Source organism: Prinia subflava, chromosome 2 (assembly GCF_021018805.1).
Source record: "Prinia subflava isolate CZ2003 ecotype Zambia chromosome 2, Cam_Psub_1.2, whole genome shotgun sequence".
Lineage (NCBI taxonomy): Eukaryota > Metazoa > Chordata > Aves > Passeriformes > Cisticolidae > Prinia > Prinia subflava.
Genome location: NC_086248.1, coordinates 94655354 through 94799532, shown reverse-complemented (window position 1 = coordinate 94799532; position 144179 = coordinate 94655354). Strand labels below are relative to the sequence as shown.

Sequence of the window (144179 nt, the reverse complement as noted above, 5' to 3'; positions counted from 1 at the left end):
CGAATGTCAGGACAAGAGCGGGAAAACGCAGTTTCTAAAGGGCTTTGGAGCAACTCCGAGGGCAGGAGCAGCATTCCTGCAGCCACTGCTTTCCCCGTGCCCGGTGTTGCCTCTGCACGGGCGGTCACTGTCACCGGGCGCTGCGCCGTCAGCGCGACCGCAGCGTTCCACCGCACCTAAAATAGAAATTAGCGGCCGTGGGTTCGTTCTTACAGCCCCAGGGTGGGCAACAACTGCAAGGCCAAGGTCGGGTGGGATGTGGCTCCTTTGCCCCGTGTCCGCTGGAGCGGGGAGGACCCGGCCACGCTTGGGCTCTCAGATTTGCACCCCTACTGCTCCTGTCCGGCTCTGAGTCCTGTCACACAGAAACTGCCCTGGCTGGCCACCAGTGTTTGTGAAATGCCTTCTCCTCGTGAGATGCAAGGATCTCCAGAAGTATACAGCATTAGTAATGCAAACTACTGCGTAGACGTGCTCAGTGTCCTCTTGTTTTCTGTGTTTAATTTCCAGCTGAATTCAGTGGGTTTTCAACATATGCTTAAGGTTAAACAGGCTTAAAGGCCGTTTCTGAATTGTGATGCTTTCTAAATTAGGAGCCCCATTAATTGCTCATCTTGCAGAATGGAATTTAATTTTTTTGGCATATTCTAAATCACTTTCCAGGAATAAGTTAAATTCTGATTACATGCATTCCCAACTTCTATAAAACTCCTTTAGCACAGATTGCTTTCTTCTTTGTAAATCCCTACTGGATTCATGAGCTCTTATTTCATTTAACTTCTCTTCATATATTTTTAAGCCTCTGAGGTCTAAGTTCACTTCTGAAGTCAGATGGGTGAAATGCTGTTGACTTTCTGGCAATTCTGAAAGTGACAATTTTCTCTATCACATAAATTACCATATTTCCTGTTATTTATTTTATGATACTGGTATTTCACTCACACAGTTTTTTTCTGTACCCATAAAATTTTCCAGCTGGGATATAATTTTCTAATCCTTCTGTAAGCCCATGTATTTTGTTTCACCTCTTAAAGAAATTTAATGTTGTCAATCTGCAGTATTCTCTCTTGGAGACAGATGATCTAAAGTTTTCTTCTTGGTAAAGAAATCATTGGCATGCAACCCATTTGCACACATAACACCTGAGAATGAGGAAGGTGCTATGGTTTAAGTTATTTTCATATGAAATCATCATGTGTGAACTTCTTGTGGTTGAAAATAGAGTCTTCCATGCAAGAAAGAAAGTGTGGATATCCCCAGAGTTCTTCTGCAGGGCTAGAAACAGAAGCCAGTCATGGTCTCACTGAGTGGGGAAAAAAAAAAACAACCCTCAAGAATTTTATTTTCTAATAGCTGAGAAAGTACAAAGAACGTTTTTCCCCATTTTTTCCCAGTGGAGCCGTGAAGTATATACAGTCAGAGGCCATGCAAGAACAAAAGCAGAGGCATCATGTGGATAAAGTTACATGCTGATAATAACTTATGTGATGCTATTTTACTATTGACAGATCAAAATGAGAATAATTTCTCTTTGCTAGGTCAGTATTTCTCATAGCCTTATGGTACAGGCCTTATTTGCCTGTGAAATGACTTTGAGTTTCAACTTGCTCTGCATGGGGTAGGAGTTTACCTGAAATCTTTTTTTTTTTTTTCCCTTAACAAGAAATTTGTCATTAGAAAATAAAACTATTTGTCGCTCATCCTCAAGACTTATGTATCACCCTGAGAAAAGGTGATTCAGAAAATCTCTTAAATTGGTGGTGGTAAATTTATTAGCCTGATACTACAAAACTATTCGAGAGCACTCAGCTAACAATGATCCAAATGTGTTCTTCGTCAAGGCTACAACTCACTCAAATAGCTGAGACAATGAAGAGGAAAGGCAGGGAGAGTCAGGATTAGGGATGAAATGTTTTCTTGAAAGGGATGCCTACCTCCACTGCCTCCTGGCACATTATAATAGGGAGCTGTGACCGAAGTGCTGAGTGCTGCAGCAGTGATATATTTACATTTCACCAAATAATATTAGATACATATGGTGCCCTTCACTTTGAGACTTTACCCAAATATTTCAGAAACCTTGGGCCAGGTTTTGTTTTCCTCAAAGAAGACACTTCACACTAGTTTTACTGTATTAATTCTGGGGAAGAATCTCCAATTTTTCCAGGAGTAAGAGAAGAGGATTAGGTCTCAGTCTGTTCCTCAAATAATTTTTCTTGATGGATTATGGAGATACTCAAGGCTGCTTTAAATGAATTATCTCAGGTACCAGAAGCAATCTAGCTAGAACAGCATGCAGTACAATACAGCCTAATGTTCTTTTGCAAGAAGCAAAATTCATTCACTTTTCTTTAGTCTTTTGTATCTAGCACTGTGGAACATTTTGGAATTCCAATGAAATGTAGCAGTTTAAGATTATAATAAACCTTTTACTCACTTAAAACCTTGAAAATGTGTTGTGGCTTTCAGCAGCTCATCTCAAGGCAGCAGTGTGCAAAACAGTGTGTACAACACATAAAGGTAATAAAACATTTGCTTTCAGGGGATTGAAAATTCCCTTTGAGTTCATGACCCTGTTGGTAAACAATTTTAACAAAATAACCCTTAGTGGAATTTTGAAGAACCAAAAAATATATAATTCTGGATTGGTTTCACTGAGGTTTTTTTATTACTTATTTATCTATTTAAAATTTATGTCTCTGATCGCTCACCAGAACACTGAATTTCAAGCTACATCAAGTGTTTCCAGTGGACTGAAAAGGGCACTTCTTTGTCTTATTTTCGTGTGTGATTCACACATCGTCAAAGTCCGCCGTCAGTAACACTGAGCTGCTACCGCGGAGCTGCCCAGCTCCATCCAAAGCCTCTCTCACCTCCAGCAGCTCCTTGAAGACAGAGAAGGATTCAGAGGGATTTTTCGGGAGCACGGGCAGCAAACGCGTGGGACAGCAGAGGGTAGAGGTTTTGGAAGAGGAAGGTGGGGACAAGCAGGACAGGGAGGGTGTTTCACCAGGTGGAAACGAGGAGCATCCTGCTGCTCTCACTAATTCCTTAAGGGAAGTGTTTCCTACCGAACACAACAAATAAATAACAACAGACACTGCTCTCTTCGAGGCCTCGGGAGAGTCTCTGGGTCAGTTCAGTTGAGAAATGAAAAAAGCTTTCTGAACCTGCAGCAAAGAAGCTAAACCTCAGGAGATCTTCCCAAAATCTGTCCTTTATGGCATGACTGTAGATATATTCTTTTTCTCCCTTCAGGCATTAAATTGTCCTCTGAAGAATATTGTTCACAGAAGGAAATCATCTGTAAAATGCCTTGTAACAAAGCAGTATTTGGCTTGTGCACTATTCTCAAAGACATGTAGACTTTTTATTGTAGTCAGAATATTAATATATGAAATTGTAATGATGATTTATTAATTAACTCAGACTGTCATCACAATTTTATATAGCTAATTTAAATGGCAACCACTCTGGAGTCTGTTTTGTCTCATGCTCTCCCTTTCAGTAAAATCGAGCAGAGACACTTTGTTGGCCATCTGAGATACTTTTATCTTTGCCTTCAAGGGCCCTGGGGGAATGGAGGCAGGGAAAGAATATGGAAAGAGGATTTGTACCTCATGACTTTGAGACTTTCCTTCAAGCCCTGCATTTTTTCCTGTTCCCTTTTCCTGTTCAATATGACATCAAGAGAGAAAGCATCTAAAAGGGGTGTAAGAGGAGACAGAGGAGGGAGCATTGGTTTAAACATTTTCTAGTACCTAAAGACACAAAACAAAATAACTATCTTTTAAGATTTTCTAAGCCAGGATTAGAGATGGACTTTTCAAACTATAAAGTGAAGAAAGTGACTCAGGTTTTCACGCATTTCATCTCCAATCAGTAATTAAAATAAAACCAGGTAAGAAAGACGTTTCAGTACACAGGGAAGCAGTGTCCCTAAAAACATCCAACTGTATGGCAAAAAATATTTACACAAACAGATGCCAAGTCAATTAATTCAATATCCTTCAAAATATTTATCATGCTTGCCAAGGCAGAAAACAAGGAGAAAGTTTATCATGTCTCAGTTCATACCTAAAATATATTTTTAAAATTTTCAAAGTGTTCCTTGGAGACCCAGTAGCGACTCTTGCTCTTTAAAAATTACTGAAGATATATAGTGGCAATGAATGCTAAATTATCAAATAGGACGTACTGGTCTATCGTGAAACAACTTTATAGTCTTCACTTAACTCCAAGTTCTCCTTTAATTTAACTTTGACAAGGTTTAGCAGAGAACTGAAGAATGAAGCAGGTAGGTGAGAGTAGACAAGTGGGATGAGCTGGGAAAACACACATACACTCATCACTTGCATCCGTAAGGTCCTGCCTGCAAAGAAAGCAATAGCTGGAGCTTGTTTTCAGTGCTTCATCTAACCAAGGAGCAGAAAAAGCAAATATTCACTTTGGAAGAAGGTACCCAGTGTATTTTTCCCCACAACATTTGAAACTATGCATACTTAGGATTAGAATGAGAAATGCCATGAAGCAAATGAGCTAACTGAAGACATTCTTAAATGCATGTATAGCTGCTTTGCATTAATGAAATATCCTGAAGTGTCAGGGACTGAATGGCACTGCACCATTCCATCTCTCCCCTTTAGGGGCTATGGTGCTCAAGATTGTCTCTTTTCTATTGCATGGTCTAACAAACAAAATCCTAGATGGTTAAAGCATCCCACAGATTTGTACTTTGTCCACAACCTTTTCCCACATTGTAACAATTTGTTGCTCAAGTGTAAATCTGATACTTTTGGCTTGAAAACAAAGTGTTAGGCAATCTGCAAACATGAGCTCATTATTTTGGGCAAGGTGAAAAGGTGAGGTGGTATGATCATTGTTGGCCCCCCGATATTAGTCAAAATTCTGAGAGGAAACCAGTGTTTAACATGGTTTCTATTTTCCTTTTTGTTAGCCTTTTCTATCTCTGACTCTTTCACACTTTGGCATGTGCCACTCTTTTTAGCTTTGGGGTTTTGTTTTTTGTTCTTTTTTGTTGAGTGTGTGTTACAATTCAGACATCTATCATGTAATATCAAGCAGCCGTGTCTTGTATGGGAGTCTGTGGCAAATTTCATGAGGAGGGGTTTTATTTCACCATATCCCATACTTTACTCATGCCTTCCCCTACTTGAGTAGTCTTCTCTAGGAACAAACAAGATACAATTTAAACACCCAAAAAGCAACAAGCAGGTAGAAGTAGGAAGAAGATGGGCAGCGCTGAACATTCTGTTTCTATGTGGAGGCAGGCTGAGTGTGCAGGGCACTCGGTCCTCGTGGCTGTCTCGTGCAGCCCTGGACGTGATGGGAAGACAACATACAGGCCTTTTGTTTTTCAGGCTTTCCCTTTGGCAGGCACAAAGTCTTAGCTCTTCATTATCCTCACAGTCTGTGCAGCTCCTGCTCTCTCTATGGCTCTGATCAGTTAGCACAGAGCTCGCTGCCCCGGCAGGAGAGAGGGAGCTGCTCATTCTTTGCTTTGCTTCTGCATTGCACCTTTTATCTTAGAAATTATGTTCCTCACCAAAAAGCTTTTTTCTTAAAAAAAGGATGAAAAGCACACAAAAGCTAAAATTCATACCAGCTGCAAGAAAAATAACATTTCCTGAAAACAAAAATATTGGTGAAACCTGTCCAAATTCTCCTCAGGTCATCTACAAGCACCCAAGGGGGTTTTTTGCACATCAGGCAATGCAAAGCACAACATATTTTGAGGCAGTGGAACAGGTTGCCCAGAGAAGTTTTGGATTCCCCACCCCTGGCAGTGTTCAAGGCCAGTCTGGATTGGGCATTGAGAAACCTGGTCTAGTGGAAGGTGTCCCTGCCCAGGGCAGGGGGTTGGAAATGGATGATCTTTAAGGTCTCTTTCAACCCAGAGCATTCTATGATTAATTTGTGAATGTGATTCTACACTCCACCTCCAACAGTGAACAGCATGAGCTTTCTTAAATCCTCTTAAAGATACACAAAGAGGTGCAAAATTCATGTATCTGGATAAAGCTGGTGGATTCTGATCAAAACCCTAGAGCAAAGAAGCCTTTATGCATGTTTTCTCTTGGCTCTCAGCTCTGGGTTTTGGTTGTTGTTATATTTTTATAAAAAAAAAAAAAAAAGCAAGCAAGCAAATAAATGAAACCTTGACATGAACTTTGAGTTGGAACTTCTTTCTTTCTTTCTTTCTTTTTTTAAATTTTAACTCATCTGTTTCTTTATTCCCCCTGTTTCACCTTATTGCAACCAGGTCTACAAACTAAGACGCCTGAGGATAGCTTTTTTTCCTCACACTATAACTGGGAGAGTAAAGTTTAAACTCATTATTGGAATCCTGTTAAACAGGACTACTGCCTCTGCAGACTTGTTACACACAGGTTCTTTCTCACTGGATCCCAGGCTTATCAAATATTGAGGACAGCTGCAGCTGGCCAGCCTCAGGTAAGCCAGTCAGCAAGACATCTTTTTGACTGACCTCCAAGTTCCCCAGGCCCAGAATGAAGTCATCATTCTGGCAGAGTGGGAGAGACAGGACCCCAGTGTCAAAATCACTCAACTCTTACTGTGATTGGAAAAGCCTGAGATGAACTGACAGTCAGCAAAGCCTCAGGTGTCCTCTGTGGAGACCTTTTGGCGAGGAGGATTGCTGAGACAGAACTACTGCACGAGACATGGCTTCTCCTGACCCGTTCACTGAGAGTCAGTGAGCTTGGATCAGGAGCTGGCAGCAGACACCTCACACATTAATCATTTTCCAGCACCATGAAGCACAAAAGCATGTCACTAATAGCACACATGCCCCATACTTAGGATATTAAAAATAGGAAACACCTGTGGTAACTCTGTGGGGCTTGGCTCCTGGATGTGGACTGCTGCAATAGAGAGCACTGCAAGAGGGTAGGGCTTCCCTTTAAAGCCTGTGGGTTCCAGAGGTCTGCCATCTCTCCTCTGACTATTTCCTGCTTAAAAGTGTAGAGTCCTGGGGAGGATGGAAGGGTAAGATAAAAGAGGTAGGAGGACAGGAGCTTGAACTGTACAGCTCCCTCTTTAAGCACTATTTTTAAAAATGCTCTTAGCTCTGGTAAATGAGTGTCTGAGATACAGTGCAGACTATGATGAACTGGAGTATTTCAAATCCAAGAAGAGTGTGGAGACTCTGTGGCTTTGCAAGTAGGAAATGGCCCAAGAGTTCAGGCTAGAAAGAGATCTGGAGAGGGATCATTTCTTTCAGTCTCAGGTTCCCGGCTGGGAATAATTTGGACCCCTTCTAAGAAAGTGAAAACAATGAGAGAAACAGAGTTTAAATGAAGACCTAGACAAAGGAAAAATACTGAAAATTAATTCATATATATCAAGGTATCATCAAAGAAAGGGTCTTTTTTTTCTTTTTTTGGTGAGACCTTTATGAAAGCACATTGTTTTTCAGCTGCTGTTTCTGCAGAGGAGCTGAGGGATGGTCGCAGTGCAGCACCACACCACAAGATGGCAAGAATCAGAAGCTGACCTCCAACCAGAATTTGGAGAGAACAATGCAATTACATCAAAACTTGGGAATCCAAACTACCAAAAATGTAATGTTAATGAAACCTGGGGTTGTTACAGAAGATGAGTGTTTCAGGTTTTTCTTTGCTCTTTGGGCTGTTGCTCTTCACACCAAATCTCACCCTTATGACACATTGTACACAGAACTGACAAATACCCTCTGCAGTACAATGGATCCTCCTAAGCATCTCTTTTTTGTTTGAAGAAAAGTGAGAAAAATTGGGGTTTTGCCATTACTTATAATCTTAGGGTTTTTTACCAACAATTTTACTCTTTGTTTTTCCTTTTTTTTCTTTCTTGTCATACTTTTTCTGGCACTGACCTGCACTATAAATTTAACAAATTCTCATATTTGTAGCAACCTCCTCAAGTCCCTGGGTTTATTTACTTGCTCTGTCCCAACACTTTCTTTTTTCTCTCCAACACCAGGTGAAAGACTGCTCCTTTGGTCTTTAGGGGGATGCTGAGTCCAAGCTAGGAGCGATCACTTGTCAGATTGACATCTGAGCTATGAAGGTTCCAGGGGACATTATAAACAGCCACAGCACCATCCATGGTTTCACATTAGGTCTTTGGGACAGAGGTGTCCACTGCAAACACTGCAAGCCCACACAGCTTTGAGATTCTTGGCCCTGCCTCAGTGGGACTGTTGCATTGGAGCATCTCTTGCACTCTTCTTCCAGGGGTGCAGTCGGTCCTCTGGTGTTTGCCAGCTGTGCTGGCAGAGTCCACACAGAGCCCAAACACCACAGGGGAGCTGCTCTCCTCCCCACGGGCTGGACTGGGGCTGAAGTGAATTGACAGCCTGGTGTTAGATGGTTTGCACGGGTTCATGAGTTATACAACAAAAACACAGACAGGAGATACTCTGCAGCCAGCAGGTTTTGCCAGCTCCTCAGTATTTTACATGCAAAATACTGCTCTGAAAGAGGTTGGACTATATGACCTCCCGAGGTGTTTTCCAGCCTCATTTACTCTGTAAGTCTATGAAAATTACATTAAAATTCCATTAATAAAGGCAAGGATTCCCTAGAAAGCTTTCGTTTCATTCAAACTACCTGATTTCTTCTTAATAACCTCACCGGGGAATTCCTGAAGACGCTGAGAGCTTTTCCCCACCTCTGCTCCCAACTCTGGCGAATCCAGCCCGGAGCAGGAGCAGTCTCCAGCCCTGCGTGAGCCCGGCTTTGCAGCCCTGAGCCCCGGCTGAGCGGCGCAGGGCTCCGGGAGGCGCCCCCGGGATGCAGCGGGTCCCCAGCCCAAAACAAATAACATCGCTGCACTTCAAACACCTCGCCCCCTTTGTCAGCACCGAGCCACTGCAGCCTTTATTGGTGTGCCAGCCTTTTCACATCGCCCGAAAGTTTCAAACAACTTCAGAGCCGTGGGAGTGCTAATTAAAACATTCAGCAGTTTTACTGTCTGAGTAGTGTAAATATGATGTAAAAAGAAAATTAAAGAGCATTTACACAGATGCATACTTGTTCATTGTAGCTATAAAATCTAGCTGCAGGGACCTGGCAAGAGCAGGAGTCACTTATTCTTCAAAACAAGTTATTCAGCAAAAAATTATACACCAGGCTTTAGCTGGGAAGAATTATTCTTTGTTAGATTCATATTTTATTCATTTCTCCAAAGCCACACTTCCTCACTTTTTTCTTGGTTTATACTACTGGTGACTCAATTTACTGCTGAAATGGGTTAAGGGATGATTTGAAACAAAATATTTGTTTCACACTCTTGAGGTCACAATCCACACACAAAACTTTTTTCCCTTCTACTCATGCAGCAGCCACTTTTAGACAGTGAATCCCAGTCACCGGGAATAAAATCCCCTGAAACATCAGCCACAGGGTATGCCTAGGATAGGGAAGGCATTCTGGGGAATCTTATTTTCCAGCGTTGGTTGATGTTTCAGTCTGGGATTTCAAGAACACTGACTGCAGTTGTTTACACTGCAAAGAAAGGAGCTTTTTGATCAGGGGAAGCTGAGTCACTACTCCCTGTTAGTTTTATCATTTTGCAGAGAGCGAGAGCTGATGCCTGATCTGTCTCTGACCTTACATTCAAACTTTCTTTTCTACATTCCCAGGCTGTTTTATTCTGTTTAATCATGTCTCTTTGATTTTCAGAAGAATCAGATACTTTTTTGTTTGGTGTTACATGATGTCATAGACAAAAGCAGCATTAATCCCATGAGGTTACCCTCCGGTCAGAACGGTTCACTGAGAGGATGAGACTCAGTCCTAGAGATTTTTTCTGGGTCCTGAGCTATTTTCAGGACTGGGGAGAGGGAAGGAGGGAGGGAATTGGTTTTTGTTTTGTTTTGTTTTGCTTTCCCACAGACATCATAAGACAAACAGACCATGGGTCAGGTAATGTAAGCAACAGACTGCAAAACCATTGCCAAAAATTATAACCACCCAATCATCTCTGAAGGAAAAAAATTCATTTAAGTGACACATGTTAATAGTATTGAATTCAAAACACTTGCTTTGACATCCAGATGTTGTAAAGTGCCATATCCTGATTAACAAAAATATTTTCTGGTCTTTCAGATCTTCCTTCCTTATTTTGATCACAAATCAAATTTTGGAGAAGATTTTTCCCACTACTGTCCACTGATCACATCACTGAAGTATTTCAAAATTTTAGCTTACTTCCTATAAGGAAAAAATGGGAAGCATAACCACAAATATTTATGTTAGTGTCAGTGCTTATTATTGGAAGCTTAGCCCAGTCTGCTGCAGTGCCAGTGCGAGAACATACCATCAGATATGGCAGCCAGCTCCGCCAGGCAGTTCAGAACAACATCAACACACACGATCTGTGTAACATGGAAAAGATAAGAGTATCCCAAACGGGAAGGTGTGGGCAACATGCAGAAATGCCCCCACTTGCAATTTCTTCTGGTGTGAAAGCTTTGAAAAGGCAGGGCAGTGTTAGCAGCAGGCATGAGCTGGCTTTGGAGCACCTTGCTCATCGAGAAAACAAGAGCCCCAGATTTCGGTGTTAATTCCTTTGGAGCAGGTACTGCCACTAGTGATGCTCTGTGGCATCCAGGTGTTTGCTTGACTGTCCGCTCTCTGATATTGTACCAGGACCCAGAAATTCCTGTAAGATGGTGGGGAGGGAGAGGGGAATTTCGGGGAGAATGGATTTAGGCCACCATACTGTCAAGCCTGTTTGGCTTCCTCTACTTTCTAGGGGTAGAAGGGGTAGGTGGTGAAATTGCACGGGTTATAAAATTTTATTAACTAATAAGATGGGGGTCCTCTTTTTGAGGTGAAAGCATCCACAGTGATCATGATGCCAGTGCAGAGTTCTATTTCCATAGCAGGCAACCTGTGTTTCCCTAGCTGAGTTCTGTGTGCTCTTCTTGTGTTTCTTCTTCCTTGCAGGGCTTGCATTACCCATAACAGCGATAAGAAATAAAAGGCTGTTATGTTACTAAGTTCTACTAATAGAGAATAATAATAATTAGTATTAATGGGGAATGTAGTTATCTAAGAGAACAGGTTAGGGATAGGTGGCTCAGTAGTGTTTCCACTAACCTGTCCATTTTTCTCTTTTCCTTTAGATATGTCAGCTGAGATCCCAATGTCATTTCTGTGACAAAAGAGCCTCATTATAGTTTTACTGCTGTTGTTGTAGTCCTACTGCCAATCATATTTAATAAATAAAGCCTTAAAACAATAATGAGAGTCTATTCACTGTCTCTGAATAGATCCTGGGCTGCTTTACGACAAGGGCACTCAGTACACAAGAAAGTCTCCCATTTCTTCTTCACAGGTGGATGATCTCTTTTATGCTGGAAAATCAAAGGTTCTTCTATCACCAAAAGTTTTTAAATCTAACAACAAAGGGAGCTAACTACCTCAAAATTATTGAAATATAAGGGCAATAACAACAGAGACAGAGAGGGTCTCAGTCTAATCAAAAACCCAATTAAGTCTGAGGTGTGGTCAAGAGGAGAATTCAAGTTCTCCCCATTCCCAGATGAGAGCCGTAACCACAACTATATTCAAATTCCTTATTTATTATATTTTGGTACATTTTCACCGATCAATGAAGCAGCTTCATTTTCTGAAATTTTAAGGTTTGTGATGCATTTCAGTTTCTTTCTTTATGAGAAAGACACATTGCAAATATTGGGCAACGTCTTGCAAAGTCTTGTCCTAACCTAACACGACTGAGCAGTGTGGGAGGAGGAAGTAATGACTTCCCCCTGACCTGAGTAGCTGACGTGAAGTCTGCCAAGAATCACAGCCTCTTTGCTCCAGGGAACACAGGAGCAACTCTTCAGAGAGGAGGCGGGGAAGGGGGGGACAAAGGGGGGGCTCAGAAGTATGCCTCTGCCCCCTCCTGTGCTCCGTGTGGCAGAAGAGAGTGGCTGCAACACTTAAAAGGAAGTAATAAATTCCTCCCCACCTTTTTCCCCTGCCGGCACTACGTTTGTGAAAGGTTGGGCAGTGCAGCCTTCTGGGGTGGGTACCATTTTGCAGTGCCCACAGTGTGGGGTAGTGTATAAAGTGCAGAGTCTATCCCAATTTGGAAAAGAAAATGGGTTTCCTGCGTGGACAGAAAGATAGAGCTGTAAGGATGGAATTTCACAACAGAACAAAAATAAAGCACAGCACTGTTTCAGAATTCTTATTCTAAACAGCAATAAACCCACCTCCCAAACCCCAGTCCGGACAAAATATTAGCATTTCCTCCACTCTGGTTACAGCTCACCTCCCTCTTAATACCTCTTGCTCTGCCATGAACTATTTGTGTAAGAAAGGCTTATGTTTGAACTGGAATTGGCACAAATAATTACCCATTGGATATTCCTTTTCTGCAGAAATCTGATCTCTTTCAGTGCTTCACAAATCACAGAATCCACTGAGGACAGAAGCCTGTGTTTTCTTCTTCTCCAAAGAGAATAAAAAATCGGCAGTAACCCTGACAGCTTCCTGTAGTGTGGCTCTCACAGCTTATTACAGATGAGTCAAACGTTAAACTTGCCATAAAAATGTTATGATGGGAGGATGTATCTCCCACAGTACTCAGAAATTATGTAGTGAGCTTTACCATCAACCCCAGGTTGTAACCATTTCCCAGCTCTTCTGAAAATGTGAAAACAGGGGGAACAAACTTTTAAAAAAACCCAGACCATGACAATGACGAATAATAGAAATAATTATCACAGGCAGCAGAAACGACCAGTGCTTGGTGAACGAGCTGAGCTCAGGCCCCGGGGCAGCGGCAGATGGTGGGGATTCACCCCGGGCTGCGTGCCCACCGGCAGGACAGGGCGGCGGCAGGGAGGAGGGTGTGCTGTGTGAGGGTGTGCAGTGTGAGGGTGTGCTGTGTCAGGGTGTGCTATGTGAGGGTGTGCTGTGTGAGGGTGTGCTGTGTCAGGGTGTGCTATGTGAGGGTGTGCTGTGTGAAGGTGTGCTGTAGGAGGGTGTGCTGTATGGGGGTGTGCTGTGTGAGGGTGTGCTGTGTGAGGGTGTGCAGTGTGAGGGTGTGCAGTGTGAGGGTGTGCTGTGTGAGGGTGTGCTATGTGAGGGTGTGCTGTGTGAGGGTGTGCAGTGTGAGGGTGTGTTGTCGGAGGGTGTGCTGTATCAGGGTGTGCTGTGTGAAGGTGTGCTGTAGGAGGGTGTGCTGTATGGGGGTGTGCTGTGTGAGGGTGTGCTGTGTGAGAGTGTGGTGTGTGAGGGTGTGCTATGTGAGGGTGTGCAGTGTGAGGGTGTGCTGTATCAGGATGTGCTGTGTGAGAGTGTGCTGTGTGAGGGTGTGCTGTATCAGGGTGTGCTGTGTGAGAGTGTGGTGTGTGAGGGTGTGCAGTGTGAGGGTGTGCTGTGTGAGGGTGTGCTGTGTGAGGGTGTGCAGTGTGAGGGTGTGCTGTGTCAGGGTGTGCTATGTGAGGGTGTGCTGTGTGAGGGTGTGCTGTGTCAGGGTGTGCTATGTGAGGGTGTGCTGTGTGAAGGTGTGCTGTAGGAGGGTGTGCTGTATGGGGGTGTGCTGTGTGAGGGTGTGCTGTGTGAGGGTGTGCAGTGTGAGGGTGTGCAGTGTGAGGGTGTGCTGTGTGAGGGTGTGCTATGTGAGGGTGTGCTGTGTGAGGGTGTGCTGTGTGAGGGTGTGCAGTGTGAGGGTGTGTTGTCGGAGGGTGTGCTGTATCAGGGTGTGCTGTGTGAAGGTGTGCTGTAGGAGGGTGTGCTGTATGGGGGTGTGCTGTGTGAGGGTGTGCTGTGTGAGAGTGTGGTGTGTGAGGGTGTGCTATGTGAGGGTGTGCAGTGTGAGGGTGTGCTGTATCAGGATGTGCTGTGTGAGAGTGTGCTGTGTGAGGGTGTGCTGTATCAGGGTGTGCTGTGTGAGAGTGTGGTGTGTGAGGGTGTGCAGTGTGAGGGTGTGCTGTGTGAGGGTGTGCTGTGTGAGGGTGTGCAGTGTGAGGGTGTGCTGTATCAGGGTGTGCTGTGTGAGAGTGTGCTGTGTGACGGTGTGCTGTGTGAGGGTGTGCAGTGTGACGGTGTGCAGTGTGAGGGTGTGCTGTATCAGGGTGTGCTGTGTGAGAGTGTGCAGTGTGAGGGTGTGCTGTGTGAGGGTGTGCTGTATCAGGGTGTGCTGTGTGAGGGTGTGCTGTGTGAGGGTGTGCTGTATGGGGGTGTGCTATATGAGGGTGTGCTGTGTGAGGGTGTGCTGTATCAGGGTGTGCTGTGTGAGGGTGTGCTGTGTGAGGGTGTGCTGTATGGGGGTGTGCTATATGAGGGTATGCTATGTGAGGGTGTGGTGTGTGAGGGTGTGCTGTGTGAGGGTGTGCTGCGTGAGGGTGTGCTATGTGAGGGTGTGCAGTGTGAGGGTGTGCTGTATCAGAGTGTGCTGTGTGAGAGTGTGCTGTGTGAGGGTGTGCTGTATCAGAGTGTGCTGTGTGAGGGTGTGCTGTGTGAGGGTGTGCTGTATCAGGGTGTGCTGGGTGTGCTGTGTGAGGATGTGCTGTGTGAGGGTGTGCTGTGTGAGGGTGTGCTATGTGAGGGTGTGCTGTATCAGGGTGTGCTGTGTGAGGGTGTGCTATGTGAGGGTGTGCTGTGTGAGGGTGTGCTGGGTGAGGGTGTGCTGTGTGAAGGTGTGCTGTGTGAGGGTGTGCTGTGTGAGAGTGTGGTGTGTGAGGGTGTGGTGTGTGAGGGTGTGCTGTGTGAGGGTGTGCTGTGTGAGGATGTGCTGTGTGAGGGTGTGCTGTGTGAGGATGTGCTGTATCAGGATGTGCTGTACAAGGATGTGCTATGTGAGGGTGTGCTGTGTGAGGATGTGCTGTGTGAGAGTGTGCTGTGTGACGGTGTGCTGTGTGAGGGTGTGCTGTGTGAGGGTGTGCTGTGTGAGGGTGTGCTGTGTGAGGGTGTGCTGTGTGAGAGTGTGGTGTGTGAGGGTGTACTGTGTGAGGGTGTGCTGTATCAGGGTGTGCTGTGTGAGGGTGTGCTGTGTGAGGATGTTCTGTATCAGGATGTGCTGTGTGAGGGTGTGCTGTATCATGGTGTGCTGTGTGAGGGTGTACTGTATGAGGGTGTGCAGTGTGAGGGTGTGCTGTACGAGGATGTGCTGTATGAGGATGTGCTGCATCCCTGCCAGCAGCCCTCGCCGGCTGTGAGACCCTCGTGAGCAGCCGGCCCCGCGTTCCTCCCGGATCAGGGGAGCTGCACTCCCTCCGCAGCTCCCGGCTCGGACAGGGTGCCCAGCAGCGAAAGCAGCTCCCAGAGCCCCAGCTGATGGCTGGGCAGGAACATCCAGCTGCTGACATCTTTCAGGCTGCCTCTGATTTCACCGGCGATTGCCAGCAGAGGATCTGCCCCCTACGGTTTTCTTCTCACCGAGCAGCTGCTGCTCCTTTATAGTCTGTTTGGTTATGTCATCATTATCTTTTCAAGTATGGGTAAGGAACCTTAAAAATGCTTTGTGCTCTCAATAGATCTGGAATTTCTCAAAAAAAAAGAAAAAAAAGTTCTGATGTTTCTCAAGCCTCCCTTCCTTTCCCCTTCTGAAAAGGCTTAAAAATGTGGAATGTTGTGGGAAATTACTCAGAATGTAATAAAAAATGTACATGTTAAAAAAAAAAAAATCTAACTCACAGCTTCCTTGGCTGGAGTGATGTCCCAGGGCTGGATCCAGCTCAGCAATGCTCTTTGGCCTTTCCCTAGTTTTCTCTTTCCAGGACCACATCCCTCATTTAGTTTCTGCTTCCAGGACCCTCTCTCTCACCCACACACACCACATAAATATACAGACACATACAGCTCTGACACACGTTTCTTTCTATGGCACAGGATACCCCCAAAGCTTCTTTTCCCTTTTACAAAGTTCAAGCAGTCCCAGTGCAGAGCACCTCCCTCCTCTGCTCTGTAGTTTCCAGCTAGATACAAACAGTCCAAAACAGGGTTTATTTACTGGGTCTGCTTTTTTAGCCATTTGGACATTGCAACACTCATTTTTCCTTTAAGCATATCTTACAAAAAAGTTACAAAAACACTTCTGGAAAGTACCTGCTGTTCAGGTTATTTTGCATTTTACAACATTATTTTATTACTGCTCATTTTACATACACATGCTTATAGCTCACCACAATATTTCTGACAAAAACACAATTGAAAGTAACTTTACAAAGGGTCTTGCTGAGGATTTTAAAACATTAAAATTTATAAAAGGGAGTTACTTCAAAGGTTCTCAAAATAAAACCAGCCCCCATTTTTATTGTTTTGGTAACAATTTTAACTTTCCTATCCAGAAGTCACTTCAAAAATTATGGTGTTCAGAGCTATACATACATGAGTCATTCCCTCCATCTCTTTTATATCCCAAAATATTTCTGGTGTTCACCAAACAGCATGCTGTTTACATCTCTCCATAAAAAAGCAGAATATTTGTGTAATTAAAAGATCTCTCAAAGATGATAATTACTATTCATATGAATGTTACAGTCTTAAGCTTGCTGACTTGGAGCTTGGGCTGCATCGAAAGGCTCACATGTGATTCAGTGCTATAGAGAAGGGCTTTTCAAAGCCAGTTAAAAGCATGAATTGAGGAAGGCATTTCATGGTGAGACTCAGTGCTGACCATGTAATAGGAAGTTGATTAGAGCTCTTGCGTGCTTAAATATAGGCTTTGGTACCTTGCTTGATCATGCCATAAATGAGTATAGCTTAGATACGTAAATAGTTTAGAAAACACTGTGTGCTTAAAATAACGTTTTACCCTTTAAATGTTCTTGTCCATTTTCAAATTTTCCATCTCAGATGATGGTGTTGCCATTGAAGGAGATGGAGTTGAGAACGTTCTGTCCCTGGGGCTGCCCAGCTGGGTCACTTCAGCTCCTGCAGTAACTCACCTCAAACCAGCCCATGTGCCCCTTCCCACCACGGCACACGGTCAGGGCTCGCTCCTGATGGGTGGGATTTTCACTCTGCTACATCCCCACTCATCTGTGCTCAGGGAGATTTCAGGGCTGGTAAGGAGGGGTCTCTGCAGAGATGGTTTGACCCACCAAATGCTTCTGTTTTGTCATAGCTGCTGCAAAGGCCATTTTGCCATCCCATGTAGCCCAAAGCTTGGGAAAGGGAGCTCCACAGCTGAACACAACAGGAAAGGCAGAAGGTCTCCCAGCCTTAAAAGTCTTATTTTTGCATCCTTTTTCCAAATTTTGAAGGCACTTCTTTAGGTAATGCACATTTTTGGATGCCCTCACAAGGCCTCACAATTCTTCCATGCTGACAGGAATCCTGAAAAAGGGTTGCAGTTTCTCTGTACTGAACTGTTTTCTCCAAGATGATATCCTGGCACTATCCTGTTTTTCAGGATAAACATCTCCCCAGTAATGTTACAGAAACAGCGGCAAAGAGAAAAAGCTGCAGTATGTCTCTGCTGCCCTATCTGGATTTGACATTGATATATTTGCAAAATATGGTGTTAGACCCAAGCCCAAAGTGCTGTAGGAGTGTTACTAGGCTGGAATGAATTATCTGCAGGCAAAAGGGAGCCAGCACCTGCATGGCATTGTTTTGGCAGAAGCCCTTTCCTTGGCACAAGAGACCTTCCTGTAGTCCAGAGCCAGGGAAGCTTGGGGATGAGGTGGTCCAAGGTATCACATCATCAGTTCTGACTGAAGAATTTGAAGGAGAGGGATGTAAATGGCTGTTTCCAGGTCTCAGTTTTCCAACTACTCCTCATAAAACTTAATCAGAGTAACTGCTGCAGCAGCGAGAGGTCATCAAGGTAGATGAAACCCTCTATTTTTGCATCTGCTGTCAAAAAATTCCTCCAGGACAGTGGATCTTCCCAGGACCAGAGCCATATAGATGGTAGTAGAGGTAGAAAAAGCAAGAGAAAAATACAAGGTCAGGTGTCCCAATATCAGAGGAATCATTTCAGATTTACCCATGTATCTGAGAACATTTAATCCACTGGCTTCCTGAATAAAAATACCTCCATCATTTCCTAGTAAGCTGCAGTTGCTTTACAAGTTCCAGCCACAAAAGTCCTTTGCTTATTCTTGCTTCCAGAGCATTTGTGAAGTGGGTTTTAGCCACCCAAGTCCTACTGGCCTCTAGGGACCCTTGGAAGCCAAACCCCTTTCTTCTCTAAGACACAGAAGAGTTTCTATATTGAGTAGGAGTGGGTCAAACTCTGACATCTCTGCTCCCTGTTGTTGTCCCTTCCCGAGTGCTGATGAGCACTGACATCTGGAGTACCAAACCACCAGTGCCATCTCTAGGAAGGTGTCTTTTCTGACAAATCTTTCTGAAGCTCCTTGCAGGCTGAGAATGTGTACTAGGGCCTCATCTGCACCAAAAGCAGCTGGCTGACTATGCATACTAAAAATATAGGCTATTTCTGCCCCAAAATGATTATGGTCTGAGTTGCTTACAAAACCTGTTTGTACTGATAAGCTTATGTGTTTGTGCAGCAAAATAACTCTCCAGGAAATTGTGTCAGGTTTGACTGCAGCTGACAATTTTAATTTTGTTTAAATAATTTTTGCAGATCAAAAAATGTGAAAGTATGCAAAGAGGTACCAACAGTCTGCTCCAGAGAGTTCACAGAGCAGTGGCCCAAAACTATCTTGGTTTGTTGGCAGCACCAAGCAGGGTTTGGTGGTGCAAGTCTAAATATGATATTGATGGGCATTATTCATCTGCCACAGCTTGTCACTACCATGATACACAGAAATCAAACCAAAAACTCTGTATTAACATCCAAAAAATTTAAGTGCTTTCTACAAATACCAGCTACATCTCAGCTGTATAAAATCCTCAAAGTCTCCCAGAGAAGAGCTAGGAATGGAGGACAGCTGTGCTTGCCTTTTTCAACATTCCAAGTTTGGGTTTTGGAGATCATCTGAAGGAATGACAGTAAGCAATCAAAGAAAAAGATAGGTAATTCTATAGCTGATTGTACTGGAATGTCTTGGAAAAAGAAACTCAAGGATTCGCTGAAATGTCGTTTCAGAGCCAGTGCGAAAATTACATCCAGATTACTTCGCTTCAGCATTAATGACACTGGAGAGACAGGCAATATTAATTGCAGTTTGTGCTGTAACCTAAGTAATTAGTGATTGCACCTGCCTTTCATAAATGGCAGCCACGAAATTGCCTCTAAAACAAACACAGACAAAATTTACCGAGGCTGCTTGCACGTCGGAGAGAGCTGTTGCACATGGAACAGGGAATTGAGCAGCACAGGGTGGCTAACACTGCAGCATTTGAACTTTATAGTGGATGGCAGACAATCTAATGGGTAATTAAGCAAAGGGCTGTTCTACTACTCAGCTTTAACGAGAACCGTATTTCCAACGTATGGAAAAGTGTTTAGATACGATTTGCTGAAAGAATTACAAGGAACCTCAGTGCACACTTAAGGACTATGCTGAGATGGAAGAATAGCTGACCACTCCGTCTGAGTAAACTATTACATAACAGCTAAGCTATAATAAAACCCCGATTCCAAATCAAATAAGTCTCCCAGACTGCTTAAAATGAGTCACCAACAGCTTTATAAACATACAAAATACTTGACAAGGAAGTCTCTGATAATTTTTTAGTAATTATGTCTGCGAATTGTTCTCTGTTGACATCACTATTAGAAATGGTTTCCCATAAGCTTGCATTGCCTGTTAACATCTGCTCATTAATCACTGAGGCTTTGAATATTTCTTTCATTACAGGTTTATTAGAGAGTTTACACCGTTTGTTCAAAGAGATGTTTAATTAGCACACAAACAATAGCTAAGGACAACACAGGTTTGTTTTGTACGGATTTTTGTGGCTTCAAAACACTCCGAACAAGACACGATTTCACAAAATGAAGAAATACCTGTGCATGTCAGAAATTTGCAAGGAACAGAAAATAATTTGTCAAGGGCCAAAAAGACACTTTCAAACCTTGTCTTTCATCTGAAGAAAACAGTGAAGTGTGATTTGGAAGCAAATGCAGAGCAAAACAATATTTCTTAAGACACTACTGCAGGACTGATATAGTGAACAGATAAAATTGGCCTAAAAATAACCTTGAAAAAGGAAGGATGTAATCAGGACCCGAGGAAAGAAGATCATCCTCAGGAATATGATTTTTGATGAGAGAGCCTGACAGTTACAACACAGTGTTTTGGAGGCAGGAAGGTCCTAAGTTCAATGGCAGCTAAAGTATCACCACAGGCAGTTCTCCTGACCTCTGTGGTACCTCAGTCAGCTAAGCTGTAAGACTGGCTTCCATGGAAATCCAGATGTTGCCTCTGAATTAAACTGTCCTGAGTAAATAAGTTAGCAGAAGAACTGCATATCTGAAAAATGCCTTAGCCAGAGGTTACTAAAGGATATTACTGGTGACAGACAAATGAGGAACATCAGAGAATGCCATATTTGTAGATACTGCAGCCATGGGTGTTTTTTATGTAACACTTTGAGGAAAACAAATAATGAGTCTTTTACAATTTTAAGAATAATAATTAAAAAAAGCTACAGTGAAAATAAAGATGCTACTGTTTAATGAAAGCTAAAATACTTTCATGAGGAGCAAACCTACAGTGGCACCTCTCAGTCATTTTAATAAGATATTAAAATACAAGTGAAATCCCATGCAGTCTATCCTGTAAAACACAAACCTAGGGGCACTGATGGGCAATGTCTATGGAAAAATAAATATTTCAGATGACCAGCAAGCTCTGCCCTAGGTAGAGTATGAATAGATAACGAGCTGAAAATAGATCCCTAAATAAATAAAAGAAATACAAGCTGCAGCACAAGCTTCCAGCAGGAAATGTTCCCAGTGGTAAGCTCTTTGTCCTGATGAGGACACACTGGTTGGTGGCTCTGGCAATGGAATGGGGACAGGGGCTGCCTGCTGGTTTGCTTCCTCTGAAGAACAGTTTTGGGGGAAAGAGTGGCAGTAGGGGGAAGAAGTGATGATGGCTGGATGCAAGGAATAATTGCTATGACAGTCACATTTATCCACAGATGAGCACTCTATGGTATGCCACAGCATGACCATACACAGGACCTGCGTCCTGGACCAAACCACAGAGGGAAGAAATGGAGTTGATGGTGATCATAAGACCAAAGATAATAGGCAGGTCACTGGGTCTTATGATTATGTTTTTCAAGTCCTCCTTCTTGCGCAATTTTTATTCCTCCTTTTCTTTTCTTTTTTTTTTTTTTTCTTTTTTTTTCTTTTTTTTTTTTTTTTTTTTTTTATCTCCTTCCTTCAAAAAGCAGAATAGCAAGAGCTTCACCTAGGATGGATTGCTATACTGGAATGGGATGGAGTTTGGTCTTTACACTTTTCTTTGACACAAGCAGCTTTGGTTTGAAAATAGTGTCTAGAAATGAACATGGATTTTGCCATTTTTTTATTATGTGCAAAATGCTAGGAATGTTTAAAAGTAACAGTAACCAAAGTAACAGGGAATAGGAAATAGGAGAGACATTTATCCCCTTAGAAACAGCTTTATTCCCCTTGCATTTCTACAGGAGCATAGACGTTTTCTGTCTGCTTTGGCACCAGGAGCAACTTTTTCAAACATCAGGAATTTTTCTGTCTTTTACAAGGGCTGCATATACTGGATGTGAGACCAAGAAAATGGACTTCAATTTTAAAACACTTTATCAATGCTACCAGCAGGACAGTGTAACAAATACGACATTCTCCTGAACAAGACAGATTGTAGAAGAAATATGTAATTTCACAGCACTCCAAAGTATTTTTCTTATTTTGTTTTGCAACTAATTCCTGCTTGGTCAATCCACTCATAAAAGCAGCTGAAAAATGTGGAGTAGGTTAAGATGAATGTATGTGTCATTTGTGCTCCCCTGGTTGGGAGATAAGTATAGTTCAGCATGAGAAAAGCGGTATTTTTATTGCAACAGTGATCCAGCAAAATCAGTCACAAAGGACCTGATCTCAAGTCCATTAACATCCAGGTTTTCCACTGATTTAATAGGCTTTTAGTCAGACCTACTGCCTCTTCTACAATATCCATCTCCTCTGATCTTGGAGAAGATTAGTACAAAGCAAAAGATATGCACGCTGCTGTGAAGGTCGTGTGCACTGATCAGCCATAGCATATGCCATAGGCAGGATTTCATGTACCTCGAGCTGACATCAGGAGCAATTTAGAGTTAGAGGAGAGTATTGAATAACAGCCTTTTAAATACAGTAATTATAAGGTCTTTGAAACAAATACTGGCGATGTGATTTGGGGAGCCTGAGGAATTTAATCAGCCATTCTTGATCTAATTGCCAGTGTGATTTTCACTCTATCAGATGTGAGTTGTAATTGGTTTTGAAAAGTTTGACATATGATAGGCTTCTGGGCTCTCCTTATTTAAATGCTTTATTTATTTTATCAAACAAGTTTCTAAGCAGAATATGTACCCTGCTCTGAAACTCTCACCCTCTTTCCTAGGACACAGTGAGGTAGATGCTGAAATGCCTGGAAGAATAGCTCTGGAAAGCTATCACAGCTAGTAAGGTCTGAGGTTTTGATATTTACAAAGAGCCAGAAACCGCTTTCTGCTAGCATCCAGTATTTTAATTTTAATGGAAAGAAAAACGAATCTTTGTCTTAAATCCCACAGTAGAAGGACAACTTCAGGAAAATGAAAGGAAATGCTTCTTCCCAGAGTGGAATTCATTGCTGCAGGAAACACTGGAGTCAAATACTATGTCTGGATTTCTACAGGACTGCAGCAGCACTACTAATAACAACTGTAATTTCCATTTATGAGCTCAATCCTGCACCAGTAGAGTCCTTGCAGGATCTGGGCTTAGATCTGCAGATTTGCTGAAGCAGGAATCTGTGTTCAGAATTATCTGTGCGGACAAGAAGGGATGAGAAAGGCTGAGCTGCCACAGGTGTTGTGGAAGGCTCCAGCAAGACCACTGAAATATCAATGGGTTTTACCTGTCTCAGGTAAAAATACCCCTTTTTAAGGTGAGGAAATTGCAATCATAATTTCGATTCAGGGGAAATGCATCTCAGAATCTTCTCTTTCTGCTAAATTCAGCATGCTGCAGGGACTTTGCAAAGAGCAGCAAGCCGGTCCTGATGTTTAGGTTTGATTATGGGGCTGAGCCTCTTCCTATATGGCAGAAAAAGGGCAAGTGCTTTCTGTCAGCAGAGGAGTGCAGAGAGGGGAACATAAGGAGGCTGTAAAGAAATGTGATGCAACACGACCCGGGCCTGATCCAGAGCTCAGCAGAGCCAATGGAAAGACTCGTAACGAGTCCTGGATCGTGCTCCAGAGGGATTGTAACTGTGCTCTGCCGAGAACCCAGGACCCACCTTCAAGGCTGCACAGCAGGCCCGTGTCCTCACGCCAGGCAGAGCCGAGCCCTGCCGAAAGGTTGTTTGTTATTGTTATTGTCATTGTTGTTGTTATTATTGAAAGAAGTATTTTCACAGCAGTGAAGGTCAGCTACGAAGGATGACTCACTTGCACCGCAGATCTACACAAATAGCATGTGCTAAGATTACCATCTGGTATAACAATCTACATCACAAGACACCACATTTCCTGTTACCCAGGGTAAGTAAATTTCAAGCATGAGGGAAAATTTTAGCAAGTTTCCCCAAGTACCTTTGCAGAAAGAATAATGTGGCTTACACAGAGGGGGGAAGAGAAAGGGAAATTATGAGGTAAATGCTATTCCCCTCCCTCCTGCCCCTTCATCTCCCAAGAAGAAAAACATATTAAGTTTGCAGTTCTCATTTCTATCGTATTTAAAAAGTCAAATCTATGTAATGAATACCTGTCTGGAGGGAGTCCAGCGGGATGCTGACAGCCAGCCTTTCTGGACACTGTGTGAAATGGAGGGTGTAGGTTTCACTCTCTCTCTCCATCTCTCTTTTTTCGCTATTTATTTAACGTCAGGACAGTGCTGTGTGTGCAGCCGCAGCAAAGGGCGTTGGGTCTCGGCGCTGTTGACGATGCTCACCCCGCACCCGCTGGGTCTGAGCCCGTGGTGGGAGCACAGCCGGGCCCATGCCAACCTCAGACACCCCAAAACTTGAGGAAGGTTCCGCTCCTTCCCCCTGGTGCAGTCTGAGTGCCAGGGGCGTGCCACCCATCGGCCTCTCTCCGTGGAGACGCCAGCTGGGCAGCTCCCCAGGCCAGGCCCGGGTGGAAATACCAGGATGAATCAAACTGGCGTGTTTCCGTGGAGGACAGCGGCCTGGCCGTGGCAGTGCCGGGAGCCTTGTCCCAGCCAGAGCAGCACCCGCTGGCAAGGGAGAAAGAGGCTTTCTGTGGCAGTGCTGAGCCTACCCATGCCCCGTGCTGAGGGCCACATTCACAGCCTGGCAGAGATTCCCGGTGCCACTGAGCATCGCCTTTCCTCCTCTCTCCGTCCTATTTGCCTTTCCCTGTGTGAGAGGGGGCTGTGACCCTGCTGGGAGCTCAGCCCAGGGCAGAAGCCACGTCCCAGGGTGATCCTTCAGCCCCACAGCCTTTGCAGGGTGCCAAACACCACATCTCCCACCTGACGTCTCTCCCTCCAGCTGTGGCACTGCATCCCTGTCCTGGCAGGTCCTGGTCACCTCCCAGGAGCTGGCTGCTGGCCGACCTGACCAGGGACCAGGGGTGACTCCTCCTCCAAAGAGGCTGGCAAAGCCAGTGGCCCTTGGATCTGGCAGGAGCTGAAAGAAAGGCCTGAGCCGCGGGAGGAGAAGCAGATAAACCTTTTCCAGACAAAACAAAGGTGAATAAAACAAATAAATAAATAAATCTGGGCAAGCCACTGGGTGCCAGAGGCGCTGCACATGAGTGAGGTGGCTGGGAATCCCCTTTGGGATGCTGGCAAGGGTTTCTTTGGCTTCAGGGAGTTCCTGATGTCTTTTGCCATGACTCAGTGCTGTTCAAAATCAGCTGCAGAGACAGGCCTCAGCAAGGAGGAGGGAGATTTCATCTCCTACATCTCCTGCTCACATTTCAGGCAAAACCCAGGCACCTGGGAGGAGACGTCTTTCTTTCTGACTGTTTGTTGCACGCTAAGGGCTACAGCCTGTGCTGTGGTGGAAATACCAGGAGACAGGCAGACAACACAGCAAGAAACATAGAGAAAAAGTGACCATAAGTGCCCTTTTTTCCCAGCCATGGGCACGCTTCTTACCCTTCCCTGCCCTTCCCTGCCCTACCCCAGCACATCCTTTCCAAATTTGCCATCCAAAACTCTCCTTTCTGTGACACGTTTAAAGCCATCTCTGGGGTAGTGCTGATGCCTAGCCATGAACACATCTCCAGCCAGGAGAAGTTGGTGCTGCTCTGTCAAAGCCTGAGACCATAGTCATCTGGGGAGAAAATCCTTTTAAGTAGTAGGACTTGTCTTGGTTTTCTCCACTAAGATTTAGCTATCTATGCCTCAATGAAAGGGCAAAGGTCAGTTCTTCCTCTTGCTCCGGGTGGGTCTAGGCTTGCTGTTAATGCTGGCAGTGCAACTGCTGCTGTCTGAAATAAAAAAGTAGTAAGTAATGCAAAGATCATAAATTGAGACCTGCACAGCCTGCTTGCTCACCATTTTAATCACCAGCATAGCTCTGACAAAATTGGGATCTGTATATGATATCAGCTGGCAGACCTTTGAATATCACCTTCTGAATCTCCATGAAAATTGCTGCCCCTTGGTGCCAAAAGGAGAGATCTTCCACTCTGCATTGGCCATGTAGTCCAAACAGCCTGAAAATGCAGGGACCTCAAACCATGTAAGACATCAAACCTGAGAAAACCTGAGAAAAGCCTCAATTGTTATAGCTGATTGGAGCAGGCCATGTTTTTTCCACCCTGATATCTAAGGAGCTTTAGGAGAAACTTCAGCGAGTGAAATACTTCAGAGAGGTAACATTCTTAAAGCACAGCAGTGCTCTCTGTGACATGCAGCATCCACTGAACACATGATGAAGTACTCTGGTGCCCCAAACCTACTACCACCCAAAGTCAGGCCAACAACGCTTTTGCTTCTCCTTCTGTTTTGTCAAGGCATGCTCTGACACAAATCAGACCTCCTCTAGAATCACTGGGCTGAGCTTATGCAGCAAATGGAGACCCAGCCCAGTGTGCATCGGGACAGCTTGAGATGTGACACAGTTGTGTGTAGCTTCACATCTCGGTGAAAAAAAGCTCTACAACCCCAATCAGTTTTATAATCTCTCTTTAAAGGATGTTGCACTGGACACCACAGATGGGAAGAATTTTAAACCAGGATAACTGAAGGGATGTTACATTTGCCATGAGGCTGAAAACTGGGAGTTGGAGCTACCTTTTCAAAGGTATTTTTTTTAATTTTTAAAAACTTTGCTTAAACCCTTCTCTAAAACCTCAGTACCAAGAGTACAGATTTCATTAGTAACCCTGCAAGAATAAAAATGTGATTTCAGCACTTCTGAGTTATTCTTAACATATGAGCCATTTTCTGGAGAATCCAAACCTCTGATCAACTTTATGAGAAATACCTGTGACAGAAAGAAGCCATTTAATGAGCTAGAGATGTCAATTATAAGCTTTCAAGCAATTTTATACCCTATATAATGCATATAAACCAACACAGTTTAAAGTGTATTTTATCATTCTATAAATGTCCTAAACTATCCCTTTTAATATTTCAAAATTTTTTTTCATTTATTTGTTTCAAAGGATGAAAGATAAACCCTTTTCAAATGTTCATAGTCTTTCATGATATAAAGCAGAACAAACTGGGAACAAACCAGCAGAACAGCACAGAGACTGTAAATTTCAAACAAATGAAACACTTCTGCATTTTTTATTTTAATCAAAATTTGTTCAGATGGATAAAAAGCTGATGCTGATTTTGTGTTTTTTATGATTTGCTTCTTTTTTTAATATTCTCCTTTACTGACCATTATGCTCGGGGCCCGACTCTGAATCACCAATATTAATGAGGAACTTACCTCTGACTCTAGAAAAAAACATGTTCCTTTGCTATCATCTTTGAGAGAAGACTTTAGACATCTTTATTGATAGTTGGTGTCTGATTTTAGGTGTCTTACAGTGCCTTGGTTTTTAAAGAATGCTGAATTCCAGTCTCCTGAACTGCACAACCATTATGTGACTTGAAGACAGACTTTCCAAATATCTGTTTGCTTTGGTAAATCTTGATCCTTAGACCTTGAGTTTTGCAAAACTGTTCCATCAGAATGCTAAGAATCTCTGATTATCAGTGTAATAAGGAGTGGTAAAATAATGCTACTTTAGCCATTTAAAGCTCATGTAGACCAAATTCTAATTTTTTTCTATTATCAGTACACTTTGACTGAGAAAGAACAGGATGTTTCTCTTATGCAACTAGACAAATGTCCTGGACAGACAAAATGTTACAATTTCTAATTTAACTTAGGTACTCAAGCAGCAGACAGGCTAAATTCAGCTGTTTTAAAAGGGTTTTCATTCCTTTGCAGTCTCTGGGCCTATCTGTGATACCTTATGCTTCCATTTTGTGAGGTTTCTTGCAAAACATATTAGCCTCTGTAAGAAATCTTCAATTCCCACGGAGAATTACATTTCAAAATGATGCTCCGTGCTAGTAAGTAATATTTTTCCTGGGCTTCCACATATGGCAATATTTATCTTCAAAGTTTTCCTCTTTGGCTTGTAGGATGGTTTGCAAACCAGATGGTCTTGTGTGGCCTAATTGTAAGATGATTTGTTGTGTGATTCAGTAGCATTGTTTATTTGTACAGTGGTTTGATGGAATTTGTAAACTGCATAATATTGTTTTACTGTGTTTTCTTTTATGACAGAGCCACATCTTGCTCTGGCATTTGTGGCGGTGATTATAATTAAATGTAGTTCTCAAGATACTTTGATCTCTTTTTTCTTGCTGTGTTAAACTAGTAACATAAAAACACAGTATTTCTCATTTAAGCAGTTAAATAATGCTGGATTTGAAGGCTGAGTGAATGCACTAAATTTGGTCTTAAAACCCCCAAAAGTACACCAATGAAACAAATAAAGTCATTGAATGCTGGAAATCCAGTGGCTATTCAGCAGTGTCAACTTCATGATTTACGTGGAGGTAATCTTAGAATCACAAAATGGTTTGGCTTGGCAGGAACCTTAAAGATTTTGGAGTTCCAACCTCCCCACCATGGGCAGGGATGCCACCCACTAGATCGGGTTGTCCTGGGCCCATCCAGCCTGGCCTTGAACACCTCTAGGGACATCCCCATTTTAACCAGCCCTTTTCACTCTGGGTTCTGTAGGGAAGTCTCCTTTGCTTTTTTGAGACAAGAAGGATTTGATCATTGCACATGGTTAGTTGTATTCATGTAAGTATTCCTTAGCTAGGAATACACTTATGTTTCCAAGCCTACAAACAGATCTAAAGACCTTTCTGGCCTTCCTGTTCTGTTTCCATGATGAAAGGTTCCTTGTGCTTAGTTTCTGAAAGCAGACTTGAAGAGCTATGACTGTGGCTGGGAGCCCAAAAACACTTTGGAGCACAGGCTCCAAGATTAGGAATTTGGGAGGTTTCTTTCACTTTTAGGAACTCAGCTTCAACCCATTTTTCAAAGTCACCTGTGTCTCCTAGCTATCAATGGTCTGTGTGGCAAACTGGTGGACAAACTTCAATGCCATACATTTCTTCAGGAGATGTCAACATAAGATACAAGAAAATCAACACCACAAACTCATGGCATTGATACAGAGAAACTTCAGGAGACAGGCTGCAGAATGAAGAGATAAAAGAAACAGATTTGTCCTTTAGCCTCTGGAAGATGTTCCCTTAAAGCAAATTGAAAATTTTTGGTATGGATTAAGAATTATTTTAGTACAAAGATGCTCAGCATGTAATCTCTAGTCAGTAATTTGCAACAGACTTGGAAGAAATCAAAAGAAGCACAGTGTTCTAAACAAATCTCCTAATTATTCCAGCAGGAAGTATGGGTGTAATGATGATTCACATAAAAAGTGATTGACCTTTGTTTTTCATGTGGACATTTGCTACTTTCATCCCTTTATACAAACACATTCTGTGGCAGATTACCCTTGAAAAGATTTCAAAGGAATAAATCAAGATTCAGAGACAGACACATACCACCAAACAACCCAAGTGCATGAGAAGCTGAAACTAGACTGCGATGAAGCTACTCCCACGCGGTGCCTGGCCAGCCTAGGGATGTGTCATCGTTTTTTGTAGTGCCTAGAGAGAGAGTCACTGCTCTTGCACTTTCTTAAGCAAGTCTTTGGTAAAAAACCTTCTCCTTCTTCCTGTTTGTCTCTGGAGATGCGGGGTACTATTCTTGTTATTTGTGGTCATTTTTTGCTGAATGAGATTCCTTCTCGCTTACATTTTCTCTTAGGTCAGACAGTGGTTGAACATCAAGACGTGTCTGAACACAGTTTGTCTCCTGCATCTACCTTATTTCAAAGGGCCATTAAAGCTTTAGCCTCTTGTCAAGCTGCCATTGCTCAGCAGTGAATAGAGGCCCATCTGCAAGACAGAAGTGCAGCTAAAAGCAGTTTTAAGAGGTGTCTGTCATCCATGTCCATTAGCTGGTGGACAGTATTGGCACTGAGGTGTTTGCCCTCTTAGTACTGATAGGAAGGGGCAGGGCTCTTGCTGCAGAGGCTTCTCACTAGTAGACTTACACAGGTGGACCAGTTCATGCTGCAATTTTATTTTCTGAATATATTATTGTCAAGGCTGAAAACAGTTTAGATGATTAGTTATTTCTTTTTACTCCTGTTTTTTTTTTTCCTCCTCAACAAGAACCCAAAATCCTGACACTTCCATTCTTAAATTCTAAAGAAAAAATATGACAATTGTTTCACTTGTGAGACATTGCTGCTGTATGCCAGAGGCACAGAGAAAAGGCCTTTCCTCTGGAAAGTGCATATTCTCCATTGAAAAGCTACAAAGAACAAAACTTCACTCCATGGTCTGCTTTGGTAACTCTGCAAACTCAAGTAGATGTTGCTGTGTTAATTCAACACAGCTCTTGGTTTCATGTATTTCTTTACAGTCAGGAACCCTAGAAGTCTGCTTTCATGTTTGAAATGAAGGCTGATATACTCACCTGACTGTGACCCCAACAAACTAGAGTGCAAATGACTGAATTCTGCTCTCAAGCTGAGCTGTGTGTGATTGAAAAGTATAAGGCAAACATACTTACCTGTTACTCTCAGAAGTCAAAGATATCTCAGCAAAGCCTGATAAAACTGTGTAGACAAATTTATCTCTGGGCTGGATTCCAATATCAAAAGGTCAGACTGAAAACTATTTGAGAGGACTATAAGCAACTGAAAAGGATAGTTTTCCCCAGGCTATAGTTATATATTACATCCATGCAATAAATACAGCACAAGAATTGATTCCAGCATTATAGAATGTTATTTTCAATGCTGCTGGATGAGATAAAAATGGCAGCAACACCTTGCAAAATATACCAGTTTAAATGATAGTAAGATCAATTTCCTCCTCCAGAAGACTGCCAGGTTCATTATCTTTCCAGATTTCAAATATAAGCTCAAACGTGCGATAGAAATGCCCTCTTGCAGGCTACTGTGGCAATCAGTGTTCAAACACTTCACAAACACACATGCTTTGTGTGAAGGCTCTAGTAAAACAGCAAACAGAGCCTGACTATTCTTAGACAAATTACTTTAAGGCCTAGTTTGTCCCTTGTTGAAATAATTGTGCTGTAGTAAAGCTGAAGTAAGAGAGCTGGGAATAAGACCAGCCAGTTCAACTCTGTTGCCTCCAAAAGTAATTTCCTGCATCCAGCAACACAAGTTACAAACCCAAACTGCTATCGTGGAGTAACCCAGATGAGAATCAGCCTCTGAAATTTCCTTTTTTCCTCCCTAGGGCCATACAGAAGGACTGCGAAGAATACATGTACTGAAACTGCCTCGATAGTGCAAAGTTACTTAGCAAATAGAGGGAGTGGCTTATGAATACAGAAAAAAATATATAAACATTGCAGCCCAGTGTACACTTTAAAGAGGTCTTTATATACACCACTTTAATCTATGTATCCACAGAAATGGATCAAGCATGACTTGATTCTTTCCTTTTTCATTAAGTACATTCTTGCTTGCAAGTGTGTTGTGAGTTTAAACCCAGCTGGAGATGAGGCACCACACAACTGCTCACTCAACCCCCCCTCACCCTGGTGGAATGGGAAGGAGAATCCAAGTGACACTTGTATGTTGAGATAAGAACAGTTTAATGGTTGAAAATAAAGTAAAATACAATAATAATGGCAAATGATAATACTGTCAATAAAAGTGAAAAAACAAGTCATGCACAATAGAATTGTTCACCACCTGCTGACCGATGCCAGACCCCCTTCCTGAACCCAGACTGGCTGCCCTTCCAGGTAACTCTCCCCAGCTGATATACTGGGAAGGATGTTCTATGATGTGCAATATCCCTTTGGTCAGTATAGGTCACCTGGCCCAGCTGTGCTCCCTCCTAGTTTCTTTTGCTCACCTCCTCACAGGCAGAGCATGAGACAAGGGGAAATAGTAGTCCTTGCCCTAGGATAAACACGATTTAGCTCAAAGCCCAAAGCATCAGTGAGTTGTCAACACCGTTCTCATTCTGAACCCAAAACACAGCACTTTAACAGCTACTGAGGAGAAATTTACTCGAACTAAACCCCAGGACAACAGGGTTTTCCTCTCTGCAAAACATGACTCACATTTTTGCATATACATATTTGTCGGCTTCTGAGGATAAATTTCCCCTGGCATGGGTGAGAGTCCTGGATCCCTCCTACACTGCTCACAGTACTTACAGTGGGGGAGGAGGCCTGATCAGTGAGAGAGTTCTTTGAATGAGTCCGTGAGTATCTTGTGGAGATCAAAACAGAGTATTTTTGCATTTACATGGATAACCCATTGTTGAGAGTGCATTTGAGGTCCTGTTTTGTGCACAGCCTGCAGATCATCTGGTGTGTTACAGCACTGCTTTAAGGGACCAGGAACTATAGAAACCCAGGGGTTTAATGTTTGAGATCTCCTCCTCAGTCCTTGGGATACTTGCTGAGATTTTGACTATTTGATAGACACCATCTGTTACCGCAAAACTTTTAACACTAAAATAAGAGATAGAGGCCAGGAGAACAGCAAGGGGTGCTTAGCTACAGGAAAAGTTAATTAAGGTTTCGTTAACAGCTCATTTAAATTATGTCTCCTGACTGCTAATGATCTTAAAATGTATCAGTGACTTTCAGTTATTCCTAGGTAAATTCCTACTTCCCTAAAGATACCTCTTTTCTTAAAGCATGAGAAATGGGAATGGCCCTTTGTGCTATGGAAGCAGTCCAAAGCAAAAAGTACAACAAAAACTAGTCCAGTTTTCCTGTGGTGTTATGTAGGGCCTACACTTATGCTGACAAAAACCTTCTGTTGTGTTCATCTTTCCTGCTCTGCTTTCTGCGACCCAAGCTTGTGTACATCAGTTGGCTGGATCTGACACTCAGGATCTGCAGTGATTCACCTTCTGTGTTATACATCATAGCTGGGTATCAAGGTGGAAAATGTCAGTTCATTTGCTTATTTACAGTCTTCTGGTGCCTTTTTTTTTTTTTTTTTTTTAATGGTAACTGAGGGTTTCATAGAAGAAGCAAAGGAAATAATATATTTTAGAGCATCTCCAAATGCAGCTTTCCCTCCCAACTGTTCACAAATTGATCCAGACCACCTCTTTGAGAACAGGTTACACACTGCAGAGGAATGCATAACTTGCCCATGAACTGCTGCATATTTTTTCTTATATTTACATTTTTCCAAAGGGAAAAAAGAAGAAGACTTTTTTTCCCAGATAAAGATATTTTCTGCTTTTGATGGATGAAATTAAGTCTGCATATCCTTGGAGACTGCCAACAAGTTTAAACCAGGAACTGGAATGAAGCCATTAATTCATTTCATGTGGGTTCCATCAGATGGCAAAAAACCATCACACAGACCCATAATGCTGATCTTTAAATCACTGAAGAATGAGGTGACCTGCACACTCCCAGCTCTCTGGGAAACACCTTGATGCATAGAGACGTTTTGACTGTTTCCAACTGTCATTCCTACGAGTAGCAATTATATCTATGTGTCTTTGTTCTTGGAAGAAAAAACTAAGCTGTGAGACTTGCATCTGGCACACTCAGAGCAGCCCCAGTGCAAGAACTCCTGACATACTGAGCTCAAAGCCTCCCACACCCCAGCAACAACTTTGGTGATCAAGGTTTGGTTATAAACCAGTTGCAGAGATTTGACCTAACTGAATTTCATAAAAGTGATTCAGGTTTGAACACTACCTCAGAGTCCCAGCCACCTGATTTTTGATCCAATGTGTACTCACATATTAACATTTTGGTTGCATCCATCTCAGATTGGCTGGATCAAACAGTATGTGGGACCTCATGGTGTACTTCACTGAACAAGAGACTCTGGTGCCCTTTGCCCTTTTTTATCTTGTTCCCTTTCTTGTAGCAAGCATTTTTTGAATGAGTTTGTCAATCATTAAATCAGGACCTGCCTATAGTATTTGCAAACAGTGCTGAGACCCAAAGATCAATGATCACTGACCCCTCTTCCTGCAATCATCTTGGTTTGGCACTAAAACACCCCCTTTATAGGAAATATTTGTTTCTTGGACCACCATATGGTTGAAGAAAGGTTTATACCCCAGGGGTTCTGTATTAGATTCCAGCAGGTTACTTCATTAAATGAGCATATCAAATTTGATTGGAAGTTCTCATCAGCTTTCTGTTCCATTTAATTTTATTTTTATACAGATGAAGAAATTACTGTTACACCCATACCCACTGACAAGCCAACTACATTACTTCACATCTACTTTATAACCACATATAATTACATAACCTCTTGGTTTATTTTCTTCCAGAACTCATGGCTCCTCACAGAATCTGTTCTGTCTGAACTAAGAGGCAGATTTTGGCCTAAAAAATGGTTTTCAAGACATTTACATGGTTTGGGTTTTTTCCTTTATTGAATATTCCACATTTATTAACCACAATTTGATTCAAGCACAGTAAGGGCTTCACTAATACAGTCTGGAGAGGCTGTGTTAACAAAAGGAAGACAAGCCCAGCATCAAAATATTCTGCATAAATCTCATTATCATGGGAGACTTTCCATCTTTTCAGCCTCATGCTGTAAAATCTCTTTTAGCACGATGTTCCCACCACTTTGTTCCTCTTCAGTCACAGGCACCATGACCACTTTCTCAGCTACGATTTCCAATCAGCATTCCTCCTCAAACCCTCCTGTTCTTCACTGACTTCATGAATACAGCAGACAGGGCTGCAAAGTATTCTCACCTCAAGGCAGTGTGAGGGCTTCTTTGGATAAGAATGAGGCTGGAGGATGACATTCATGTCAAAGCACAGAGCTGGGTAGCTAAAAATAGACGGAATAAAAATTGGAATCTGGAAAATTTTGAAGGACTATAGTTCTGTGCCTGTGCAAACTCACTGAAATCAATTAAGGCTGGAGCATAACCATGGTGGAATCGCCCTTAAGATTGTTTTTAATGCTCATCCCAAGTTACATTCTTAAACATATTGACAGACCACAGAGTCCATTTGTTATAATTTATCACAATAATCCTAAACAATCTGGCATAAACATGCTCTTTCATTCAAGCCAAGAAATGCTATGCACTCCTTTAGATCCCAGAGAAGGCACCAGGAGGAGCAGTCCCTGGTCTGGGAGAATTTTCATATATAATTTTATCAACTTTAAAAGCAATGATTCAATCCTGAAGTCCTTCCTACCAGCAGTTTTATTTATTTAAGTGACTAGAGCCTGATAAAGAAAAGCTGCCATTCCAAGCTCCTTAATTCTTATTTGCTTAGATAATGCAATTGCATATTGCAGAGTGCATGGAAATAGACAACAAACCAGAGAATCCTATTTTCTGTCAAAAAACACTTCCAAGTGCCCCACGGCTGCTCCTGGCAAACTGATACAACTGAGGCAATTGTCTACAGACCAAGACATCCACTACAATGACAGAGGGGAGAGCAACCCCCATAGCAGATATGATCCACCCTCACCCTGGATGGATGTTCCTCACCTCAGCCTGCGATGGACCACATCAAGGTCACACATGCCAAAATTCCACACCAAATCAGACTTTGCAGGGATTTAACATTCCAGAGCTGAGGAATTGCCTGTGCCAGAAGAACACTGCCATACGAAAGCAACACCAGCATACAATTGAAATAATTTATTTACCACTAGAGCACCACAAAAACAGACATACAATGTGTTAAAATACAGAGTAATCAATCACCAAAGTACAACACAGCTGTCCTTTAAGTTCCTTTTTTTTTTCTCTCCTTGAAACCATGCCAACCATACAGTTGTATTGATGCTAAACACAAAAGAAGTGCTGTCCTACCCCACCCAGCTAAGTGCTAAGATTCCCCCTCAGCCCCAGTCAGCCCTTGGGTCTGATCTTTCAAGATGCTGAACACTTCCCATCAGTTCTCAGGGACTTTGCTCAGACAGCAGCAATCACCTTGCCAAAATAAGGCCCTGTAGCACAAAGTCCTTGAGCTGTTGCAGACCCATCTGAAGATCATGGGAGGGGTATTTACACCAGACCTGAGAGGTGCCAAGGACTCACATTACCCCATCCTGCAGAGGGGAATTTCAGCCATGAGTTCTGCATATTGTAGGATCAGGCCTACCACCCTTGGTAATTAAAGGGAAATACATGCCTAATGAACAACAACAATCAAAAAACTGTAGGAGCTTTGAAATAGAGAGTTTCAAATATTACCAGTGCATTTTGAGGAAAACTAGAAATTAAAAATAAATTGATCCTGGGGCAATGACTCACAGAAATAGTGTTTTATGCTTAGCAAAAGCTCCAAATACAAGTCCAAATTTTCAGCTGCACCCAGCACACAATGAGTATAGTTGGACAACTATGCTATCTCCCATTCCACTTTTTCAAAACTGGTTTTGAGCTGCATTCCTGTATCAGAGAACTGCAACATTTAAGATTTGTAAAATGTGCTTACCCTTGTCTTCTCTCCTGTCCAACAAAAATACAGTTCTCATACTGAACCTGATAAAACTAATTTTGCTGTTGTTATACAGCAAAATCCAGAGTATGTATTACCCTGAGGAGTTTCACTGAGTTCAGTGCATCTTCTCACTGGAGTTAGTCTGGCTCACGCAAGTGTTAGCAGGACAGATTCTTCACCTGTTCACCTCAGCTCACTAACTAAATAAGAAGCCTAACATACCTTCTTCTCCTGAGCCAGTGGGTGGGATTAGATCATCTCTGGAGCTATGTTCCCATGTAGGCAATAAGCACAGGCTCCAAAGAAGTCCTGAGGAGCTGCCTGTGCAAACCACCATGGCACCTCAGTTTTACACCAGTATTCTGCTGAAGCCAAAGAAACTGCACTTCTTAAAACTGGAGCTGGCAACACCAAGCTCAGGAGTGTCCTCCCAGCACTGCTCAGGACAATGGCAGAAAATGTCCTTCTCATCCAAGTAGAATGCTTGCATTGCAAGTTTCCAGCTTTGCTCTGCAGAAGCATTCATCACGTGAAATGAAATGATTGTGCCTTCTTCAGAATTCTTTTTACTCTTGTTTAGGTTGGGGCTTTTTTAAAATGAAGTATGTGACGGGATTTTTTTCTTTTTACTCCTCCACAATATGAAAACGTGCAACAACAACAGAACCCTAGGAACCCCCATGTTCCTTTTTCGTTGTTATTTTTTTTTTAAGAAGCTTTAATGTGAACTCAATTGAGAAAAAAAATTGGTAAACTTGAAAAAAGAGATCAAGGGTCTGATCCTGCCAATCCTCACACATATTCCAACAGCCTAAAGGGCCCTAGAGGCAGAGCTCTGGTACCTGCAGCAGGAGCAGCCCCACGAAGCCCCACGGGGGACCGAGCTCCTGCGTGCCAGGCCGATGCATCCGAGCGCGCTCCGTGCCCGCCCCGCGCGGGGCATCGCCGCGGCAGCCGCTCCCTACGGCCTCCTGCACGTGGATGAGTGGGGAATGTCATTCCCTGCAAGGGTTTGCCTGGCCTCAGCCAGGCTGGGACTTCTCTCCTCCCGACACCTCGCTCCCTGCCCATCTGTTTGAATGCCTACGGCCGAAAGAAAACGGGAAGGGCCAGGAATGCGAACCGCATCGCGATCCAAGCGTTACGGACGGGGACAACTGGAGGAGGAGAGGAGGAGCAGGGTGGGAGAGGGCTTTAATCCATCCTTTTTTATGAAACAGAGAAACAAATGGAGTCAGGTAGCTTATGTCATAATGATGAACAATATACAAAGCACATGTATAGCAATTATTATAAAACATGTATTTGTAGTGCAAGTCAAAATATAGGGACTCTACTCATACTGGCCAGCTAGAGGGAAACACATGATTCTGAGTGATCAAAAAGAGCCCCAAATTCAAATTCAGTCATGAGAGCTGACAGTATTACAGAGTACAAAAATATGGTGAAAATTTACACATTACACATAAAGTACGTAATTTTTTAATAGTTTACAAATAGAGATCTACAGATATGTTTCCAATTAAGCTGGCTTTTACTACCCACCTATTGTAATACTCTAGGTATGGTTACATATACCAAAAGAACAAAAAAATTCCCATAGCATAGCTATACAGCAACATATTAAGGTCTGAAGATTAGACCAGTACATGTTAAATATTTCACTGGTTTACTAAACTGACATTTTAAATCATTTACAGTAAAAAAAAATCTTATAGACTTGTCTTTCAGACTGAAACAGAGTGTCCTTTATTAGTAAATTATTCAGTATTTAAAACAAGGGTTTGAGACCTTACAAGAAGTCTCTCTAGGCAGCTGGCATGAAAAAAGGTATTTTAAAGGCAGAGTTTGTCAGTAATGTAATAACTGATTTCTATTTTAATCGAACTAAACTAACCATTACTTTTCTGATTCTTTTGAGCTTGTGTTCCTTTAGGCTTTATATGTATTTCTGGCAGCTTATTTGGTCTCCACTTTGTCCACATTGGCTTGGTTTTCGTTTTCCCAATGGCGATACAGAAATGTTCATTTGATAGTTTTTACACACAAATAAATAATGCACTGTTAACTCTATAGCTAAGAGGAATGGGGAGGATGCCTATTGCGTAACAATACAGAGAGATCAAGTAAGGCACGGGACAGGTACAGCAACTCCACTTCATGGGATTTTCCTGTTTTTTTCCTTTCACATAGTAACACTAACAAATTTCTTCCAGTGTTTATTTTTTAAAAGGTTTCTTTTTTCTTTAACTTCGCTTCTTGTCTATCTCACACTATGTGTAGGTGAAATGTAGGAAAAAGCCTTCAATGTTTTGCTTCAGATGCCAGTTTAAAAAAAAAACAACAAAACAAACTTTCAAACAGTTCAGACTAGTACCGCTTTTTTTTTCTTCTTTTTTTCCTTTTAACACTGATGAACCCAGGTTTTTATTTTTCTTTCTCTCCTTCTCATTCTCTCATTCTTTTTTTTCCTTGGTTATCTTTTTTTTTTTTTTTTTAATAAACACACGTCATGCTGTTTCAGGGATATCCTTTAGCTGCACTTGCAAGACTTTACAATCATGTTGGACAGCTGTTCGATTTTGGGTGTTTTTCCAATGTAGTAGAGGATGGTGAGGGGTTCCAAATCCTGGGACACACAGCATGGAGAAGCTGAAGCTTCTGGATTTATGGTGTTATACAAGCTGAGTACCTAGAAGGAGAAACCAAAAAAGACAGATTAAGGCCGCTACCTCTAATGAACAAACTGTTTTCTGCATCTCTTCATCTCACAGCACCTGAGAGAATGCCCACTGAAAGCAGTATGAAGATTCCTAGATTTTAGGGGTTTTTTTACACTTTTCCACTTCAATCTGGTGTGCACAATATCCCCGAATTTCCTAAGGCTTTGTCCATACGGTCTTAAGCCTCAAAGCAGGTACATACCTGGAGTCTGCCTCCAAAGTGTTGCCCTTTGAATCAACAGGCACATTATATATATATGAGTACAGAGGAAAATGAAAGGTTTTTTATCTATTTCTTCAGGTTACCATTTGCTGTTTACAGGATTTTGGATCTACAAGTGACCCAAGAGAAAAGAGACCTCTTCAGAGCATAGGCACTCCTCTCCTTTTACCCTCTGGCTGTGTTAATTAAGTCCACTAATGCCACCTTGCAAGCACCAGGACTCAAGGTGCATTTACTCCTGCTGAGATTCATGGAGCTGTCACCTATGTCAGCCTGGATTCCTATGCATGGTTCTCTGCAAGGGAAGTATGTAGGGCTAGCCACTGATGATGCATAGGTGCTTCTGAGCATGCCATTAATGCCTTAGCCAAACACCAAGTGACCTTTTCCTAGAACTTCCACACAACATTTGCAGCTTAGACAGACAGAAGATCTGTTCAGGACAGCAACACTAACTACTTTATTAGGCAACTTCTGGCTCCTTGGGCAATTATCCAAACCACTTATTTGTGACCATGACAGTTACCCTTCCTCTTTCCTTTAAAAACAAGTGCAGTTCCAAAATGTGTACACCATTACTCCACACCAGCACGGAAACATACTCACCTTATTTATACCTCTGTCTGCTGACATTGCTAACAGTACAATGTCAGAGACAGTGACAGCTACAAAGGGGTCTGTAAGCTCAGGAGAACATGGTATCATGGTTTTCCCAACCAAAAGGAACTCAAGCCATCCCTGGAACACAGCGAGTTCTCCCTGCTGGCTGACACTGATCTGTCATTTTAAGGGAGGCTTGGAAAAGGGGAGACATCATTCTTAGAATGGACTCAAGGGTGAAATTCTTACTTTATGACAACTATGATGCAAATGTCTGTCTCTTAAATTTACTGTCTAGACATCCTCAGTGATAGCTGAGAGGAAATTAGCACTTCACAGCAGAATACTACTCATCCTAAGGCAGTTGGCTAAAATACCACATCTAATCCCTAAATAAAAAGTCCCATCTCAGACAACTATGATTTGGTTCTTCAACATCCCATACACAAAGTCCCTCCTCTCCATATGAATTTTCAAAGTGTAAGGAAGAATATGTCCTTTGCAGTAAGAGAAAGACAGCTATCAGTAGATTTTCATTAAATTCAGCGTGGCAGGTGCAAACCTCGCAATGGCAGGTCATAAAAGTAGGTGATGACCAGGTGGTACAACTCAGCCCTTTAGTTACTCTGAAAAGTGCCTCGCTCAGTGTCTTTGCAGACCAAACTCTTTGTGCCATCTTCCACTCATGTCTATAATGAAAGGCTTTTTCCAAGCCACCTCCAAAGGAGACAGACTCTCAAAAAGTATTCAGTCCAACCGTGTGTTCATATCAATGAATATATATATTAAAAAAAAGTAAATCTCTGGGCCAATACATTTCTCCTGCTTCAACACTAGCTTGAGGCCATGTGTGAGTTCCTCTCTAGGGCCACATTTCATCACCCTTAGTTACTGAATTTAACTCTGGACACTACTGCTAATGTCAGTCCCAGAAACACAGCTCAGCCTGCAGTTATAAAACAGAAGGATTGGTAAAATTAACAAATCCATTACTTACTCTGCTGTGCTGAGTATCTGAGCTCCATAAATACGGGCAGGCTCCTGCACAGAAATTAGCATGGTATCCTTTAGGTTCATGAATCCATTTCCATCCAAGATCCCTCTTGAAGTCAATATAAAGTGGACGCAGACAGCAATTATCCTGCACATTCCTGGGAAATAAAATACAAACACATCGGTCACAACACAGATAACACCAGAATAAAAATAATCCTGTTGCTTGCTCCCTGAATGATCCTTTATAGGCAGGCAAGTCTGAGTCACAAAAATTCTCAACTAAATCAAATCAGCTCATGCTGTAACTGAAATGACAGTTATTACAGGATGCTTAGACATGGCAGGACCTGCTCATATGGACAAAGCTAATCCAGGCTTCCCTGGAGGACTACTCAAGTGTTTTTCTAGAGGTCCTGCAGAGGAGACTCTGAGTAGGTGAACAAAGTGAAGGTGATGATTTGGCTCTAACTATGGGGCTAATGCATCTGGGAATCATCCCAGATGGAACTGAGCTTCTGCTGTCTAAGGTCACAATAATCTGCCCCTGTTTCTGTGGGACTGGAGACCGCCAGGCAGAGACCTGCTGCACACAGACCCTGGGTCTGAGAACAAGGGTGTGCATTCTGTATAAATGCCAACTGTAAAGAAACATGATAAACAACTGCATGACACTTCCCAGGCTGGTAGGACTGTGTAAGAATATTGGATGTGCAGGCATAGTTACCTAAAACAATAGGCAGCATCTAGAGCACGCTTCTTCCGCCGACTGGGCTGTTGCGACTCAAGTCTGTAGGAGGGTAACAACATTAGCAGAAGATGTGGGGTCTTCCCACTGTATTTTTTCCTATTGGACTTTAAAGCTTTCACATCACCACTGGAATATGTGTAGTCATCAATACCTTCAAAAAATACATTTTGGTGATAAACATTGTGTTGCTTTTTCTTCACAAATTAAATAAACCATCTCTTAAAAAAAATCTCTCAGAAACTGGGCCATGATGGTGTCAGCTGGGCACATTTACTGGGGAAGAGGGGGCAAATTTCAACCCAAGATGCCTAAGATATTCACAGTTCTCATGTTAGCTATTGTATCAACCCTCCCCCATTCACATCTGTTCAATGGCATTTCAGTACATTTACCAGAAACATTTAAAGGAGTAACAGAGAAGGCAATTTCAGTCACTGCATCTGTGTGTCTCAGCTTCAAATGCCCCAAGCAGTGATTCTTTTGTTGCTTCAGTTAGAGCAATACTCCCAACTTTTAACAGGTATGTACCTTTTAAAACCTTTTAACACACTTAAAGCTGCTCTGGATACCTCATCTTCATTTCCCACTCTTACTTCTATCCCATTAGTTTCCTCCATCACATTCACTCCTTTCTGATACTTGCAAATCTCCTGTCTTTCATTGCCACTTCACTTAGATCTGCTAATTTTCCCCAGAAAATCAGTTATTCTAGTCTCTTCTTTTATGGGCATGGCAAAGACACTGATCAAAGTATTTCCTCTTGAAATGGCAATCCTTGGCCTCACATTCTGTATTTTCTTTTAACTCTAACTGCCTTATTAGCTTCTTATCATGGCAATGGCACAGACAAGAGACTCATAGGAGTCACGTTATGCCTTTTGTTAAGATCCTTTAGAAAATCAACCTCCCCAACCAGATACTACCATATAAACAAAAAAAAGGCACACTGTTCTTTTCTTAACATATGCAATTATAGTGACCAAATACCATACTAACAATTTTTAAATGCACACAGTGGCTTTAATCATATTCACAGTACATATATTTACTTACAGGAAAAAATTCCAATGCAGTGAAACAATGGTTAGAAAAACTTAATACTTGACAAGGAATATAGCCAAATACTTGGACCACAAGTGAACCAAATCATGATACACTTCAATAAATGAGAACTTGAACAGAATTTAGGTTAAAATTGGTTCTAATATAGCTATAGATTCATATGTGCTGGTAGATGGCAACTGTAGTACAGTCAATTAAATATAATTTCTCTTTGTGAAACTGAAAGTTCAACAGCTTAAAAACACAAGAGAGCTTATACAGCCTTGGTATATTTACTCCATATCACCTTGCCTGCTGTCCATAAAGAGCAGATATATCCATAACCCTCACTACATAGTTTTTTATTTTTTAATGCCCACTCATTCCAATCTGTTCAACTAAGTCTGACTCATTACAGTACTAGGATGGAGAGCAAAAATTTTTTATTTTGAAAATATTGAGCTATTTTTTATTACTGTCCAATATTGGATGGCAAACTGAGCAAGACTCTTCACTAAATCCAAAATTGTACGTGTATCCTGTGGGCATGCTGCGAATTGTAACACAGACTCTTAAGGACATCAAAGCTGCATGCATGGAATGAGACAGCTTTTTCATGCCTTCATATTTTAGAATTGTTCAGTGATCTAGTTTTATCCTTGTGACTTCAGTACCATTTCCCACTTGCTAAAAATCATGATTCTCAAATGAGCAAGTTCTCAATCAGCTGAATGCCATTTAGGAGGCAGAAACAGCTTCTTGTTTCCTTCCTCAATTAGTGCATACCACAACATCTTCAAAAACTGGAGATTTTTTTCTTTCATTACCTGCAAATCTTGCTTCAAGCTCCTCACTTTTATTTGGGATGATGTAATTATTGGAAGGCACAAAGGTACAGCATGGACAATGTAAGCTTATCTTAAATCCAAGATTCCTGTCTGCAAAACACAAAAGTGAGTGGAGTTGGTTTTTACACATGGAATGACTCTGAAATACTCCTGAGTTAATGGAGGAGCAGCCGGGGCAGGAGTGCAGGCAAAGAGCACTTTTTGTCACCTCTGTGATGGAGCCACTCATGTACAGCCTCAGTGACATCAAAAGACAACCATTCTCCTTCAGCTCTTGTTTTAACTACTTTGCTGTCGATATAGCGCTGTCCTGGTGATGATAATTCTTTAGATTTTAAAACCTGCAAGAAACAACAAATAAGATTGCCTACAGGTTAACATTTACCTGGTTGCTTTTAAAGTGGACCACTAACATTAGAAAATAGCACAAGAAACTATTACAGCTGAAACCTCTATGCAGTTTATAAACATTCATGCACATTTTCAGAAAGAATCTTCCTAGGGTGTGTAAAGAGAAAAACAATGTAAAAAACACCCTAATGAAATCAGCTTAGGCTCCCAAGCAAAACACACCATCGCATATCCCTTTGTGAGAGAAATCCCACAGAAAGAACTGACCTGAAAACTTAACCTGTAATACAAGTGCTGGGGAGATCACAGTAATCATCAAAAGAAGCTATGTTACCTTCCTCAGTAATACTTACATTGGCTAGAGCATAGTCAAAGTCCAGGCTGTACAATGTAGTCTGTACACTGAGGGTATTACACTGCTCTCCTATAACTAACCTATGGTACTGCCTTATTCATGCTTTTAGCCTTCCCTCTGATTTCAGGTACTAATCATACATTAAACAGATGGCCATGCACGGATTTGTGCAACAGGTGAGGCTGCTTCCATCCAAACTTTGATGCAGGCTGTATTTGTATTTGTGTCAAATGTTTCAGCAAAGCTTCTACTCACCAAGCAATAACAAAATACCTTAACAAAAGAAACCCAGCCCCTGCATGACCAGAATTTTAAGTGCCCACAGTCCTCCTCATCCCTGGCAAACAACTCAGTGGGTGCCTTCCCATATACAAGCACAGCCTGCTACCGTTTACCCTAACTCTAGGACAAAAACACTTGGACTTTTGGCTGCTAACAGGTTTCTGGCTTTCTGGTTATTACCCTGTTGATAGTTTTGTGATGCAGGGAGCTGGAATGCCACGCAACATTAAGCCAGCTCCAATCAAGATAGCACACGATAACATCACTTTGTAACTTTTGGCATGCCAGCTGTGCGACTTCATATATTGTTTCGGGTTTTTCCTGTCCTTAAGCACCCAGGTCCATCTCCAAATGAGCAACTGACAACGTCTCATTGTTTCCTCCTATTTTCTCAGCCCAGAACAACCTGACGTCTAGCAAGCACAGCTGTAATAAAATCATGGTGAAACCACATAATACATGTAAAGAAAAATATTTCAAAAGAGGTGTGAAACTATGTCATCGTGATAAAATCAGGCTTTTCGTAATTGAACAGGCTTGAAAAGCTCAGATTCTGTCCAGCACGTGGAGGCAAAATGTAGAGTCTCCCTATTTACTGCAAGGCAGGGCTCGATCTCTCACAGGCCAACAGCATGGCTCCTACAGTTAGCATTTGTCTTACGAAAAGAACAGCAACACGAAAAGCTCTTTGTCTTCCTCCTGATCAACACATTTAGCAAAAAGCCATGAGAAGATGTTGGTTCAAGTCCAGAAGATTACTGAGAGCCCCTGGTAGGCGATGCCGAGATCCCCAGTAGAAACTAAGGGCACTCAAACAGTGAAAGGTGGGACTCCTTTTTATGAGGTAACCTTCAAACAAAGTGTCTGAGCAACTGTTTACAGAGAGTCTGGCAGCAGCAGGGGGACTACCATTGCTCAGAAGTGCCAGAGGGATGAGAGAACCAGTAATCAATGCTGGGAAAGTCCCAGAGAAGTACAAATATAACTTTGCCTTCCCTTTGGTCTTTATCAGGTCAAGTGTTTCTGAGGATGTAATGCAGCTGTCATTCTGCAAGGATGTGTTGGGACTGGGGAAGGGGGGTGTGGGGTGTGAGGCAAATGGGACACAAGAACTTGGCTCATTTCTCTTCCTTTCTGCACAGTCATATCTTTCCAAAGACTCCAGAAACTGCATACCTCAGTTTTGGCAGTGATGTAAGGACTAAAAGTATGTAATGTGCCAGAAGCAATCTCCTGATGTTAACTATAATTGGTCTTAGACATATTCTGAAGACACAGCTGGGCCTTGGTATCAAAAATAAATGTATTTATCCCAGTCTTTATCCCAATTGCTACCAAAAGACAGAGTCAAGGGCTGTCAGTGTGTACCTGGAACAAAAGGCATTTGTAAAAGTACAAGAAATCATCACTGCACATATCCAATGGTACAAGGAAAATCCATCCTCATTGCTGAGCTGAATGACAAGAAAAGTGTTGGTGGCTTTCTGAACTGTATGGCACTGTGGGATGGGATGGATACTGTGGATTAAAAGAGCTGGGTATTATCCATCCTATGGTACCTACAATATCTGAAAGTAAAGTTTCTCCCCATGTTGTTTACACAGCATGTTCAAGAAGAAAATGATAAAGAATGAGGGAAAAAGTCACAAACTAAGTATGAGATAATTTCAACAATTGACACCATGGGTTAAACAAACACTGGCAGATCGTAAGCAAAAGGCTGTTAAGTGAGAAGAGCGTTGCACTTAGTGAAATTAACTTCAACCTCCTTCTCTTGGGTTAAGTATCTTTATAGTGTTAGGATGATGTATGATCTTAAAAATCTGAGTACTTGTAAGCAGGAATGATCTTCTAGCCTCACCATTTCCATTTTCCCTTCTTTTTCTCTTACATTTTTGCAAGTGTGGAAAGCAAATGGAAGATAAAATCCTAGGCTGGATCCTCAGAGTCCATTTCCTCCCACAAAGTAATCTGATTAAGTTTCTTTTCCTACACTGTTTTCTATTTCCATCCACACTGAAGCAATTGCCCTCTATATGGTGGTAAACAAATGGGCCTTTTTGTAGGAATCTCTCAGAAATTTTTACAGCTACAATATATTCTTCAAATGAGTCTTCCAGAAACTACTACATGAAATAAGCATCTTAGGTTCTCTCTGCCATTTCCCTGCTTTGGTTTGCTGCTTTTTACTTTGCCTTACATTTCTGGTTTTAACCTTCCCCATCAGCAACATACCTTTTTCTTCCAATACACCCTCAAGCCTACATCCCCAATGAAAAACTTCTCTTTCATTGTTTCCAATCCTTTCTTCCTATTAGATCAACTAATTTAGTTTCAAGAAAGAATAAAAGCCTTTTTTGTGCCTTGCAGCTTTAGTGCTTGAAAGCTTGTCTACTTCTTCCAGCCACACTGATGGGTCTTGGAAGAGACATTACCTTCAGCTGTAAACATTGCCTTGCCTTACCTATAAACACCACCTCACCTTCATGCTTAGCCCATCACAACCACATCAAACACTGTTATCAGAACTGCTGCTGCACAGCTCATACCTGCAGGAGCTCAATGAAAGCCTTTGTGCAAAACTTTTCAGTGCACTAAAAATATTAACAGAAGGCAGGGGGAAAAAAAGAAAATCCACACAAGAGAAAGTCAACTGAGTTAAACTTCCCCTTTAATCCTTTCTTACTGCCTTCTGGCACCCTACCCAAACACTCCCTCTTAAAGAGGCAAAGAGAGTTTGCTCTGACTACAAGCCATGACGTGGAAGGCCAACGTTTCCCGGTGGGGGAATCCTGTGCATCACCCACTGCATGCAGAGACACAGATCCCATCATTTGCATGAGCAGGAGACAGAGTTTCCACAGAGGCAGCCCCACCTCCCTCACTGAGGAGGGACATCCCAACACCCACAGGTACAAACTGCTGGTGATGCACCACGTACGTGTGTGAGCACACACACCCTCACACACGCCTCAGAGAAGGCTCAAGGCCAACAAACCTGGGTTCTGGACACTGGGTCTGTCCAGGGATAGCTGCTTACTTGGTTTTGCTTTCAACAGAGTGATAATGCAGCACTGCCTGTTATAATAAACAATTACACATAGGTGAACATAGGCATACGATCACATGCTGTGCAGGTGAGCTGTATTGGAAGAAGCGTTACCAAAAGGTGATCCACCAGACCCCTAGACCAGTAGACAGAGTAATTTTCATTCAGTAGCAGTACTCTAAATTCTAAGGACAGCTCCAGTTTTTTATACCCCATTTTTGTATGTGATTCCTCCCTTCAACAGAAAACCCACCAACCAAAAAATTTCCTAATCTTCTCTTCACCAGTGTCTTGTACACTGTCTCCTCCCTACCTCCTTCTATGCCCACTGCTAACCTACCTCTAATACACTTTTTTCCAATTCTGAGGCTTCTTCAAAACACCTGGTGAAAAAATGATCTTACAAATACCCATGAAGAGTCTCCAGATATCACATACATGCAGCTACTGCCAGCAGATCAAGGTGAAACAAGCACACGAATAAATGAATAATGCAGGTAATTTCAGGAAATGGCTCATGAAGAAGCCAGATGCAAACAAAGCATTGCTCTTGTTTGTACAGCTCCATGTGTTTAGGCAGCCCAGCCGGGGATCTTGGCGATGACAGCACTCACATGCCACCCTCATCAGGCCTGCCAGATTTCTGGTATTTTACAAGTCCTGTTGAAATCTACTCTTCATCCTGCTGTCTTCTGGGGGAGAACCTCTGCTCGGCTGGCAGGGACTTGTCTGTGCTCCTCCTCATCCATTAGAGGAGGCTGACCCATGATGTTATCTTGAAAGCATATCCCAAATCACCATGACCAGGGCATTCAGCAGCGAAAAATTTTAGTTTTCTCACAAACTGGTTTCAGTAGAATGAGGAGTTTCCAGAAAATACTGTTTTGTAAATTACTTCTGTCACTTGCCATGCTTATTTTTCAGACTAACTGGAAAGCATGAACAGATATATTTTTTAAAAAATCTAAGTATCAAGTATCTGAAATTTTCATTAAAATACTGGAGGATGAAACTGTTTATTTATAGGCACACATGTTTATCCCCTCAAGAAATTATCACACACTTCTGAGCATAAAAGTAAGGATAAGGATTATCTTACTCTGTATTTTATAAACTGTAAAGTACACTGAGAACACTACATAATTCATGATAACAAACAAACCAGAATACTTGCAAAATTAGCAGATGCATGACTTCTTTAAAGAATGGGTCACATCAGAAGTTGACATGAGCAGAGCAGCAGCCCTTGGCGTCAGTGTAATTAAACTAGTTCAAAAACAAACTTGAAAAAACTCCTAAGCCCAAGACTCTGTTAAAAGAAACATAATTATTTTGCTCAAAGTTTCCTTTGCCTACTCCCCCGCTCATATATTTAGGCAGCTAAAGCAGGGGATAACTGAATCAACACATTAGTGTATGTATTCTAGACAATAACCACTGACAGCAGACGCCAGAACAGCCTGTCTGTGACTCATTACACGGCTAAAAGGAAAAAATTTGACATGAAGATACACTGGTTCTTTCAAATAACTAGAGCTCCAGAACAGCAACTTGTTTAGTTCATTTCAGATTTGGTATTCTGGCCAATAACTACTTCTAGTCTTCTATTGTCGCCACAGTCAGATGCAGAAGAATAAGAAAATTACAATTAAGGATAATTTACAGTGGAATAGTGTTGGCTAATAAATTCATCACCTCCTCAGCATGCAAACAAACAAAAAACTGAATGTGGTTCAGCAGTGATGATACACAGGCTGATGCATCAATGACATACATCTGGTGCAGCCAAGAAAACCAAGGGCATTTTATAGTTGGGTTTGAGAATTATGGTCACCAACTCTTTGGAAACATTTTTGGTGACTTAGAGTTTCTTAAAACCAGTTGATGAACTTTCCAAACATAGTAATAAGATCACATGGCCACTTAAAAATATCTATCCTGTTTCCTGCATTGCCTTGCAACTTGAAATGGCCACTGCTATCAGCCAGTGTTGGGTTCTGCAGTCACTGAACAGCAGTAAATATGGCATTATCTTGTGAAAACCTGCCATTAATCTGTCTTTCCTCTCCATTCATTCTGGACTGTCTGATCTCCTCCCTCCAGATGCTGTTGGCCCCCTGATAACTTCCTTCCTTTCCTTCCCTTCTCTGTCATTTCAGACTCCTGTGATGTTCTTGTGTGTTACAACATCTTGGCAGGCTCACTACTCTTTCTCTTACTTATCAGTCATTATCCATGATTTCCACTGGAACTTCACGGGCCTTTTAAAAATAATGGAAATAACCTGATGTACTTGTGAGCTTAAAGTAAATAAACCCAAACAATGAGATCCAGTGGTAAACCACGTGCGTATGCTGGTTAACACGAGAGCAGAGGCAAGTTCAGCTATTCACACAGCATGGCTGAAAACTGCCATTCAGGAAGACCTTTTCTGAACTAGAAGAAATTGCAGGGGACTCCAGCCTAACTCTCTACACTGGAATGACCAGATTCCCAAGGTCTGCATATGCAGCTGCTTGGCGTTTCCAAATTCGTACATACTATTCACCCTACTGAAAGATTCACTCACTGCCTGGTTCCAGATTTCAAAGGTCTCCTCGGACAGCTCTCGGGGACTTCAGCCAGCTCTTTCTGAAACTTGCAGTTAAAAAATGGCCATTCTAATTATCAATCCTTTCTCATTCCCTGGTTAAATCTGAGGCCTTTGATCCTATTTTGGATGCAAGGAAAAGCAAATCCTTGATTCTGCTGCAAACCTCTCCAGTTTCTTACTCACTATACGTGAAAACATATGGTGTAAAGTGCAAAGCTTCCATGTAGTACCTTTTGCCAGATAATCGGGAATCCACTGGCTATCAGAATCTTAGCTGCCTCTAATCGCAAGAGACCGGCCGTGTATTTTTTAAAAAATTGTCAGTGTGAGTCTTCAAACTCTTCCTGTAGCCACTCCTGCAAAGGAGCAATTCAGAACCTGCCTTCAGTGCTGTGGAGTTAAAAGGGCTTTACAGTCCCCCTGCTTATCAATTAAGTCTTTCCATTACTTGCAATGGTCTCCGAACCAGGCTCAAACTGAGGGCAGAATCTTTAGAGACTAGTATATGAGATGCAGAGCTTCTGCCAAAACACAAAGAAAGGTATGGAGCACTTGCCAAAGTTTGTAAAAAACCCATAGCTCTCTGATCCATCTGCTCAGAACTTGCCAGACACGTTCTTCATGCAAACTTGCAAATAAAAAGAACATATTGCACACATAACCCAACCTCTTTTATATCTGGATGGGCCACAGCTGCAGAATGATTCTCTTACAGTGCTGGCTGATGCTCCCTTAAAGGTAAAAGAAGGTGAAATGTGAGGCGGGTAAGGAGATGAGCCCTTGAGCAGGTCAGAAAGGGAGGGGAAGTCAAGTGTGTCATGGAATCACTGTGACTGACTCATTGCATCACCCTGCGGAGAGTGGATCAGCTCTGGGAAGAGAGCGGATCCTGGGAAGGGATTTCCTCTCCATTTGCTCCCCAAGCAGGGCCTTCCTCCTGATACTGGAGATACATGTGCAGTGTAAGTTGGGGACAGAGCCCTGAGGCCATCCAGCCTTGATTTATGTTCAAGCAGGCAGGAAGGCTCTGCATTGCATAAGCAATAAACAAGAACGGAGGGTCTGGGGTCCTTCTCTTGGAAGATTCTGAAATATTGAGGGCGATTTCCTGCCATTTGGGAGATTTTAAGATAGCTCCAAAGAAAGATTTTATATAAAATGAAGCAAAACAAAAAAAAAAAATCCCATAAACTTATCTAGCCTTTAGCTTTAACTTGCCAAAGGCACATTATGTTTTATTAAAATATCAACAAAGAGGAGCCAAAGTCAACAGAAACAGAGTGGGTTCTCCTGTCTTCCAGCCAAATCTCCTAGATCCTGCAGGGTACTCCTGTGTTCATCTCCCCTTTATGCACAGGTTTAAACCCTCTTCTCTTCCTTGGTCCTGTCCCTGACAGTCATATCTCATCTTCATGTGCATTTTACTACAACATTTTGGCATGCAGCTTTCTTGGCTAAACGAATATTTGGACATAGTACTTCCTCCAAGATACTGTCTTCTTCCACAAGTCCCTCCTCTTTCTTCCCTTCCTCTTGCCTGCCCTGTTAGCTACAAATCCCAGTTCTCCACGAGATTTTCTCTTCCCACCACCTACAGACTTCCACCTAAACCACTCCCATCCTCCATTTTCTCCCATCATCTATTCCTCTTCACGTTGGCTTCTCTCCAACAAAGCTTCACATTGTTTCCTACAGCCCCCCAGAACAGGACCACCACCCTTCCCCTCCACAGGCTCTCCAGCACATGGCCATCAAGCCAGCCTGACGTTCCTTAGCCCAGTGACTACCACGCTGAGCTGCCTAGTTCCAAATTGCTCGTGTCCCGGCGTAATGTGAGCTTGGCTACCCCAACAAGCCCCAGCCCAAAGAGCAGGAACCCAAACCCAGCTGTTGTTTTCAGACCCATGGCCTGCATTCCCACACCCTCAGTGATCTACAGCACCACAAATGGCAGTACAGCCATCCATGGCTTGCATTTCTACACATGGCAGGGTCCAGATGGGAAGCACCTGCTGGTCCTTGCCAGGAGCTGATGGAGATATTATACATTGTCTTCAGTAACTGCTCTATTCCTGGCAGGAGGCAGGTGCATCTGAGATACGCTCTCAAATTCCAGTGAAGAGGATGCAGCCATAAATACTTCCCCTCATGCTCACAGAGCATTTGCTGAAGGTGCTCTAGACATGGCCTCCCGTGCACTGACATCTTTCTGTAGGGCATAGAGTGTTTGGAACCAGAAAAAGGGAATTCTGGAACAAGGAGAAAACAGCAATTGAACTGAAATATACTGCAAATTAACTTCCTCTGGTCCTGAGCTGTTGCTGGGGGAAAGAGAAAGAGTTTCATAGGGTAGAAAGTTATTACATCCACGCTTTATACTGGGTTTGGCACTTCAAAGAACACTGTACATTTGCCGTTCAACATAACCTCGTAACCTTTCAGAATGCAAGAGTCTGGTTTCAGGATATCAAGACACAAATTGTGAGATCCAAATGCACTGCTTTAGATGTGGGTCACAGCGATGGCAGTCAATTATAACCAAGTGCCCCAGGTGATATCTGTAATACAGACATCCTGCGCCAGCCCACAGCCACAAATCCCGCTTCATGGTATTTTCTTCCATGGCATTAGAGACAGCACTTTTTGGCAAGAAAAGAGAGCAAGGCCCCTCTGCTCCTGATTATACGGAGATCAGCCTGAAGGATCTCTGTTGCAGTCAGTGTAAATTGTCTCAGATTTGCACCATGGAGATTTGGCCCACATCTATAGCAGCTCACTCTAAACGTATTCCCCAACTGAAAAACAAGACAAAACACTGTCTGAATTGAAAGTATTTGAACAACCAACTGTGGCTTAAATTTAAATCTGACTCATAATGGGGTAATATGCTCCACAGCATCTTCCTCCTCATACCTCCAAGGGAGGAGAGAGGCCATGGAAGAAGTGGGGGTTACTAGTGCCTAGAGGACAGACAGTTCTTCCTAGACCCCGAGCAAGCTCCACAGGAGCTCTTGACATGGACTGGGCCCTCCACAACATGGAAAGACCAAAGGTCTGCTCCTGTCTGCTTCACATTCTTCACTGCAATCTGATGTGTCCCCCCAGCTTTAACCTGGCATTTTTCATTTGTCGCAACCCTTGCTCTGATACATCTCTGGGACATCCCTCCCATCCACAGCCTCTCAGGTAATCCCACCCACAGCAGCCTCAGATAAGGATGACAATAAAACACAGCGCTTCAGTGGCACTTTTTGAGACACTTTATGACGTGTTAACAAAACATGGCACCGCTTCCACAGGAAGTAATTATTACTTGTTATTGTTTGACTTCCTGTACATAATAAAAATACCTTAAACCCAATACCACAGCACTCTCTGAAGGATGTCTTTTCACTCTGGAAGGGTTTTCACTAGTTCTGCTTTGCAGTGGTGCCTATTTGTTTTCTGGAATGCTTATTCATAAAAGACAAGGCTTTTTTTGAAGGGTGCAGGGACTTTATTCATAAATACAGAAGCACCTTAATAAAAGAAAGATGTGATGAAGTCTTCAAAGCAGGCAAGAAAACTGATGAACAAAGACATTCCCATAACAACTGAGCTTTATCTGATCAAATTCCAATAAAGCCTGCATTTGGCATAAATCTTTAAAAACATAGCAAGGGCCACTGGAGGATGCTAAAACTTGTTTATTTAATATTATTCCTCCTCCCTTCCCCAAAAGCACTTTATCCTCTTAATATTTTCTGAAGTCTTGGTAAGCACGTTGGGAAGCGCATTGAGCGAGCATGGCACGGTGGAGGGATGGGAGAAGGGCGCCCTGTCCCAGGTCATGCCACTTCCTTCCTTCCCTTTGGCTTCCCACTCTCCAACGTGCTGATGATCAGCAGTATAACCATGAGATTAAGCCTCCCTTTCGGGCAGAAGAAACAACAGAAAAGGTAGTGCCTTTAAAGAATTTAATTCTCTGTGGCTTCACTTAACCAGAGCCAAGAAGAGACAGAAGCTTTCATACCAGCCTCATAAAAGTAACTTAATTCCTACTTCTGTGAGTTTTATTATTTTCCATCCTGAGACTACTTAGTATGTGCACTGCACTTCCCATCTGTGCAGGAACACACAGATGTGACTGACTAATCCTTAAATACCAAGAGAAGTATTCTGGGTGAAAACAGACATTTTCTGCACACAGAGATTACTCCTTGCCCATCGGCTTTGTGGATGCATGCAGGGCACCTCCATAAGAATTAATCTCTAGGATTCACTGCCTAGAGAAATCCAGATGGCAGAAGACCTGGCAAGCAGATTCATAACCACTCACTCCCAGCATAAATACGATGGGGCGCTCTCTGCTTCAACTCAGCCTCTGAGGTGGGAGCAGGGTCCTGCTGCTGCTGCTGCGCCAGGGGCCGGGACAAGGGGCCACAGCCCTGGCTCACCGTGCCAAGCAGCCCCAGACTGCCTTCCCGGAGTCAGTGCAAACAAGGGCTGTAGGAAAACACAAAGTCCCTTTCTGATGTGGTTTGGAAAAGGAAGCCAAGTACAGCCTGAGGAAAGCTTAGCTAAAAAGGTGCAGTTTTGCATTTCTTCTTTCATTTTAAGGGGTAGATCTGTAAGGTCAGAGGACCACACAAAGAAAGAATCAGGTGGAGAAACAAAATATTTATATTCTGCTTGCTTATTTTTTCAATTTACCCTGCACATCTGTCTCTAGCTGTTCCTAAAATAGTCCTTTAGAATAATGTTGTCCCTTCTGCACCAGTGGTATATATGCTACTACTAAACTGCCACTGCACTGAATCAGAAAGCTCTTGGAGGGCAATTAGAAGATGTGCACATGTTCAGGGACTGTCTCAGTGAACCACAGGAGAGCTCTTCTGAAGAGGGCTTCTGCCCCTCTCCTCCTGCTTGACTGAAAAAGACAAGGGGACAAAGAACAACCATTCCTTGAGACTGCAGGTATGAGAGGAATTTCAAAAACCCTCATCAAGAAGAACTCCACAACAAAGCAAAACACTAGGCAACCTGAATCTTGGTTGGAGGAGAAAAAAAACCCCTAATAATTAAATGTTGCTTATGCAAGATGAAAAACCACACTGTTCCTTCTGGGCACAACAGCCCTGGCAAGCCCAGCATGTATGTCACAAGACAGGAAGCAAAGCTCATGCACAGAGGAGGAGCAGCAGCTGCTCATGCCAGCTCCACCGGCAATCTCCTCTGCAAGGCTCACTCTCCATGCATGGCTTTTCATGCTGGAGTCAGACATCTGACTAAGTCTTCAGCCCTTACAGAAGATAGTTGCCTCTCCCACTTCCACTGAAATGAGGATCTTCCTCACTCTCCCCTTTTACCTCCCACGTTTGTACCACATTCACCACTAGACAACTCTACCTGCACTCTGAATACATTAATGCACAGCCCCAAAGCTCCTCCTGCACCACTGGGGCACCACGGCCTCCTATCCCTCCTTCTTCACCTTCATCTGCATAGAGTTTCTTCTTTCTAATCTCTAGAATTCATACAGTAAGTTTTAGAATGCTTTCTATAGCACTGTTCTACAATACACCATAGAACATCTCAAGTTGGAAGGGACCCAAAAGCATCTTGGGTCCCTTGTCTCCAACTTCTCCCTGCTTTTGCTTTTCCTTTGAAACACTGCATCCTAACCTCATGTGCTGTGATGGAGATCAGTTGCAGCAACATCTAGGGACTCCCATGGCAGCAGAGCTCCTGCCAAGGAAGCCATGCAGCTCAGACTGCCCACCACAGAGCTGTAATACCCCCATAACAAGGTTTTAGAAAGAGCTGCACACGAGATTGCAAGAAATAAACATGACCAAAGGGAAATGATCCAGAGACAGCTTGCCTCTCTACAAGCAAAGGAGCAAAGTAACATGCCTAAAATATGCCTGGCACAAACACACAGGGCACGGTGCCTTTGGCTTGCCTGTTACTTGGAGGAGAAAAGATCTAATCCTACAATAACCTGCACTCATTACTCACCTAACACTTCACTTAGTTTGCTCCACCCAGCCTAAAAAAGAAACTGCCTTACTCACCAGCCATGTATTTATCCAGGGACCCAAGTACCTGCCCTGGATGCAGGTGTCAGTCATTTCCATGGGCACAGGCTTGCTGGAGTCAGGCTCTTTCAAGTAAGCCCCAGCTGTTTCTCATCACAAGGCAAAATCCCAGCCAAGCAAAGGCCCTTTCTTCCATGCCTCTGCTGAACTCTTTGTGTCCCATGTTCCTCAAACACAGAAAGGCAATGAACTGAGCTCAGGCAACCACAGCTGTATTCTTTTCAGGTGGCTGACTAACAGCTCTCAAAAGTAGAACAACAGAAACCCCAGAGATGCCATCAACTCCTTTTAGGATGTCTGAACAGTGAGGTCAAGCCAGAATGCACAATTGTTTCAGCAGGCTGCTGTGGCAGCATCACTGGGACTCATAGTGTATTTCTCTGGGATAGCTGCTCTGTACAGGCAATGTGTGATTGCCTGTGAAACCAGAGATTCTCAATAGAGGATCTTAGCTTTCCATTTTAACAAATAGCACATTATTTGCTCAACTTTTCTGCCATCCTTGGAAAGGATGGCAGTCAGGTCATAGCCCCCAGTGACCACCTGTGGACCTGAATCACATTCAAATGGGAATTAACCTTTTCCTACATTTAAACAACACCTGAACAGACCAATGCACTTTTCCTGCTGTCAGCCTCCATGACTGGCTTTTACTGTCACTTCAGCAAGCCTGTGAACCCAAACTGCCCCTCTCTCTGCTTCAATTTTGGCTTCCACTTGACCAGACCAGGCAGAAAAAGGTGAATATTCAAAGCAAGGGAGAAGACTCAAATCTGCACCCACTGGATCCAAGCTGGACTCTACAGTGTTGCAAGCCCAGGACAGTGCCCAGGCACAGCTAATGCAGGCAGCAAGAACAGAGCTAAAGAGGGTCTCCATACACTTCTACAAGGTGATATCCTAGTCATCAGAATTTTCAGCAAAACATGTCACTGGTTCACTCATGGAACAACCACGAGAATAAAACTTCTGGCAGCTGGGCCTCTTTTAGTTGCTGTGTTTCTCAGTGAGGAGAACTATGCTTTAGATAAAATATGCTCTAGACAGTATTTGCACAAATGCACGGACTCTATGTTAAATGAGGTTTAAGGCTCTAAAGCCCTTAAAGATTAAATGACATAAATCTTGTCAACACTCAGGAGTGAAAGAGTCATGGGACATTTTCTTACTCATTCCACAATCCCTGAATTGTCCACTCCCTTGCCTCAAGCCCTGGACTACTATACACAGGCCAGGTTTGAAACTCCTAAGCTTTGCAACTCAGTTTTAATTCCATTTCTACAAGGAAGGCTTAAAAAGCTTCTCCAGAACACCGGCCAGAGAGAGGAATTTGACCTCTCTGTAAACTACAGTTCAGGTCAGGTGCTGGGAGACAGAGATCCTGGGAATAACCTTTATGATGTCTTGTTCTCACTTTTTTGTACGTTGTGAAACACAGAATCACAGAGCCACTAATGTTAGAAAAGACCATGGAGGCCAGCCTTTGACCAAACACAACCATGTCAACTGGACCATGGCACTAAGTGCCATGTCCAGTCATTTCTTGAACTCTTCCAGGGGGCTGGTGACTCCACCACCTCCCTGGGCAGCCTGTTCCAGTGCTAAACAACCATTTCTGTTAAAAAATTCTTCCTGATGTCCAACCTCCCATGCTGCACCTTGAGACCATTTCCTCTTGTCCTGTTGCTGGCTCCACAGGAGAAACCAACCCCCACCCGGCTACACCCTCTTCTCAGGGGGTTGTACAGTGATAAAGTCACCCCTGAGCCTCCTTTTCTCCAGGCTAAACACCCCCAGATCCCTCAGCCACTCTTCACAGGACTCCCTCTCTAAACCCTTGCCCAGCTTTGTTGCCCTTCTCTGGACATGTTCCAGCACCTCAATGTCTTTCTTCCAGTGAGGGGCCCAAAACTGGACGCAGGATCTGAGCTGTGACCTCACCAGGGCTGAACAGAGAGGGACAATCACTGTCCTGGCCCTGCTGGCCACGCCATTGCTGACACAAGCCAGGATGTCATCGGCCCTCTGGGCCACCTGGGCACGCTGCTGGCTCAAAACTCCAGAGTCCTGGGGCTCCGCTGCTAGGAAAAGTTTGCACCTTTCAGCTTTGTAGGATTTCGAGTGAAGCCCTTTCCAGGGCAGGCACTGAAACACGGGGCTGCTTTGCAGAGGGAGGGCCCAGGCGCTCTCCTCAGGGCCTGCTGTGCCCGCCGGGCGGGCGTGAGGCGCCCCGTACCTGGTAGAGCTCTATCCGCTGCTCCGAGACGCGGGCCTTGGAGTTCTGCAGGCGGAACACCCTGAACTCGGCCTTCACCAGGTTGGAGGCGTTCTTCTCCATGGCCGAGACGTCGAACCTGACGATGCGGAAGTAGAGGCTGTAGTAGTTCGGCGGGATGTCGTCTGCAAGAAAGCAGAGGGGTTTCACTGCTTCATGGCAAAACGTGTTGCTCCTTCAAACGTTCTGACACTTGGTCAGGGAAACACCTGAAGCACGGTTCAGTGTGCTGTGGTCAATTTAGTACTATTAACGATTCAATAAAAATTAAGAAAATCTACCCCACGCGTCTTTTGTAAGACTGCCATATTAACAGAGATTAACAACCACTTTCAACTCTCTTTCGGGTCATGCATTTAAACCTCCCCTCTTCCAACCTGCTGGTGGAAAATCCTGAATACTTATGAACTGAGAAAGAAACATAGCAGTTGGTACATGGTAAATGCCTTCAGGCTTACAGAGAGTTCACAGGGATCTAAGAGAACAAATAACAGCAGCTCATCTGATCTATATGTTTTCTGAAACCCACTTCCCCCCAGAATATGGAGCATGAATTAGCCAGCTTCAGATTTTATTCCACACCTAGTTATTAAAGGATATTTTTGGAACAAAACAGTCATTCTGATTATAGTGATGAGGGCTGGAAGAGAAGAGGAAGGAAAAACAAAGGGAAAAGGCAGGCAGACAGTAGACACCATAAACAGGATTACATGAACTTTGACCACTTGGAAGCAGTAAAAGTCATAAACATAACCACCCCTTACTATATATTGGGAAAAGCAGAAAAAAAACCCAGAAAAATGGCCTCAAGTCTTCAACAGCAGTGTCAGACATCTCAGTTCAGGTTTCAAAACAACATTTCTCCTTCCCAGTTGTAAAGCCTGACTAAGGGTAAGCAGCAAGGCAGTTTTGCACAAACCGGGTAACCCTAAGGGGGTTCAGTCATCATCTGAGGCCCTTCCACACTGTTCAGAGCAGTAGCACCAGGAGAAATTCGCCTGCAGCACTCCTGCCTGACACCCAAACTCCTCGGAGAGGAGACAGGAGAACAGAGTGGAAGGAGACAAGCTCACACACCTCAGAGAGGAGATGAAATCACTTTAAGGCCTGATGAAAATCTCTGTTCAAATGGAGCCAGCAGTTTCTTCTCCTCTTACAGTGTGAAAACTGAAGTAGATAAATTAAAAAAAAAAAAAAAGGAAAATTGTATTTGGGGGCTAGGGAGGCATTTTCAGCTGAGAAAGCACAGGTGTTCTCACAGTTACACATTTAATAACCCACTTGTAGTTCTTTGAATAAGTTCAAACTGACTACATTTATTAAATGTAGCTATGAGAAAATCTTTGATGATAAAGAAATAATCTCAGCCTCAACTGCAGATGCATTATAAGTGAGAGATGACAAGTTCTCAAAACACTTCAAAAAAATCCTCTGAAGGAGTACTTCCCAAAGCAGATCCTCAGGATGATCAAACAGGTACAACTACGAACAGGAAGCCCCAGACTTCCGTGATTCTATTTAATTAAAAAAAACAAAGATTCTCAGATTTTCACATCTGCAGTGCTTGAAAATAACCCCCCAGGCATCATAATCACTGTTCTTGGCTACCATGCTCATCGACAGGAAACTGCTACAATCTCACAGTAAGAACTCAAAGGCAAACGGATGCAAATTACTCCTACACCAAAGCTGCTCCTCTCTCCCATCAGTAACACATCCGAGCTGGAGCCTCTCAAAATACCAAGGGAAGGGCTTAAGTGTATGCAACTATGACCTTGATACATTCTGCAAATTCTTATAAAAGCTACTTGGTTCAGAGATTACATCCTCCTTCAAGAGAGAAATAGTATCTTCAGTTTATTTTTCCTGCTGTAGGAAACTCCGAGACTACTACTTGTTCTTCAGCCAAACCTAATCCTACTAGGAATATAATTTGGCATAGTAATATGTATATATAAGATTGATGCTTCCAGGATGAGTTGTAAGTTGTCCTTCCTTGTCATTTGTTTGAGGCATCAACCTACCATTTTGCTCACTGTGGACAAGCCAAACTAGAAGCCATTCACTTGCCCTGGCACAGACAAACCCTGTCCGTCTTGACTTTATTTTAGATTGAAAAGCCCTATTTAACTGTCAGTTTGGGTTATATTTAGCTTCTTTTTCCTAGAACTTTCTTGTGCTATCTTTGTAGGCCTTCTTTCCAGTTTCTTTGTTTTAGATACTGTATATTACAAATCTCTGAATACGCTTCTGAGTGGATATGCCTGAGCCATTCCTGCATTTACATTTTTTCTCTCTGTTATATATAAGGAAGACAGAGAATGAGTACTCCTTCAGTGTGCCTGTTTTTGTGTTTGCATATGTGCATTTGTATACACTGCAAACAAGTATTTATTTCCACTGGAAGGCAGGCATGGGACACCCTCTATGAGTAAGGAGGTATTCTTGTCTTACAGAAGTTTCATCTCCCTTCTAAGACAATTTTACATCTTTATATGCAAAACCTCACATAAGAAATTGGATTTCTTTATCATTCATGACAGTATCCACAGGAAGTCAGTTGATGAAAAGGTATTATTCACAGACGAAAAAATGAAGGAATGGCTGACTACACATTTGGGGTTTATGTGAAAATTAATCAACATGAAGACTGAGAAATGAGACTTGCAACTCTCTTTATAAGAACAGTAAGAACCCTGTGGAGTCTACAGGGTTTTGGATTAGCCTTTAAGTGATCTCAGATGCTGCAATTTATCTCTTTGTGACTCCACCTTAACCTGACAGTTGTATCAATTCAGATTCATTTGGATACCTCTGCACTCCCCTCTGGCCCCACGACTCCAGTAGACACCAGGATGACTACGATCAAGCTCGTCTGCAAACACAGTTCCCCTGCTGCAGACTGAACTCCTGAAGTATTCTTTGAACTATTATCATTAATGAGTGAAATTAAATCAGTATGTTTCCTGTAGCTAGGAAAACAAAGATTTCTTTTGTTTTGGTGGGAGAGAGAATAGTAAACACAATGAAAGGTTCCATTTTTATCATTTTTAAATTACTCATTAAATCAAACCTCAAAAAAACCTGAAGACTTCCAGCTGTAATAATCACAATCACAGTCATCACAGCTGAGATATTTATACAACATAGGTGGAGAAGGTGAAGGCAGCATCCATCCTCCTCCTCCCTTTAAGCTGCTAAACACCAAGCATCACAAGTTTACTCTTCTTCTGTTTGGTTTTTTTCTGTCTTGAACAAGCTGAAGCTTCATCAGCTGCTTCATACGGGACAGCCCGAACTGCCAGGTTAAAATGTACTCTGGTGTGTGAGTGATTAAGTGCAGGAGGACACTGTGGTTTCTGTGCCTCTCGCTGACTTTGTTCAATGTCCAGCATCCTCCAGGCTCCTGTGCCAGCAGCCTGGCCAGAGAGCAGCCCTGCTCTGACGAGGCAGAAAAGCACCACTGGGAGGGTGCAGGGGACCCAGCCCAGCACAGTCTCCAGTACTGCTCCAGGTTGGAACACTCTCCATGGGAGAGACTGAACACACTCTCTGGCCAACCACCCAAAACACCACCGGGCCCCCAGGAGCACCTGCGAGCACAGCAAGGTGGAGTCAAGCACCCTGAAACTGCAAGCAGGGCTAGGAAGTTTGTTTCATGCTGGAGATATTCCCCGAATCAGGAGCAACCCGCATGAAAGCATGACACTCCTGCCTTGCGCAGTTGTGCTTGCTGAGCTAAGCCCTGCACTTCCACAGCTTTCCTCACAAGTACTGCATGTACTGACATTTCAGGAGAAACAAAACACTCTGTTTGACACAGCTCTTCTGAGAGTTGAGCTTTCGTTCTGGCGAGGAAAAAGACCTAAATTCAATTGTATCCAAATGAGGCTTTTTTTTCCCCTCTGAATTTTAATTTCTGCTATTGAAACAGAAAGAAATCAATTACATGCACAGCCCAAGTTAGGAAATGTAAACAACTTTTCTTTTCTCATTGGAAGAGGCCAGACAGGCCGCCTTCACACATACACCCACACTGGAAAGGCTGAGAGCCTCAATCTAATCCTTCCATCAAGGGCTTGTAATAAATGCTCCAAAGATTTATTTTTATTCCCTTTTGTGTTTATTAAACTTTGGAGGGTTTCTTTTCCTTTTTCTTTTCTTTCTGGTGCTTTGCCCATTCTTTATTATGGCAGCTACAAAACACGGAGTGCCCTTTTCTTCTCGCTCTCTTTTTTCCTTCCCCTCCTCATCTTTCTAACTGCAGTACATGAATGACTGTGTAGTAGGCTTTGAAGCAGCACATGCAAATATTTATAAGAGTAGCTTGATTGTTATTAAATGCAGTTGTTATGCTTTCCACGCTCTGGCAAGCTTCCCTAACCTCTTTAACTATTAGGACCATTTATGCTGTTTAGATTTCAGCTCACTGATAGCAAATTCTATGGGTTTTTTTTTTCCTAACAAGCAGCATAACACGACATCGTTTCTCCCTCTGTGTGAATTTCTCTCCCTGCTCAGCTTTGGGGTCCCTGCCAGGAGCTGGGTCAGGCTGCCTCCAAAGACATGCAGACACGGTAAGTGAAGCAGCATGCGCTGGAAGGGTGAACATCTTGTCAGCTGTGACAGCACATCTTTCCAGCAGGATCCCATCCTTCCTGTCAGGCACACTTGGGTCACAAATCCTCTCCTCTTTTCCAGGGGAAGTCTCTCCAAGAAATTAGAAGCTTATTTAATGCATCTGGGCTCCCAAAGCCCAAAATAATCATTCTGCTCACCCCTCCTGACCCTGATGCGACTGCAAAATCCTCCTGGAAACTGCCTCTCTGCAATCAAAGGGAGGCACAGGTCACATCCAGGAACTGGGACTGGCCCTCAAGGGTAAACCAGTCCTACATCGCCTTCCCATCAGCTCTGGAACTCTGTCCCACTATGACATTCAGCTGTGAGCAATCCATGAGCTGATCAGTGCTCTCGGACAGAACACTTGTGCCATTCTTCCTCAGGCATTGCTTCCAGGCTCTTGCAGCAAGACAGACAATACAAAAGTAGTGTAAGAGACTTACTCCACTACTCCAGTTTTTATCTACAAAGTTGCCTCTGAGGCTTTACCTTTCTCTGTCATCAACCATTTGCTACTGAGGAGGGACTGTGCACTGAAAGTCAGAAAAAAACACTGGGAACAGAGTAGGCTGAGAAAGAATAACTACCTAATTACCAGATTCTGTGACCTATTTTTCACTGTTGAACCACTTGCTATTCCTTAAAACAACTTATAACTTGCTATTCCTATTCTGAAACACATTTAAGATCTATGACAATTTATGAAAAGTAAACAACCCCAGGACAGTCCAGATTGAAAAACAGGCACAATGAGGTAAAGAGGGGACTTTTGGAGGACGTTTATGAAATTATGTGTTCCTCACTTAAAATCTGACAAGAGCTTTCTGGTTCTGCTGCTCCTTCCTCATTGCTTCACCAAGCCTGAATCAAAAGATGACTAGCCAAAGCAATGACTTCAGCAGCAAACAGATCTGGTAGTCAGGTTTCCAATTACCCAAATAATTCATTCCCTCAAGGTACTCCTATTGCTCTGGAGTCTGATGGATTCTGAAAACATTATTACAGGATTGTCTTTTGTACTTTCAAATTCTGTAATGGTGAAAAAACATCCTACACTTATCTTTGGGTCAAAATGCAACTGGCAAAGTAAGGATTCTGAAACATTGTAATTATCCCCTGGAGAATCACAGGATTAGGTTAAGTTTAGGTTTAAAGTTCTCACAAAGACAAGTAGCAAAATAAACTCAAGTAATTGTTAGTGGTATAGCAAAGCTGCTGCACAGGATTCTTGTACAAAACAAGTTTAAGTCCTGGCTTTGTGGGTCACCATAAAGATGCAAAGAGAAGGGCATCTTATTACATGTTACCTTAATTTCTGTCACTTCATCCCTATTAGCACATTGGAGCTGGATGTGAGTCTTACAGTGGGCAACAAACCTTGCCTAGAAAAGCTACCAGTGCTGTTCTAAGGCTGCAGCAATTCAACACAATTTAATAGTTGTTGTTTTTGTTTGGTTTTTTTGTTTGTTTGTTTTTGTAGTTGTTCTCCCTGGGCTGGATCACATCATGTTGCAAGTTTAACCTCAACTATGTTTAAATGCTGCAACTTTGGATGTTAATTTGGTATGCAGACCATTGTAAGAAGAGCTGTAATTTTGTAGTACCACTGACTTGTCTGATTTAAGTGAATCTTATCAGCCAGAAAGCCTTCGTTTGGATCCTTTTTTCTACTGGACCCTCTCTCTCTGCCACCCTTTCACAATTATTTTCAAGCTACTAGTCTTTGTACACTCACTCCAAAACACCATTTAGCATGAAAAAATCCATATTACTCACACCAGCCAGAAAGAAGGAAAATGTCTATCCTGAACAATCAGATGGCTTCTCCTCTTCTCCCTCTCTTATGGGTTACACAAAGAAACAAAAGACCAGGCCAACATCCCATACATTTCTTCACCCTCCTATGAGGTGTAAAACCAAGAGTCTGGGCTACAGCAGATGCCCTAAATGGACCCCTCCTGAAAAAGGTTCCCAGCTATTCCATCACTCAAAAGGCAAAGGAGAGTCAAATTTAATACCAGAGGGAAAAGCTGCAGGAGCATTCTGCTTTATCTGAGATGACCAAAAGCATCAGACAAAGTCTCCAGGATCCTGTGAATGACAGGGAGGCACTGCTGCCTCACACACTCCTGCTGCAAGGGGACAGAGAGTTCAGGTGGGTGCAGCCTGCCTCAGATAAAAACCTGTCCCCCATCTGCTCCTTGCAGGGAAGATCAGAAAATCTGAATGTGTTCCAGCAATGGGAGAAAAATACTTCAGGAAAACATTCCTAGTCCTTCCAGACAAGCTCCACAATTTACTTTGGAGGAAATCAGCAGTTTGTGTGGGATGTCTGGAGCAAAAAGGTAACACCTGTGGAACACACAGGAAGACACCTGGAACTAAGGACTACAGACTGCATGTACGAGTTCACATCTTCAGATGTATGGCGAGGTAAACCAGCACAGAGATGGCAAAAACTTATAACTACTTTACCACCACAGAGCAGTCCTGAGGCTACTACAAGACAAAATCCTGGTCCCTCACGAAGTCCCCTGTTCTGAGAGTGTGTTCTGTTGAGTGAGTTCCTTTGGGAATGCGCACTTCTGCAACTCAGAAGAAAGCAAAGGCTGTCCAGAAGACCACTTCTGCTCTAGAACAAAACTCTCTGAGTATTAACTTCTAGAAGAAACTGAATAAACACTGAGCCTCTCAAATCAGCCGCCTGGATCCAAACTTCTGAAGCTGGAGGAGAATCAAAAGCTTGTTGAAATCACTGAAACCTCTGGCTAAGATGAAAGGGGAAGCTGTTCAGTCCCTTTCAGGAACACAAAACCAGAACTCCAACCCAGGCATGGGTTGTGACCACTCCTAAATACTTGTTAAAAAGAAGCATGAAATCCTTCCTAGGGGAGGGACCCCCTGGAGACAAAGCAGCACACCCAGTACTGCCCCACACCTGGTATTTCCTTTCCCTACTTGCAAAAACTGGAGCAGATGGAAATGGCTGAACCAGCACCTCACATGACAACACCTGCACGGTGCTCGACAGGCACCTCCTGCCCTGCCTCTGTGACTGCTCAAATGTGAATTTACTGAAGAGAAATCCCACCATGTGAACCCACCAGATCCTCCTCTCTCTGCCTGCCTTCCAAGCTTTCCAGGCTGTTGTCTTCCTCGTCCATGCTGAAACACAGGGGCTGCATAATGCCAACAACACCGACACATCACGTGAGAGCTGCTCTCAGGCCTCAATTTTGAGCCATTTGAGCAATGCTTCATCAGGGTAACTTAATTACTTGGGATTATTCTGGAGAGCAGCAAACGCTGAGTTTTCCATTCCAGACCATCTTTCACATATATAAACCTCCAGGCATTTTAGGAAGTCTGACAGGTCTGACCTCAATTCTCCTCTTCTCAAAGCCCTCTTTACACATCACCTGCCACACAAAGCAGCCAGAGAGGGAATGTAAACACAAACCCTACTGCTACCTTTGTTCCTCAACAAAGAAGTCTTAATCTTGTGGCAGGTTAAAACATACGGGGTAAAGGTACAGCACAACCACTGACTCTCTCACACATAAACCCCCTCTAATCTCACTGCTGTGTATGCAACACTGCAATTTTAAGAGTGAGAGAGCATCTTCAGAGTGTCCCTCACTCCTGCACTGGATGCCAGCACAGCAAGCCCATGACCACGCACTCCCAAGAGAAGATGATCCTTTTCTGCAGAGAAGTGCATGACAAGCTAACAGGAAAGCTGCTGTGTCTGTCAACAGGCATTAGAACAAGTTATAAAGATGCCAAAGCCTCTCCAAAACCTGAGTAAAGTTTTGGTCCCACTGAAGTCACCGACCAAACATTCCCAACACTTTTAAAAGGGCCAGGAATTTACCCCCACAACTGCAAGCACAGAGAAGATTTTCAGCACAAGGAAACTGTCTCCAGCCTCTCTGAATTTATCTGCCAACAAAAGGCTCTTCAGCTTTCAGCAGTTATTTTGTGAACATTCAGAGAAGAAGAACTCCTTTCAAATCCCCACCAGGATCCTTTGAATGAAATCCCAGGTTATCATGTATCACCACTGAAATCAAATATGTAAATAGATGTGTGTTGTGTTTGGAAACGTCTCAGGTATGTACTTCGCTATTCTACTTACATTGGAATGTAAGAAAAATACTCCTAGTGTCTTTCATCTCTCTCCATTTGAAGGCTGCTCCTCTTTCAGCTAGGAATCATAAGGAAGAATTGCAAGTACAATTGCCTATCTCATCTTAAAAAAAAAAAAAGGTGGGGCAGAAACAAAAAGCTCACCAGGGAACACAAACCTTTCTCACAGGCAGAGTAAGACTTGACTTGCTGGCACAGTTCAGCTGAGGTTTTATGGCTGCAGTGACCTCAGTGAGTGAAAACAGAGCAAACCAACCTTCTGCTGTTCACAGGACTGACCAACAGTCTTCTCTGCAACAAAGACCTTTTTTCTCCTCCATTTCCCAATCTCCTTCTGCTTGCATGCTACTGAAGTGATACCTTCTCTAACAGGAGACCTCTCCACTGGCAGGCTGGAGAAGCAGGCATGATCACAAGCCCAGCTGCACTGCTGTGTATCTCACTGCTTTACACAGACATTGGGATGCTGACTGCAGTGCCCTAAGCAGCCATCAATGCTCCAACCTCCTCCCTCCTCAAACCCAAGTTACCTTGAATAATTTTTATCTAAGAAAAACATTTTACCTTCTCAACAGCAGATTAGGTGTAAGGTTAGATTTATGTGTGTGTGTTTGAGAAAGTCTATATTTATTTATTGTTCTTTAAAAACCCTTCCTCTTCCAGGCACCTTTCTGATGAATTTCACTTGCACTCACAGCCCAGACAGCAGGATTCAAATTGGCTTCACCATGGTACCACAGTGCCATTTTACTAATCAGCTATATTTAAAAAATATGTTTTTATTGAATCCCCCAGATTCACACAAGAAATTACTTCTGTAATAAATCTATCTTCCCTGTCAGTCCACGAGAGGAGCTTGTCACGCCTGCACGCAGCTCTGCACACTGTGCACCTCTCTCTCCTCTCAGCTCCAGGGTTTCCACAGGCACGAGGCCAAGGCAGCAGCATCCTGCCGCCCTGGGGGGACCTGCCATCCTTGGTAAGGTAAAGCTGCACTCCCTCAGCAGAGCCAAAGGCAGAGAAGTCAACCAGCCCACAGGGTCAGGATGCTCCCAAGAGCCACAGGACTCTGGTCCTACAGGGCCAGCCCGGTCGGGTGCCCACAGACCTGGGGACCAGGGTGGACTTTTGGGGAGCCCTGAAAGCTCCTCCAGTGAGGAGGATTGTGTTTAAGTCTAATCCTTGGACAGAAGCACAGGCATAAACTCTCAGTGCTAGGAAGCAGGTTTGCAACACTAACCTTTCCAAGGAGACGGACCCAGGGCTTCCTTTAAGGCGAGCTGTGGTTACCCATCGTCTGCCTCTGTCTGTAAAATCAGGCTGCTGCACTCTGACAGCAAACACGTTCCTCACAGGCTCCAACCTGTGCCTTCAGTGCTGGATGACTTGAGCTGCCTTTTAAGCCCTTGAATGTCATCTCCATTTTAATCTTCTGCGTGGAAGGGCTTCTAATCACAAGCTTTGTTACGAAATCCACAAGGATGGCTGGAAATCTCTTGGATGTGTCCTAAGGATTATATTATGCCAGGGCAATGCAACTATACAAAAACCTACTTTACAAAAAATGTAATGCTGCAGAACAAAGCTGCACTGGAGAGAAAAAAACAAACTGGAAAACATTCTGAATTATTTGAAGAACTAAAAAAACTTTCCCCAAATCCAATTTTCTCCAACAGTGTCACAACAACCACAAAGCCGTCATACATGACAAACTCAGTGGTGTTGAAATCAAGGAAATGGCAGCAAAAAGACATTCTCAGGCTATTTCACAATTCAGTTTAAGCTGCTGTGTTTATGTGCCTCTCTACCTTATCACAGAATAATTCAAATATCACTTCTCTTGTTCTCAAGTTCAGTGTTTTATTTCTCCTCTTATGCATCTGCAGGGCGATTCAGTCAGCTGGATTTCAATGTATGTGATATAAGAGGTAAAACCATTCTGAATATTCAGCACAGTAACAGGGCAAGAAGCCTACCACTCTGCTTCAGAGAAAGAGGACAGGCACTGGCTTCCCTTTGAACACTGTCCTCACAAAGTCATCCTTTTTAGGCAATCATGTGCTTAAAGGATTTCCTGCCTCAGAGCCTGTGGCAATGAGAGAGCACAAGTTGAACCCAGTCCTCGTGATGCTCCTCAGACTGAGGAGAGCCTACAGGACCAAATCCACCATGCAGCTCACAACTGCAATGTGACTTTTATTACTGCTTTCCCAACCTACCCAACCTGTGTTTTGGAAAGGCCTCCTCTGAGCAGGAGTAGGTAACAGCCTTCCTGCCTATGCTGTTGCTGGCCTTGCAGTTCACAATTCTGGTGAGAGAGATGACAATGAATGTCAACCTTTTGCAGAGATTGCTCATTCCACTCTTCCCAAACTGGCCTGTGCAGAGTCACCTCCTACTAACACTCTCCAGGTCCCTCCAGCCTGGATTACACTCCAGGCTAGATAGAGTCATCCAGTCTCCCCAGATTTTGTTTTTGCATGGGAAGAGAGTGCAGTTTCAGCTGACAGCAGCTGGTCAAGGCAGGTCCCTTGCACAGAGATAAAATTAAACAGTGCATCCCACAGACCCAGCAGGGCAGCAGTCTTTGCTCAGTCATGGATGACTACTGAGGAAGAGTACACCATTAACCAAGTTGTCCTAGGTTACTTTTCCTTTTAAGAGGGACCTAGAAAGAGTAGTGTCCTGTAGTAGTGCCAAAGGTCTGGAGCACCAAGTCCTGCCTGTTACCTGTGGCTGCAGGTTACTGCACGTAAGGCAATGTAAGGCCTTTGAAAGTGTGCACTCTCCTTTTCCTCCTCCTAACTGTGAATTTATGCAGCTCCATGACTGTGGTTTTTAGGTGCACATCTGTCATTCATCACAGCTGGTGGTAGCTCTTTTACTTTTGCTGCCTCATCTCACTTGGAGCTCTCCCACCATTTCATTCCTTTAAACCACTCAGGCATTTTCCCTCTTCAATTAGTACCTTAAAACTTTCCTTCCTCTTTAAGCTTATGATTATTCTTTCACTAGTGCATTTTGTGGTGCTCTTCAAGGAGAACAAAATGAAATAAACCTCTTTCCCCCCAAAATTACACTGTCATGTTCTGAACAACTTGTAAGAAACCAAGCCAAGGCACACACTGATAATGAAGGTAACACCATTAGGTTTCACCCTCTTCTGGAAGAGAGTAAAATTGAATACACAGCCGTAAACCGTAGGAAATTAAATAGGTCTCTGCAAATTAAAGTTGCCTGTGAAAATAGTTTCCAGGTTTATGGTTTTAATTACTACATAAATGAATGGAAAACAGGATTAAGGAATTTGCACAATTGTTACACATTGTATTTGGAATTACAGCCTTTTTTTTCAGCTACAATGCCATGAAGGCATAATCCAATAAAGTCCAACTGAACTAGATCCAATTTCTCCTTGATACTTAGTTTGATAGACAAAAACCTGAAATAATCTCCAGGAGCACTCCTGTGGGACTGAAACAGGTAATATCAGGGTGATTTTGCAAAGCTTCCTCACTTATTCTCAGGCTTTGGATTTTACGATTTGCACCCATGAAAAATGTCTATGACTTCCAGTTTTTCAGCTTTGCTCATTACTAACTCTGTTTCTAAACAAGATTTCAGCACCAATGGAACCATGGACCATGACCCCCTCTCCAGAAGTCCTCTGAGTTGATAAAACCATCTGGGAATCAGTCAAAAGTGCAGAGGAGCAGAAGCGTTGGAACCACTCTTGTGCCCTTTCAAGAATCCATTCATGTTTGCAAACACAGGATTTCGGTGCTTTGTCCTGCAGGATCCTTGCCTGTCACATTATGAACTGCACAACAGCAAGGACCAACATGGGCAAAGTTCTGTCATTCCATAACTGAGTTTACAGAATAGCACTGAGAGCCAGCTGACATTGAAGAGCAAGAACACAAAGCAACAGCTAAGTTCAAATTCTCTTTATAATCCAGCCTTATTGATTGGCACCATGTAGCACAGCTTGGCAAGGATAAACTCCAAGCACTTCTCACCTTCTAACCCAGGGCTGTGTCCATACAGGCCCAGTCTTGACTAATGCTAACTTCCAAGTGCTCTATTCAGGACTGCAAGACCCCATAAAGCTGGAAGAGCTCTTCTGAATTTAACATTTGCTTCTACTAATGAACTGTATGGATTAGATGCTTTGTGTCAGCACAGTTAGAAAGAGACAGCATTCCCAGCTTCTCTCCCCTGGGAATGCAATGGCTGGCCAACCCAACAGGTACAGGCTCTGAAGGGTAGAATTTGACTAATTTACATACAGGCTATAGGTCTGATAGGTCTGCTGGACATGGAGGCAGAAGGTTATGCCTTGCTAAGCTAATCCTCAGAAGCCCTGGACCAAAGTGCCTCTCAAAATCTGAAGCAGAAACAAACAAAATGCCTTTGAATCTGAAAAGACACAAATATTCATCACAGACATTTAGGCAAGAACCTCTGACTAGTAGCAAGGTGTGGGAAGACCACAGCTTCTCAGACCCTCTTGTTCCAACTTGAACTTTTTTTTAATAAAATGTTCTAGATACTTATGACTAAAAATGTTTTATTCCAACAGTCTACTTTTTATGCAAACCCACCTCTTTCCAGTCTGACCTAAATTATGGTCAGACCTCCAGTCTATACTGGTCCAAGCACAGTAAGAGTGAGTAAACAATGGCCTTTCTGAGCAAGTGAGAGCCCTCCCAGATCACTCCTGAACAGTGATACAATTTAAAAAATCTACAATTTTTTTTTAAATTTATTGCCAGAAAAAAAAAAAAAGGCAAAAAATAAGAAGAAAAAAACAAGAAAAAAAGAGATTGTTTTTCTTAATAATTTCAAGTTAACATAGTAAGATGTCCTAGACATTTTTCTGAGTCTTAAAATCATCCCATTTCAAATGTTGGTTTATGTAAATCTGGAAAGTTGCCTTGTCTGGAGTAAAATCATATACAGATTGAAAAAGGATTAAGGTTTTTTGTTACAATATATGCAGTTTTTATATTTTAACTGTCTAGCATCTGAGATGGAAGTGAATTTGGAGAGTTGGGAATAAGGAGAATGGGGAAGGGTATGGTTCACTCAAGGGCTGCTGCAGCTATGGACCCTCTTTTTGCATTGCACAAGGTAACATGGGGCATTACAGACACCAAAATGTCATTTCATAGCGGGGCCCCTCCTTGTGACAGGTTAACACACAAGGAAATGGCACAAGTTCGTATCATAGTGGGCACTCAGCTCTTGTCTGTGCTATTCATAGCTGAGTGTTCAGGTTTACAAGGCTAGACTGGCTTTCTTGTGTCCAAATAAAACAGCTAGATTGATCCAGTTGGATTGTCCACAGGGCAAGATGAACGTCTTTCCCCGAAACGCTGCAAATATCAATCACTCCTGCCTGAGACTGATCTGCAGAGAACTGGCGTTTGGACAGGCACCACCACAGTGAGTTCCTGAATCCTTTTTCCTGGGCGAGGTCTCTCACACCCTGCAGGAGACACCGTGATAACAGAACTGTGGTGCAGGACAGCTGTGCACCAGAGGTACCTGAGTGACAGGGATAGGGACACACACCTCCAGCAGGTCTGTGGCATCACCCAGACAATGAAACCACAGCCCAGCTCAACAACAGATTGCTTACTGCCTCCTATTTTAATGATAGGTTTTGCTCAATTAATTTCAACTCTTTGCCTTCACCTGAAGTTTCACCTATTTTCTTTTAAATTTTTACAGTAATACCCCCCAAAATTTGCTTTACATTGGCAAGCAACTTTACTTTCTGCTTTTTTTGGGCGCGCATAAATGTTTGAGACAAAATTCTCTAGAGAAAGAGGCGTGCATACAAACAGACACACTCAAATGCACACGAAGAAACAAAAAATATAAAAGAGTATGTTTCAGACTAACCAAATGACATCCAACTAAATATTAGAAAAAGATGTTCTGACCATTTATGATTCAGAAGAATCCAAAACTAACGCAGACTCCAGACAGAGATCACATTCAGTGAAAGAGCTCCACAAATTGCATCATACAACACCATGACTGCGATAATGAATACGGATAGCAACTACAGGGTCAATGTCTGCATTTCTTAAGGATCAAAACAGACTAGGAATGCCTCAGCAGCTTCTTGGAATAAGCTAAAGAATGATTTGAAAACACATTAGTTCAAAGGAGCATGAAAACCACGGTGGCTCCTCACAGCAAGTTTTAAATTTTCTGCTCCACATGCATTATTAGTCATACTTCCTACTGGTGGGGCTCTGCAGGTATTCAGCTGACCTGTGCCTGCAGAAGCAGGGCTCCAGAAATGTCTTTACTGCTCCAGTCATATGACACTGGCACAAATTACACAAAACTCAAGGTTAAGGGTCATATTCAGAGGGAACAAGCACTGGACAGTGGCTGTGACACAGGGACCTGTCCAAAGAGCTTGCTGTTGGGTTGGGTGTTTTGTCTGAAGTCCTGGTTGCACACCCTGGAGGCAGAGTGCTCCTCAACACTGATACAAAAGAACAGGTGACAGTGAAATATCACACCTATTTATACGAACATAGAGTGCTTCAGGACTGTTCTAGCTCTCCTCAACCCAAGGCTGGCCCTCCATCAAAAGGAGAAGCTCCACATTTCAGAGGCGAAACTTCAGAAGGAATTTGTCTTCAATTGCATCAATAATGAGGTGACACCTGTGCCCTGGCTCTGTATTCTTGATACACAGGTACTACCAGCACGTCAGGATCACAGATACAAATGAGAAGTATGGGACACCAGCTATCCACCCTACAGTCATCCCAACCAACAAAGAACAATTTTTTTACCATTTTCAAATTTACACAACAATTTCACATACACAAAAGCATTACTAGAATGCACAAAATAATCATAAATATTAAAAACCACTGTGAAAAAAAATTTAAAACTATTCAACTGCAAGGACACAGCAAGCCAAGAGTTGATGGTGTACTGCAGACAAACAAGTTCTCAGTGCATCACTGCAGCAGAAGTAATGTGCTCTCAGACTGCAAGGAAAAGTCTCTTTCCAGTAGGACAGTGTCAAAATGGAGAGAAGTCAGAACCAAGCAAGGAGATCCAATGGCTCCAGAGTGTCATGAAAGAAAACAAAGACTGAATAGTCCATTTTGGAAATAAATTATGGAAGTGCTTATCCAAGGATTAGGTGAATAGCACCCACGTATGATAAAACACATCTCCAGTTAATCTGTGGCACCACGTGCCTAAAGCACTGCAAATACATGATGCCTCCTCCTTCCCTGCCAGCTACCCCAAGGGTGGAGAGAAGGGTACCTGGATACAACAAGGGAGCCACTGAGACTTGAAGCAAAAATTTGGAAGGAAATATAAAAAAGGATAAGCTCATGTGCAAATTAATATAATCCACGGCATCAAATACAGACCACAGGGAAAAAAAAATGCTTGAAAATCTCTGTTAATCAGAAGAGATGAAATACCACTGTCCTGGAGACCAGGGCAGGGTACTGTGCTAGCATGAAACTTGAGTAGTCCCTATCCAAAGAACAAAAGCCCAAGGAATGTAGAAAATTATGTTTCTCGTAAATAGCAATTGTGTGCTCTGGGATAGCAACCCTAGCCAACATTGTACACTGAGTCAGAAAGATGATACAGCCTTATTTTGGTTTCTTGAAAAGAGTATGGAAAAGTTACTTCTTAATTCATTCAGTTATTTCAAAAGAGAGGCCTGAGAGAAAATGCTTAGAAGTTGTTTTCTCCATTCTTTTCATAGCTTCCATTCCTTTGAAAAGGCACCAAATCCTAATTCCATCTAAAAAAAGGAATCAAAATGATAATAATGTGAGATGAGGAGAGTCACAGCTGAGCTCCACTCAAGTTGATAGACTCCTGTAGGCACTTGAGTAAAAGATACTACAGAATACTACTGTAGGTACTACTATTCATCATTCCTCAGGCTGATTTTGAAAACAGTAAAAGGTATGAGCACGACAGCATTCAAATTTGACAAGTGACTTTAACGTACAACCAGCAACTCAGCTGGCTGTTTACAACATATTTCAACTGGAGTCCCAAACTTTGTTTTGCTTCTCCAAGTACATAGCAAGCTACAAACCAATTCAAAGACCAGCTGATGAACCAGGGCCACAGCACAACGTAAAAAAACCCAGACACAGACCATGACCAGAGGCAGAGATCCAGGCACAGCCTCTCTGACACACACCTTCAATCCCTCTCTTTTCTACCTTTCTTATACAAGTAGTGCAGCTCTAGTGCACAGCCTTGCGTGCAAGGGACTACGGACACCTGCACATTTTTGTACAGTTACCTAACCTTCTGAAAATACCTGCCACAAATGAATACCCTGCTCTTACAATTAAGAAAAGACAGTTTCTAATACAGTGTTAACAACCAGAAGATTGGAATGGAGCAATCTATGCTATCTATTAAAAAAATACAAGGGGAGGTGAGGGAAATAAGGGGTAGTGAGAAATTGAAGACAGAACGAGAGTGGAAAAATATTCAAACAAACGATTTGTTAGCACCTGGAAGAAAACAAGGAGTTGAGTAACTGCTCACATGGCCTTGTCAGGAGCAATTAGTGTCCAAACAACCTGAAGTGCCTTCAGGACTGGGTAACAAACTTTACAAATAGAGGAGAAACCAGAGATGACATTTATCTTGACTTCTGTAAGTTTGGACACTGACAAGCCTGTTAGCAAATGAGAGAAATGGGGTCTAGACAAAAACACACAGTAGATAGGCTGCAAGACTGGAAAACTGCCCTGAGCCAGCAGTTATCAGTAGTTAAAATAGAAGCTCTACCCACCAAGGTGCTGCAGAGGAATGAGATTACCACTGAGCTATCAAACACGGACTAATGAGTTGGGCTGCTCAGCCAAAAAAGAAGCTACTGAGGGTGTTACATAAAAACAGCCCCCAGCTATCTAAACAGCTGCCACAGAAAGCAGGGGAATGATCCTCTTCCATGTTCTTGAGGGATAAATCCTGAGCAGCTCCGAGCTGCAGCACAAAGGTTTGTTCTAGGCACCATGAAAGCCTTTCAGTAGCAAGGGCCATGCACAGAAAGCTGCATCCAGAATGAGTGGCAGGCTTCTAAAACCCTTCCTGTGGGAATGATTTTTACAGGACACCAATTACACACATAAAGACCAGCTAACTTAAAAATTTAACAATGTTTCTTTGAAGCATTCTGTTTCCTGGGCAGTGCACTTGGAAGCCTGCTGCAACTATCCTGGAACTAACTAATAAATTGTAACAGCTCCTTAAATTAAAGAGATAAGCCTTGTGTTAAAGGAATTTATACCAGGATACTTGACATTTATAATAATGCAAGTATAATGAGTAAATTCTCTGTGGTATTAAAACCAAGTTTGTGCATGAAACAACGCAGTAAATAATTATAAGTGATACTCTATTTCCTGGTTGTGAATTCCCCAAACTAGGACACTATGTTGCATGACACTTTCCTCCACTGGTGATTCATTATCTTGGGATTGCTTGTTATATTGCTTGAAAAGCTATATTCAGTGTGAAGAGTGATGGCAAATTTTCGTAAAATTATGATGATGTGCTTTTTTTTCCCCCTTAGTCTTTGGCATTATTTCATGCTAAACTTTGAACTTGCTCCTTTCATTGATGTGCATTTCAAGTTTTAAGCGAAACAGTCCAATAGCTGAAGCCAAGAGTTTGACCTCCATTATAACTGCTGTAATCTTCTGGGAAAATATCCTCTTGACTTTAATTTCTCTTTTCAGACTTACCATGCTGCTGACGAGAAATAATAGTTATTGGAGCTGTAAGGCCAAGATTAATGTCTGGCCCTGAGAAAAAAAACAACTCCAAACCAAAACAAAAAAATGACCAGTAGCAGTGAATGAACACTCAGAGTTTCTCCATTTCTCATTTGTGATCGTTTCCTAGATAAGCAATCTGGATGAGATGATGAACACTCTCACATGAAGAAACATTTAAGATCACATGAAAATCTCTGGTTTCAAGCAGGCGTGCCTTTTGCAGTGTAACTGATAATACCACAGAGCATCATTATCTGACTTGTCAGCTTAAATGGGAAGGTCTGTAGAGCTGGGAAAAGTACTGAGATCAACAGTGCCTCACGCACCAGGGCCCTGATCCCTCACTGGGACTTCAGCAACTACTGTAACACAAGTATTACAGCATTCTCCACTTTGCCTCAATTGGATAGTGTTGTTAGATGGATGCAGCATGTTTCTATCAAGAAATACTTGGCTGTGCTTCTAGAAGAGTGAAATGATCCCTGTAAATACACGGACAAATTGTGGTTGGCCCTTGGCTCCACACATCAGAAAACCTCTCTGTCAGCAGCTGCAATATGGGGTGAAAGTTGGCTGATGCACCAGAAGGACCAGAATGGGAGCAAAGAAAAGGATCTCTGTTACAGGAGCTGTGGAGAGCCCTGACTCACTGAACACGGGCAGTCACAGCCTCCCGTTCCTACCCATAGATGTTTTACTTAGCACCTCTCAATAACACCAAAGGGAAAAAAAAAAGTAATATCCATAGTGAACTTCTTTCTCTGTTTTTCAATTTTTCCGGCATAGAAGAACAAGACTGCTTTCACATAGATTTTTTTTTCATTTGGTGGCATCAATAACAGTTTAAAGCTCCTTGTCAAAAGCAATGAGAAGGTTACAAACAACACAGAATAGCTGCCAATGCCCTTGAACTAAGGGTGCTCATGCCCACCTGCTTAGCTGTCAGTATCCAAAAACAAGACCACTGCTTCATAATGCTAAAATTAAAAGGGATATTTTTGTATATACTTGAGGTTACCAAAATCTCTAAGGCAGAAGGACCCCAAGCTCTCCCGGGGTTTCCAAATTCCAGTCAGGTACACCAATTTCTACCAGAGAGATTTCAGCAGAGCAAACTGCATTTGCACAGCACACAAGATGTATTTGCTCTAGATGGCATTGGCTGTTTTTTGTCAAGTCAGCCACCAGCAGTTTCTGCATCCAACTGCAGGATCATGAATTACAACAATCCAAACCAGAAGTCTGCAAAGCTCACCCCACCACAACCAGATTTTCACAAAAGTGGATAAAACAAAGCCTCGAACAAATTGTTTCTTCCACCTTTGAAAACACATGAGGGCATGAGCAGTTTCCCCACAACGCTGAGGTTTCGTACAGCTTAAAGATTTCACATCACTGTAGGTGCAAGTGCAGGAATCAGCTCCTCAGGTGAGGAGCTTTGTCACCAGTGGTAGGTCAGTTGTGACCTCAAGCCAAGCCACGAACCTCTCACTGTTTGCTGAATTCACTTAAGGTTCATGGTAAAAAGCCACACCAGTACAGATACAGAGGAATTCATCACTTTAAAAGGTGGCATGAGAATCCATGGCATCTCCAGCTATCACTGAAGTGCCTTAGGAAGAAGGCAAGCAAACAGTTACAGATTTAGGCGAGTCAGACTTGGAGGCAAATAAAAGAAAGACTTCTCCATGGGAGTCATTTTCACACTGGGACCTCTTCTGAAACATGTCTGTGATGAAACCATAAAAGGGGATAGATACTTCCAAACTTTCTTCCCAGAGGCTTAAAAGAGAAGCCTTCTTGCTTGTGTATTTCTGATAAAGGTCCCAGCAATGAAGACCAAGGAATTAAATTTAATTAGATTTTACCAGGAAACCTGCAACATTTCACTTCAGAAAATACTCCAAGAAGTAAAGCATTTGCAGTGCTGCTGACAGAAACCTGTCTGCAGGAGTCCACAGCCAGAATGCAATGCACTCCTCCTGCCCAAGCCTTCACCTCAGCAACAGAGCTCATGTACTCTGTAACACTCAGGGCTCCCAAAAGCAAACCCACAAATCCAAACATACCAAGAAATTTGGAAAAGGAAAAAAAAAAAAAAAGGGGGAATCAGGACATTCCAGCACATCCAAACATAAATATGCTAAATAAAATGGAATAGGGTAAACCATAGACTTATCAGAAGAAACACATGTGGATGATTATACAAAAAGGGGACTCACACTAGGTTAGCAGTGATGGTGATCAGACGTGGGAGCACCCATCTTCCCTTATTAGCATTTTTAATCTATTGCTGTTTACAAAAGCAAGCTGCATTTTCCTCCTCTATAGCTTTTTCCTATACAAGCGAGCCTCACTGGTTAGCTGTTCTAACTGGAAGATCCAGCAGTGGCCAGGGAGTTTCAGGAGTGCCTTGCAGAGAGCGGAAGTACGCAAAGTATAATGAAGAAGGAAAAGCAAAAGAAAACCACATTGGGTTTTTTTTTTTCATTGCAGAGAAGTCAAGATTCACAGACTCAAAGAAGAGGCAACACATCTTTAAATGATTAAGATAAAGACGGCAGACAACAGATGAATGCTAGAGACAGAGGGAAGTGAAAGTTTTAAACCACATTAACATTGTTCAATCTTTCCTGCTTTGTAATAGTAATTACAATTAAGATGATTTACACCCTGGTGCAGCACAAATCAGGAACAGAAAAGCACAGAGATTTTAAGCCTCTCCCAGGAAATCTCTGCAGCCACTGGAAGTGCCACTTGCTGCCTGCATGCAGAGAACACACACCTGCCTGCCCATGCAAAGGTGCTCAGCTTCCAACTCCTTCCTCTGCTTCTTCACTGCAGCTGGCCCAGGAAGCTCCCAGGCCACTTCTGAAGATGCCTAAAATGCTTCATGTACTGCATGGGAAATGTCTGCTCACTGAGCCCACAAATGGCTATAGAGACGGACATGGAGGGATTAGAAGCTGCAGCACAGACAGGACAGAACTGTAACAAAACCTGGAGAAACTCGTCTGCAGAGAGAGTCTCATGCTCAGCCGGCCACAAATCCTGCTACCATGGAACCATGGCTAACACAGAGAGGATCAATGCAGAGTAACTGGTCACTCTCTTTGACACAGTAACTTGTAAAGAAAAAAAGCCCAGATTGCTCCATGAAGATACTTGCTAGAGTTGGCTCCAATTTAGTGCTAATGAGCGTATCAACTCCCATTATTTAAGTACAGATAAGCCTCATGCCAAGGTCCTGTTACTAAGTTGCAGTTACTAGGATGACTTGTGATCCTTCATGCCCTCTAGACTATTTTTAACACAAGTGAGGGTTAAGGGCTCAGACCTCAGGGTGGGGTAGGAAGAACACATCCACTAACTACTTTGCACATGGAGTCACCAACTGAGTCAGTGACTTGGAGGTCTCCCATGTCTAGTGCTATTGAACATGGAAAAGAAACCCAAAAATATTATTTGCCTTCCAAAATTATGGTTTCTGGCAAGAGAACGAACCTCACAGCTGGAGTGTCTGGCCCCTTGCTTCCCCGAGGGAAGAGCTGCCAGTGGCAGGAGCCCCAGATAACCCATCACCACATCACCCCAGCCTGGAGCCGCGGGTGGCACCGCTTCCACCAGCACGAGGACCACCAAACCACCAAACTCCACCAGATCACGTCCTTATGCCTGGCTCCTGAGGAAATACGGTGGCTCTCCAATGAGCTGGTCTCCACAGAACCCTGATTATAGGTTGCTGGCACTTCAACAAGTACGCCACTTCAGAGAGCCCGATGTAAGTGCTGATTTATTTTTAAGATGGAAGTGAGGTGCTTGACAAGATTCAAAGGCAAGATTCGAAGCTCAGGTAGAAGATACTACCTTGGGTTCTGCACAAAATCAGGAAGTCCTAAAGAACTGAACACATGGGTTTAGTATTATGAAGGAGACAGTCATACAAAGATGATACAATGATGAACTGAACCAACTGGACAGAAGGGTTTACAGAGAAAACTGGACAGGATAATGGACTGACAATTAGCTTGCTGGACAAGTAGAAATGATACACAATCAACAAATAAGATCACTCAGGTTAGAAAACTCTCTGTGAACCATAATGAAATCATAAGAATGCCACTCTAAGAACATGAAGTTAAAAAATGCAACTATATATTACCAAAACCCCTAAAACTAACACTAATAGGGGCTGAGAACTACTATAACATCAGAAAATAAGAACTGGAGATAACAGACGAGAAGAAAACAAATAGGCAGACCAGCTCCATGGCCAAGAAACTTAGAGATGAGATTTACTTAAGTACTAAGGAAGCTTACCAGTGATATTCCTCCATTACATAAAAACTGTTGAAGCAGTAGTAGAGAAGTATGAAATATACTTCTGTAGATAAAAAAGCCAGGAAAATATAAGATTAACAATTTTTTTTTTGATTCCAGCAACAACTCAGAAGGTCTTAAAACAACACTGTAAAACAAATAAGACTGGATAACTTGCATAAGGACTTTTTAAAGAGCTGTCCAGGGAAGAACGTAAATTATTCAAACTAGCTTTCAGTAAATCCCAAAAAATACCTTAAAGATATGAGGCAGAACATAATTGTTCATACAAAATTCTACAAGGTCCCATTTTACTGTACTCTACTATCTAATATTTTTTATCTATCATCTGGAAGGAAACCATTACTGATCAACTGCAGATTCAATAATGATATGGATGTGTTAAATAATGAAGAAGATGCACCAAAAATAGAGTGACTTGAATCCTGAGTTATCAAGATGTACATGTTTTTCAGTATGGAAATACAGCTGTAGGACAGAGAAACTGGACCATACTTACAAAGTAGGAGACTCCATCTGATAGTCAGCACCTCTGAAAAGAACTCAGCAGAGACCCTGGTGGATAATTATCCAAGCATGAGTTTTAACTTCTCCTTACAGAGCTCCTGGCAAAGTTACTGCCAAAGTTAGCTGCATGAACTGTGTAGTATTGAATTAAAGGAGTTTGCAACATGCATGTAGCTTGATCATGGCACAGCCACTCCTGAAGTACGGTGTCCAAGACTGCTGTCCACAGTCTCAGCAGAACATGAACAAAGCAGAGGAGCTTCAGAGGGGAACCATGAGAATAACTGGAAAGGTTAGGAAGTATCTCATGGATTACAGCCCACTTAACTTCATGCAGAAGTGGCTCGATCACAGTCTGCAGATCTGAAAGACACTGAAATTGGATAAAGCAGCCCATGCCAAGCTCCTGGCTGCTTACTGCAGGGTCTTCCAGCAGCCATGCCAGCTTCATCTTAGCCGGATCTCTTCCCCTCTCCAAAACTTCCATTTCCTATGGGTACCTACAGAAAGCCCACAGATCTGACAGTCTTCAACATAGCAAGTGAAGGTTCAAACCAGATTCAAATGCTAGAACTTGAACCTAAACAACTTAAACCACAAAGATACCATTTTGAGTCCCTGTAATTAATCACTGGAATAATTTACCAACTGTGCTGTGAATTCCCATTCAAAAAGGAATTAATTCAAAACTCAATGGCTTGGGATATGCAGGTAGAGAGAACATAAGGCCATAATGAGGGCTTCCAGCTTTTTTAACCTGTCCATTCTATCATAACTCAAAGCTTCCTAGAGCAATACCAGTCTCACCCTTTCTAACATATGATACCAACTGCTGGTTAGCTGTGAGTGTGAACAGACCTGGAAACGTCACACCCTGAGAAGAACATCTCATCCTTGCTGAGATGAGCATCTCCTTCAGCTACCAGGCAACACAGAGGCTCAATCAGAAAGCTGCCTGCAGGTCTGGCTGTCCCTACATTAAGGCACTTTATATCCTGTGACATTAAAATAGAGCCATATATTAAACAAGAACCAAACCATTTGGTTTTATATCCGTAATCAAATGAAATCTCATCCCACCAGGACACAGGAAGTACCACATAGACAGAATATAAATCAAGCTTTTTGCTTTGTTTTTTTCAATAAAAAAAGCAAACACACAAAACCCCAACAACCTGTAGTGGATGTTGAGTCCTTTCAGGCTTTGAGAAACATACAGCAGTAGTACAAATATGATACAAAACAGCATTCAGGACACTTCTTACAGCAGATTTAACTCAGTCCTCATCTGAACAAAAGGCTGGGATCCTCAAAGGCTACAAAGAAACCACTTCTTCAGGTGCTGCTTAAAGCCCTGGCCATCATGACTGTTCTGCTTGCCTTGACAATCCCTGCACAGAATCCAGTTTCAACATCACACAAAAAAATCTGGAGTGATTTTACTGACTCAAATTAAATTGCTCCAGCTCTTCATTCATGCAAAAAAAATGTACCTCAACTCATTATTTTGTGAGCTTAGAGACACATCAAGTCAGAGAGGCTTTATGTAAAACCACATGCACCTTCATGCTGTAAGCACAGCTCCTGTTCCCAAACTTCTTGGCTTTCCAGCTTGTAAACTCAGCATAAATCATGCAGCAAACTGACTTTCAGAAATGGTCCTCCTGGCTCCAGCTCTATGCAGAACTGACTTTTAAGATTTTATTGATAACATAAAAACACCTTGTTGGCTTAGCCCTGACCTTGCTTTACAGTCCACTGCACAGAGATTTGCCACATTCTTAGTCAAAGCCTTTAGACTCTTCCCTGCTCTGGGCGCTGAGGTCTGATTTTGCACATGTTTCTAAGAAGCCTCTGGATGTGGAGTGATGAACTTCTAGACAAAAACTCACTGTAGGGAGGATGATAAAGATATATTATGGCATGTTTATTTGCCAAGACCTTTGCAGTCAGATGGTCATTTATTTTAGACAGGGGAAGATGTGGAATACCTAAGGAGCACAGGGCTTTAACTCACTCCTCCTTCTCTGCATTCTGCAGTTCTTGCCATATTGCCACCATATGCTGATCCCAGATGACATCTGCCAACAAATGAATCCATCAGATATAAAGCTAAGGTGTTTATTTTCAAACGTGGTCTTTGTTTTTCAGGGTCTCAGGCAGAAGAATGTCTCCAGTGCAAACTCAATAAAGGGGAAAGCACCGCATCACAGTAATGCACCCCAATATATACTGGAGATGTGGCCACTCCCTGAAACAAAAGAATGACATTTAATACCTGGCCAAAGACTTCTGCAGCCAGTGGGAAGACTCCCAGCATTTTCAGCAGGCCTTGGATCTGGGTCCTTAATCTGGGAAACATAATCTCAAAAGGCAGAAAAATGGAAAGGTTTGACTGTATCACGTGTATAGCTGGCCCAGTGGTAGCAAGTGTGCATGAGGCAGATTCCTTTCCAGACTCCACCTCAAGAAACACACTTCCAGCCAGAGAAAATCAGGCTTCCCAATAAAGTGTGGTAAATAATGGGAAGAAGACTGCAGCTTGGAAGAAGGCAAGTTCCTTCAGACATATATTGTTGTAATTCAGACTATGGCCACCTTCATAAAGATTTATTTTTCTAGATTCTTCTGGGACTCTTTTCTTCCCTGATTACCAAGGGGAGTATGAAACTTCCAAACACATGGCTCCTAGCATCAGGGAGAAATGCAAGCTGGAAGGGGGGAATCCACATTCAAAGAAGGAGAGAAAGGTCTGGCCCCCAACAATTTTTTCCGAGTCCATCCAAACTGGGCCAAAGCTGCTCACTTAGCTCCCTTGCTTTGCAAACTGTGTATCCTGGCAGGGAGCCCCTCAGTTCCTATCACACCACCAGATCAGAACAGCAGATTGATTTTCAAGAAAGCTGGAACTTGTTTCCCAGTCAGACCCGGAGATGTGTGTCTGCTGCAGCAGCCTGCCATCGCAGGCTGGATAAACACGCGACGAGCACAACGAGCGAAACGTACAGACATCTTTCAGCAAACCTCAGTGTTGAAATGTGGCTGCTCCACTTCCAAAGCGTGCATCGAGCAAAATCTGAGCATAAAGCAGTGACTGGCACAAGACATGCAAGCCCTTGCTCTGCCAGGGAGGCCCAGAGCCAGCTGCAACAGCCAAGAAAACTGGGTTGGATCTCTTGGAGATTGGGTCAGAACTAGAACATCAGTGATCTGCAGAGATTCAACACATCTCCATGCTGCTTACAATGTCCCATCGTGTTGGAGAATACAATATATCATTTATATTTATATATCATTTGCCCTGAAGGCAAATAACCCTTATATCCCCTGCAAGCACTTGAAGGCAGAAGTGAACTGCCAGTGGACCTCAACCTTGGCATCCACATATCTTGCTTACTAGGCATTCACTAAGTGCTCTGTTTAACTATGCTCCAGTCAGCTGGATCAATCCTGCACCAAAGCCTCAAAGCACAAAGGCCAGGAACTGTGATGCAAAGGCCAGAACTGTCCCTCCAGAGTCAGCAAGAGCAGAGAGGTCTCTCAGCTTTGCAAGTCTGGGCCACCCATGAGACCAAGCAGAGAGGGGACAAGGAGCAACAGCCTGCCCCAGGCTATGGTGAACACCATGCCCTGATCACCACCTGTCCCATTGTTTCAACTCACTGCTGCATCAGAAGAGGCTAAATTTGCAGGATTGTTTTTACAAGCTGTTTGGAAGATATAGAGTTTTGCAGGTGTCCTTCCAAGTGTACCTCTTGGCCGTCCTAGAGGTCTTTATGACTGTTTGCCCAAAGTCCAGAAGAAGTAATTTTATACATACTGGACAATGCCCATTCAAATTAGCAAGGACTGCTCTCTTGTTGGAACCCTGAATGCTGAAAATGCCAAGCTTTCTGCTTTGACAGGTAGTGACCCTCAGGAGGGCACTGATTTGGGGTACTGGAGATCAGCTGTAAACACAACTGTGGGCTCAGGGTTAGTAAGTATTATTATGTGGAAGACTTCATCAAATATGTGATTGTGAGGTGCTCTCTGACCACTTCAAAAGAGTCAGTGCTGCTAACACCTATTAATTTTTCAGCCTTGTGAGTACAAAGTTCACAGGGTTGGGGGATGATTTTGTGGACTGCTCTTTTTTTCCACCCCAAGGAATGAAAACCAACATGTTCTGATTCCTATCTTTCAATCATCACTATGGTAAAGATATATTACCCTCACTATTTCAGCTGAGCTAGCTGCTGAATTGCAAATGCTGTAAGTAAACAAAAACAAGCAAGAGAAAGAACTTCAACAGGCTTAGCTTGCCTTTTAAAATTCAAAGCAGGGGTTTAAAAGAGATGAAGCCAGGGAAAACATTGGATACTAACACCAGCCAAACAGGGAAAAATAACGAAGTTGTAAGCCTGAAAAACTGAAATGGAAAGAATGACAGATTTACTGCTGCATTTGATGCACATAACCACCGATAGACTCTCCCCAGGAAGTGTTGAAATTACCATCACTGAAATGAATCCAGAAGCTAAAAATTAAATTATCTTTCCCAGAACACTCCAATTTGGGCCTTGGCAACAACAGCTACGTTTCGATACTCGGGGGCGCAGGCGCGCGTGTGCGCACGCAGCTCACACGCCACGCGCCCAGGACAGTGTCCCCTTTCACGCGAGACCTCCCTCCCCGCTCTCACCAAGTCAGCCTGAACTCACGGTCATGCCACAAAGTCCTCGCTTCAAAGCCTCTGCTCAAACGCACAACTGTCAGATTAAGCAATCCATAAGGAGCCTTACAGCAGCTCCAAGTTATGAATGAATGGTTATTTGTGAACTTGCCTGTCAAGACAGATGCGGTATTTGTCAGCGCAGTGTGGGTTAGATACGATGGGAAGGAGCCAAACAAGCCAAGTGAAAGGTCAGTATCACAACATTTTCCTTCCCCGCCCCTCCTCAGTTTGCCTACAACTATGCCACAGCTTTTGCTGAAGTCCAATACAGTAGTCTATTTTCATGCAACTTACCGTGCTTGTTTGAAAAGCAACGTTCAAGCAAGAAAAGGAAAATAAAACCGTGTGTAGAGGGAGAGAAGAACAGGAACACTTTGGTGCAAGAAAGCTACAGCAGAGGGACAAATCCAAGACTGGCAGAAAACAGCACATCTTTAGAAACGTGGTGATGCTCGAATCAAGACCACCCTGTGGAAGCTGAAATATAATGCATTGTTTTCCTTGTATTAAAATGCAGTATTACAAGGGTTACAGGTTAATTCATGTTGGAAGTCCAACCTCCAGCTCAAAGCAGGGTCAACTTATGTTTTATAATTTATACAGTTGTTTTTAATAACCTGAAGTCAGCACTGTACTAAGTATTATATAACAACAAAAAGAGGCTCCCTCCCTAAGGGGGATTCAGAGGGGAAAAGCTCAGCTCTACAACGAAGAGCCTGAATAAGTCAGTGAGCATCACACCTGAAATGAGAAGCACTCCTCACTCACTGTCCAAATTAAAGCCTGAACAAGAGAGAGAGATGTTCTGAAGATTGTCTCCACACTCTCTGCCACAAATCTGCTGCAGGGGTGCCTGTGAGGCCCAGCATCTCCTGGAAACCAAACACAGATGCCAGAGAGCCCAAAACACCACAAGATGTATTTCAGCAGAGCCTGTCTCTTCACAGTGAGCGAGCAGTCTCTGCAAACTCATCCAAGAAAACCTCCAACACAAGGAGCCAGAAGCTTTCCCAGTGGCATGAACTGCCATGTTCCCTTTGGAAAACCTGGTTGTTTTGAAGAATGACATTTTACCTAAAGAAGCAACTTCTCTACTGTGGACCAACTTGCAGAGCACCAAGCACACGTAAAAAACTATAAAGACCAGACAGGTCTAACAAAGCCAGGTCTGGCCCTTCATTTCTGCAAAGCCAGTCCTGTGCCATTCGAGCTAAGAGAACCACAGCAGTGAACAGCCTCATGAGTAATTCATAAATCCAAACACAACTGGTCACACTGGAAGGAGATAAAACACAACATTTAGAGCTTTTTTCCCCAACATTTTATTGTCTTGTTACAGACAAATCTTTGAGTTTCTCCTCTGTACCTTGCAGCTGTATGTCTTGTACAGTCGGGTGCCCAGCTGCAATCACTTAGCACAGACAGCAAGGACAAGCACTGGGGAGATGTTTTAAGAAGAAACATTGCTGCTTCAGATTGACTACTACAGGAAGCCAGCTGACAGTGATGCTGGAGCTAGGCACTGCCTACCCACAGCACAGACTGAAGGGGAAGCAAGCAGCAGCCTGTGGTGGAAGGCAGGGTGCAAGCTTTCCCTAAACAATCCAAACCAATCCTTTTAATCCAAACAAACCAGCAGAAACATCCGTAACACATTATTACATTAAACAATACCTGGGGAGCGCATCATCCTCAAGCTAAAAACTGCCTGCTTGAAAACGTGCTGCATGTGGTTTCACAACAGGAACGAAAACATTTGTGTGTCTTCACTCATGACTCGTTTTGTCACCATACCCTGGGGTTCCTCTCTTTATCTGTAATACAGGAGCAGTCTAGCACATCAGTGCAAAGGCAAAGGAAGCCAGCTGCCCAACAGGGTCAGCCTTCTTCAGGATCACTGAAGAGTTTCTTCTTTCCTCTCTGAAACGTGTTGTAAAGCATTTCCTCCTCACTGGGCTCCCATGCCCAAATGACAGATTTCAACACAGTAAGAGGGATTCAAACTCTCTGGCTTTGTTCATCCTTGCAAATGCACCATAAACCAGGCCCCAACTCAGGAAGCTAATTAGGCATACTCAGAGCCTTAATGCTAATGAGTCTGCTCATGTGTGTGCAGCTCCGTGTGTGCTTCAGGGCTGTGCTGAAGAAGTTCACTGAGAATGACAGCCAGGTCTCTCATTCATCCTTTTGCTCAGTTCTGGTGCTGAGACAGCAATCTCAAGCTGACAGCAAAATGCTGGAGGTAGTAACTTCGAAGTAACCCAGCCATCCTAGTTCTCCTGCAGAGTAGTACCAAAGAGGAGTAAGGCTGAAACCAGCATCTAACAAAGATGATGCTCTGCTTTCCTCACTCAATCACCTACACACACTAGTCCTGCAAGCAGAGCCAGCAAGAGCAGCACAAGCTCTAGGTGCTCCCTGCACATCTCCACCCAGGAGCAGAAGACAAGGGCACGTTTCCAGAAAGGTCTCTGGGATATAAAACATTCACACTGTCAATGGCTGGAGGGTGGGGACCAGCAGGGGCACTGCTGCATATTCACCAAAAGGGCTTTTAAGCAGGGAACAGGCTGCCCAGGGCAGTGGTTGAGTCACCACCCCTGGAGGTATTTAAAAGTATAGATGTGGCACATAGGGACAAGGCTTCAAGGTGAACTTAACAGTTGTACTCAGATTATGTTAAAAGTCTTTTCCAACCTGAATAATTCCATGATTCTGTCAAATCTTCTCATTCACCAAACTACAGTGAAAAGTACCTCTTTAAAACAGGCACAAGAGAGAAATTCCAGGAGGGTTATGGAAAGAACTTGAGAATATAGCCCTGTCTTATAGCTCATCTGACCACGTAGTGTTAAAGAGGGGGGTCATGGGTATTTAGCTTTTCTGTAGGCTTCATCCTCTGGAAGAAACTCAAGGACCATGTGTCATTCCAGACTGGCTCTTGGACCTTCCCTGCTGCTTCCCAGCTTGGCACCCTGCTTACAGTAAAAGTGGCTGGTGATTCAGAAGCCAGGCAGGAAGCACATGTGGTGCTGCCCTTCATTAGTGCACCAGAGCATGTTATTTTATTATCCCTCTCAGTATGTAGAGGACTACTGTCCAGAAAATTACCCTGTGCTTTTCTAAAGCCATTTGCAATTTCCTGGGGTTTTCCACCTACAAATGCATGATGTGTTATTCCTTAAGGAATAAGGAACTGTTCTCCCCATGACTCTCCTTGGGAAAGCCTTCATATTGCTTCAGGTGCTCTCTGTAACACAGAGAGTATGCCTGGCAAACACGTCCCCCTACAAGACGAGTGCTCCAGAGCACAGCCATAGGTCCAGCACAGCTAGAAAGTTCTAAAATAAGTTGTCCCTCCTGAGTCTGTTTCCATATCATTAATAACACGGGAAAACCCGAAAGATTAGACTCTGTGTTGTGCTAAATGCACACACAGGTGAGCTGTTGCACGTTGTGGCAATGATGCAGTCAGTGCTGGGAGCTGTCTGCAGGAGCAGCTCTGCTACCCTGAAGACAAGGAACACACATATGTGTAACTGCTGGTAAAATGAGTCCTTGTTGATAAAGTAGATGCATATCATTGTGCCCTGCTAGCTTATAATGTTGTCTTTCATGGGGCAAATATTCAGCACAATGATGATGGCCTATGTAAAGCAATATTCAGACCTCCTGAGAAGACTAATCCTAGCCACCGGGGCAGAATGGAACCCATGGAGGCTCCTTCATACTCAGCCTAAAACTCATGAAAAACCAGGCCCAAACCCAGAAGAACTGTGCTTTCTTAGGCAAATGAATACCTGTAAACCTATCTTCAAGAATGCAGAAAACTTAAAAATTTACCTGCACTGGCCTTAAGCTATCACTACAAACCAGTTCACTGGCTGTGGTAAAAATTGCTTTGAATGAAGATGACAGAACAGGGCTTTCCTCCAGATACACATGTTGCCTGTTTTTCTTAAGTATGCCCGTTATTCATTAGCATTACAATTCACAATCCTTAATTGTGTTGACATTAAATTTCTGTTTACTCTCAGTGCAATGGCAATCATCACCTACATTAATCATCAGGCCCTAGATACTCAGTGAAGAAACGGGTAAGTAATAAACTTCCAATGTGATCCAACATTCACACTAACCAGTTTTAAAGCATTTACTCAGGTAACTTTGCCTAGGCACAAAAGTCCCAAGAACACTCTGATGTCGTGCTCAGAGAACACCACATCCAACCTTCCTCTTTAAGCTGCTCTGAAAAGCCTCAAATTCTGACTGCCATCAGGACTTAGGAGAGATTCAGACCCATACAGATGCATACTGTCCTGAGCACAAGGCATGCCTGGCAGACAAAAGCTTTCTGTTTTTTCCAAAAAGTCTATGTAGTATTTTTTTCTGACACTTCTTTTGCATCTGTTGCTTTTGGGTCAGGCAGCCCCTGACTCGCTGGGTTTCCACCTATATCCCGATGTGTCCTTCACCTCAAGTGGACTCTCAAGCCAGATGCCCCCTTGCTTCCTCAGTGCAAACTATCAGTAAACCTTAGCACAACTTTAGTTTGAGCCTTAAATTAACAGCATGTGAAAAGATTAATATGAATAATTTCAAAACTAATCAGATCCCTTCTTTAAATGTTGACACAGTATTATTTATATCCCATAAATACCTTCTTGACTAAAATTCATCCCAGGAGATTGGCATCTTGCCAGTTCTATTCATATTTACTGTATTTATACAGTACAGTTGGCCAAGGATAATATTTAAGACAAAATATGCCTTAGGGTATATACAATATCTCTTATAGTTTTCCTTTTAAATCTCCTCATTGCTAAAAATATTTAGTCTGAACTTTACAAAATGCCCCACCAAGACCTATCAGCGATCTGCAGTGATATATTGCTGACTATGAGTATAATTAGAGCATATTTGTAATACTTGGGTTGTAGTCAGTTACAGAACGCTAACAACTTGTGGTAAAAACTGAACCACTGATCTTTCCCATGCCTGCCTTCCAGCAGCTTTTGACCTGCAGTGCGTTCACACTGATTCCCTTCTCCCTCCTGCCTCTCTCCAACATAGCAGACACTGCAGAGTTAAAAAATCCACTCTGAAATGCCTTGGAGAAAGTGCCTGTGGCCGCCAGAGCTGCGCTTTCAATTTCTTCCTTTAAAATATGGTGGAGTGATTTCTTCCTTAGTGTCTTTTTTGGAAAGGTTCTCTCCATCCAGCATAACTAGAGAGCAGTGGAAAAACAGTTAACCTACTTACTCTGATGTTGGGACAGCCCTCGCACAGTAGTGCTGGATGTGCTGCTAGCTGGCCCTCGGATCCCAAACGTCTGATGCACTCTGTTGGTAGATACCTGCAATCTCCTTTGCTCCTCCAAAGCCTCTATCGATACTTCAGACCAAATCTGGCCCCTGACAACGTGTTAAAAATAGGTCCCTTTTGTCAATACCATCCAAGTCACACACCACAGATATTTTCATTTTCTGGGAAGTACACAGCTGCATTTTGGACTATTGGTTCTTTGTAATTTGCTGAAGCAAGGAGAGAGGGCAGATGTACTCAGGACAGATGCACTTTGCAATTCTCAGAGACTGTCTGCTACAGGGTCAACTCCCCAAGCCAAGGCAATGCTGTAGGTCTTCAACTACTCCAACCCTTGCCCATAGGTGCTGCTCTGCCCTGGGTATCATCTAATAGGTCTCAGAAGGAAGGGCTGACTTCTACCAAAACCACCAGCAAAATAATGCAGTACAACAACGTGGAAAACAAGCACGACTTCTGTGTTCTTGCTACGGCTATGAATTATACTGAACCACCCTGCTCATACCCACTTGGCTCCAAATATGCGGGGTTTTTTTAAAAAAGGAAAATATTTCTTCCCCAAGGGTAATAAGGGAGGAGTGTATTTATCATGGCTATTAAGGATGGTGCCATAATTACAATAATAAAATGGCTCTGACTGCCAGGATGTCCTGTACCTGATGTTGTCATTTAAGACTAAAGGAAGAAAGGGAGGCAGCTGCACGGAGCGTGGGGTTCAGATACCTTGGCTGGCATCCTAGGACTATCCCATGCAAGACGGAGCAAGCCCAAAGCTACAACTTGCTAAACTAAAAATAAATAAGGGGAAAATGCAATTAGAAACTCTAGGATAAAGTTACCAAGATGGCTGAATTATCTATTTAAGCAAGAGCTATGTGCTTTTGAGAAACAGACAGCAAGTATATAGGGCATCAAGTGGTGGGGGAGGGAAGCGAGCTAAATGAAATGACTAGGGACTAGGGCTTGGTTATGTGAACGGTGAAGTTATTTTCTGCTTCTGGTATTTCACTTTCCTCAGTATGATGATGATCTAGATTCTTTTAAAGCAGAGCGGTGCTTTTTCTTTCTTTTTTTTTTTTTTCTATGCACTTAAGCCTCACTACCAAAACAAAAAGGCACGTCGTTATGAGATTATTAATCACTCTAAGTGGATTTGGTCAGCACAGAGCATTTGTACCCTCTTTTTTCTTTTTCTTTCTTTTTTTTTTTTTCCTGCAAAACGTGGCATGGATCACCAGAAGGTCGTTAAAAACAGCAAAATGCAGACGGGCTGAGACAGGTTCCAAGAACCGAGGCTACCCAGAAGGGAAAAGTTTTTCTGTACCTGAAATGAAAAGTGCCCACGAGCCGAAAGGGGAGGCTAGTTAAAGTGGGAAGAGGAGGGAGGACGTCTCTGTCCTCTCTGAGCACCAATGTGAACGGCAGTCTGCGGGACAATGTTCTAGAGGGACACAGACAAGACGAGCTGGCGACTTTTTTTTTTTTTTTTTTTTTCCTCTCTGTTTTTTAAAGACCTCCTTTTCTTTTCAGTTATGGAGAGATGGAAACCTGCCCGTTCCAGACACTCCAAGGGAAACAAGAGCAGTGGAAAGATATTGGCTTTTTCTGGAGGCTGTACCCGGTGCTGCCGGGGCGCTGAACGCGGTGCTGGGGAGGGAGTGGGATCCCGAGAGGGGGCAGCTCTGCTCAGGTACGTGCTGGTGGCAGCACAGGCACCCTGAGGCATTCCTGCGAGACTTTAAAGGGCTCTGGAAACCTCGGGAGCCCGGGGCAACAGGTGACCCCCCACCCCCGAGTCATATGTATGCCCCGTCACCTAAATTAAACCCTAGAAGCCTCCGCCTAAGCGATGCTGAGGATGACAAGCGAGCCGAGCACAGGCGGCAGATTTCGAGGCTTGGGGGTGCTGTTTAAAGGTGCTGCGCACCGCTAAAGCCTCGGGGCCGAAATTACGCACACATGCACAAACAGAGAGGACTTACTTTCGGGGTAAAAAGGCTGCATGTCTATTTTGTAAACTTCTTTGGCATAGTACTCCTCGTCGCTCCTCTCCCTCTCGCAAGTGGCGGCTCTGTGGTTGGCTTTTTCCTGCAGCAGGTCCCTGGTGCTGTTGTAGATGGAGATGACCTCCGGGGGCACCTCCTCGGGCTCGGGGTACTCGTCCGGGGGGCTGGTGAGCTTCAGCTTGCTCAAGATCTGGCCCCGGATCGCCTCGATCCTCTTGCGCATGAACTGATCCATGTCGAGGGTGCTGCAGGTAGACAGGCTGAGAGCCACGGTGGCCAGATCCACGGTGAGGAGCACGCTCAGCAGATAGCAGTGCATTTTAAGGGTTTAAATACAGCGCCCCCCCACACCAAAAAAAAGGAAAAAAAAAAAAAAAAAGGCGACTTTAACAGCGAACGACAACAAGGAAAAAATTCAAAAAATAAAAAGGGGATCTGTGCAAACAAAGAGGAGATCTGCAGACAAAATGCTCTTAAAAAACCGGGCTGAGAGGGCGGCTCGCAATCGGAAAACGCACGGGAGGCGCCAGTGAAAAAACACCAGTAATAATAATAATGAAAAAAGAAAAAAAAAAATAAAAGAAGAAAAAGCAAGTTGCTACAACTAAATAAAATTCGGGGGTGGAGTGAGCCGGACAGCAAAAAAGGAGGAGGAAAAAGGCCCCCAAATAGATACAACAAACCTGCAAATCAAGCGAATGGCAGAGAGGCTGCTCTCAGCGCGCTGTAAAACAAAAATCTGAAGGGGAGGGAGGAAAAGGGGAAGGCAAAAAACCAAAACCAAAAAAGAAAAAAAAAAAGAAGGAGGGCGAGAAGGCGCAGTGATGGGTATCACGGGGCGCTGCCGCAGCCGGCAGAGAGAGGGTGCCGGCGCGGCGCTGAGCCCCGCCGTGCGCCCGCGGCGCCCGACGGCTCCCGGCGGGCAGCGGCACCGCCCCGCGCCCGGCGGCGCTCAGCCCCCGCGGCGGCGCGGGCACCGAGAGCCGCGCACGTGTGCGCCCGGCGCCGCCGAGCCCCGGCCCCCGCGCCCGGCCCGGGCACGGCGCAGCGGCAGCGGCAGGCGGCCCCGGCCCCGCGGCGGCGCCCGGCGCCCGCGGCCAGCGGCGATGGCCCGTCCGGCCGCGTCCCGCAGGCTGCTGCGTGCGCCCCGCGCCGCATGCACCGACCCACCCCCGCCCGGGCCGCTGCGCGCCGCGCAGCTCTTCCCAGCTCCCTCCTCTTCCTCCTCCTTCCGAAACGCCAAGCCCGCGCCGCAGTCAGGCAGGCAGCGCCGCCGCGCTCCGGCAGCCTCCCGCGGGTCGCAGGCGCGGAGCCGGCCGCCCGGGGCTGGCCGCAGCGCAGCGCCGCTCTCCCCGCCCGCCGGCCTCCCCCGCGGCGCTGGGGCTGGCCCCGGCCCCGGCCGCTCTAGCGCTCCGCCCGGCGCCCCCCGCCTGCCGCCCCCGGCCCCTCGGCTCGCCCTGCGCGGAGGGGACGGGTGCCAGCAGATAACATCACGGCCGCGCAGGGAGAGGGAGATTTATACGATCTCCCCGCCCCACGTGCTCGGCTCGCTGCGAAGTGACGTGGAGGGGCTGCGGGAGCGGAGGGCTCCGCGCCGCCGCCCGGCTATTTATTCCCCTCCGCGCCACCCGCCGGGGACTGGCCGCAGCCCGGCCGCTGCCGAGGTGCCTCGCCCCGCGGCGAGGAGAGGGGAGGCAGCCCGCAGCCGAGAAGAAAAAGCAAGTCCTGCCAGGCTTTTATTTTACTTCTTTTTTTAAATAAAGGCTTTAGTGCTTCTTGCACCTATTATTAAAGTAGTTGGGCCACATAGCGCTCCGGCGTTAGAGGAAGAATAACACGCCTCTTGGACTCCGCTCGGACGCGGTCCCGGTGAAGGCTGCGGGGCAGCTCTGCCCGCTGCTCTGTCACAGAACGCTCCTCCGCACTGCCCCTCAGTTTCACTTCCAAGTGTGTTTTGGGCAATTCTCGCTGTTCCGCGGATACCTTGGTAATCGGTACTACCGGCCAAGGAGGGAGAGACAACAGATGAGCAGGATTTGCTCCTTCGCCGAGGTCTCCTCTCCTGTCAGAAGCGTGCAAATACATCCTCATCTGCACTTGACAGAAACTCTCAAGCCCCAAATGCTTTGGCTATGCCTGTAATTCAATTTTTCCGCTGCCTCTTCTGGCCACAACAAACATCACAGGCTCCATCCATACCCTACTCTGCCCCAGGGAAATCACTCCACAGTCTACTAGGCATCCCTCAACTTAATGCCATAAAGCTTTCCCTTTGCAGTTCATTTATCACCACTGTACATTAACTTTAAAAAGTGATCAAGTAGCCTTTTTCTTTACTCTCACCCATTTTAGCTCTACATTCCCTTCTGAATTAAGTTATCACAGGTTTTACTTGCCAGAACTTTCCAATAACATCATCCTTAGTGGGGCAAGGCTGTTTTTGAAAAACCTCTATTTTCAGAGATGAAGAAAGATGTAGAAGAGGTACTAGAAAGGCCACGAGTGTTCCCAAGAACAGCTCAGCCATTGCATTGCTAGTGGTATTACAGGTAAACACACACAAGAGAAAGGAGGTAGCATGACTGGGACCTGGAAGCACACTGAGAATCATGTAAGACACAAACCAGCCAAGCACCACTGAAGGCTTCCTCCAGCTGACCACACCTCAGGAACCATCTTCTTTCTGCAAAATTTTCAAGTGTTTTCCGAAGCTGGAGAACACCGGTCCCCAAATTAAACGTGAGTCTTCCCTTCCCAGCGAGGAGAAGTGCTTCCTGTGAGCAGCTGTGGCTGTGTGCTGGGCTGATGGAGGCACCCAGCAGCACGGAGCTGCCACACGCTGTTTGCCTTGGCAGGGCTCTGCTGCAGGGGAATCTCGAGCCAACACGAGCAGCTCACCTCGGACTGCTGTGGGTACCAGCACCGATGACGTTCTCAGAGGGATGGAGGAGCTACAAAAATGTGTTTTTGATAGGTATGTGTACACACAGACTCTAAACATAAACTTCATTCTTGTGTGGGTATGTACAACCCTACACGCAACCAAGATTGCATCCTCATGATGCAAGAGTTAAATCCACTTAAATCCATGAATTCCTGCAAGGCCAGATTAAACCTCTCTGCCACGACATCACTCTTTTACTGCTGTACTTGTCAATGTCCTGCTCCTACTGACCTCAAAAACACAGCTGCAGTATCAGGAATGGCAACGTTTCCAAAATTACTCAAATAAACAAGCAAGCTCAACATGTAGACTCAGCTGGTTTCACTTCTGCAGCACACCTGTACAAAACCAAGGGGACAGTTCCTCGAGCTGTTACATCTCACAGCTCTGCTGCTAGCCAGCTGAGGAATCAGCTCTGTTACACAAGGTACCTCAACCACAAATACTTCCAAAGAAAAGGGTTATTAAATTATTTCCTCCAAAAGCTACAGCTGAAACCATGAAGGAATTCCTTATACAGCAGCTCTGGCCCTGTAACACTTGGCTCTGAGTGCCACTCACCTCGAGGGCTTCAGAGCAGTGATTGGGACAGTGCTGGACACTCTCCTCAGGCAGGGAACCTACCCTCATCTCTCAGGATCCCTCTGCAGACACAGCACACCAGATTACAAAGCATTTTGATCCTTGAAAGTTTATTATTGGTGGGGGGAAATAGGGGGAAAAAACAAAACCCCAACCAACCCAAACTTTGCAGTGTCTCTCACAAACGCTGAAGCCTTAGGGATGTCCTGCTGGAGGCCACCAGCCCCCACGTGTTCAGTGCCCAGCTGGCCACGCTGCCCACAGAGCTGCAGGAGGTCCAAACTCCAGAGAATCCCCCCGTGTAAGCTGCCAGAGATCCAGCCAGGCTGACAGCAAACCAGTCCAGCTAGATTCTGAAAGTTGCTGGGATTACTTCCGATTTCGCAATGATTCCTCAGTGCCTTTTAGACCATCTAGAAAAAAAAATAAAGATAAATCTTGGGTTTGTTCTCATCTGAGAAAAACCCTTTGCTTCTCTTCTGACCCTTTTAGAGTGACATGGGGTGTCAGGCTTACCCAGGTGCATGTCTCCATTTTGCCTTATGACTGCAACAAAACTGGAGTCCCGATGTCACCATGGTGATGTTTTTGCCTTGCAGAACTTCCCAGGCATGCAAACTCCATTCCAAAAGCCCTGGCCACTTGGACTAAATCCCCAGCAGCTGCAGAAGCCCACCACACATGCCTGAGCTGCTTCAGTTTGCTCCAGGAAGGGACATCTACCTGCTAGCCAAATCATTCAAATACACATCCACATTCATAAACATCGACTTTCCATTATGTAATCTACATGGAAAATACCTGGAACATACACATCATGATAGATCTGGTCTTAGTTCTAAAATCTCCCCCTTGCACATTTAAGGAGGCTTTTTTTGCCACCGAAGTCCTGCAAACTAGACTCAAAGAGGTGTCATTTTCACCCTGCTAAAGTGAGGAGCACATGGAAGAGACAATCAGAATCGTCAGAAATGGTAGAACCAAACTGCAGGTGCTCGACAAAGCTGGATAAAGTTTTATATCACAGAATTCAATTATAACATGACCTTTTACACCGGTAATTCTTCTACTTTCTACTGTTAGTTTTCATGACTATTATCCCAATTATGGCTTTGTATTTTATCTTGCAAAGCTTTTTAGTTTTTATTCATTCCACAATAGCTTTTATTGACGACTCCCTGTTAGTTTCAAAAGCTGCTGAGATTATCAGGCACCGAAGGTTAACTCAGCTTACATTTATCTCTTCCTTGTGCCTCTGTGAAATGGCCTTGTCCTGTGGGGCTGCTGTCAGTGGAAGCTTTGTAAGTCAAAAACCGGGAATGGGCCCTTAGCGTGCATATGGGGAAAGAACAGAACTTATCTGTTTTGGCACTTTTAATTCAATACAATACTGTCTTTTTTACATATTAATTTTTTTTTAATAAACACTAACTGTTTATTAGAAAAACAGAGACACCTGGAAAGTTACTTCACTAAATGTAAAGGTTTCATGTTTCCTATTAAGTTAAAAATTACGTGGTCAGGATTTTACAATTTGTGGTTTCTTTTTAGATTGTTTTGGTTATACGCAAATGCACTGTGCAAAATACAAAGGCAATAATCTTTCTAAAACTGCTGACGACCAGGTCATTAAATAAGGTGGCTGGTCACATTTCATAAACTAAAGAACATTGTTGGAAGACGAATAACTTTTAAAAGTTAAGAGGTGACTTTTGTAAATTCTCACACTGATGACGGGTGTAGGATGATTGCACAATTAATTCTTTGTGGCACGCACAGAAATCTGCAGCCATAACTGTGGTCGTGTAGAATCTCAGTCATTCTGATGCAGGGTGCTAGGGAAAAAAACCTTTTGAATTCTCCTTTTTATAAAACTACACGTATAAAGGTTCAACTCGGAGAGCCAAGGCGGCACCTAATAAAGGTGAGGCAAAGAGGAGATGACAAATAATGGAAAATTGTAATATATACTATAATAAACCCTTAGATTTTACTGTTTATTATCCTTAGTGAAGTAGAAGTCCATACCTCTGTGCTGCACATTTCATTAGTGTGTGCTGTAACGCCTGGATGAATTTGAGAGCAAACCCTGCTGACCTTACTAACACAAGCAGCCCCACTGCCCCAGGATTGCATTTCACACAACCACAGCCCATTCCTGCAGCACTCATGTTCCAGAAGATAAAGGCTATTTTATAGAACACGCTGTTTGACACGCAAGACTGCTACCCATATATACATGTGTAACTTACTTGGCAACTTGCAAATCAAAGGTGTGCTTCCAATATATATAAAAAGAGATAACTTATTTGTATGAACCAGAACTTCTTTTAAATATATATAGAACAAATATATATATATATAAAAACAGGAATAAGGACTTTTAATATATATTTATACACACGTTTTTGTGTATTTATAAAAATATATATTCATATATACATAACTATATACATGAAAAAAAGTTCTTGTTCCTACAAACAGATTTAATAATTTCAGTGCAAACAGTCACAAGAGTAGTCAACAGGATCTGATCCAAAAAGCCATTCTGGTGGGTGTCATCTCTGAGGACTTACGGAATGGCATCATCTCCCACCATCAAGTAAGAACACAAAGCTGTAATGTCCACACAGCAGTGTACAGTCTGTGTTTAAAACTGCACCCTAAAAAAAGACATCTAGAATGGAATTAGCCCTAAAAAATCTGTTAACAAAGACCACCAAAAAAACCCCCAAAACAACAACAACTCTGGAACTGTAGACAGGACACCTCAAGCCAGAATGACTAAAATCTGAAGGGGAAAAAAAATTCTTATGGATAAAAGGGAAAAGGGAACAGAAAGAACATCGCCATTAGTCTGTATTTCAGTGCTACGTTATTCTTCATATTTTACATGGCTGGGATTTTATAACTCCTAAAATAGCTTCTCTCCAGCAAAGTTGCACCCTGTCTCCACAGAGTACAGCCAGACATTAGGGATCTAGGGAAGCATCAATAGCCTAAACCCCATATCCTAAAAACATACACATTTCCCATAAAGGCTGCACACATCAGTGCCGCATCCAAAGAAGTTTCTGCTTCCAACAGCTGATTTCCAGCTTGGAATCAGTTAAGATTCAAGTCTCCATAAAAACTTTGCCAGAGAAGTTTCCCAATGGTTGCACCTCCCTGAGTTTGATCCCCTCATGTGCTTTCCAAAATCTGCTTGTCAGCCTTGAGGATGCCACACTAATCTTCTATGTATCATTCCAGTTTTAGTCTATATGCCACTGAAAAAGAGGCCTTCCTTAATCCTAGCACCTGTGGTTTTAATCACCACAGGAAATCCTGTTTCCACTTAAGTCAGTAAGACTTAAATATCAGCAGAGGAAAATGATCAGATTCACTAACTAAAAATAAAAATAATTAAAATAAGACAGAGAAATATAAGCTCAGTGGTTTATAAACCAGAGGGCCTTGACATCTACTTATAGCAAGCATGACAAAGTAAAGACAGTAGGGTAAAAGTCATCCCTTTAATCTCAAGGTTTGAACTCATGACCTGCATCTCTTTCTCAGTATTACAGCTGTTGCCTTCTATTTCTGAACTGCATGGTGATGATTTGGATTATACCTCATTAAGTAACACACAAATGATATCTGTAAATACTGGATTCCTAACAGAGCATCCACTGGAGTTTATTCAACAAATTAAAACCATGTAACTCAAGTTATTCTGTGCACCCAGATTGTGCTGTTAAGTTTTAAGAAAGTTACGTGTATAGCAAGATTAATTGGCAGCAACTTCAAAGATGGGCCAGCCAGTAATGCCATATATAAATCATATTCTGCAACTACAAAAAACAAATAGCTCTGGGTCTGGCATCCTGAGCATCCTGACTTCTTCACAAGCTGCCTATGCAGTCTGCACAGCTGAAAAGTTCCAATAAGCTAACACAGCTTCAGAAATGTTTTTTTCCTAATGGTTTTTAAGCAAGATGTGATCAAGAACATCCTAGAAAGCTTACAGAAAACAATGCAATGTTTCATACTACCTCATGAAACAAAACCAAACTCACAATCAAACCAGACCTCATGCAGTACCAAGCTTTTGTACTGCACTCACCAAGTTAGTGAAGTCTTTGCCTCTCAGCCTTACACATTTTTAAACCCATTTTCTATGCCTGGCTACTGAAACCAATGAATACAGTATTCCTGAATGGCTGATGAAACTACTTCTTTCCAGACAGATGATGGTTTGATCTTGTTGACTCCATCTAGAATTAGAATAGAAAGATCCATTTCTGTATTAGTAATTTTGACCCATATCCAGAGTATTTTAGAGCTGGATCTTGAACAGGCCACCTCTGCAGAGTGACAAAGATGTTCATTATTTGCTTCTCCTGAATCAATGATCTTTTAGATGGGATTACAACTAAAGTAACCTCCTCCCCTGGTTTTAGCTGGGCTCTATGGACCAGTCTCTAAACTTCTCCATCATGGATATAGACTGACAGATGAAATGGCTCCTCTCACAAATCCCAGTGTCATGTGAACATCCACCCTATCAACACTTAAATCAGAGTGCAAAAATGCCTACAAACTGGCTGTAAACGTGCATCAGACCCAGTAGTGTCTCAATAAAGAACCTGAGTCCACAAGCTCATCACTGCAGTCCTATGAACTTAAAAGCAATTAATTGATCATGAGACAGATAGTCCAGCAATGTGCTTCAGCAGCAGCTGAAGTGAATGAGAATCGAAGACAACCGCCTGTGTCTGGGAGGCACAATACTGATACAGAAAGACACGCATTTCCCTTCTTACTTGAACTATCTTCTTCACATTAAAATACATGCCGCTTCTTCAATTCCAGGCAATGACACTAAAATTTAAAATAAAAGAACTCCAGCAGTTAAAAAAAAAAAGGCAAAACATAGCAGATGGAGAGAACAGCAGTGGCACTGGCAATCCTGGCCTGACCTGCTCGATGCAGTGCTACAACATCAGAAAGATGTTCACCATCTTGCAAGGCCTGACCAGTCCCTTTCTAACACAATCCACAAGAATATCAAGATATCATCCTCCCAATTTTATCAATGTTCACACTGGAAGTGTATTTATACTTGGTTCGAATACATTGTTTTGGCTCAGTAATGCATCCCTAAACTGAGGATCTTGCCTGAAGGTTCTGAAAATCTTCAGTCTTTTTCTGTTAATCATGAAGAAATGCTTCACAATTTTATGAAGTCTTTTCTTAGTTAATGAGCATTTCTTTCACAAGGATGCACTGCATTTCAGCAGGTACTGTCAAGTATTTCACTCCTCTAAAAAACCACCCTATACAAAACCACTGTTGTTACCTTTTGTACAAAACTACCCTGTTGCAGCACTACTGCAGTGCTGCGCAACGTGAACCTCTTTGGAAGCTCCTTGGGGTTATAAGCGAGGATGCAGAGTACCCCGTGGTGGAAAGACTGACAGTGTGTGTTTGATTGCCCTTCCCCTCCAAGCAGCCCTGCGAGGTGTGTCTGGGAAGGTGCTATGGGCAGGTTTGTCAAAGGCTCAATTACCAACAGCTCAGGGACTCGGCTCTCCAGTGAGTTTTCATTCAGTGCCTGACCTCAGGCACCCTTCCTGAAATGGACACAGGCCAGCTCTTGTCCCTGAACATAGGGCACCCTAAGAAAAAGGCTGCTTCACTGCCCACAAAACTTGCAATTTATTTTTTTATTTTTTTTATCACTTAGAAACCAAAGAAAATCCTCTTGAGATAAACTGCACTCAACGTGAAAGTCAATGCAAAATCCACATACTCAGGAAAGGTTTTCACTATCTTGTTGCTTGAATCAAGCAACACTTGAAAGCTTTTCTGTTCTGAACAATTGAGAATGTCCTCCTTTATCAGGATAGAAAAGCCAAGTTCAAAGCAAGAGAGTTACTGAATAGCCACGGTTTTTAAGTCACAATCGCCACGATTATATTCACAATGCATTTTATAAAGGGCTCATAAATGGCTAGTGGAATCTTTAAGTAAGTGAGATTTTAGAACTGTGGCAAACAACCCCCTGTTACCTTCTACTTATGATCACACACGCCTACAACACATAACTTAAAGAACTGTTAACATCAGCAGGTTTTATATTTAACCATTTCTTAATTACGGGATGAAGTTTCTGATAAGAAGTGTAACCAGTTTATGTCGTAAGTGAACACTTTCTATTAATTATTCAGCTACTTCTGAGGACACTATGTCTGTAAGAAATCCTAGTGCTATGAAAACCTCTATGTAAGTTTGATCCTGGTTGGCAATTCACAATTAACACCACCACATTTACTGAAAAGAGAGTGAAGAAACACTAAGAAAATGTTGTAAAATGATGCTCCAAAAGTTTATGCACTGGCAGGAAAGAATGGGCTATTGAACCAACTGTGGCACTGTGAAGAAATAATGCTTTTTATGAGTATTCCTAAAATAACCTTCTAAAGTGCCTCTTGGAAACTTCTTGTGCTCATGAGTTCACATCTAAAAGCTTGATCTAAGTGCCCTAATTCATTTAAAACTTTTGTATTCAACAGGTTACACACATGGATTCAACAAAAATAAGTCATTTCAAGGGATGGCGCATTACACAAACACAAGGATCTTTCATGTTGAAGGTATTCAGTTTGACTGGAATTTCATTTTTAGCGTGTTCCTTAAGACAGAAAAGCAATTGAAAAGATGCTTTTGAAAACAATGCTTTATCTAAGAAGTATCAGCCATTGCTAAAAGTCTGAAGAAGAATAATAAAGAAAGAGCGCTCATCTGCTAGATTACTTACAGAGGTGAAACACTGGAGGTTTACATGCTGCAAGAGGTTAGAAGCCACTGCTTTATAACAGTAAATGAAATGTACAGTCTTCCACCATCTGTTAATCAAGAACTTGTTCAGCCTCCAGTGTCTGAGGTCTTAGACTCTCGAGTTTAACATCTTATTTAGCACAAGGACCCAATCTGTGTAACATGATCCTGAGTCTCTACTACCTCAAGCCTTCTCCTGGCCCTCTCACTCCTTACCTCAGCAAGTCTTGAAGAAATCATTGAGCAATTTGCAGGGATTGGAAGTGAACAACACTGATGACTGCTCTGTGTGTATATTAACTGTGCCAGGACTCATTTCATAAGAATGAGAAGTTTGTCATTTTCAGTTGTGCAGAGTGTTTTGTGCCAGATGACTTCTGCCTTCCTCCCCAGAGACCGCTACTGAGCCAGCTCCGAACAGATGCAGCTCTACAGACCACCTTCTTCTGGGAGCATCAGATAGTCAAAAAACTTTTATGGCCTCCAAACAATTAATTTCTCTCTTTAAAACAAATCAGACAGAAAAGTCCTATCTTCACCAGGAAACAGCTTCCAGCTCTTTTGTTCTGCTCAGCTTGTGAACCCAGGAGAATCTGCCTCACAGCTGCAGAAGTGGGAGCTCTTCCCTCCAGGTTTTAGCAGAGAAGATGCTGTGGTACAGTGGTACAGTGGCCTCAGGCACAACAAGGATATTCCATCACCACTCCCAAAGTATTTCCCTAACAGAAGGCTGAAGAAAAGCAGGGACAAGACAGTTATTTTTTTCCATAGGCCAACTCATGCTTTCCTTGCTGAAAAAAAGTTAGCACAATTAATGTGAAGAGAAATTAGACCAGGGGACAAGACATGGGGAAGAGCTGACCCTGTGCCTTCTCTTATTAAACAAAACCCTTGCTTTGCGTGCAATCCATAGAATATTAAACTTTACATACTCTGGAATTGGCTTGAAGCCTAACAAAACTGGAACCACCCCATCCTTATTGGCTTTATATAGATAGGTACAGAAATATACAAAGTTGAGATGATTCATGCTCTCTGGAATGAAGGGCAGCAGCACAGCTTTGCTGGAGCGGAGATATTCATGGGAGCAGGAAAAACAGAGTGAGCACTCTGACTGCTGGGAAAAGCTGCTGAAGGTTGTTCTTGGTAGCTGTTGAAGAGGAAGAACATTACTGAAAAAGGGGGTAGGGCAGCCCAGAGAAGAGACTGGAAGGTGCCTGGGCCAAACAAGATCTTTTGAACTGCTAATAAACAAAACCCAAACCTGAGAAATAAAGCAGCCTAAAATCAAAATATGTAGTTAGCAATTTTAGCAATTCTCAGAGCTTCTAGGCATATGGCACAAAAAAAAAAAGACAAGGCAAAAACAAGGTACAATATAAAATTTAAATAACTACTCAATAGACATAAAAATGTAAGTATTATGCTTCTTAAAAGGCAAGAAATGTTCTCCATATATAGCCTATGCACTCTAAATGAAACAGAAGCTCAAAATACCTTTAGCAATATTGATAGATTCTACATTTTTCTTAAACACACTAGAGACACTTCAGTGCTGTAATCAAAACATGACTCCAAAAATGCAAAAATAAACACCCAAGTATTCCAACAGTATTTGGAAAGCATTCTGAAATTTTTAATAATCACCTCAGGATGTTGCAGTTCCTAAGGAAAACTTAGATTATTTTCCAGAAGTTTGATTATGGAAAGAAACTGCTGATATGAAACTAGAGAACAACTGTAGATTTAAGGGTGCTGATGTAATTTTTCCACGGAAAGCAGCTGAACTCTGCAGAGAGAAAGCAGTGTCAGGTTAGAAAGTTATGCTGCTTCATGGACTCAAACCCCATTGCAGCATGTTTTTACACTGCACTAATGAGATGGTGACTCTCACTGCACAGCTGGACAGATGTTGAGCCTTCAGAAGCCAGGATAACCATATGTCAAACTTCTGTGGTTTTGCCACTTGGTACTTTGGGTGTATGTCTTCATTTGTGATAATAAATATCAGGCCACAAACTAATGTCTCCTCAGATTTCTAATATATTTAACACTCTAAACAGCTTGAAAATCTAAACATTTCTCCTATTAGTTTTGAGTTCTGCTGGAAGAATTATGCTACAATATATACCAGATGAGTAGGCTAGGGGTAAGACAATCATTGCCAGTTGTTGGGATGGGTTCCTCTGCCATTTTGTACCTGTGTTTTTTATCCTGCAGTACACACAAAGTTCAAACAATGCCTTTGTTAGGAAAATCTAAATCCTACAGCACATTTCAGTGCTGAAGACTGAAAATTTCAAAGTTGCTCCTAATCATATCTTGCCTATGGGCAGGTACAAAGAAAGGTTTGTCTGTAAGGCATCTGTAGAAAAGGACAGAACAGTACCATGTATTTTAACTATCAATTAATAGGCCCCAAGGCTTTTTCTTCACACAGCAAGTGGGGAAATGTGATAGCAAAGTTAAACAAATGACACAGCATCAGGCAGTCAGTCTGGAACAGCAAAGGCAGCAACCCCAGCCTCTCATTTAGAACACCCTTACCACCACACAATTCCTTCTGTATGCATGTGCTTACATAAAATATATTCTTATTATGTGTGTTAGCTTCTGCACCTCTGCAGCCAACTAATTGCTGTAGCTTAAACAAAGGCAATCGTGTTATCCTGACAGATGGCTTCCAAATTTGTTACTGTTACAGCCCACACCTAAGAGGAAGGCCTGGTTTGACCCTTTGCACACCCGAGGAATTTGGTCTGACTGAGCCTCAGAGCTGACTAAACCCACAGCTCAATCTCGGAGCTCCAGCTCCTCACTGAGAAAGGCCAGAATGCCACAACTGCACATGAAGCAACACAGAACTCAATTTTCTGTGGTATTGCTAGTAAAGCTCTCCCTCCCCAAAGAAACCAATGGCAGTGACTGTCCTTTCCTCTCCTACCAGACTCTTCACTTGCACAATCTCAGACTTGCAATGGAGAAACCATATATACACACATATATAAATACTAAGCCTTATCAGTAGGGTCAAATCTCTCTCTTCACAATTCTGTTTTCAGAGTTGTCTCCAATCAAACTAATGTTCCAAGACCAGAACTATCACATTAATGGTTACTTTCCTTCACTACCTATAGAACCTTTTCTGGCCAAAGTAGTGAAGACTCTACAGGAGTCTGAAAACTTTACAAGGTGATGGCATTTCTGTGTTTATTGTAAGCCATTTCTATTGCAAATTGCAATGACTTTTCAAAGTGCAGCAGTGATTTGGAAATGCAGGCACACTAATACATCAATTGCCATGACTAATGTATAAACTTTTAATGACCTTGGCAAAATCTATCTTTCATTGGGCAAGTGCCACTATTTTGACTGTACAAAATGTTTTGGAAATATGTTGAAAATTATACTTGTTTTGGAAAATATTTCAGGATTTCACTATAGCAAATGGAGCTATATTAAATAAAAGTTTGACATGGAGGAGAAAACACTCCAAGGTTGTGTAAGTCTTTCTTTTTTTCTTTTAAAAGAGATATCCTCCAAGTGTTGTACATTCATAGAATGCTGACTTTTTATCCAAACAAACTTAAGAAGATAAAACGTGATCTTGAATGGTTTTCAGTTTCATTCAGTCACTGTCATCTTCTTGTTTCAGACCACCTCCTTCTTCATTGTTGTCCTCTCCATCGCTTTCCTTGTCCCAGTCCTTCATAGATGCTCCCATCATGAAGTCATCCCGCAGTATATTCCATTCTGGCCCTTCTTCAGACTTCACTTCACCCTGCAGGTTTGAGAGGAAGAGAAGAAAGAACAGAGGAACATGAGATAAATGTGAAAGGCAGTAAAAGATGCAAGGTCTCCATGCAATCAAAATAACACCTCCTACCATCAGCTGATTGAGGGCCAGCTCTTTGTGCAAACAGTACAGAAACATGCTGAACAACCAAAATCACTTGATGCTAAAAATGCAAACTTGTTTTAACCAACCAGTAAAAGAAATATGGGAACAAAACAATTATTCCTCATGGATGAAACACTCAACCCTGGGCACTGGCTTCCTTTATTAAAATCTTTCTTGGCAATCAGAACGGATTCATGATATCATTTATTAACCCCCAGATGCAGCTTCATTAGAACACTTCTTGGCACATTTCTAAAACACAAATATGGATTTAATAAAGGCTTAACCCCCCCCAAATTTAATATTTAACATATTCAGTGATACGTGAACCAAATCCCCTTTATGTGAATTATTACCTCACTACCTGGGCTTGTCATATGGTACAAAGCTGCCTCTAAAAGAAACCAAGTTGATCTCCTCTTAGCAAGCCAGCAACACCTTACTCCAAATTTCCTACCTCTTGAAGTGGATAAACTCGAGGCCCACTCCACGGGCTGGCGATAATAAAGAGAAGGGCCGGGAGAGCAGTTTCAGGTTAGCGCTGAGAGCAGCGCTTGGTCGCGGTTCCGGAGGTGACAGATCGCGTTTGGGCAGTGCAACAGCCCCATCCTGTGGCAACACTTTCCAACAACAGCTGGAAGCTATGCTTGCATCCTTACCGGAGGAAAACACTGAAAACTGTTCAATGGACTGAGGAAGGATTGATTTCAGTGTTTGTGCCGTAGCAGCAAAACATTTCTGAGGAATGACACGGCTCAGGGTCCAGCAGGCAAAAACTCATCCTAGCACAGTGGAACTGGGGCACTGAAAACACTTCCTTTAGTTCTGCAGGGTCTTTGAAAATAAAGTTCACACTGGCATCCCAGGTAGGCTTTTCCCACTGCCCTGCTCCAAGGAAAGGACTTCAGCGTCCTCTGCAGACACGATTTACCCACTAGATGCAAAACCTGCAGTAAATGTAAGATCAGCACAGACATCTGTCCATGCCTCTTCTCTGTCATGCATCTAGGAAAGTGATACCACTGCATACTTCAGCTGAAGCCTGTGGGAATCAGTCTTGGGATAGAGCAGCACACAGAATTTGATAGCAGGAGAAGAGAGAAATGAAGAATGCAGGTTCATTATTGTAAATAAAACACGTCCTATCACACCATCAGGAGTTATCTGAGTGCAAAGTCTGCCAAACAAGGTATGTGTTTTTAATAGGTAATCAAAGCAGAAATGCTACATTCACTTCTGCAGTTCTTTATTGAACACTGCCCTGACAAGAAGAGGATAACAAGTCTTAACACTTTACTTCCCAAAAGGAATTTCCCAGGGCTCGGCTCAAAAAAAGAGAAACTCTACAGCTGTTCTTCAAGATGTCTGCACTGGGTTTGGGTTTAGGGTTTGCTTCTGTGCCTTCACAGATGCTCTCGTTAATAAGTACTCCCATCCAACAATTCCCCTTTTCCCAAGGGTAGTGCCTCCTAACCACTTTCCACTCTTGCAGCAATTTGCTTCAAGTGCTACATCCAGTAAACCTAAAACCATCTCTGAAAGGGCAATCTGGAATTACCTGGAATTAAAGAGCTACAGATAAGGTAGGTCCCTAGGCAGACCTTGAAATTTTCACAGGGGAATCATCTGTATTATTACAACAGTGCAACCACGGGTAGTCTGTCCTGGGGTGCAAGGAGAGGGTAACTATGGTTTTCCTCCTTTTTAACTGCATTGCAGTTATACATGTTTGCCTTTGCAGAGTAGAGAATAGTTAAAAAAAAAAAAGATACAAAAATCACCAAGTTCTTTCTTTTTTAAGGCCACATCTTTGATAAGTCACTATTTGAACAGTGAGATTTAAGAGAGTTGAATCTGAAATACTTAAATGGAAACATCCCATATTTTTTACAAAACAATCTACATTTTTTATTTTCAATAATAAACCCAACAGAATTCCATTTTTCCCAGATGTGCAGTACAGGATTTGGTGGGTTTTTTTCTTATTTTATTTTGCTTTTTAAACAGCACAGAAGGAGTAGATTATTATCAGCAATGACAGTTGCAGGCTCAGAGTTTGAAAAGCTCAATCCTCAAATTCATCACAAGCTACTATTCAGCAACCATGAGCCCTTCTTTCTGGCTATGTCAAGTGAACAACAGGACAAAAGCAGGACTTCAACAAAAGAGGGATGCTGATCCTCCATAGCATTACCCATTATGTAAGGCACCACAAAGGCCTGAATAGAGTTTTACAACAAGCCCGAAGGAGAAAGACAGAGGTAGCATGTTCGTGCCTCAAAGATGAAGATTTAATGCTTGAAAGCAAATATTTAATCAATTTTAAGCATGCTTCCAAGTGAAGAAAACGCCTTGTTTAGTATCTTCATTCCTAACTCATTTACTATTCAATTTGCCACTCAGATTAAAAACTCTCCAAATCTACTGCATCACAAAACATTCCCAAAGTCTTAAGAAAATATGCAGCAAGAGCGTTTGTATAATTAACAATTAGTTGAACTGTAACATCACTTCCCAACTTGCTTTATGTAAGAATGTTAATACTGTTGGGTTTTCAATGCCATAATCTAGTTTCATCTAAATAAAACAAAACTGATTCTTGGCACGTGGAAAATAAACCAGCTTTCAATCTACACAAATGCTTTTGAAGTCCCAGTCAGCTGTTCATGCACATCTCACTACAACACTGAAGTCCCCTTTGAACATCCCCAAAAGAAAACAAAGCAGGCTACATAAACAACAGTATAATGCTACATAATGTGAATCCTTCAGCAAGGCAAGGAGTGAAAAATTCTCGTGTTGCTTTTTTTCCCTCCTCTCTTTTATACATTGGAATTGGGTTTTCTTTGCCAGAAGGGTGTGGCAACCTATATCAAAAGGTAAAATACTTCAAGTCACTGGTATTTAACTAATTGCTGGTGATGACCTTGTTATCATGAGCTGAAATAAGGCAGACCAAAGCACGCACTGTGGTTACTTTAGTGCTGATACTTGCTCTGATGGACTCATAGTCCAGTTGAAAAGAGTTCATATAAATTAAAAAAACATCAAACAAAAACCTTGCCTACTTGCTAGGCTATCTCAGCATTAGCTGAAGTCTCATCCAGGTAGGGCTCTGTAGTGGGGACATACTTCCTGTGATATCTGCTTTGAAGACATACTCTCTAAAATCTGCACCAGGACAAGATGAGCTGAAATTCTTGGCCAAGTCCTAATAAAACCACCAAACAAAGCTCCAAACTAAGCTCCAACAAAGCTTAGTTCTGTCACTTAGAACAACCAGCATCCAGGCTGGAACTGCCTCCTGGATGCTTTTAAAGGAATCGGTCTATGAAAGCCTCGTGGCAGCAGCAGCAGCTATACGATCAAGTTAGAAATCTCCCTGGTTTGTTCATTTCTTTACAACCACAAAAAAATGGAGCTACAAAATTTGCTCTTGGTGAATGGCAAGACAGTATCTTCAACTGAGACCTGCCAAACTCAACAGTGGAGCAGCACTGACACCAAGGTGTGGGATCAATCCTCTGCCCCTTCCCAAGCAGGGTACCTGTTGGAGCTTTTCAGAACCTTACGCTCAAGCAGACCAAAATCACAGTCCTTACTGGTAAGTAATGGCATTAAAGGATATGCCTTGACACCAGGCAAAAGGCAGCATTTCACTCCACTGTTCACCAGCTTGTGTCACTTGAGCACACTGCAGCTTCTGCATCTGCAAAGCAGCAAACACACCCACAGCACCGTGGAGATTCCCTGAGAGCTGTGTCCAGAAGACAGGAACTCCAGGGCTTTAACAAAGGAACGTTTTTCAGACCTAGGGATTACAATCAGCACACTGGACCCCCATGCCTTTGCTCTGTGTATAAGATGAAATGCCAGAGCTTGCAGGGGCATCTCTCTTTACCATCACCTACAATAAATGTTTATTTGTACCTGTCAGGGAAGGAATTTCTAACATAAATATCTCTCAAGCAACAACTTTAAGCACTGAGAAAACAATTCTAACGTGTCTAATTAATCTGAACTGCCTCCCCAAGTTCCTCTGTTTTGCTCAATGCAAACATTTAAGACCTTGAGACACAGAGAAGCTTTTGTCATGACGAAGAAGTTAAAAAGCCTAACTGCCAGAACACATTCTCACATACATCTGACAATTACCTTCCCTGTCAGCCTGCATCTTGCTCCGAATGACTGCTGCTATTCTGGTCCCCATTCCCCAGCAAGGCAATGTAAACTGAGCTCAAAAAACCCCAAACAACAGCTCAGGCATACACTGAGGTGTGTTAAATCTCAATTTAAAATAACAACAACAACAACAACAATAATAATAATAATGATGCTAACAACAATAATAATAATACCCTGACTTGGTAGAAGAGGGAAAAGAAATTAAAAACAAAGAACACCAGCATAATCATTTCTCCTAAGTCCATTTTCAGCAATATGCGAGCTCACGGGCTAAGAAAATAAATTCCCTTCAGGCTGAGAAGAAATGAAAGAAACAGCGACCAAAGTAGCTAAAGCAGAAATATAAGCAGAAAACAAACTGTAATGATTTTTAACAGGAAAATGATTCTTGGGTTGGATCATTAGTGCTGCCTGCAACTTTATCTGATTTGAATTGCAGCAAGATCTTGACTCTAAGAAAGGTTCCTATGTAAGCCTGAACCCAAACAGCCAAAACCCCACAAATCTGCAAACTGAGAATATAGCCTGCACTGCTATTATCTTGAACTTCTGAACTGAATTCTCACAGCAACTCACTCTGGGAAGCATTTTCAAGCTTGCAGAACATGTGAGCTGCACATCAGAAATCTATTCTGCTGCAGTATAATCCTGCACAATCATTTATTCCTTAGGGTGAGAGTTATTCAATACCCATTTGCATTCTCTCTCTGAATGAGAAATTAGAGCAGCTGAACTAAACTGCCCTGGTTTACCTGAAGTGACACCACACTGTGGGTATCAGCAGTGGCACAGGGGATTTACTCAGATCACAAACTCTCTCATACACACCAGGATCTGCTGTGGCAATTCTAGTAAATAAATCTGAGAATAAAAACTTTTACAGTGCATTTTGAGATCTGCTGTTCCTGCTCAAACTTCTCTGAAAGTAACACACTGGAATTATTACTACAAGCACAACAAATAGTGATTTTCCTTTTGAGCACAGCCAGAAGACCACCCAGAGCTTAACGACCTGCACGAGGAATCTCCCCATCCTCACATCCTCCTCAAGGGTTTACTACAACTGGGGATGTGTGAATGAGAAGGAATGCTTTGGGTTGGCACACAGAGGCTTAAACATGGCCCAGTTTTAGAGGGGTCAGAACTCAATTACAGAATTTCTAAAAACGAGCATTAATCTGGGCCTAAGCAAAGAAGAAAATTCATAAGCATCGTTATTAAATGCTCAGTTTCAAAGAAGAATCTTAGAAAAAGCTTATGAGAGAACAGATTTCCTCAGGCTTGGTTCACCAGAAACCCCATAAATTATTATTTCTGTCAGGAAAAGCAAAAATATTTTAAGAATTCAAGCTTAACACAGGGTCCTTCTGTACACAGGACGCTCTGGAACTCCTCAGCCTGCACTGCACTCCAGCCATGGACAGCAGCCATCTCAGAACCCCCTGTGCTGCACAAGGACTTCCACACGTTTGGCCATACTGGCATCAGGACTCCCTTCCCAGGTTTGAATGAGCATGATGTTTAACATGGGCATGCTGCACCAGGAGCTGCTCACACACAGTAAAAACTCACCTGAAAACACAATTCACCCAATGAAACAATCCTACAGGTACCTTACAACACAGGCACCAACTGTGACCTGCACCCATACTGGCATGAAATATTTGTAACTGTAATTTGTAACTCACATTCCTTAAAATACAAGGCAAAATGACAATGCTGAAATATGAAGTAATGACCCTGTCATTCCAACTGCCAGGCCAAAACACTCCACTCTCATAAAGAAGAAAGAAAAGGTCCATGAATAAGCATTTTTAAGTAGGTACTAAGTAAAGATTAGTTCAGAGTAGATTGCAAGTTATTAAAGAAAAGGTATCTGGAAAGATAGGACTAGATTCATACATTCCCTGCATGAGGCTGTCATGCAACACATCAGAGCAGAAAGTTTATAGACTCTTTCTATGTGCCATTGCTACTCATTTTCAGTCCTGCTGGTTTTTGTCTCCTGTAAGAACAAACTCTTCATCATCCTCATCTATATGTGTCTACCCTCACATCTGAATGCCTGCTGATCACTGACAGTGGAATTCCTGCCTCCCAGTCAGGCCATTCCTATGCCTGTAGTCACCTGTTGCTCCTACCCTTTACTCACCTGTAAATCTCCACACAGCTTTCATGTACTTGGCACTGCACAGCATCAGCACCAATTAATACCAAATAACACTAAATTAATACTTGATATAAAGACTCTCTGAGTACTGTGGTTGAAAACAACACATGATCAAGACCTTTGTACTTAAGGCAGTGTGTTACACTTTCATTGCTTATCAGACAAGAATCTGTATGGCCAGTTATAGTAACCAAACTAGCTGAATCATAGTTCTGACTTGGAAAAGATGGTGCTGTCTATGGGAAAAAACAACTTTTGCTAGCTAGTCAGAAGCTTCAGGTCTGAGGCAAAATATTGTTCATTTTATATTAAAATCATACTGGTTAATTAATAAGAACAATCTTATATGGACCATTCCCATCATTACTACTAGAAGGAAGATACTGAACTGAGAATTCTGTTTGGATGACAAACAAATTGAAGGAATAAAGAACTTTTCTAGATGTGCAGCATTTCAACCCTGAAATAAATGCCACACAACTTCTCAAAAGTAGTAAAAATGCTCTGCATCAGCTGGTCCTTCATTTCCTAATGTGTATTTCCAACAGTAATGAGGACATGACAGAGTTCAAAGATGAACCTAAACATCACCTCAGATCCAAACCATGATTGTTACAAGATTGCACAGTTCCTGAACACCAAGCTGTACCTGGAAAATACACAGACATAGCAAGAATGCCTAGTAAAAATATGCAGTCAGGATCAAGCCCTCCTCTGTGCTATCCCTCAGAAGTCACATCTTCATGTCTTTCAACAGTCTGCTTTAGACAAACATTTTCCAGTCACAGCGGATTTTTCTCAGATGTCACCCATTTATGAAAGACATTTATGCACTATCTCAGCTGGGTACCTAAAATTTTCTGCAAGTTGTTATAAAAGCTTCCCTGTTGGTCCAGTAAGGAAACATGCAGACCTGCAGCTGTATGGACTATTTATGATTTTTTTTTTACAATAAATCAGCAGCTTGCAAGTTTTTGAATAATATGAATATCACTCAAATTATTTAGCATCAACAAATGATGCTAAAATCATCCACTGTTTTTCATTATGATTCAGAAAGAGGCATAATGGAGTGAGTTCCAAAAGGTTGTCTCAAACAATAAAGGCTACAGTAATGACCATGCCCATCCTTTCAGCACTTAAGAAATCATCTCACAGAACAGCTGATGAGAAATAAGTGGGGTGAGTGAAAAACCTCCTCTTCCTGATTCAGGATTTCCACTTTTGAGTCCCAGAAGAAGTATAAGGATCCAAAAAACTTCAAGGTAGGAGGGTGAGGGAAAAAAAAACCAAACAAAAACACCAAAACAGAGCCTACAAGGAAGTAACCTTTGTGCAATTTTAATACTAAATATGAAATAATGACATTTTCATGTTGGCTAAGCAGCTTGTATGACCTCCATACAATGATTGCTCTTGCTTTTACTTAAATGGTTTTTGTGACGTATTCTAGAGGTCTCCAAACCCAAATTTCTCTGATTTTATATTCCTGTAATTTCCCCTCATGCTGCTATGTGTGAGTGGCAAGCTCATTAAGGAACAGACCATAACCCTCAATACTCCCAGGCTGCTTTCTAAAAGCAGTTTAAATCTGATGCATGAAGATGTAAACTGCCCAGGATCCCAATCCCTTATCTTTAACATCTGGCTACCCTTTCTCTGCATTTCTGACCTTTCCATCTCCTACGTTTCTGTATGGGCTTTCCCAACAGCTGCAGGTGGAGAAGAAATGACACAGACCACCTAGAGAACACTGTCCAAAGTTCAGCAGCAAACTGAAAAGAGGTCAGACCTTTCCAAGAGGCAGTTTTAGTACAATTTGTAATACAAACAGGTTTAAAAAGTACATTTTCTAATCTTTCAGTAAATTTCAGAAACACTCATTAGAAACTGGCTGGGATTTCCCATACTACTGAAAAAAAATTTACTGAGCTCAGCAACCCTCTAACCATTGCAAGCTGGAAGCTTTTTGACCCACCAGTGCTGAAGTCTATCTACCAAGATAAACAGATGAGTAGGTACCCACAGAGGTCATTTATAACACACACACTCTGGAAATCAGAACATTTTATACCTTAATAAAACTTCAAAGTAAAGGAATTACTTTTATTGTAATTTCCAATAGCAAATGCTCAGACAGGGGAAACAAACTTATTCAGATAGACAAGCTCCACCCAAACCTTCTTACTTCCAGAGAACATTTTTCTATAAAACTTTATGAAATGTTTAGCTGTATTTTTCTCTAAGTACACTGCCCTGCCTATAAGAGTTACGAACAAAGCCAAAAGTGGAGAGCTGCTTTTATAAGGCTTCCAACTTGATTTAGCAGATAAAAGTCTAATAGGACTTGACTCTTTGTGCTTTGTATACTCATAGGAAGATCAAAAGAAGATGTATGCCACAAGTTTTTCAAATGTGGTTGTTTTAGACAGTTTTACTGAAAAAAAAAAGCCTTGCAACATCTTCTGGGAAAACAGAACACCATCATAGTATCCTGTGCAGTAATAAACAAATAGCAAGGCAAGTTACTCTCAAATATGACAGATGGAGCTGTCTCAGCATTGCCTGACATTTCAGTCACAAGTCCCTGTTTATATTCACTTAAAAATTTGCCAAACTTCAACTGCTTCACGCTGAAGCATTTTGCAATGTTTCAAATATAACCACTTCATTCCTTTTCACAGAAAGACAAACTTAAAATATTTTGTCTTCAGCTCTAAGGAAGAAAGAGACGTTTTCTACAGGAACCCATTAAAACGTTGCATCACTCATTCTTTTTAAACTTAAAAATCGGTTAAGGATGTGTTTTGGAGCTGGCAATGTATCTTTTGCTATCTCCATGAACATTTTCCTGGATCTGACCAAGTTCTAAACACCTGGAAGATCGCCCTCCCCAAACCTCAGGTCATCACCTCAGGAGATGCAACAGGCATCCAGCATCCAAATTCTCTTAAGATATCTGTCCTCACTGATCACACACTGTCTGCATCTTAGCAGGCAGCATGCAGCTGAGCTGTGAGTGACTCATGGTGACACAGGGAACTGGCCCTCCTGTGGGCACAGCTGTCAGGGCTGCTCCTGCATTAGGCACAGAACACTTGCCTGGCCCTCAGGTGCAGGGGGAAAGAACCTGTCAGCAACACAGAACAGGAAGAGGATAAAAAAGAGGTAGAACAAAGTGCAAAATCACAGCCTTTTCCCTTCCTGATTTCTGATCAAACATCTGAAAAAGAGGACAGAAAGGGATATCTGAATATAAAACCATAGGAAAAAGGGTAAACCTAGTAAAATACTGCCCTTCACAAGACCCTTAATTGTCTTGTGTGGAGTTGAATTTACAGTGTTAAGTTCTTGACACCTAATCAATCAAATTTAAATATTGAAACATAGAAAAATTTAAATTGACATTTAAATATTGACCAAGTCCTACATTCCCATGTTAACACAGATGTGCATTACCTGCTATGACAACAATCAGGGAACTGAGCTTGCACATTTTAAAAACCCAAACCTGTTGATGGCCCAAACCCTGCAAGATTTAAAGTAAAAATGTCACCATCAAACAACCTCTAATATTGCATAGCAACCCTTTACCTTAAAGAGCATAAGGAATATAGGATATAGCAAACTGGCAGGCTGCACTGCATTTATCCCTGAGGATATTCCTAAGAATACAGCATATACTTAGTTGTCAGCAACTTTTTGGTACAAAATCAAAAAACTTCATTAAAAGCATCAGTTCCAAACATATATGGGGTGACCTTCACGAGAATGTACACATAGTTGGGAAAAACAGATACAACTGCAGGATATAAAGGAATCCAAATTAAAAGTTTTTGTGCATGTGATGGGAAGACATTTATTAAAACTGGGAGAATACATCTACTCTGGCCACAGCTGAACTAAATTAATACTTGGCTGCCCCCTCAAATCTGCTGGAATACATGCATGCCTGGTTACTCCTTCAATTAGGTCTGTAAAATCAGCTCACAACAGCTGTAGTAATAAACTTCTGCTACTCTGCAATGCCATTATCACCTAAGGAAGTTTCCTGATAAGATTAAAAGAGGTGTTGATACACCTTACCAAACTTGCAGAAGTCATCTCTGCCTTCATACACACTTCAAAAACAATTTCCTAACACAGACTGAAGCAACTGTTCAGATTACTGTCACTCCAAAGAGGTATATGAATGAAAACAATTTTTTTTCACCCTCCCCATTTCTGCACTGTGGAAACAGTGAAAGGAAACAGACCATGCTGACGGCCAGCACTCAAGAAGCTGCAAGGAAAAGATGACAGTCACTCTCAGTTTTTAAACTGATCTGACTTTTAAGCTGAAAAGCACAAATAATACTCCCATTTAGTTTAAAAAATGAAAGCCCCCATGCCAGTCCTTGTATCTCAGCAAGAACAGCTGTTGAAGTCAGAAGTGTAGTATTCCTCCTGCCCTTGAAAAATCTTCAAACTACTGCTTAAAATAAAGTCTTATGAACAGAAGAAAAATCTACAGTAAGCCTGACTCTAATCACTGTCTTTACAAATTACTTCCCAGATACTTGGAGCATTTCTAAAATATGCTTGAGGTGGAAGGAACTTTTCTGGAAAAGCACTTTAAGTCCCATATGAGCAATAGCTGCTACGAAATAGCATTTGTATTCTTCTCCACTCATCTTCCTTCCCATCAATAAATTATTTCAGAACAGGTACTATTTTGAGACCAACACACCAATTTTTTCCAGATGCCATCACAACACAGGAAGCAAATTGTACCTCTGGGTCATGTAATCAGCCTAGCTTACAGAAAGATTACCTTGCAGAATTTGGGTCATGGTTGCTGAAGCAGACCAGGAAATCCTGCTCTTACTTTCACCACTGAAATGCTCTGCAAGAGATCTGATGTAAGAAAGCTTACAAGTTAAAGCAAAATCCTGCTGTAAAGTCCTAATTAAAAATGAAAGGTTCAGGAGCACAGGTTATGCTTCTCATAAAGAGTATCTGTAACTTTCGTGCCAGTTGTTTATATGTCACTAAAAAATGTTTTACCACAAGGAAAATGCTTTACTGGGAGCAGCACAAATGACAAGAGAAAAGTGAAGATGAAATTGTCACTGACACACAGCAAGCGAGGAGAATAACTCTGAATTTCCTCTGAATTTCTTTCTTTTCTTACAGTTAAGATTTCAAGACCTCATGTACACTACATTAGCCAATGTATCTGTGCAACTCTAAGAGAACTCATTCAGCCCTGGAAGCAAAGGTACTTCCTAAGCGCACCCAGAAATTTATTAAGGACCTGAAGAAAACAAAAGGTTCCTACAAGGAATCCTTTACTGCCACTACCTACTTTTGCATTCATTCTATAGACAAAAATGACTTCAGACTCCAGGCCTGAAAAAACAGCATTTCTGACATGCACGTTTTCTAAACCTATAGTTTAATAATGTTTCTTGTAGTGTCTTACAAGAAGATACAACCAACACATCCTGAAATGAAAGCTGGTGTGTAAGGATTGTGTTGAACAAAATTGAAAGCTATCATATCTGACAGTAAAAGATTCCTAGATAAACCCACCCCAAAACTTAAATAATAGGTCTATCCGAACACAAATGAGTGGGATTTTATTTTTTTTAATCACTACAGTTTTCTCCAACATTGCAAAGCTTCAGACAAGGTGGTGAGGGGAGAGAAATTAGATGATCTTACCCAGAGGCAAGCATCATGCACAGTAACTTGGAAAAAAAAAACAGGAAAAAATATTACACAAGTCAGCTGGCTCAGCAAGGATTAAGAAATACCTTGATAAACAGCAAATGATATGAAAGGCAAAGCTTTTGGCTCCTGCTCAAAAAAGTAATTACTCCCAGCTGGGCACACAGAACTCCAAGAAGGGCTACAGTTTCTCAGGAAGGGCACAGGAAAACGTACACAGCCTTACAGCCTTTCCTTCATAGCTCTGTTGGTAGATATATGCCAAATAGCATTTAGGCCAATGGCTAAAAGTAAACAAGACTATGAACAATGTTCTAGTGGGGCACAGGTTACCTGTCCTTCCCAGGAATGCATGAAGCTGATGGAAACAGCAAACAGAATTTAAAACGTGGTCATGCTTCTTTGAAATCATACTGTTGCAGAGGGGCCTTTACAGAGCATTTGATTCCTTTTTTTCACACATAAATATACTTGGCTAAATAGTCAATCAACAGAGCTTTATAAGGGGTTTCTTCAACAACCTCTGACAGTTGAAAGAAATGGCCACACTTTCAAAAACACAAAGCAAATTTTGCATTCAAAATCTCCTGCAGAGCAAGAAAACGCTTTTGCCCATTCTCAAATACAGTCAAGTCTCATGTCACAGCACAAGACTTGAGTCAAAAAAGATTTGCTTTCACTGGTACAACTTTTTTCTGCTATTTTTCTTGCTGACTGCTTGTTTTATGTGGGTGGGGTAGTGTTTTTATTGTTCTGGACTGCCTTTTAATTGATGGCAGAGTGCCTGGATTTTGGGATTGGCATCTTTTCCATTGTTTTTGCTGAGATAAATAAGTGTATCCCCCCCTTTTTTTTAAATGAATACACTCTATACTCTTGACTGCTAAAAACAAACCCACAAAACAAACAAACAAAAGCTTTCAGATGGCATAAACAATCTGCTGAAATCCTGCTGCAAGGAATTTACTACCGAAAAGCTCCTACCCCTGAAACACCCTCAGAGACCAAGAAGCAGAGATACGACAGTGGAGGCCAGCAGAACTGTTCAGTGGCTAAATATTTGTGTAATTCTGAGAAGGAGAATGAAGAGCAGATTTTGGCCTCAACCTCAAGCCTCAACAACTACCAGGAGGGGAACTTGCTAAATGAGTAAGATATGTCCTCAAGAGAAAATAAGGCAGATTAGGAACAGCTTGAGGAGGAGTTATTGAGGAGTTTGGTTCAGTATTAAATTGAATGGAGAGTCACTGAAGCAAAGGCAACAAGGGAGAGAGGAAGGGGGCTGCTCTGTCTAGGCAGACGTGCAATTAAAAACCCCAACCAAAAACCTTGATCCCCACCCCAGGTTTTGTGCACAAGCAATGTGAAAGCAGCACCTACATTAACAATCAAACCCAGCAGTAACCAGCCAGCATCTAAAGCATCTCCAGAGGTCTTGAATGGAAATATACTGTTACTGATGCTGCCAAAATAAAACTTGAAGTATAGAAATATTTGCTAGCTGTGTTTCCTGACCTAGTAATTTCAAAACTGACCTGCTACAATGTGTCACAAAAAAAGGTCCTATTTCTTGCTCAGCTATTGATTCAATGCTGAGTGCAACAGTAATTGGCACTGCCATTGTTCCAATATTCTGCTATTCCGAGGGAGTAAAAACAAACAAACCAAAAAAGGGAACCACACACATGCACATGCCCCCCCCACCCAAACAAGCAAGCTGGAATTATTTAAGGAGAAATAAAGTGTCAGCACCAAGCTAAATTGTTCTCATTATCCAAAGAATTTAAAAAATACTTTAATATTGCACTTGCATGAAACTTGTATGAGCACTCCATGCCAGGCAGTGTTTCAGCATGTTCCCCAAGTGCACACAAACAAAAAACATATGACAAACTGTTGTCTCCCAACTGATTAAAGTATTTCTTCCTGGCACAGAAAAGCACTTAGTTAACTGCAGTGTGTCTGTGCCAACTGCAGTCTTCCACCCACCACCAAGCACAGAGTTCAAACCTGAACACAAGGACGCTTCAAAACCATGCAGCTTCTGAAATACGAGAAAGAGTGTGCCTGAGCAACTTGTTTTCAACCCTGAGCTACTTGGTGAGCTGAAAGAACTGATGAAGAGCTGGATGAGTCCAACTACACTGTGTCTCAAAAACACTTGGAAAAAGTGGAATGAATTTCTTTCCAAAACATCACAAGAGTAAGGAAGCCACACCAGTCCAACGCACATGGTGAATTGGGGAAAGAAAAGCCTAACTATAAGGTTTAATATTTCTCAGTTTCTTTCTGTTGTGGTATCCATTTTGTATGGCAAATCCGTCAGTTTCAGACACCATAATCACCCAAAGGAAGCGAGGCTGATGTGACCAAACCATGGGGACACACAAGCAGTACAGTCTAATGCACCATGTAAGATGAACAGCCTCCAGGTCTTCAACAATTTCAGGGAGCTAACTATTTATAGCCAAATTACAAATGTTGCAACCCATTATTACCCAGCAGTTTGTTCCATGCCTAGTGCAAAATCCAAGATTAAATCCAGTGTTTCATAATCTTTTTTTAAACACATAGCTAAACCGAATTATTTGCATAAAAGGCTCGATGTCTTATGATAAGAGCTTCCAGTGTTTTGTACTTGGATAGCCAAAGGACAGAGAAAGCAGGCTATGAGCTACTTGTTCCCTTCCAGAAGTCTCAAAACCTCTCAGCCATTTGGGTCACAGGTTTATGAAGAGCAGGCACATTAATTGAGTCATTACATTGAGAAGGCACCTTGTAAACATTTTTTTCCTCACAGATGAAGCTTACCTGTTTACTTTTTGTGGCCCTTCCAGCAGGATTCTTGCCCCCTTTAGCCCCCTCCATGTTCCTTAAAACATCGATGAAATCTCTCTTTGAAACAGAAGACATCAGTTTGGCGCGCTTCCTCTCAGAGCTCCCAACTTTCTTTATCTCCTCTTCCATCTTCTTCTGGTGCGCCCTGACAGCGTTGAATAATTGTACAACACCTCTGGGACAGGGACAAAGACAACAAAGCAAATTTTTTAACTCAAGTTCCTTTCACAGAAATGAACCCCCTACTAAGGCTAATTAGTGCAGATGCTGGATGGCTTCTAGCTCCCCAAATTGGTTCCTCAACTGGAACCTCAATTCAGTTAAGAGGTAACATTTACTGCAACATAAAAGACACTCAATTTTTACTCCTCCTTCACACTTATTGCTAGCAACCAGTAACAAACAAATGCATAAATAACTATTCAGGCTCTGAAGTAAGCCTGATAACACAGCACTGAGATCATTTTCATCCTTGAGCACGTTGCATCCTTGAGAGCATGTTATTTATCCTAAAATCAGTTATTAAATTACTCAGGCAAATTTCTTAATAGCAGCTGAAGCTGGGGGATAAGGCAGAGGAATGAGTAAGGACACACATACAGCCAGCACATCAAAATGTTCAACTAGTTCTGTGATACCAAACTACCACACTGTGAACAGGCAGCTGAACTTCACAGCCGTGGATCTGGTGAATCCTCTGTGGAGAAGCAAAAAAACAGAACAGTAGAAACAACTGTTCTGCATTTTTAAGGCATTAAATTAACAAAATGAGGGGATCCAACAAAGCACTTCTGTTAAGCAAACATTAGACTCCCATCTAAATTTTTACTCTTTCGTAAAGCTTCTGAAATCTTTTGTTGAACTTGATACTGTACAATGCAGACCTGTCTATAAATCTCTCGGCTCCTGCTAGTCACTTCTTAAGAGTTCAATCTGATTGGAAACAGATTACCTGCACAGGCCTTTTCCTCCTCTTTTTGATATACATATATTTAAGGAAAGCACTCAGAAAAACTTTTACCTTGTGGCAATTCTCTGAAGATTTCTTTCCTTCTCTCGGTCTTTGACAACATCTGGCTTCACTCGACACATCATTTCCCATTCCCGCTTTTTATCGAGCTGCATTATAAATATTGTCATGTGAAACAACAGGGACATTTGAGAATGCAGCATGAACTGATAGAGTATGTAGCAGGAGGTAAAAAAGAATCTGCAAAGTTCAGTTTGGTGGAAAGTAAAAGGAGCTCCAATACAGGGCTGGACAATAGGTCTGAGTACCTTGCATTGATACAACAGGGGCCACTCAAACCGCAGAGAGTCATCTGCTTCCTAGGAGAAAGATGCTTTCATACTGACTGCCATGAGCAAGGAAATTACTCAAAGACAGCCTTCAAACCTCAGACTTCACAAGCTGATCACAGAAAACTTTATACATAATAAAATCCTGGGTCCATCAAGACAGGCATGTCACACTTTGAGCCTTGGGAATCTGACTTGCCCCCTCAGAACTGATCCCAGTATGGTTTTGTGACCAAAGTGACACTCAGCAAGGAGTGCAACAGGCAGAACTCTAACACAGGAAGAGCACCAAGTGTCCACCAGACAACAAGTCGTATACAATACTGGGTTTTGTCTATTTTTTTTTGGAGGCTCTCTGTTTCAAAACCAAATTGATCACTTTTCCATTACCAACAGACAAAATTCCACCAGGTTTGTTTCTGCTGCAATAGGAGACCACTGTCCTTCATGACCTCTGCTTTAGGAGTAAGGTAGTGACACTTCTTCTCCTCTGAACAATTTAACAGTGTCTTAGGCCTGGTGATGTTCCATTAAATCGGTTTTATGCAAGAAGACTAATGGAATTTCAGAGTCCTTATCTTTATAACTCCAGGCAGACCACTATGAATGTCTGAGTTTATGACCATATTTTGGCCTTTGATCAAAAGAACTGTTCTATCCTACCTTTAATCAGCAAGAAATCAATGAAAGGCAAATTGCTTTCAAGTTTCTCTACAGTAAACAGGTCACTTTGGGGACCTTTGGCCCATTTTGCAGTATTCTCACATATTCATTGGATGAGAGCAGGTATTTAGGGCAACCATGACTGTGTAGATGCTGTACTGAAGCTCTCTGTATTTAAAAGGCAAGCCATGGCCCAACTGCAGCATGCCCCAAACTGTCAGGTGAATAACCTGCTTACCCCACTGAAACAGAACTGGTAGGATGAGACATTAGAACTATTAATTTATTTCTAGCCTGAAGGTAAATCAATCAGAGCCTGGAATTAAAAGTTCCACTGAAGGCACAAACAAATGACTTACTTGCCAACATGGCTTTGTTTTCTTCATACCAGTTTCAGAACCAGAAGCAATTTAGGGCACTGACATGGCAATAGAAAACTCCAATCAGGAAAACGATTGAGGGGAGCAAACAATAATGCACAATCTCAAGCTGGAGTCCTTGATTTTGGAAGTCCCAGCACAATTTAAAGTCTTTTTTCTCTTTCTCCTTCTCACTTTCTGTGGTAGAGAACTATTTCATTTTGTAATGCCAACAAAGTGAATTTCCCCCCAAATTAACAATGCCAATTAGAAAATCAAGCTTAACATATCTGCTTTCACCCCCTCAAAAAAGAAAACACCTTAAGCTGACAGACTGGAACACTCCTGCTGCCAAAGTTCAGCCTGCCTGATGACCCAGAAGAAGCAGTAAGGGAAAAAATCTTACACAGCATGACCGGAAAGTTAAAAAAAAAATTAAGCTACTCAGGATCACTATGGAGGGGAGACTGCAAAACTGACACAGCCTCAGCAGAGATTTGGGACAGTGCTCTGAGACTCTTGCATGGAGCCCATCAGACAGTCACTGCACATGGAATACCGCATCTTTTTCTCACCCTCATCTTCTTTTCTTGCCTCTCTTGTTTTTTTTTCTCTCTCTCCTTCTCCAGGCTTTTATTCTTGGCCAAGATGGTGGACTTATTCTGTGGAATTTTTTTGTTGAGCACTTTTGCCATGGCATCTGCCCATCCTGAACTTGGGCCATCTTTGGAGCTTGTTGCCTTTTCAGCCACGTTGCCAGGGGCTGCTGCTTCATCTTCATCATCACCATCCAGGGCTTCACCTCCCGAGGAGTAGCTGTCTTCTGGAAGTTCTGAGCTTAACTCAGAACCTAGGGATAAAGAAAAAAGAAAGAAAAGAAGGAAAAAAAAAATATCAGGAATTGTTTTCTAGTAAGAATTATCCAAGTTCAGAGTGAGGTATTAATGTACATGTGCTGTTACAATTATTTACTCAAGCAGGCACACACCATTATACTGAATTTATTAGAATCTATGCAGTGCAAATGCTTGCCCACCTCAATGATAATTTAAAGTGATGGCAAGAGGCCAGGCAGAAGGGCAGCCTTGGATATTTATTATTAGGTTATTGAATATTTTTATGTTTAGGGCTGGTAATTGCGGGGGAAAAACCTGTCTATTTTTCAGTTTAAAAAGTGTAACTTATAGATGCCTATCCACACAAACATGTGTGGATATGTGTACACACTCCAAGAGAAACTGCAACAGTGACATCTGGTGTTTGAGTGCAAACAGCCACAGGAATGAAACTGAAGCTGGGGGGCATTTCTTACGTGACAGCAAAACCTGCTCAGAGAGAACACCACCAGCAAAACCACTATTACCTAAGCAAAATGAGTCCAGGGGAGGCTGCTTTGTGAAATACAGCATCAAGAAAGCCATCAGACAACTCTAAAGAAACTCTAAAGAGGCACTGAGCTTTTCTGGGATAAGTAACTGCTCAAGTTACACTAATAAAACACTCCCAAAGTCAAGTTTCCTTACTCCTATGAGCCCTTCAAAATCAAAGAAGAAACTAAAGTTACAATATCAAAGTTTGGAATTACGCAATATTAAGATGGCTGAAAACAGCCACATTGATGGCACAACAAACACATGAAGAATTAGTCCTCTTTGCTCTGTTCAGTGAGTCAAACTGCACAAATAGAAGTCTTTAACAGTGCAGATGATTAACTAGAATGAAATGGGCTGCAGGTTTAGGGTGTGCTAAAATATGCTTGGTTTTTTCACTTCATCACGTAATCAAGAGCAGAGCACACACAAGGTCCTGCCACCATTAACTACTGTTCCTCTAATATTTGTGCCACATTTAATTTTAAATTAGTTATCTTATATACAACTTTCAAGGCTGCAGAATCAAGTGCTGAACAGAAGGAGGCTGGTTTCTAATCCCACCCCCTCCCACCAGCAAGGGACGGATTCCCAACCTGACTCACTTTCATCCATCTACCACTCAAAATCCTGAAAAAAGAAAGTGTAAAGTTTAAATCACAGTACTACTGAGCCAAGTGCTTTACTTTGTAAGGACTCCTATATCCCATGAAGTACCTTTATCAACCAAACCATTAAGAGAATGAAGCCAGGAGTGCTTCACAAGATCTGTTCTCCATCAAACCATGCAGGCAGCTATTAATGATATTCCTCATTAATTATCTTTCTATTTAATTACTAAGCAAACATAAACACACACTCTGTTGCCACACTAATTCATTATTCTGCCTTCTCCATGAGGTTTTAAACCAGCTTAAAATCTAACAAACAACATAGCAGCAAAACAGTGGAACTGACCAATTTAAAACAAAACCTCTACTGCCCAGGCATGTTTAGAGGCTTGGGGAGCATTTAGTTATCCTGATGGAAAGAAGTAAGAGTCTGTGGTTACAAAATAAACATGGGAGAGAAATAATCACTGAAAACCTGGTCATTATCTCTACCAGTACAACTTTTACTTCTACATAGTGGTATGTCATGTTCCACTCAAAATAAATTATGGGAGTGTTTTCCAACAGTCCTTACTATAAATTAGAAATTTAGAACTGGCAAATTTTCTCAGCACACTCAGTAATGACTTAAAGGCATCCTTTTTATCCTTTTTTGTATCAGTATGTCTCCACATCCTGAGCTACAAATAATAATAACAATAAAAAAATCAAACTATTGCCTGTGAAGAATTAAGTGCATCACCACATCCTGGTTCCCACACACAAAACAACATCAAGTTTTCACCCCTGAGCCTTGTCCATGCTAGCAAGTTGCTATTTAGCTTTTAAACAAGGAATCAACCTCTGCTGGTGACTTTTTTTTGCACACACAAAAGCTAACAACTACCAAAAGTCCAAACCTAAATCCCCCCACTGCTTAGGACCAGCTTTTTCAGTTAGCCATAAAAAACACATCAGACTTATAAAAAGGAAATTTGCAATAGCATGTATAACTTCCTTTACTTAACATCTTCTGCCAATAAAATAGGAGAATAATACCAACAACATTTTGCTTTCAACAGCTACAGAAAAATTAACCAGATTTCCACTACCAGCCATAATTTATTCTTTAATACATCAGAATATCAGTCAAAAGCATGAGATAAAGAAGAGGCATTTCAAAATTTAAACCCGATTAACTCACTGTGAAGTAGGACCTGGGGCCCTATTCTGAACTGAAAAGACTGATACCTGGCATAGATTTAATATGAAAAGCTCTAACTGTTTCTCTGTGTGTGTGTTGTGAAATACACATACAGGTCTCTCTAATTAACTTTTTAAAACTCGCTCAGTGATCAAGGTAGGCACACAGTTAAAATATTCAGCGCAGCAAACATTCAGCAATGAGCTCTGAAAGAAGCTCCCACACAACGCTTCCCTTTGCGTTCAGTTTTGACGCTCAAACCAAGCAGCTCCAAACCGCCACAACCCTGACTCCTCACAGAAAAAAAAAAAAAGAAATCCAATTACAGGACAGAATTAGGAAGTGATCACCACTAGTCAGGTACACCCTCAAAACACGCAAGGAGGCGAGAACGAGCGGAGGACCGGGAATTAAGGGTGAATCACTGGAACGAGAGCAGAGCTTCCCTCGAGAGAAGCAGATCCCGGTCTCGCACGGACACGGAGCTCGTGCGGCTCCGCACAGTCGTTCCCCCCTCTCCCAAGAAAGCTATTTTGGTGGCCTAGGGAATTAAGGAGCTGTGTCGGTGCTCCCCGGGCTGAGCGGCAAAAGCCAAAGGGCGAGCGCTGGGCGGGCAGGAGCAGCCACAGCACCAGGCACCGCGGGGATGCCACCCACGGGACACGCCGCTGGGAGGTGGCCTCAGCAGGGCCGGGGCCTGAGCTCCCGTTCCCCACGCCGACCGGCGCCGGCCCTCGGAGCAGGGTGGGTGAAGAGCCACGGACGGGGCAGAGAGGAAAGGCCTCCAAGGTCAGAGGCGGCCCACAGCGGCGGCCGGCGATGCTCCAGAAGAAGAGAGGGGCCCACCCCGTTCCCGCTGGCGTTACCACTGTCCGTGTCTGTGTCCGTGTCCGCGGCCCCGCGCCCACGTGGGCCCGCCACGGCCGCCGCCATCTTCCCCGCGGTCCAGCCAGCGCCGCGCTCCGGCCCGGCCCCCGCGCCGCCAACCTGCGTTCCGGCTCCAGAGGTTCCGGGCAGGACAGCGGCGCTTCCGGCCCGGGGCCGAGCGGGGCCGTGAATAAACACACAGGGCTGCCCGGGTAAAATGGGCCGTGAATAAACACACAGGGCTGCCCGGGTAAAATGGGCCGTGAATAAACACACAGGGCTGCCCGGGTAAAATGGGCCCGTGAATAAACACACAGGGCTGCCCGGGTAAAATGGGCCGTGAATAAACACACAGGGCTGCCCGGGCAGCAATGGGCCGTGAATAAACACACAGGGCTGCCCGGGCAGCAATGGGCCGTGAATAAACACACAGGGCTGCCCGGGTAAAATGGGCCCGTGAATAAACACACAGGGCTGCCCGGGCAGAAATGAGCCCGTGAATAAACACACAGGGCTGCCCGGGCAGAAATGGGCCTTGAATAAAGCACATAGGGCTGCCCGGGTAAAATGGGCCCGTGAATAAACACATAGGGCTGCCCGGGCAGAAATGGGCTGTGAATAAAGCACATAGGGCTGCCCGGGTAAAATGGGCCCGTGAATAAACACACAGGGCTGCAGGGCAGAAATGGGCCCGTGAATAAACACACAGGGCTGCAGGGCAGAAATAAATTAATTAAAATAAATTAATGCTGGATATATGTAGGGTGCCTGGTGCAGAGAGGAATTTGAGGGCTCCATCATGGTGCTGGTGTCCTGAGAAAACTTAGGCAGGCTTTCAAACATTGCTTTAAGGCCCAAAAGGATGGGCTGGAAAAACTTGTAAACTCCAGCTGATAGACTGAAATTGCTTTCTCTTAGTGGTGGTATTTGTTGGGAGCGCTGGTCGGAAGAGCAGACCATCCACCACGTGTAGGAAAACAACATTTCTTCTATGTTAGGTGCGAGAAATCTTAGTAACACTAATTTTCTGTCACTTCACAACCACTAAACAGGCGCTCAGATTTTAAGGCCAGAGTGTAACATGGTCATCCAATTACTTGATGCATCTTTAAGAAACACATCCTGAAAACAGCATCACCTAGAACACCAGAACTGTAAAAAAAGCAAATCTTAGGCAAATTCTTACATAAAGGCTCTAAATGATACAAATGAAAATTAGTTATCAAAAACTGCTGTTCTTGTAGCAATAAAATGTGCTGGGGGGCAGAAGCTCCAGGATTCCTTGGAGCCCCAAAGTAATGCAGTAGAAATAACCATGGACATTGCCAAATAAATATACGAATATAGGTAGTACAGAGGGAAATTCTTCCATGTAATGTAGTCTTCAGTATTTTCCAGGTTTTAAAATCTTAAAAAAGATTGTTTAATTTCTACACCCTAGTTTTTTGTAAGTATTTATTTTGTTGTTGCAACCCTGCACAATAAGTGAACTATGTCTTTGCACTTCTGTCATTCCACGTTTTTTCCTCAATGATGTGGATTGCAGCCAAGACAGCAAATTTTTCCTGCCTCAGTATCAGGTGGGAAAATTAGAAGTTGAAGAAAGGTCAGAAAATGGTGACAGATATCCTGACATGACTGGGGAAACTGTTTCACAAAGAAAGATTAACAAGACTAAGTAAGTATGTCTTGGTTAAGTGCTAAGGACAAGCAGGATTTGACTTGTTTCTGTCATAATCTGTGCTGCTGAGTGGAGCTATCTGGTACAAATTTCAGTCTAACTCACTGTTACAAGCAAAGAGAAAACTTGTGCTGAAAATGTTGCGCCGCTGCTGTGATTTGCAGAGCAACAAGGAAACTGTAAACACCCCCACGATGTTTAATGAGCAGGCCCAAGCATTACAGAAGATGTAATTGCTAATGTTTTACTCTGTGGGGCTCAAATCCTACGGTGCCCGCCAATAATAAGCAGTAACCATTTGGTCAAGTCTGCTGTGAGATGATAAAGACTCTTCCCATGTGCTTGGCATGATTCACCTCTGAATCGCATTGTGTCAAAGGGACTCTGCGAGGAGAAGGTCATTAAATTGCACAGGCAACAAGCTCTCTCAGCATGGCAATTACAGCCCTCATTTCCTACAATACACACCTTATTGAACGTGTCTCACTCGTGGTAGCCTATTTGTCTTGGAAGTATGTCAAAATCTTCAGATTAAGTCCTGTAATGGGTTCCAATAAATGGCGTCTCTGAATCTTCTTCCCTCAGACTGAATTAACAAGTCACATCTCCGAGAGCACAATTCTCTCCGTGAGCATTATCCCAGAGCATTTTTTAGAAAATTTGTTGCCAAACCTCATTTCAAATGACTGTCATTGTCTCCCATCACTCTGGTCTGAATGTTTTCTGTGTTGAAATTGTGGTCTGAGGAATGCTGGAGATATAACCAGACTACAAAATCCTTCCAGACCAGACAAAGCAGCAGTTACATCGCAGTTTATCATTATGAACTGTGGCTGAAGAGCAGCAGAGGCACAAGCTGGCATTTTGTGTGTAATGAAACAGTGCACAAAACTGATCTGTGGGTGCACCAGGGCCAACAACAGGGAAAAATCCAACCCAAAGTATAGAAACGATGGTGCAGGGATTGCCAATGCTAACTATTTTTTCTAAGATTTTAAATATGTTAATTTATTTTTTTGCTGAAAGTTTGAATATCAACAATACTGGGATAAAGCTCAGCTGAAGCAGTTGCTGTCTATTCCTCATTACAGAAATGGCAGCAGCAAATTCATAGAATCATGGAATGATTTGATTCTGAAGGGACTTTAAAGGTCGCCCAGCTCCGGATCCTTGCCATGGGCAGGGACATCTTCCACTTGACCAGGTTGCTGAGATCTCCATCCAGCCTGTCCTTGAACACTTGTAGCAATGGGGCATCCACAACTACTCTGGGCAACCTGTGCTACTTCCCCATGACCCTCACAGCAGAAAATGTCTCCCTAATAGCTCATCTAAACCTGCCCTGTGTCATTTTGAAGTCACTGTCCCTTGTCCTATCACTACAGACCCACATGAAAAGTCCCTCTCCAGCTTTCTTCTAAACTGTTTTAGGTGCTGAGGGGTCCTATAAGGTCTCCCCAGAGCCTTCTCTTTTCCAGGCTGAATAACCCCAGCTCTCTTGGTTTGTCTTTTTAAGAGAAAACAAATAAAGACAAAACTTCCCTTTGGTTTCTCTTTGGAGTTGTTCTAGAGTTACAATGAATTTGTAGATCCCAGCAGCCAACATCTCCATAAGTCTGTTGTCAGTTTGTCTCCAGGAAAGAAGTTTGCAGGATTTTCTTCAACACAGAGGCACAGACTCACAGGGAAATGTGCCGTGGGTTTATATAAAAGAGAACAAAATCAGAGTAATGTACCTTTTGCTTAAGCAAGGCAGTAAAAGTTTTGCACTACCCTTATTTCTTGTGGGAAAGTCTCCACAGGCTTGTCTCATTCTGTGCAAAGGAACTCTTGCCTAGGCAGTCAGGATTACCCTTCCTAAAGAACCTCAGTCATGCCATAGTTCTCGGCTGTGATCTTCATCCCAGAGTGAAGCCTCTCGATACCCTGGATGCAGGCCACCAAAAGCCTTTTGATAGGACTCCAGTTTTTGCTTGACTGGAAGGGTGTGGAAGTAAATGTAGATACCTGCTGCCTCCAGAAGCCTTTGGATCAAATTCTTCATGCTTAAATTTCAATAGAATAGACATGAAAAACGAATATGATAATTAAAAATGTACCCCTTTGTTCTGTGCTAGAAATTCTTACTGGCATCTGTGAAAGTGGAGAATTGTAGCAACCCTCACGTGTTCATGTGCCATTGTCCTCAGCTTCCCAAGATCTGAGCCCATATTATCCCAGCTGAACACGAAGTGTTTTGGATCTTTCCAGCTGTTTCTTCTTTTCCAGCTTTCTCCTATGGCTGGTTCCACTCTCCCCCTTTTTTCTATCTGAACAAATTGCCTTGACTCGCACATATCCCCTGAATAATTGCCCTTTCTGTTCCAATGAAGACTGAATTGCAAGCTAGTATAATAAAGTTTAAAATCTTTGCCACTTTTGTAGGTCACATTCATAGCCTGATTCCTGCACTAAGAGAGATCAATAAGACCAGATATGAGATGAGCATGATAAAGCTCTCCTGAGCCCCAAGATTTAAACATGTTTATTCTCATTTCCATTATTTTTGGTTTAGCTGATGCCATGTTTTCCCCTCAGCTCTGCAGGGTATTTGCAGATGAAGAAAAAAAAGAGCAGTTCATGAGTAAATCACAGAATACTGTGCTGTCATATAATAACTACTGCTCTAATCTCATATTCAATAAAACTCATATAAACTGACATTTAATAAATCATAATAAAGTACTACCTGGTCCTCTGCAAATGTTTTACCTCATCAGAGTTCTAGTCCAGTTCTCAGCAAGGTCAGGTGGAAACTTTCTATTTCTTTCCATGTGAATTCATTTGATCCCTGAGCTTCACAAACACCAGTGCAGTAAATCTTAATGTTTTTAGGAGGGAGACACAGAGTGGTAAATAAAACATTTGCAAACCTTTGTGCCTGTAGTTTTAAACATAAACATGTTCATGGGCTTAGCAGAATGCTTGTGCAACTGTCAGCTACCCCAACAATGAAAAACATAGAAAAGACAAGACCTCTTGTGTACATAAAAAAAACCCTAAGCTCACAATCATGGACTGAAAAATTATTCTAAAAAGAAATTGTGAAATCTTGCCCACTCAACGCAACAGGTTTGCACGCTGTATATGCATGAACTGATGCTGGATAATCTTAAATCTGTGATTTCTGAACTTAAAGTGCTTGAATTTGAAACTTTCCCTGTTATTTGACACAATTCATTCTGCATGTGGTTGTTGATTATTATGTCTCAGCTTTCAACCAATACCAAGGTGCCATTTGAAAAACAGCTTCCTAGTTTAAGAGACATGTAAGTTTATGTCCCATGTTGAGGAGCAATTATTATTTTCTCCCTCATCAGTATGAGAAAGTGAAAAGGAGATAAAAGGACTTAATTTACCTAATATGTACCTAAATATTAATTTTTTTGTGTGTTTCTTCTTCCCTAACTCCATTCATTCATTTATTCACACTCAATAATCATTCTTATTCCTATAATTCACAGGAATTAATTATGGTAGTGATTTATTACCTGACATAATCAAGTTCAGAACATGAACCAATTGGAATTTTAGGAATTCATGTCAGATTTTTTCCATTTTATCAATACCTGCATCACAGGAGTTGGCTGGAGCTACAATGAGCAGCTGAGAAAAAGAGCTTGTCCCCAAAAATTTGGTTTATGTCCTGAGTAGATTTTAAATTTTTAAGAACTTGTCAATGTGGGCAGATGGGAGAACAAGATGATCAATGAATATTGTATCCAAATCTTTAAGGCTTTAGGGATGGACTTTTTACATTTAAATTATTGTCAGCAATGTTCATCACTGCTGATAATTTTTAAGGTTTCTCAGTAATCATTTGTAAAGAGAAGAATGAAATTGCATGTATGAAAAATCAGAAAAGCTTAGGTAAGCTCAGAAATCTGCCTCCTGCTCCCTGGGAATCACAGAAGACATTTTGGCTTGAGCCTGCCTGTAGAAGAGGAAAATCCAAATGCCTGATGCCCAAGTTGTAATTAAACCTCCAAGTGGGACAAGGGTGCCAGAAGAGTGATGGAGTTTGTATACACTGAGGGTTGTGCAGGGACTAAACTTAGAAAGCAACAAAATGCAGATACAGATAATTCTGTAAGGTGACTAATTATAAATAACTTCCTACTACAGAATAATCTCAGGGAAGTTTATATATATATTTACTTGAAAGGTTTATATATTTGTCACCTGAATATTTTTATATATTGCTTAATTATTACCTCAAATAGTAAAATTTTCCAGATCTACTTTGTTCGTTATTATAACAGTCTTGACAAAACTACTTGAAGCCTCACTGCAGTGATTTCATACTGGCCATAAAAGTCATTATAAAATAGAGATGCAGAAGGGTTAGCCAAAAACAGTATTGTAACTACAAAGCAAAATCTGTAATGGGATAATTGAGGAGGATGAGATAATACTCTTGTGCAATGGTGTAAGAGCCAAAAAAAAATCATGTTAAACTAGCTTAAAATTTTAATGATATATTTTTTTAAACCCTAAGACAGGAAAATTCTGTGGTTTAGCAGGACTTGACCTTTACTTCAAACTTGTTTGCAAAAGATCAGCAAGTGCATGAATCCTTGCACTTCATTTAATACCAGATTTTGATACACCTCCCTTCAATACCACCTGACACGTTATCCTACACCAATCAGTAAAAAAACCCCCGAACAACCAAATAAAATCCAGCTTCAAAAGGCTTCTAAACCTCTCTTCAGTAAGACTTCTATACCTCACAGCATATAAAAACTCTCCATGAGTTCTTAAAATATGCTTGTTAAGTCTATGTGTAATCACCTTGATGTAGCCTGAATACACAAGGTTGCAGGTGCAAGAGCTGTCACTGGGGTGCAAGTGCAAGGTGTTGCTTGCACCCAATTGCTGATTAAAAGCCATAATTCTCATATCAGCTGATATTCTGTAAAATTTCTAAGGTTTTCTTTTTTGTCCTCCTGACAATTGGAGCACAACGGGAATTGGTTTACAACTGGTCTCCTGTCATACTCTCAGACTTTCAAGTAATAGTATGCTTTTAGGAACCTCAGTTTTCCTAGAAGTAAGGTCACAAGAACACTTCAGATGTACAAAACTAAACTTTGCATTCAGATGTATTGCTGCAAAGTAATTTATTCCTAAAAATCAATTCCTCTCCCTCGTCCACTCCCTTCTCGTCACAGTGCAAATCATCTACGAATCAGTGAATTCAGTTAATGCTCCTTCAGCCGAATGAGGACTTGGCCAACAGTAGTAGTTAAGACTCATTTAAATGAGGTAAGATCTATCAAGAGTTCTTACCAGGCCTGGAACATATTTAGAAGGACTCAAACCCCTCAGTGAATGTATGTTTAGACATGTTGAAATAAAGTTAAAGGAAGAAATGGCTCTATCAATCCAGAAGCCCATTCTGTTAAGAAACTTGCTGGAGAGGAGAGATTCATCCTTCCATCTGTCTTCATCAAGTTTTCCTGTGTTCCAACAGCAGGCACCCTCCCAATTGACATTGGGATTGTTTGTCAAAGTGCTTTAGGAGTCTTTCATCTTTAGTAAAAGACAAGTGAATAAATTCCTGGTTACCTCAAATTCAGTAGCAGATCCCTCACTGTGTTCAGGCAAAATAGAATTACCATATTTTTGTTGCCTGTGCAAAACCATAATTACTACTCATGGTTTGTTAAATTCATTTTCTTGCCTATACACTTCTAGTGATGTACCTTAACGATGGAATTGCTAATGGACAAACCTGTTATAGGAGTATTTTTTCAGCTTTCGTCTGAATGTTAACATTGACTAAACTGAAATCTCAAATCTCTTTTTTTTTTTTTTCTTCTTTTTTTTACTGCAGCCCCAACAGAAGTAATTATTGCAAGTGAAATCCCTCAATTTCTTTTGATGCAATAAGTTTGGATGTTTGGAGTGGATCTATGGAAATTACTGAAAGAACTTGGAGTCAGAGAAAGAAGCTTTATTTTTAAATTCGTAAGTATTTAGTTCTGTAAATATCAGGTTTGTTGTGAGAGTAATTCCTGTGGAGTAAATCGGGCTCATGGGGCTGTTCAGCCTCCTTGCCTGAGTGAACCTCCCCATGCCGGCAGGATCTTCATTTGTTCTGCAGGAATGGGACTGCCTGGCTCCCATGGTGGCAGCAGGAAAAACAACTTTCTAAATTGGGACAAAAATATTTACCTAAATCTTGGACTTATGAAGAGCCAGAGCGGAGCATTCGTGGAGATCTTAACTAATAATTGGACAGACTGCAGAATTTTATATAATAGTAACTCTTCAAGTTGCCTGTCTTCATTTCTGGATTGAATTTCTCTCTCGTTAGTGCCCTTTAAAACAAAAAAGGTGGTGGTGATGGTGTGATATGGGAGAAAGACTAGAAGTCTGGCAGAAGGATATACATTTATTTGTGGTTATTTTTGTGGGTTTTTGAGGGGTTGGTTTGGGGTTTTTTGGTGAGTTTGGTGGGGGGTTTTGCATTGTTTGGAGATAATCTGGGTTCTGTCAACCTGATTTTTCAGGTGTGAAGATTCACAACTGTAGGAAGAGCCAAAATAGGATGTGTGTGTCTATTGCTACTCAAAACCAGACCCAAGATTTTAGTACTGTTGATAGCAATAAAGGAAACATACCCATGTCTGAGAAGATAAATGTGAATCCTACATACATGTGTGAGTTTCTAATGAAGCTCTTTCTGCCTTTAGAAGAAAATGTTTCTGTTTATCTTTAATAGAAATCCATTGTGTGTAGCTATGTAATGGAATCTCTCATTTTTTATTTGCATCTGTTAGCTTTTTATTGCAAATAGGGCTCTAAATCTTACTTTAGAAATGAGTATTGCACTATATGTCAGTGCATGTGCAAAGGAAGCTATTAATAATGTTCGTTATGAAAACCTGATCATAAGTGTTTTTAGTCCATTAGCCATTCAGTTTTATTTATGTCCTCTTTCAGGAAGAATTTGAAGCCAGAATTCAAAAGATGAAGTTTGGAAAAGGAGCCACATATGAGGTCATAAAAAGCTGTCACTTTCAGGATGCTAGAAAATTCTTTTCTTTCTGCAAGGTTTTCAATAACCTTTAGAAAGACAAATGAGTATTCATCATGTACTGCTTTGCCATCATTAAATTACAGTGCTTTTAGGAAACAAAACTCTGGCAAAGCAAGCCAAAGTAATTTGCTAATTTCACAAAATTAGAATATATCACACTTCCTTGGGCTGTTTACACGTACTGCAGGTAGCAACTCTCTCACATTCTTAGTCCCTTCCCCTCAAGGCTTAGATGACGTAACTTTAATCTTGACTATTTGTCCTGACTGCCAAAGTGTAGCTTTTGGATCTCCTTTAGGATAGAAAACATTTAAAATAGACTGCTAGAAAAATGGGTAGCCAACATCCCATCTTCATGGACTTGCTCCAACTGACCTGCATTTTTTTATATGTATCACTGAAAAACAATTAGTCCCTACCTCTAAAATGGCCTGTGGTCCTATTTTCAGCAGACACCCTCAGGAACAAAATTTTGTTCTAAAAAAATCCTCATGAGCTGGGTGAAAGCATAGTCATACTGAAAAAGGAAAAGACTCTCAAGTAACCATTCAATTTCTCTTGCATTTCCTTTCTTTCTAAAATATTGTGGCAATTGCATGATTTATAAGTATAAAACTGTAGTTGTTATTTTATCTGAAAGTGAAATCACCTTGTACCTTTGAGCTTGGAAAAGAAATGAAAAAGGTTTCTTATGACTTCCTTGGAATAGTTACTGTCAGCTCCAGAGATTTCTCATGTATGTTTACTGTTTTAATGTATCCCTGAAGCTATGACTTGATCTTGTTGCATTTAGAAGTTGTGTTTGGGATTTGAAATGTCAGCAGAGGAGCTGCTCTCAATGCATCACCACTTCCACAAGTGGCAGCCGCTTCCAGGAGCTGCTGCTGTTCATATTTCACCAAAGCCTCTGGAAAAGAGGCTGTGTGAGAAATAGGGCAGCGTGAAAAAGGAATGATCTCAGCTAATCTGTCTTCATCGTTGGTTAACATAGTACGAGGCAGGTTGATTGTGTATGATACAAATTATCTCATGATGTATAGGGAGCGTTTGCTTCCTGTGATTTGCATTAAAATGCGGTTGTTAACCTGATGCAATAATCTGGCATTCAGTGGTTTTCGATCGCCCGGCGCTGAAAGGCTGACGTGGTTTTTGCGCGAGGAATAGGTCGCTAACTTCTCAATTAATTTCTGTAGGAGACAATATGGATGCAATGTTTTGAAAGCTTAATTTAGATTCAAATTAATGTGAAGACAAGCTCCTTGAGTCACCTAGTCTTTCTCTGTGGAATCATTTCTAATTGAATGTTAAGATCAAAGTTTAAGTTTATAAGAAAGAAAAACAAGTGCAGATAAATAGTTATTATCTGACATCCTTATGAAAATTCATGACCTGCCGCTTTATCAGAGACCTTTTAAGAATTCTAATTGTGAAGTATGCATGACTATTAAATGGCTAGAGCGCTTCAGTCTCTTGATAAGAAGCGAGTTAAATAATTGTCCTGTTTAACTTGTGCTTGTTAACCTTTAAGGTCAACTAGTTTGAACATACGTTTAATGAAATCCTGGAGCCAGAATTTATGATACTGCTGCTGAATGTTAAATTGGACAATTTACATAAGCAGGACATTAACCTTCTGAGCACTAAATAGCATTTTAGCACTTAGCCGCTGGGGACAATAAGGGACATGTTCTATATATTTGTGATTAGCTTGCCTGGAAACTCTCATGATGACCAATTGGCCTACCAAGTTTAGCAGCATAATTAAATGAATGGACTCAGCCTAAGTAAATTATCAGTGCTGTGTACAGTATATCATTATAGTCCTAAGGAAAAAAAAAGATATGAATAATTTAATATTACATTACTAATTTATCAATGCTAAGTGACTGTGAGGAGGCTCTTTGTAATTCGTTGTTTTAAATTTGATATTTGATTTACTGCTGGTGTGATTAAACTTGAACCTACTTCATTTCTTTATCAGAAATTTATGGTAAGAGTTGATTTTTTTCTCAGGGTAATGGATGTTTTTTTCATTTTCTCCAGCTTTAACGATAGCAGCAAATACAAAGTATTACATATTGCCAAACTTGTAATTAAGCAATTTGTCATAAGAAGACGTGTGTGTCATCTTTTGGCTGGCAGATCTTGTAGCAGATAAGGGCAGCAGACCTGGAATTGTCAGTGCTCTGAGCTGCAGGAGCAGAGTGATATCAGCAGTAGCAGCTTAGGGTGTGCTTTTCTCCCTGAGCTGAAAGATGGAGCAGGATATCCACCCTCTGCTCACTCAGCTACTGTCTTGGGGCAATGAAAGGACATGGACTGCAAACAAGCAACGTGGATTTTTTGGGACAAGTACTGTACTTGTTAGAACAATTACAGTTTTGGGGGATGGTGCCTCTTCTCTGTCTTGTGTTAGATGGTGCTACGCAAACATGAATAAGGACATGTTTTGAAAGACAAGATGGGACCTGAGCTATTTGCTCAGTTGTTTTTTGGCTCTGAGGTGCCTCCAGGTGAGTGCTACCTGTGGTCATTACTCCACTGCTGTTCAGGCCTCTGTGTACTCCTCTGTGTACTCTGTGTACTCCTGCAGGCAGGAGCCATCCTGGGCCACTGACTCATGGGCAGGTGCTGCATCTCCAGCCCAGCCCATCACAGCTGCCCCAGAGGTTACCCTTGGTCAGCAGAGATAGGAATGGGACTCGTGTTCCAGGAAGCCAAGAGGACAGGATGGAGCTGACTGCCATTTCTGACAGCTTCTGCACTGCCTGTGGAAAGTGCAGGATTTGCAGATGTCACTGCCTGAAGGCATTGCCACTAGTAAATGTGTTACAGTCCTGAGAAAAGGACACTGACTTATAGCACTCTTGACTGAACAAAAGAATCAAGACAGTGATGGGCATATAGTAAATTAGTAACTCATGGATGTTGCAACATAGAGAAAATAACCCCAAGATGCAGCTCTGGAACTGCACAATAAAACTGTCAGGAAGATGTGATGGCCTTGCTGTCCTTCCCTTATGGGATGGAGCAAGGGAGGCTGCCGAGCTCTGTTCTGTGTGCCCTGTGGAGTTTGCTGAGGGTGCTGGAGAGGCCGAGCAGTGCCAGCAAGATCAGGCTATGCGTGTCTTGGTGCTGTTGGGGAAGAAGCACTCAAAGCCAGATTTTCTGGTACCCCTGTGTCCTATTTCAAGTTCTGCACTGACTGGTTTCTTCCCTTGTGTTGAGTACAAACCTAGTTATTCTGTTCATGTGCCAGAGAAGTGTCAATTTGACCCCCTGGTGAATTCTCTGCTGGATGTCTGTGATGTGGTTGCTTAGAGCTAATAATTCTAAGGTTGAGGGTATGATCCTAGTATGGGCCATTCATTTAAGAGTTGGACTTGAAGATTCTTGTGGATCCCTTCCAGCTCAGAATATTCCGTGGTTCTCTGTACTTACAGAGCCTACATGGATTTAGATCTTTGTGCTCATTCAGCTACACTCGCTTCCCCAGCATCATCTGTTGTGCCTGAGAAAGTCAGGAGGTGTGAGGGAAAACACAATGTAGTTCATAATCCATGGATGTCCCTAAATGCAGCCTCATCAAGGAAGAGACGTGGCTTGTGTTCCTGTGTGCTCTGAAGCTGCTTTCCCTCATACAAAAGTAAATGAGAGTGCAGTGAGTGTTTTAACTTCCTCTCCTTTTTACGTGTTTTTGGCAACGCATGAGATGGACTTGGAAAAAGCTGCTTTTCATTACAGAGGATCAGACTAGTTTCTTAAATCCTACTAATTCCAGGTATTTTTGCTGGAAGGGAAAAGGGAGGAAACCTATGACCTTTGATCTCTGAAAGAGCACCTCTCCTTATAATTGTAGTTCTCTTTCTGTAAGGGGTCAGGTATTCATGGGCAGGAACAAATTTACAAGATTCCTGCCTATTTCCCCTGGAAACCAGTTGAAATTATTCCTAAGGATACTGGTGACTAGCTAGGAAAGTTTTGTGCTTAAAAAAAAAAAAAAAAAGAATCCCTGTGTTTTCAACAAGCTAGACCATTACTTCTGTTGGTATTTGGATGCTAGGCTCCCAATACATACCAGGCTTTTCAGTCTTACTGATTACACCATAGTTAAAAATGATTCATAACAAAATAACAGAACAGGAAAATCACTTAAAGCCATCAGTAGACATTAATACACCTGATGATGTCATCCTGATGTTTATTCAAGGTGTTGTGTGGTAGCTGTAGACATTTGGTAGACCTAAGAAGCAATTAAGAAGGGAATTAGGTGTTTTCAGGAGGTGGTTTGTCTTAAAAGAAAACTCTTTGAATTGCAGACTTTTCTGTATAGACAATCTTGGGTGGCCCAAGTTCAGGGCCTCATTGTGGCAGAGAAGTTTATGTCATGTTGGGCAAATCACTGGGTTTGAATGCAGCAGTTTCTGAGCTCAAGTCCTGCCATGCACAAAGAGTAGGTCATAGTGCCCTTCAAGTAATTCTGTGGCGATGAATGCACCAGGACTGTGAGCTACTCTGGCACTGCAGTCATGAAAACAGTGTCAGTATTTCCCCTTTCCAGTAAATGGGAAAACTCAATGGAAGAAAGTTAACTTTTTGTGACAAAAAGGTTTCAGCTTCCTGCATAATAAATACACTTGCATCTGAGTTGAGGGAAAGAAAGAAAGAGAGAAAGTCATGCACCAGCCCTTTTTTGCCCCAGAGACTCAGACTGTTAAAAAAGATACATTCTCAGCACAGCACACATCTATTTTTCTACTCTGCTTTTGTGGCATCAGTGCTTTCAATCAGCCATCACTGGGATTGCAAGGTGCAAGGTTCTTCAAAAACAATTTTAAGCGAGTTCTTCTGTGCATGAGAATCACCTGTCCCCTCTCCTCTTCCTCCTTCTGGATATTTGTCATTTGAGACATTTCTCCATACATTTTCAGAACAGTTTTTCAAATGCAGTCAAAAGTTCATGGCTCCCCACTTCTTGCTGTGAAGGAGAGCACAGCCCATACAGAACACCAGCACCGCAGCTGGAAAGGGAGGGGTAACAGGGGAAAGAGTGCAGAGGATTGCTGGCACAGGAGGACAGAAGCACCTGCCAGCACCAGACCTTCAGTATTTTTATTCTGGTAGGGAGTAACTTGTGTGAAGGGACCAAAATGTGGGTTGCTCTACACTTTTAAGGTTGTCCTTAATATTGTGCCTGAGTTGTTGTGTGTACCTGCTGCTGCACAGAGCCAGCGGTGTTGGTGTGCCAGTGACAGGGAGGTGACAGGGACATTCAGCATGAGACCACAGCAGGTATGCTACTCCCCAGGGGTTACCCACATAGCCTTTTTTATTCTCCTCAGTCACATTTACCAGTTTGAAATGCTGAAGAGACTGGAGAGGCCTGTTCATGCTGTTAAAACTTGGGATTTTTCATTTTGTGGTCACAGACAATAGGGTTACCTTGGTGAGATAAAGTCTAGTTTTAATAAGGAACAGATGAAAGCAGTGGTGACTTCAGGTAGTACAGCCAGTACAGATGGAAAAAATTAAGGCAATTGGAGCCCTCAGCTGCAGACTAGCACAAATCCAAATGGGAAAAGATGAATCTTTTGAAAGACTCAGTGGTTATCTATCACTTAACCTCATCAACTTTACTTGTGGCAAGATTCATTTATGCCTCTTTTGTTTCTATTCTTTTCATATTGTTCAAATTCAATATAATCAGACAGCTATGTGGTTTTGGGGTCTGATTCCTGTTCAAGTGAATTCAGCCTTTGAATTTTTCTTTTTTGGTAAGCCTACAAAATCTCCTGCTGCTCCTCTGTCCTCTACCACAGTCTTATTTTAGGATGCTTATCTTGTCTTCACTACACTGGAAAACTTATGATCTGGTTCAATTGTCTTTTTTTCCCCCTCCACCAGGAAAATTTTTAATTCTTCTGAAACAGACAGTCCCTGTTGAGGACATAAATTCACAGAAATGTGAGCATTGCACCAGGTGATATCAAGGAGGAATAAAATACATACACACACACAAACACACACACTGAATATGCAATATGATTAAATAGAAAGGCAGACTTTTCCTTCAGTGGACCACCTCTCATCAGTCATGGTGCAACCTTACTTAAATCTTATGTTATTTGCAAGTATTTCACCTTGCT

The 144179-nt window shown here is 42.5% G+C and overlaps 2 protein-coding genes across 3 annotated transcripts; both read right to left on the bottom strand.

Moving 5' to 3' along the window:
• Window positions 1-35292: 35292 nt before the first annotated feature.
• TGFB2 (transforming growth factor beta 2) lies at window positions 35293-94735 on the bottom strand. 2 transcript variants are annotated; one of them, XM_063391060.1, is made up of 7 exons: window positions 93736-94705; window positions 58241-58404; window positions 43503-43635; window positions 43274-43384; window positions 41382-41556; window positions 40659-40812; window positions 35293-38807 (listed from the first exon to the last, which is right to left on the bottom strand). In XM_063391060.1, exons 1-7 carry the CDS (start codon window positions 94076-94078, stop codon window positions 38649-38651), a joined length of 1239 nt encoding a protein of 412 aa, XP_063247130.1. In that variant the 5' UTR covers window positions 94079-94705; the 3' UTR covers window positions 35293-38648. The 2 variants fall into 2 exon arrangements, with proteins under 2 accessions (XP_063247130.1, XP_063247131.1); XM_063391061.1 differs by lacking the exon at window positions 35293-38807 and having other exon boundaries at window positions 40675-40812; window positions 41382-41444; window positions 93736-94735.
• Window positions 94736-105474: 10739 nt separating this feature from the next.
• On the bottom strand, window positions 105475-129419 carry RRP15 (ribosomal RNA processing 15 homolog). The gene is made up of 5 exons (XM_063391059.1): window positions 129265-129419; window positions 125810-126084; window positions 123935-124032; window positions 122887-123088; window positions 105475-107888 (listed from the first exon to the last, which is right to left on the bottom strand). The coding sequence occupies exons 1-5, from the start codon at window positions 129329-129331 to the stop codon at window positions 107736-107738; spliced, it is 795 nt and encodes a 264-aa protein (XP_063247129.1). The 5' UTR covers window positions 129332-129419; the 3' UTR covers window positions 105475-107735.
• Between the last annotated feature and the right edge of the window lie 14760 nt (window positions 129420-144179).

Bases quoted from the DNA above. Each gene is read 5' to 3' on its own strand.
- TGFB2 (XM_063391060.1), bottom strand. From the start codon at position 94,078: ATGCACTGCTATCTGCTGAGCGTGCTCCTCACCGTGGATCTGGCCACC. The intron at 43,385-43,502 runs GTGACAAAAAGT...TGTGTTTTGCAG, and splicing joins TGAGTGGCTCCATCACAGAG to ACAGGAATCTTGGATTTAAG. The intron at 41,557-43,273 runs GTAATGAAAGAA...TATTTTTTGAAG, and splicing joins GCTTGAAGCAAGATTTGCAG to GTATTGATGACTACACATAT.
- RRP15 (XM_063391059.1), bottom strand. From the start codon at position 129,331: ATGGCGGCGGCCGTGGCGGGCCCACGTGGGCGCGGGGCCGCGGACACG. The intron at 123,089-123,934 runs GTAAAAGTTTTT...TCCCTGTCCCAG, and splicing joins CTTCAGAGAATTGCCACAAG to AGGTGTTGTACAATTATTCA. The intron at 107,889-122,886 runs GTAAGCTTCATC...TCAAACCTGCAG, and splicing joins GGGCCACAAAAAGTAAACAG to GGTGAAGTGAAGTCTGAAGA.